This window comes from Miniopterus natalensis, chromosome 9, assembly GCF_054644295.1.
Source record: "Miniopterus natalensis isolate mMinNat1 chromosome 9, mMinNat1.hap1, whole genome shotgun sequence".
In the NCBI taxonomy this organism is placed as follows: domain Eukaryota; kingdom Metazoa; phylum Chordata; class Mammalia; order Chiroptera; family Miniopteridae; genus Miniopterus; species Miniopterus natalensis.
In genome coordinates, this window is record NC_142089.1 from 43,448,123 (window position 1) to 43,577,259 (window position 129,137).

Here is a 129,137-nt window from a genome sequence, read left to right on the forward strand (position 1 = left end):
TGACCCCTCAGTTCTCTCACTTTATGCTCAGTAACCACAAAGGCACTGCTGTGAAGCTGTTTCCAAGAATTTGTTAGGTTGTCAGCTTTTGTTACAGGAAACAAGGGGGGAACTTCAGCAACATAAAAGGGACGATTTAAACACAATGTCTTAAAATGAATAATGGGGTTATGCTTGGCCGGAGCGTGACTGGTTTGTTTTTTCTATAAGAACTCAGGGGGGGCGGTGATTATTGGGCTGGCTTGTCGGGCTCTTGTCCTGTACAGTAGGGATCTTGTTCTACCTTTACTGTTAGTTCCTTAGGTGTATTCTTCTGGCCATGGTGGCCAGAACACAATGTGCTGGAATTGCAGCGGAGGGTCTTGGTTGCTCTGCTAAGCGCGCATCTTCCCTAGTGACACTGTCATTTCCCGTGAGGCTCTCTCACCATGACTTCCCCCAGTATCTATCTGCCTTGACCAGTTAGATGACAGGATCAGAGAGAGTAACATTATTTTAATTAGAATCAGTGCTCATGCAGGAATGTGAAATGCCTTTTACAAGACTAAAAACTCTACCTTGAGTAGTCAGGACTTTTCTGTGAATGGATAAGTTTTCATTAGACAAGATGTTCAAATAAGTCAGGGAAAATTCCTTCAACAACTGCTGCCAAAATGAAATTCCCCAAATGTTTCAGTCAAAAATACATTTGCTCTGGGTGAAAAAGGTGAAGGGATTAAGCAAAGGAAAACAAACAAACTCATAAACTCAGACAACAGTAAGCTGATCAGAGGGAAAGGGGCTGGGGGAGGTAGAAGACAGCAAAGGGGGATAAATGGTGACGGAAGGAGGCTTGACTTGGGGTGGTGCACACGCAATACAGTGTACAGATGGTGTGCTGTAGAATTGTGTACCTGAAACCTGTATAATTTTATTAACCAATGTCACCCCAACAAATTCAATAAATTTTTTAAAATAAAAAAATAATAAATAAATAAATAAATAAATAAATAAATAAATAAATAAATATTTTTTAAAAGTACATTTGCTGTTAGAAATAAAAGCAACAGAGAAAGTTCATTTGTTGGTAGCTTCCCTGAAATTTTATTATATCTCCTACATTCACCAAATCCTATTTAACATTTTCTTTAATCCAGCAACTTCATTCTTCAAATAAAAAATTTTAATCCACATCTAACAGTAAAATATATGCACATCTTTTGCCTTATTCAAAATAAAATTACAAATACCAAGAAGCATATTTTGCTTCTGGTCAGAATGGAAAGTAACTTTTTAAAGGGCCTGATAAATTTGATTTCTTATGTAGTTTTGTGATAATCATCAGTTTAACTCTGTTAAATACCAAATGGCAATTTGAACCTGAAAGTCTGCCAGAAAAGTACATTCAGTTCCCAGTTTCTTATGAGACCTTGAACAGCTTTACTCATTTCAGTATCCTCTTGATACTGAAGCATTATATTCTACTCTTGTTGAAGGACTCATCATTTCTTTCAAATAATATGTTGCATAATTGCTAAACTCGGGGAAGAAAATTCAATTTTTAAAAAATTAGGTGCTAGCATGAACCACAATTCTGGTAGCATTTGGACTAAGTCTCACCTTTAGGCAAAAACACATTAAGTTTACTCTTTGCTTCTTGAAAGTCTTCCCTGAACACCACCCCTATCCCCACCGGAGATGTGCTAATCCTTACGACTGCTTATGGAGTAGATGTTATTAATTCCATTTTATAAATGATGAAACTGAGACTCAAGGAGTGTAAACACTGTGCCCTATAAAGTGGTAGAGGTAGAAGTCAAATCACCTCGCCCAATCTTTCCACCTACAGCATGACTTAAAATAGTCCCTTATTTTTGCCTCCTTAAAGGTTTTCTCTTAATATTTCACCTCTGACTGCATTCATAGCACCAGTAGTGAGAGGATATGATTGTGAAAAGAAAGAAAAAAAAATACATATAGGAGAAATGACCAGATAACATGAAAGCCACAATCGTTTCCCAGCTTTCTTTTATTTTCCCAAAATTACTTTGCAGTTGATAATCCACCCTCTGTGTGTATAAGGCTTTCTGGGCAAGTAGTTGCTGGATATGGATATCAACTCTGAGAACCCAAGGTCAATGTGGTTAGCATTCTGAAGGTTCAAGCAAACTTGTCTCTGCCCCCAAATAAGAGAAAAGTGGCCCTAGAATTCAGCTGGTTGTTGATGACCAATCATCCCCTTTGAATAGTTGTTACTCCTCATTTTGTACAAACTCAAAATCATTTGCACAAAATCCAGTGTAAGGTATGATTAAATCAGCATCACTTTATAAATGGGGTTGGGAGACACAAAGCTGAAATTTGGATTTCAGAGGCTGCAAAGACGTTTTAGAATGCTCTGCTCAATCCCTGGAGTGAGATTTCACAAAAACAAGTTTCATAGAAACAACCCATAGCATACTTGAGCAAGAAAATACAGGGAACAAGAAAGGATCTGGGTCTCACATAAATTCAGATACTGAAGTGTGATATCAAGTGAATAGTATAACCTCTTGATAATCTGTTTTGTTTGCATACAGAGGGAGTTTCAGCAGTGGTCAAACAGTTGTACTAGACCAAGTGAACCAAAGAAAACATATCCCATAGATCCCCACTGATCTGTGACAAAATCCTGCTCAACCTAGAGTAAGATTACGAAGCAAAAGCAATGCAGTCCATGCTCAGTGTAAGGGTGCAGTTGCACTTTTTGGGAAAGGCTGCCCTTTGCAGTGAGATGATAACATATAACATCCCTAAAATTTTTGATGCTAAAATACATTCTTTTTGAAATTATGAAGATAGTAAGCTGCAGTTTTTAAAAAAATGTTCTTCCTTAGCTGAATTATGACTTGGCCATTGTTATGGGCTGAATTTAGTCCTGCCAAAAGATGTTGAAGTCCTAATCCCAGGTACCTGTGAATGTGATTATATTTGAAAATAGAGTTTTTCTAGATGATCAAGTTAAGAAGAATGCATTGGGGAAGGCCTGAGTCCAATATGACTGTTTCTTTATAAAAAGAGAAAATTTGGATACAGGAAATTTGGACCAATGGAAGATGGGTAGAGACGTTGAGAGAATGCCATCTACAAGCCAAGGGATGCCAAAGAATGACAGCAAATCACCAGAAGCTAACAGAGAACTATGAAACATATTCTCTCCCAGTGGCTTCAGAAAAAAACAAATGTGGCAACACCTTGACCTCAGACTTCTAGTCTCCAGAATTGTGAGATTATAACTCTCTGTTGTTTAAGGTTTCTAGTTTGTGGTTGTTTGTAATGGCAGCCCTAGGAAACTATCACATCCAACCTAGGTCAATCCCCTGTTTTTGTTTTGCTTTCTGAAATTTTATTAGTTCTTAAAATCCTAAAGCCTGGGAACCCTTAAACTGAATGATCTTAAGATTCCATCCAACCCTGTGATTTTATAATATTTTACACTGTGGAATCTGTTTTTCGTGTTTTCTGTTGAGTCATCAGGGTACCTGTAGGATTGGAACCTTCCCAATCCTCCTGCAGATGACATAGTACAAACAGTAGTAACATTTCGGTGTTTCAGAGCCAAACCTGAGAAACTATCTCACTGCATGGATGGAAACCCTAAACAAGGATTCTGAATTTTTTCCCCTAAAGTTTGAATAGAAGTAAAACTCCAGACACTTTGGATATAGAGTATAGGCTCAAAGACTCCTCTGCCCATGAACCTGATGAAGGTGCATGTTTTTATAAGGTTATAAATAGCTGCCCAAAGTCTGTAGATCACCTATTCCTTTTTCTATTTGGTTTATCAACCAGCCCTCACCCCTATTGGTCTTGGGAACTCTTTCTGCTTTCTTTTCTCCTCCTAGGCAAGCTACACCAGAAGAGACTAGGGACAGTGAGGAGTGTTTTAACACACCGTACTAGAGCCCACTGGTAAGTGCCACATTTCCATTGCTCAGATGGGTTTGAAAAAATCTAACTGGGCATTCACCCACTCGATTATTCACTCATACATTATTCAATAACTAGTAAAGAAAGAGGAGACCCAGGGATATCAGTCCCTGCTGTGTATTAGATTTTCACAAAATGATTATAATTATAATAACAAGACACTCTTCCTCATTTTATAGATGAGAACTCTTGGGTCCAATAATTGAACTTGTCCATGGTCCCAACAGCTGAGGAATGCAGCAGCTTGACCTCAGTTCTAAATGACTCCCACGTCTCTGCTCTCTTCACTATATCAGCTGCCTACCCATAAAACCTACCAAACTAGTATATACACACCACGGTATCATAAGACATGCCCTTCATTCAGGAGCTCTTTTCTCCCAACCCCTCCTTGACTCCAGTCAAAGTCCCTCACCTCACAAAAACCTGGTTAAAAACTAACCTGCTCCAGGAAGACCTTCAGACTTCCTGGTTTCCATCTTTACTCAGCCAAGCCTTCAGCACTTAGGTTTTAAATTGGGCAGCTTCTGTTGGTTTGTTTTGCATTTATTGAAATGCTGTGCTCCTTTTGAACCAGTGTGTTTCCGTACTTGATTTTCACCTCCCTGAAAGATCATCAGTTCCTCCGAGGAAAATCCCGTATCTCCTAATCTAGTCCTAACCCTGCTGCTAAGGAGCTGTACAATCTCTGTTACATCACTTAATCTATTTGAACCTTCATGTCCTCATTGACGGGAAAAGAGGGTGGCCGTAAGATGCTGTCTACAGATATTTCTTACCCTGATGGTGTATACTTAGTGTCTCTCAAGCAACCCAGTCCTGGCTCTCGGGGGTGCCAGCTGAGGCCTGTGGCCAGGCTTACTCATATGAGGGCTACTCTAGTTTTATCAAAGCAGATTCCCCTGCCCCGACCCCTGCCCACACCCTTGCTGGAAAACCTAAGGCAACACTACTGAGTGTAGACTCAGACAACCCACGCTGCTGCCCATCCTAGTCCTCCTGTTGCTCCCTCTCTCTCTTTCCCTTGACATACAGCCATGAGCACTGCTCCAGACCAGGCTGATTCCTACTCCTCTAAGATGTGGTCATTCCTCACCTCCTGAGTGAAGCCTTCCCTGATCAGCAATCTGCCACCAGTGTCCGTGAAACTGCTGTAGCTTGTTCAAGTATTTACCCCTCTGCGTTTTAACTGCATCCTGCAAAAGGAACTAGTAGAGTGATGTGGTTATGAGTATAGTGTCTTGGTTTCCGACTGCTTAGGTTTGTAATATTACTGTGCCACTTACTAGCTATGTGCCTTAGAAAATTACTTCTCTGTGCCTCAGTTTTCTCATCAGTTAAAGGAAGATAATAATGGTACTTATATCCTGCAGTGTTTTTGAGGATTAGATGAGTTAATGAATGAAAGCACACAGAATAGTGAACCTATTATATAGTTAACACAATACAATAATACCATCTCATGTTCCATTTCCCATATAAAATTTCATATAAGGAGAGAGCTATTTTATTATAACATTATTAATAAATATCTTAAAGTCTCCCTTTCTGTCTGTCTATTATCTTTCCTTTCATCGGCTGCTCCTCATCTCATCATTCTCTCTCTCCTTGAATTATCTCATATAATAATATTCACCTACCTCAGCCTGCTCCTTGAAGACTTCTCCAAGAATTGGACCATCCTTGTATAAAAGGACAGGGTTGGATTTGTTGCTGAAAAGATTAAAAGACATAATACATGTGAAAGTGCCCAAAGATGAATATAGCCCAGTAAGAGCATGTACATTCAATCAAGGAATGTTTACTATACACCGGCTCTATATGTAGCATGTGACACTAGATACTGGGGATAGTCTTTGCTTTCACATTGCTTACTGTTTAGTGGGGATATAATTATACCCACAATTGGGATGCAATGTGATTAGTTGTAATGAAAGGAGGAAAGCAGATGCTATGGTAACCCGCAGTGCATATAATACAGTTATAGTAGAGGAAGCTTTCCTGAAGGAAGTAGCACCCAGGCTGAATCTCAAAGGATGAATGGAAATTGATCAGCCTTGGGAGAGGAGAGGAGTCTCCCAGGCCGAAGGATGACAAGTGACATGAAAAAAGACAGAGAGGCCTTTGGAGCTAGTGCAAGAAGTTCTGAGGGGTTGAGGGGGTAGGAAGAGATAAGCACAGGCCAGATTATAAAGGGTTTTTATGCTTCTGCCTGGATGTTACCCTGCTTGCAATGGGGAGCATGAGAGTTTTAAGCAAGGAAGTACCAGGGCCCAATCTGGGTTTATGCTAGCTGTAGTGTAAAGGATAAGTTGCAGAGGAATATGGTAGAAACAAAAATCAGTTTGTAAGGTTATTGCTATAACTCTGTGAAAATGGCTAAGGGCCTAAAGTAAGGGATGCAGATGTAAGACTGAAGAAAAAACAAAGCTGAAAAAATAACCCAGAAGAGAAAATACATACAGTTCACACCAATTGTTTTGGGGGTGTAATTTTACTACATCAATGATTTGATATGACCTTAAACATTTCAACAGACTTTCTAGATGCAGTGACCCTAATGGTAGAAATTTTGAGCCCATCTGAAGTGATCTTTGAGTGGTAGGGACTCTGAGGACACCTCACGCACATCTCAGTGGGAGCCACATCTCCCATGGAGATGTAGCCTTGGATTGCAAAAAAAATAACCTAAAGCTACCAATTTTCTCCCTAACTTCCTTTAGCATGTTTCTTTAGCTACAACGCCTATTTCAAATTAACTTTAATTTTATTTCTTATCTTACAGACCTCTTTCCCTGTTTCTCTGCTGGGTCACTGCCAAACCTCAAGCTGCTATCACACACGGTATTTTGTTGTCTGCGGTCCGGCAGGCTGCTGGTGTTGAGGGGAAGGAGATGCCTTCTGTTGTATGTACAACATGGCTGGACCTTGACGGATGACCGCTTTGTATTACTCTGAGTGTTAGCCTCTTTTATTGTGCAGAAGCCAATGACTGAGTGTCCACAGCTTTAACTGAGTGATGGGAAATGTAGATTGAACCACCAGAGGGTACTTCAAAGTGCTTTTATATCCCTTTTGTGAACAATTTTATATTGTAATTGTATATAATTGATGAATTGAGGGAGGAAAGAGACTGTGAACCCAATGAGTTAAGCATTTCTTTTAAGATCCTGTTTGTTTCCTGTCCAAGGTGAGACATGAAATGTAATGCATGTGGTTTGTGTATACATTAATATGGGAATTGCCTTTCAGCTCTGTATTTCTATTTTAAGGCAATAGAGGGAGAGTGAGAAATGCAAACACAGCCTTCAGAAGACCACTGCCATATGGTACTTTACTCCATGAAGGATGTCAGGTTCGCACTAGGTGGTGATTGTAATACATAACCAAGTTAATCTTGGATAAACCTTTCCAAGCCCAAGTGAAAAAGTGGTGGTGATCTGGACTTGATTGTTTTGACATTTGACAATTTATTGTGAGTCTATATGTTGGACCAGTGGGAGGAAACAAGAATAGTGTAGAGACTATGAAGGTATATACCAGGAGTTATAGTTTCATGAAGCTTGAATGGGCTCTTCTTGGGAGAAACAGTAACATATGGGATGACACTAATGCCCAACTCCCTGGGAAAAGATTTACAAATCTTTTCTGGGATGTCCCCAGAGATCTTACCCCAAGTTTAGAGGCTTAAGTGCTACAGCTGAAACTCGGGACCCTGGCAGATGTTGATTTCATGAGAGGACTGCTTTTGGCCTTCTGTCTTGTTAGTCAAATCTCCGTAGACACAAGAGAGAGTGGACTTTAAATTCCCAAAGTACGCCTGGGGGAATAGTTGTCTTCAGTATTGCTATTTTATGGAGATGTGTCGTGCGGAGCAGGAACTGTGAAATATGTTGGTTTCAACCAAGAGTTTCTTTGAGCTTCTCTAGGTGTTTTGTTGGAAAAAAAGAGACAGATTATTTCAATAAATGCCATCACAAAATTGAGTAGGTATAATAGCTGCAAAGAGAAATAGAGGTAGTCCTTGTTGTTTTGCCAGCTCCCGAGATGAATATTTGCATTCATTGATTTATCAACCTTTTTTGGACAACTTATCATGTGCCAGACACTGTTCTGGCACTGTTATTACAGAGATGGACAACAGGCAGTTTCTAACTTGAAGGAATTTGTGGTCCAGGAAGCATGCGTGTATGTCTATTCAATATAGGAGAATTGAATAGGGAAGTGTACACTTCAAAAGGAAAATCTTTTAAAACATTGTGAAGGCAAGTGTGTCCCTACCATATATGAAATTGGCAGTTTTCAGGAAATGGGACACTATTCAACCTATTGTTGACTCTTTCCAAAGCCTAACTTTGGATTTTGAATCCAAGGCTGAAAAGGGGATGGGGGCAAATAAAGAGTAAAACAAATATATGGAACTTCAAAAAGGTGAAACCTAAATCCAAGCACAGAGCTGAGGTCTGAGGAGAGAACGGAGACCCACACAGCCTCTGTATGCCTTCCCTTCCCTCACTCAAAGTGTCAATTTAAGTAAGATGATGTAAGAACTATCAGTTACCATCAATAGTAAAGCTATAGGCTCAGATTGAGTAAAATGTTCTCCATCTAAGGAAAAGTGCTTTCATAGAATAAAATTCTAGCACAGACATAAATTGATCACCACAAAGATGACCACGTGAGAAAGGGGCCCAGAAGTCAAATTTTCTAAATATAGTAATAGTAACATTTCCAAGTAAAGAGAATAAGATGATGCACCAGTAGAATTTGCACCACTGGAAGGAGAATAAGTCTCCAGGGCCCTTGCTGTCCCACAGCAGTGGGCTGGATGAAGCTGAGAGCAGTGCTCAGTCGGTCCCTGTGATTCACCAAGCTTTTCTGAGAACCTACCATGTGCCTGGTTCTGAGTCTCATACAGTGGGCAGTACAAAAATGAATGTCACCATCTGTATCCTGAAGACATAACCAAAGCAAAGCTCAGTCTAGTGGGAAAGCAAACAAGTGTTCAGCTACAATGGTAAAGTTCAGCCTGTGGTTCGTGCTAGAACCAAAGGTAGAGAGCCAAGAATTCTAGCAGATTTAGAAAGAAAAGTAGTGTTTTTTTGATGTTCAGTAAATACTTCACAGAAGATGATGAAAACAGTGATGAATTCCAGAGAGGGAAGGCAAGCAACAGTAATGGCATATATTAACAGTCAGGGCTAGCCCTACCTGGTCTGGCTCAGTGGTTAGAGTGTAGACCCACAGACTGAAGGGCCCAGGGTTCGATTCTGGCCAACGGCGCATACCCTGGTTGCAGGCTTCATCCCAGCCCTGATCGGGGTGCGTGTGGGAGGCAACCAATTGATGTGTCTCTCACATTGATGTTTCTCTCTCTCTCTCCCCCTTCCTCTCTCTGAAAAGCAACAGAAAAAATATCCTCAAATGAGGATTAAAAAAAAAATCAGGGATAGAAACATGTGGGGAATATTCTGGAAATGGTAGAAAGTTTTGTGTAGTTGTTTGGGGGATGCAGCAGAGCTGACCTGTGGACTGGAGATCTTATTTACCATTTAAAAATATTTGGCACTTAAATTTATTGACAAGTGACAGCTAATAAATCAGAGGGTGGCAAATTAAGTTTAAGGAAAGAGAAATACTTGTAATATTTGCAGTGGGCTGAATGGTGGCCCCTCCAATAGATATACTTGTATCTTAATTCCTGAAACCTGTGAGTGTTACCTTAATTGGAAAAAGGTTCTTTGTAGATGTCAGTAAGTTAAGGATTTTGAGATGAGAAAATTATGCTGGATTGTCCAGGTAGGTCTAAATCCAGTGAAAATATTCTTATAAAAGAAAGGCACAGGTATATTTGAGACAGACACAGGAGATAAGGTGATTGGAAGATAAGCAGAGATTAGAGTGATGTGGCTACAAGCCAACGAACCCCAAGGAATGCCAACAGCCTTTAGAAGCTGGAACAGGGTTCTCTCTTAGAGGTGGGTTGTCACCTTAATTTCAGACTTCTAGTTTCCAGAAGTGGAAGAGAATAATTTTCTGTAGTTTTCAATTACCTAGGTTGAGATAATTTATTGTAGAAGCTCTGGGAAACCAATACAACACTTCAAAATTAATCATTACAAATAGAATAACATTGACTACATAAAGTATGATGCTTTTCAATTTTGAAATCCCTTTATACACACTATCTTACCTTGTTTTCATCATAAAACAGTGAGATAGTGCTATTTTCCCCATTTAATTGTTGAACTGAGATTCAATGAAATAAAATCACTTTCTTAAGGTATCATATTTCTATCTTCAACTCTGTTTTTGCTACTAACCTCTGTTGCTTTAGTAATGAATCATGGTCCTCCCAGACACCACTCCTGTCCGTCCACCTATAGTTGATAGCTTCAGTGGGCATCCAAGTAACTTGAGGACAGAGGAGGAAAAGGGGGAGGAATCCAAAAGGAACCAAGATTAGGAAATTCTAAATGAGGGTAAAAAACAGTAGGGTGGCCCTCTTCAAGTTTTCTTGGGTTTCAGCTAATGCCTCTGTAATATCAACTAAGACTTTTAAATCTGTGTCTCTGTTTCCTATTCTATGAAGTGGGCACAATAATCCATGACTGGGTTGGTTTAAGGATTAAATGAGCTATGTATTTTTAAAAAGCCTACTTTAAAAGTTATAATGACACTCCTTTAATGCCAGATATAATTATGAGAGTGAGAGCCGAATGGTGTGCAGACCTAAATTGCTCATTAGTATCAGCTGGGAAACTTTTAAAGCTTGCTGAGACCTCGATTCTTCCCTGGAATTATTAAGCCAGAATCTCTTAGAGTGAACTTTAGGCATCAGTATTTTTAAAAATCATCTTAAATCATTTCTATACATGGTGCCAGTTCTGAGAGCCCTTGCTGGAGTGAGAAAAGGTGAGCTCTGGGGTCAAATTATCTAAGCATAAATTTTGCAACTTTATAAATTGCTACCTTATAAATTGTGTGATATTGAGCACATTACTTAACATCTTCAAAGCTGTTTCTTTAGCTTTAAAATAGGCATAATAATGCTTAGCTCTTAATGCTGTTGTAAGAATTGAATTAAATGTATGTACAAATTGGTTAATCAGTTCATGTTAGTTTGACCTCCCTTGTCCTTTTTACTTTAATAAAGTCAACGGAAGCCAAAAGGAAAGAAAGGGAGGAGAGAGTTGCATTTAGCACATGATGTGTATTTCCAAAAATTAGCTCCAAGTTGCATTTCTCAAATTGAAGTGAAGTCATATGGAGATGCAGACACCAAAAATGCAATCATTACACAGAATTGGTATCTTATAAAACTAATAGGTTCCCAGAGGTTATAATAATTCACATTAACTGTGAAACCAAGTGTTTCCTCATTAATCAGTGCCCTAGGAAAGTGCCAAATGTTTCCTGTGCTTAGCAAGTCAGAATAGATTAGAGTCACAAGACAGCATTTTCACTGCCAAGGACATTTATGGTCATTGAATGTTTAGTGACCTGTACTGAGCAATTGTCACTCTGCTCACCAATAGTGGAGATGTTAAAAAATTGGTAACAAGATGGGGTGATAGTCACAGATTTTGTGGTTATTCTTATTTTAGTTATAGAAAAACTTTTTTACATTGAAAGGCATTTCAGGATCTAAGCTGGCATTTTTATCTTTATTTTCTAAGTCTGAAAGAATCAGAGCTGCTGAATCTCAGAAAGGTGCTTCTTTCTCTTAGAAATGCACAGTCAGTTTCAGAACACACTTATACAGCTCTAAAAAGCTTTGCACCATAATTGGATGTAGTGTAAAAACCTTGGGGATGCATACTTTTAATTTGTAATTGTAGCCAAGTAGAGAATACTTGAGCTTATGTAAAAACCCATTCAAGGAATACTGATTGCCAGAGGTTATTTCTATCAGACTAAACTCATAATTCAAGCACAAGATGGCACACTGAATTGCATTATAAACTTATTTATTAAGTAAACAATATTGTATTGGTTTGGGCTATCTGCTTAAAAAGTAGGTCCAACCCTGATAGTAAGAGGCATATCTAAAGCCCAGATCTTCCTTTCTAATACTGTTTTCCAATAAAAGGAACCAGGACTCCTCAGAGAAAAGGCTGATTCTAGGACTGGGACGGGAAATATCTTGAACATCTTGGAGTGGCAGAAACTAAGAAAAAATAACAAAACAAAAGAAAACACACAATCATAGGAGATGTCTATGGAACACAGCAGCCAACTGAAAGAGTTCCTAATGGCCAAAGGAACATTTTGAGCAACAAAATAAATGAAATAATATTAGATTACAACCCAAAGTATAAGACAAATATCTGAGTCTATATTGATATGAACAAATTATTGAATAAATAAATAAAAGGGGAAAACAGACAAATCTTCCATGCAGAAGAATTCCAAATACACAGATCCTCCATCCTCAAGGAGGTGGAGCACAACTCCCCACTCCTTAAGTTGTGGGTTGTGTATAGTGACTTTCTCCCAGATAATGCAGTATAGGAAGGAGAAAAAAGAATGTGTATTAGGATTATTCAAAGAAAAAGAGCCAATAGGATAGATAGATAAATACAGATATAGATATTGGTATATAAAAGAGTATCTACCATAGGAATTGACTCACATGGTTATAAAGGCAAAGAAGCCCCACAATCTGCCCTCTGCAAACTGGAGAACCAGGAAAGCAAATGGTATAATTCAGTCCAAGACTGAAGGCCTCAGAACCAGGGAGCCAATGGCGTAACTCCTAGTCTGAAGTCAAAGGCCTGAGAACTGGGGCCCTGCTGGTATAATCCAGAGTCCAAAGGCCCAAGACTTAGGAGGCCTGATGTCCAAGGGCAGAAGAACGCAGATGTTCCAGCTCAGAAAGAGAGACAATCTGCCCTTCTTCTGCTTGTTCCTTTTGTTTGGACTCAAAGGATTGGATGGTACCCACCCACATTGGTGAAGGCAGATCTTTAAGCCTAATGATTGGAATGTTGATCTTTTCTGGAAACAGCATCGCAGATACACCCTGAAATAATGTTTTACTAGCCCTCTGGACATCCTTTAGCCCAGTCAAGCTGATGCATAAAATTTACCATCACAAAGAGTATCTTCACAGTTACAAATGCTGCCTCAGCCAGCTGATCAAGGTCAACACCAACTGTGATAAATCATGTTGCTAGAATGTGCTCTCAGCATGATGTGATCTTCTCTTAGGATCTGTGGTCTTCTCTTAGGAACCCATAATCCCAGTTCAATCATGACTAAAACATCAGACAATTCCTAATAGAGGAAAATCCTGCAAAATGCCGGCTGGTACCCCTAAAAACTGTCAGCATTATTAGAAGCAAGGAACATTCAAGAAAAGTCACAGTCTAAAAGAACTTAAGGAGATATGGTGACTAAATACAATGTGATATCCTAGATGGGATTCTGGAACAGAAATAGGGCATTAGGTAAAAACTAAGGAAATCTGAATAAATTACGGGCTTCAGTTAATTATAACATATCAATATTGGTTCATTAATTGTAACAGGTGTGCTGTACTAATTTAGAGCTATTAGTAACAGGAGAAACTGGATGTGAGGTATGGAAACTCTCTTACCATCTTCACAATATTTCTGCAAATTTAAAATGGTTCTAAAAAGGAAATTTATTTAAGAATATAGGTAAGTCCATGTAAATGGTCCATTTTTGAAGTAAGAAAGGATTGAGCACCTACTATAGGAATTGGTAGGAACTGTGGTTAGAAATTTATTTAAGGATATAGGTAAGTCCATGTAAATGTTCCATTTTTGAAGTAAGCCAGAATTAATTGGGCACCTACTATAGGCATCTTGGTAGGAACTGTGGTTAGAAAGCTACATAAGATAGAAAAGAATCTAAAGAACTTAATAAACTGATGAACAGAATAGATTCAATGACATGGAAGCATAGATGAGACTGACGAAATGTCATAGGGATGGAGGAGGGTGGGTGGAGGGAGAGAGAGTAACCAAAGAATTTATATGCATATATGCACAACCCAAGGACACGGACAATGATGGGGAGAGGGACTGGGGAGGGGGAAGGGATGGGGTGGAACGGGTCATTGGGGAGAAAAAGGGACATCTGTAATATTTTAAACAAAAATAAATTTTTTTTTTTTTTTTTTTTAAAAAAAGAAGAGGATGAGGAAGGGAGGAAACTCATTCACTTAAATTTTCTATGTCCTGGATACTTGATTTTAGAATGTTAAAGTCTAGAAAGAGAGATAATAACAGATGTAAATAATTAAAATACAACAATTAAAATAAGTAAAGAAAAAAAAGAATTATTTTTACATTTTAAGTAATGAGATCTTTATAAGCAAGTAATTAAACACAGAAACATTAAATAAAAGATTAAAACTATCTCTATAAAAAATTTTTCCAGGAAAACAAGAGATACCATAAACAACCAAAAAAGTATAAATATGAAAATGGGACAGAATTTACAGGTCAATTGATAAAAGGCTAATTTCCTTGCTATAGGATTTTAACAAATCATTACAAAAGAAATCAACAACTGGACAGAAAAATGGACAAAGCATGTAAAAAATGGGTTGCCAATTTTTTTATGGTGAAAGACGTATCAATGGCTTTTTTCGTATGTGTAAAATTATACATAACTTCACAACAAACAAATGCACATAAAACAATGAGGTCCCATTTTAAAGAGCCAAGATTAGTAAAGACCAAGCATTAGATAATGTATCGAGGTGGTAAGGATGCATAAAAACAGCCATCTCACATATTGTTTGTGGGAATGTAAAGGGAAAAGTGAGTGACAGTGTGGCAGAAGCTGCTGGCATCTCGGCTGTATCCTCATGCCAGTACATCTCAGTGCGTGCTGGCCTGACTTCCAAATGTCATCAACACTTACTAAAATGGGTTGTGATCTGGGATGAAGACCATGTGCTGGCTTATGCAATATCTTTAGAATAGAAGAGATAAGCAGATAATGGGAATTAGGAGGAGAGTGGAGTTGGCTGGTTAGTGTCATAAGTATACTTAGAAAAAAAACGCATGACAGGCTCAATTACCAATCAGGACCTGATGCGAAAGCCAGAAAGTCTCAAAGAACTGTTTATCATTCAAAAGGCAGCTCTTGGCTTTCTACTGGACCTACTAGAAACTGAGTCTGATCATGGGACCTCAGGTGACTATATCACCAGAGCTGATCATCATGAGCTGGTTATTGGCAGACCCTCCAAGTCTTTAGGTGGGATGGGCATGGCAGTAACCCATTATACAACGAATGGGACATTTGTGATCAGGCATGAGCATGTCCGGGGGGGACAACTAACTAAGTGACATGAACTGGCAGCCCAGCCCTCCATATTACCTAACTGGTTAAGCCAATGTCTCTCTCTCAGGTTGTACCTATGACTTCACAGAGTTCCCTTAACCAGTTGTCAGAAAAGAATAAAACCCAGGTCTGATTCACAGATGGATTGGCTCAATACATATCACGTGAGCTGACAATGGACTGCTGTGCAACACAGCTCCACTCAAGGGTGGTCATGAAAGACGGTAGTGAGGAGAAATTCTCACTACTATGGGCAACACTCCCAGCACTACAAATGGGCAGGAATGTGCGTAAATGGTCTCCCTGGGGCAGGTTAACTGTAGCAGATGCCGCTGATACTTGGACCATAACCTCTCTTCCTTGCCCATTAGTTCACGCTCACCAGGCTTCCAGCAGTCGGCACCTGCATTTCTTTCCTTCTCCGGCCAGTGAAACCTGCTGTGCTTGCCTGTGAAATAGGCCATAAATGTTGGGGGATTAATACCTCCCAGGCAGTGGGCAGGGAAGCAAGTCAAGGGGTGACCCCGAGGACAGTAGTTTATAACTAAGGTTACAGAGAATTCCCAGCACATCATGATGATAAAATTAGAATGATTTTTTGTGAACTTTGTTACTTTTAAAAAATTATCTACAGATAATCCCATTATGACAAGAACCCAAGGCAGAGCCTCTGCACCTGGATGTCACTGCTCCCAGGATTGTACAGTGGCCCTTGGACAATGATTGACCTGCCAAGGCAGGAGTCAGTGTGTCAACAGCCGCTCCCTCACCCCCTGAGTAGGATGGATAACTCTGAGGCTGGTGTCAATACTGATTCCTAGAGTTTCAGCAGGACTGAGCTTCAGGTACCCAAAGTGGTGACGGGCTTGACAGTACATCCATATTGGCTACCTTCCTTCCCTGTCTCACTCTCCCACTCCCCTATTCGGTTTTCCTTCACTACTTAAAAAAACTATTTGTATTTGGATCCTTATTTCAGAATCTGCTTTTAAAGGAACTCACTTAAGGTGGGTACCTGTAAAAACTGTAAATGCACATACCGTTTGCCCCAAGAATTGTACCCAGAAATTTATCTACTCAAACATGTGCCCAGAGACATATGATATTTATAATAATAGTAGTAAATACCATTAAGTACTTACTATATACTAGGCATTAAAGCTCTTTTCATGCAGTAACTCATTCCACAGAAAAACCCTATGGAATTATTATCAAGTTCCCATTTTACACACGGGAAACTGTGGCATGCAGAGGTTCAGTAACTTGATTAACTCTGTACTATTAGCTCTTAAACTCTAAGAGCTGGTAGTACAGAGCCAGGGTTCAAACCCACGAAATCTGACTTCAAGGCCCATTCTCTTATCCACTCTGTATAAACATACAGACAAGGGTACTTGCTGCACACTGTTCAGAACAGCTAGAAACAGTTTAAATGTCATCATAGGAGGACAGTTAAGTAAATTATGGTATGTCATATTAAATTATTTAGAATTATTAAGAATAATAAGGTTTATATACTAATATAAAAAGAAGTTCAAATTGTTAGGTAAAACAAAGCAAGGCCCAGAACACTGTGTTTGCTACGCTTCCAACCTTGCAAAACACATATGTTTCTCTTTGTGTTAACTATCATAGGAATAGTTGTTGCCTTAGGAAAGGCCTGGGTGTCAAGCATGAGAGATTTACTTTATATTGTAGACCAGTTTTTTACTGTTTTAACTCTTTAACATATTACCTATTACTCTTTTAATACTCTCTAGTATTGGTTACACAATATTAAAAATACCGCATAAACAAGATATATATGAACTGGCATGGCATCGCAGAGGAAGAGCAATTCCTTCTGCCTGAAAGGATCTCAGAAGGCCCCATAAAAGGTGTTCATATACAGTAAATACAGAAGAAGGCTGCTCCGGACAGAGCATATTTGAAGGCCCAGAGGTGTGAGATCTCACAGGATATTGGGTAACTGTACTTAGCTGGCAGGAAATGCAGCTGGGAAGAGGTCAATATCAGATGGTCTGTGTAAACACTAACCCACAAGTGAAATAAAATATTAAGACCTATCAGTAGCTACTTGACAAAGGTAGTTTGTTGTAGGCTCTTAAAAATAGCTTTGACTGTCATGTGTGCCATATAGTTTATTACAAGGAAGGAAAAGAAAAATGCCTCAAGTCAAATGAGGTTTTCATAAAGAGTATTAATTTTCTTTATTCTCTCTTAATGCAGAAGGTTTGGCGAGGAAATATATCCATTAAGAATCAGAGGATTCAGCCATAAAAAAAAAGAATAAAATCTTGCCTTTGTGACAGCATGAATGGACCTGGAGGGTACTATGCTAAGTGAAATAAGTCAGACAGAAAGACAAGTACCACATGCTTTCATTTACATGTGGAATCTAGTGAACGAAATCAACAAACAAACAAAAGAGATACAGACTCATAGACATAGAGAACAGACTGACAGCTGTTAGAGGGGAGGGGCTGCAGGGCTGGATGAAAAGGGTGAAGGGGTTAAGCAGCAGAAATTGGTAGTGGCAGAAGAGCCACGAAGAAGTGGATGTGGTTAATAATGTCATGATGAATAGGTGTGGGACCAGGTGGGTGCTTGAAGCAGTGAGGGGACCACTCTGTAAAGTGTGAGATTTTCTGGCTACTTTGCCATGTGTCTGAAACTTGTACAGAATGGTATTGAATGTGAACTGTAATTGAAAAATAAGAAAATAGTACAAAAGATTCATAGGACTGAGTTAAAGTGCCCACTTCACCACTTACCAACTGTGAGCTCAATGTCTTCATCTGTAAGCGCATTAAAAATAGTTCAGCTTTATAGAATTAATGATCATTGGAGATAATTCATGTAGAGCAATTAGTATATTGCCTGGCATTTTACCGGGCACTTAATAATCATTACCCATTATCATCATCAATGAGTGCTAATAAATAACAGTTTCAACATGATAACAACCTTACTGATATTGTAAAGACCTAAAAACAGTAAAAGAGATGCACTTCTCTAGGAAAATGAAGGTCTGCAGTTTTAATCCAAAAGAATATTTTACACTCAACGTGGTCTCATTTGTCTTTTCTGCTGCTAAACATTTGTGCTTTGCCTAAAGTCACATGGCTGACTGTCATAGCTGTGGGATCTGTCAGCTCATCTTCAACACATGCCATGTTCCACCAGTTATACCCAGGATGCTGAATGACAGCTGGGAGTGTTTGTGGTTTTGAATATACACCTTAAAGATTCAGAACATAAGTTTGCCCAGGGAAATACATGGATCTAAAAGACATTAGACTTAATTACATCTTTAAAAGGATATTTCAACCATCCTTTCAGCTGAGAATACTCAGAAAGAGGTGACAATTACAAAACAGAAGAAACAATCAAACAAGCACTGGTCTTTAAAAAGTCACAAACAATGCACTGGCAGTAGGATCCTAATTGGCTATCACAAAAGCCACCAAAAAGGATGTCAAAGACGTAACATTAATGATTCTAAATTGCAACCCAAATGTGCTTAAGCTGAACAAATTATCAGGCTGGTAGAACTGTAGAGAGACAATCAAACGAGCAAGAGTAGAGGCGCTTGTATCTAATATTTTAGGTGTATGACTCACTGTATTTCTTTTTTTAATACTCTGTTTTCTGACTTTTCTCTCATACTCAGTCATATACACCTATGAAATTTCCCCTACAGAGAGCACATGTTTCAACAGATTATCTTCACCTTTTATTAAGGATCCTTCAGGGAGACAGAGAGACTCCCTACTTTTTGTAGCAGAGCTATAAAATTTCTTAATACTTTCATGATCCTAAATATTCACAATTATGATCAGAGAAAAAATGTCATTCCTTAAGAAATAGGTTATAGTAATATCAAAAATTACTTTAATATTCCCTTGAGATTTGAACACATTGTGCAGACTTTAAGAAATATTGGTGGACCTGGTTGGCCATGGATCAAAGAACTCAAAGTTTTAATGATTTGGGGTGTTCTTCTGGAGGTAACATAATTACAAGATGCTACAAAATCATAGGCCATTTTCACATCTTCTCAACATCCACACAGCTTTGAACTCTGATTACAGGATCCAGGAGACCCTTCCTTCTTCATTGAAATGCCTAACTTTTTCCATCATTTCACAGAAAAACAAAAGAGCAAACACTTCTGGCCTGTGACCTTTAAAAACTATAACATAATCAATAGTTTATTTATTGGATTGGTTCAAGTGAAATTTTGTAGATGTTTATATTTGGCGGGGGTAGAGGTTGAGACTTCTAGATTCTTCATTCCTTAGATAGTATAGTTAAAAGACTCAACCTCCTTGCCCTGTAATAGAATTTGTAGGAATCTAACCCAACCCAAAGAGATCCTGAGTTCTGAAATGGTGACAAAGCAATGATTTTGCGAGTTCTTCCCTTTCTTTAAAGGAAATTTTTCTGATCTGTACATTCAGATGGCACTCTTTTGGGTCATGCTATAAAGAATCTGCTCCTTGATTTTTCCTAATTCTCAGAACACATCATGAAATACCTTTCCCTTTCAGTAGTCTGAAAGGAGCTAAAAGTTTAGGAATATAGCTGGCCAGTAAACACAGAGAGTGAAAAACATGTCCTAAAGAACATATTTACCTAGGTAGGATGCCATTTCTATTTCAAGCACCTGTCTGGTATGACTACATGTATGTATGTATTTATTTATTTATTTTATTTTATTTTATTTTATTATTTTTAAAAAATATACCTTTATTGATTTCAGAGAGAGGAAAGGAGAGGGAGAGAGAGAGCTAGAAACATCAATGATGAGAGAGTCATTGATTGGCTGTAGCCCGCAACCTGATTGGCTGTAGCCCGCAACCTGGGCATGTGCCCTGACCGGGAATCGAACCCCGATCGCCTGGATCCTAGGTCGATGCTTAACCGCTGAGCCACGCCCGGCTGGGCTACATGTATGTATTTAAATGTCTAGATATTATCTCAATTCAGGCAGCAAATCATTCACTCACAGTGACTAAACTCCAGGCAGTTAAGTAGGCATTTATAACCTCTGCTTTCTCTTGAAGAAAAATCTTTTATTTAAATTTTTTTTGAATTTTGCTATAGCTGGGGAATAAAAGAAATGAACACAGGATATGGCTGTAGCCTGCTGGATCTGCATTTAATGGAAATACACTTTATACTCTGTGTAGTAGATAGGAAAATAATTAGAAGCCAGAAAGGTTGTAAGGAAAGTTACGTTTATAGTGTTTAAGGTTTTTTTGAGAAAAAGAATTACAGAGGATTCAAAGGAACACCCATTTCTCACAGCCACAAAGTAATTATCAAACATCTCACCAAAAGTTTTGAGTTCCACCAGCCAAAGGTGATAAGATGTGTCTTCACCAATGATGAAAGAACCCTAGGTCCCCCTGGGGTAGGGCTGGTCACAGTCAGTTCCTTGTCTTTGCAGACTCTATTGATTGTGGCAACTCCTAGGGCTAAGAGCTTGATTAATCCTGATAATTTGTTCAATTTCTCTGTCATGTGTAGGAACTGTCACAAATTTCTAAAAAAATAAATTATATATATGTTTATTTATTTATTTATTTATTTATGAGTGAATATTTATGAAACAGACTAAAAATCTCTGGAGAAGTAGAGGTTAGTCATTCATTTTCTACTAAGCTCATCATCCATGCCTTTTCTGCCTTTTGATCAATATAGCAATTTTAATGACAGCCTTTTCAATGGGCCCAAGAAATGGAGGACTGCAGATTTCTACTCCTCATGTCACTTAGCTGTTCAGCACTCCACGTCAAGGGTTGTACCAGGGTTTCACTTTCTCAAGGTTCTGCTTGTTAAAAGAAATCATAGACACCAATTTGAACCATGGTGTTAATAATTATGGTTTATTTATTTATTTAAAAAAAATTTTTAAGAATATGTCTGTATTGATTTCAGAGAGAGGAAGAGATAGAGATATGTATATAAACATCAGTGATGAGTCATTGGTCGGCTGCCTCCTGCACGCCCCCTTCTGGGGATCAAGCCAGAAACCCAGGCCTGTGCCCTCACGGGGAATCCGACTGAGATCTCCTGGATCCTAGGTCAGTGCTCAACCCTTGAGCCATGCTATCTGATTCCTAGTCAGTTCTTCTTCTGTTCTAATATAATCTCCTCCTCCTCCTTCCAGGAATACTAATAAAGAGAACATAAGTTAGAGACTAAAGATAATTTTCCACTGCTTTGCTATGATGCTAGTGTGTCTCATGTAAAGATAAAGGGCAAATGGAGTGTTGACTTTTTAAAATTAATTCTAAACTAAAACATGTATTTCATATTCAGGCTGTAGAACATATTAAGTACTATTTAAGAACACTAATACCTTGAATTTATACAATGCTTTTCTCCCAGAGTATGCAGAATTTTCTTGTGGTACTTCATTTATCTTCCCGGCTATGTAAAATGATATTGCTAACATTTTACATGTGCTCATTCATTGAGTAAATATTTAATTTTTGGCTTACTACATGTTACCTCTGGGCTGGGGTACTAGAGATACAAAAGTAAATGAAACTGCAGAATGAAACTGCAACTCTGCTCTTGACAATTAAGTTTAGGTGAGGAGACTGGCGTGAAATAAACAACTACCACTCACCCTGATTAGTACTATCATGGTGATATATATGCAATGGAAGCTTGTGGCATCAGGAGCATAAGAGGCTTGCTTAGACATAATGTAAATAAAAGAGAAAATTTGGAGCAAGGTCTGGGAGTGATATTTTATTATGAACCAATGGTCTCCAAACATTTTCAATCATACACCTCTATTCAGAAAAAAAGTATTTGGGGCACTCACCCTTAATATATCTTTAATACATGTGCCTGTATAACTGCTAATACATTATGTTTTGGATGTTTGCCTATTCTATGATACAGCAATTCCACTGCCAGGTATATCCCTGAAAGTTTTAAATGTGCACTAAGAGAATATACAATACTGTCTACAGCAGAATTGTCCATATTAGCTAAACTTGGAAAGAACCAAAATATCCATCAACAAGAGAGTGGATAAATATCTTTTGATGTATTTTCACAATGGAATATTCTTTATCAGTAAAAATTAATGAGCTACAGCTTCATGCAACATTATGGATGAACCTTTAAAATGTAATACTGAGTAAAAAGCAAGTTATGAAGACCAAACACAGTATGATACCACTTTTTAAAAGCTCAAGAATAAACACACTAAATAATATACTATTTCTAAATAGGTATATATGCCAAAAACCTATGAAAAAGTGAGAAAATTATGAAAATTAAAATTTAACTTGGGTGGAGGTGGGTCAGTGGAAGCAGGAGGAGGGGGGAGGTGAAAGTGAAGGTACATGAGAGTTCTGGTCATATTCTAGGAAGCAAGTCAGTGGTGAGTTCACAGGCATTTATTTTATTATACTCTATAACTTGTATGTATGTCACATTCTTTAGTAAATATCAAATATGCATAATAAAAGAGTGAACATGTTTAGAAATGCCAACATTTCCCCCCCCTGAACCTTAATGTAGTCCCTGAGTGCTGCTAAATTAGGCAATGGAGTTGCTGATATTTCTCTAGTAGGGGAATGAAATTCTCATATTCCTGTTTTAAAAAGAAGATGTTCTTCAATCAACACTGTAGAGCATAGGTAATCCATGTGAGAGATCTTGAGGTTCTGACCCAACACAGTGGCTGTGGGAACAAATGATGTGGAGTGAGTCTGAGAACTATTGAAGAGGTAGAGCTCACAGGAATTGGTGATACGCAAAGAAGATGACAATTATTTAAAATGAGTATGAGTTTTTAGATGAAACAACTAATGCCATTAACCAAGATAGAGAACACAGTAAAAGAAGCACAATATGGAGAATAAGAGAGGATAGTGTTCTATATTTGAGAGTTTGAAGCGTCTAAATAACATGAAATTGAGGTTGTCCGGCAACAGTTAGAAATACTTTCTGGAACTTAGGAGAATGGTGGACTCTGGAAATAAGGACACAGACGTCTCCAACACACCAGTAACCAAGACCATAAAAGTAGATAAAGTCATTCAAAAAAACAGCATTTCAAATTTTAAAAAAATAAAGAAAGCTATTCTGGATTCCTAGAGGTCACCTCCCATGAAGGAGGCTGAAGAGGAGCTCTCAAGGGTGGAGAAGAGACCCAGGAGGGAATGGGAAAGCCAAGCGACGTCACGGCCCCAGACAGGGCAAGTGAAACAGATTATAACTCAAATAGAGAAGCTTTGCAAAACTCAAACCTGTAAATCGGGTGTCTCAGAGCCTTTGTCGGTGCCCTGTCCACTTTCTAATGGCTTTCAAATTGTGTGCCAGGAACGCTAGAGCTACTTGGAATGATTAGAGGAGTATTAGACTTCATTCCACAGATATGAAACTTTTATCTACCAGGCACTAGGTAAGGTTCTGCTCTTACAGAGCTTAAGGAGTAGTTTATAGTTCCAAAAATTAGTTACGAAACATTGTCTGTCAATAATGAAGGAACCAATTCATTATCATTTTATATATGACATTGTAGGATTGGCACTGGGCCAGAGACTATTGATAATAGAATGATAGTAACTCTCTCTGCCACAAGGAATGTACAACATTTAAGGACCCAAATCCCTCAGGAATTAATTATAAATCTAGTTTATGAAATAAAAATGACTTGCAAAGGGAAATGATATTCAAGTTAAGACTAGTTTTTAAGTGCCATAATTTTCATAAGAAATTTAATTTGTAAAAATAGTTCTGCTATAACATGATTAAAACCCACTACATTATATAGAAATTCCAAATTATAGATCATGTTAACTATTAGAAAATCATTTAACTTTGATTACTAATGTAGTAGGATGTATTTTAAAAGATGTGGAGGGAAGGAAGGAATTGGAACTAGGAGAAACTAATCTTTTTCTTCACATGCTTCTATTTTGTTTTGCTTACTGCAATTGAATGCACTAATATCACTTATAATTTAAAAACAACTACTCAGTAGAAAAATTTAGAAATTTGTATTGCTTTATTGGCCTGCTATTTCATGCTAAGAATTTACAGATACTGTACTTTTTAACACACATAATAACAACGTAGAAACGAGGAAGCCCAGGTCCAAGATTAGATTTAAGCAAAATTCCTGCTAGTTGCTGTGAGAAAGCCCAGACCACAGATTTTGCAGTCGTTCCATGCTTAGGAGAGCTGCCAAGTAAAGATTTGGAAATTGGCCTTTTATACAATTTTCTGTTCAGTTGTAGAAAACACATGACCCTTTGGCATTATTAATAACTAATCCAAAGTTATGAAATAAAATAGCAATAAAGACTAACAGATGCAGCTGTGCTTTGATTCTGCACTTTTCACGTGAAATCCACTCTCAGAGGCATTTTCCCCTTTCCCTTCAAACTGTGAAAGCTGTGTAGTTCTCGTCTATCATCCTGCTGTCACATCTCGATATGGGTTTATTTTTTATTTTTTAAAAGCAATTGGAAAGAAACTTGACAAAGTTTTAAAAAACGTCTAATTAGTGGTTCTTTTTCGGAAGACCTTTTTTTTTTTTTTACCGCAATCAACATGCCTTAACTGAATGAGGCTAGGTACCGGTTTCTGATAAAATATGATTTACTCTTTGGGTTACCTTTTGCAAGTTGATCTTACAGTTTAAGTGCATTGATGTAAAACATCAGATGTGTAGATGGGAAGAAGAAAGTAATTAACGATAAATTGGGTAATAACTGGAAAAACCTGGTAAAATATTGACCAAATAATTAACTTTGTCTTTGGCTACCCTGGTTAATCAAATACTTTGTGACACACATCACTCTGTACAAAATGACATTGCTTTCACCCTAAACCAGGTTTCTCTGAGCAATGTTTATATCAGAGTGCTGGACTGGGAAACGAGTAGAATGTTGATGTGTATTTGACCAAATTCCCAGAAGTTCACAAGGAAGGGCTCTTATCTCAGCTACTTTTTAAATTACTGGTAACTCTATGGAGAAATAAATAACACTTTTGGCTTGTAATTTTATCACCAATGCCTTATTTGATTTAAAAAATATCTGGTAGAAAGGGAAGGATCAAAAATATTTGCAATAATACTTATATCAGTGGGGGATGTTAGTGAAGTAAACGAATAAATAAAATATGGGCAAATATTCTAATGTTCTAAGAGCAAAGAAAATGAACTATTTCAAGCAACTCAAGATGGAGCAAACCATTCCTAAACTATAACTAAAAAAATGTAAAGTCTCTCATTAGTTTAAAAAATGCTTCCACCTATATAGAGCCCTATTTTATGTCTCTTGATTTTCAGACCTAAATTACAGCATTTATATCCAAAGATGAAGCTAATAGTTCTGAACTAAGTAAAAGGTTATGTTCCCAATGCATTGCAAGCAATACCAATAGATATCGGTCTCATGGCTCCTGAAATTGAGGGGTCGTATTTGCAAGATAGTAGCTGGGAGTGGGAGTGAGGGTGGCTGAAGCTGGGGCATAGCTGAACCAGACTACACTATGTTGACCCAGATTTACCCATGGTAGGCTCAGCCACCGGGCTGACCTCAGCCACCTGAGTGACTTCCTGGTGCTTAGTACAAACCTTTCATGATCTTGTTCTTTCCTGAGTTTTAGCTTCTTCTCCTTCATGATTAAATCATAATTCACATGTTCATTACCACTCCCAGGTCTCACTTCCCATCCCCTTACACTATCCTTCAGACATTCTCTTGGCAGTTTCCTAAGGAATTTTAGTTTCCTTCCTTCTTTACCTGGAACACTCCTGTGCCTCCAATCTCCAAGGCAGATGGCTGAAGTCCTACTTTTCTTCAATGGAGACTTAGCTCAAATGTCTTCTCTAGGAAGACTTCCAAGTCTTCCTTCTATACACGTATGAGCATAGACACCCCCCCACACACATGATTGTAGACCTAAGGTAGAATCAGGAACTCCCTCAGTTTATTATATTATACTAATCATATATAAAATAATATATTAATTATATTTTAATATTATAAATCTATAATACTGTAATTATTTGCTGACATGTCTGTCTCTTCCATGACTAAACCATGAGCTTGTGAAGGACAGAGATCTCTCTTCTCTGTATCTCAGATACTTAGCATAGTGCATGGTACATAGTAATGGCTCAATAAACGATGGAAGGATGGGTGAGTGAATTTATTTGCGTCCTTCAATATCCATATCACTTTTCCCTCGCCAAAATTAAGCCTTGCAGATTTATCTAAGATAGAAATAAGTTCTGTCTTTTTTGAATTTTCGTAACATTTTATTTATTCCTTGCTCTTAATTAAGAAGTTAGGGAAGCACTAACTTTATGATTTGCTGCCGTATCCCTTAGAACGGAGACAGCACCGCAAGCAGTCGGAAATAGGTGAGGCAGTCTCTTTTATGGAAGTTGACTGAGGAGCTGAAGTATGCTTTAAGTACTGAAATCGACAGCCTCATGGAAGATTGAGATGGCTCTAGTTACTGTGAATAAAATCTTCAGAGATCTCATTGTCCTCACAATACTAATAATGGCCCCACTTATTGAAAACTTTTACATGCCAGCCTTGTGCTAATCTCTCATGTATATTCTCATTTTATTATCTTGGGGGTCCTGTAGACCAAGTATCATTACCCCCTTTCTACAGGGGAGAAAACTGGGACTCAGAAATGCTCATCGATTTACCCATCGTTGCAAAGTCATACTGCCTTATCACAGGATGTAATTCAATTCTGGGTGAAAATAGGGATGGGGAAAAACACCTTCTTTGACTTTCTCTCAGGGCCACATAGTGTCTAGTAAGTGATCAATACCTGCCTCGATGACTTAAGAACAGGATTTCATTACCCTAGTTTATCAGAAGGGCAGATAAAACTTAGAAAATTTAATTCTTAATTATCTGGAAAGAGTGACACATCAGACCACACACTAAACTATCCAGAAGGTAAAATGATCTCAACCAACAACTTCACCCAAGACTTTTACCAAAGTTAACCAATGAAATTTGCCTTTTGAGTTCTATTCCATTTTCACTTTCATAGTCATGTGTCTCTGAGCACACATATGAGTAATATACTTCATTGTGAAGGTGTTGCACCATAAATAAAACACATATCTCAAAGTGACTGGCTTCACTTCAAGAATTCAGCTACTTCTGCTGAGGAAACTTAGTTTGGCAAAGCTGAGCTTCTCTTAATCGTCTACATCCTCTGACTCCATAGTTCACATTAACTCTCTTTTTGCCTGAGAAACCTAGTTTCTCTCTGCTTAGTTCCCATATCAAAAGTGGCCAACCCATCACCAGCATAGCTCTAAAAATATTGAACTATATCATATAAATGCTTAAGGATTAACTATAAGGAAAAATAGATGTCTCCATAGCTATGTGAATGCAGGCAATATATGCTATGTTAGTTTCCAGAGAATTTGCCTACAACAATATGAAGATATAAATAAGTGTTATATAAGATGACGTATCATTTGAATTATGAAAAGAATGCTTTTTAAAACACTCTCCAGATCTCCTTTCCTGAAAGAATACAATAGCAGAAATAAAACTTTGAAAAGAAACAGTTGGTCAAGCATATTTCAAGTCATAATGTCAGCTATCAAAATGATTACTTCCGTAAATTGATCCCCTCTAACCTAGCAGCTCTAAGCCTTCCAGTCTTAGCTCTTTATGATATATTTTGATCACCAGATCTAAGCATAACTATCTTGTACAGAATATCATTGAGGTTACATGTGGTTTGTATGTTAAACCAGAGATAAAGGGAGATGGCTATGTCCATAGTGAGCCTACCAAGATGCCTTGAACCTAAAGTCAAGTGTAAGAAAACATCTAGTGGATTTGATGAAAAGAAGTAAATCTCTGGGTGGAAACATATTAAAAGCAGAAATGATTAATAAAAGGTCATAAGTGCTAACTTCAGAAATTTCTCACTGTAGCCTGGCCAGCATGGCTCAGTGGTTGAGCATTGACCTATGATCCAGGAGGTTGAGGTTTGATTCCCAGTCAGGGCACATGCCTGGGTTGCGGGCTCAATCCCCAGTAAGGGGCGCACAGGAAACAGCTGATCAATGACTTCCTCATCATTGATGTTTCTATCTTTCTCTTTCCCTCTCCTTTCCTCTCTCTGAAATCAATAAATATATATTTATTAAAAAAAATTCTAACTGTGACATTGGAGATCATTTTTTCCATACATTTGTAATTTAGAAGCAAATCTAAATATTCCCATATTTTCTCCTCTGATTTTCATCTAGGTAATCAAATTTAGACTAAATGGAAATATTGTTTCTTTTTGCCTCCTTTTTCTGCTTAGTTCTTACTACAAACAGAAACAACAATCAATATTCTGTTTTCTAAAATACTTTTTAGCCTAAATTATTACTAGAACCAGAGTTTTACCTTAATAGGAGGGTCCATCTAGAATGATCTAAGTGATTTTTCAATAGTGTGTATGAGAATTCAGTACAGGAGTTCTACTTATAGCCCAAATTTCTTTTGATCCTGTTCTTGTTTTGGTTTGGTTTTATTGTGTTTGATTGTACATAATGCAATATTTTACAAAGAATTGTGACTGTTTCAAAAATACTTTTAGTGAGGCATTGTTCTTGTATTAAGGATAACAATATAATCTGTTTCCAGCCTTTGGGGAGTTGAGATGATACTTACCTAGTATTGATAAGGTTAGTGATCTATGGGAACAAAGCGATCTGATGGAGAGTGGTAACTACCAAGAAATTTAAAAACAGTTCTACGTAACAGGGGTCTTAGAGTTTTCCAGGTTGAAAAAACTAGAAAGTAAACTAAGAAAAGGGAATAACATGAAGTCACAAAGACACTGGTCTTTTTAAAGAGAAGTCAGAAGTTCAGTATGGTTGGGGTTAAGATGTGAAAGTGTCAAGTTTTTGAGGAACAGACCAATGTGAAATGAGTTTGTAAACACATAAAAAACTAAACAAAAGAACTTGTAAATAGTAGAGATCAATATGAACTCAAGTCGCATGAAAGGACTCCATCACCAAAAAAAAAGGGGGGGTGGTGGGTGAAAAGGTATATTTCATACGATACCTGAGCTCTAGGTAATGAGAGTTCTGAAAATGTGGAGGACCAGCATCATTTATATCACTTGCAAACTTGTTAGAAATGCAAATTCTTGCATTTCTTGCACCACCCTAGGAACTCTGGGGTGAAACCAAACAATCTGGGCTTTGACAAGTCCTTCAGATGATTCTAGTACTAGAGTCACAGGTGTAAAGGAAGGAAGTATGCATTCCAGATGCAAGAAACAGCATAAGCAAAGGTACTGAGGTTGAAGTGAGAACAGTAGAGTCTGGAGAACAGGCGCCGCAGTGTTTCATTCATTAATGATGTCATTTATGAATTCATTAGTTAATCAAAAACTTTAACAAATATAGAATACTAACCCTAGATGATATTCCTACACAAATAATTTAATTCTGTAGTATAATTCCAGAATTCAAGACATCTAAAATCTGGATACTGCATAAAGCAGAAGAAAAGGTGACTGCAGGTAAGATCAGATGGAGTATCTGACAAAGAAATTTTGAGTGCAATGCAAAATGGAAGAAGAACCTTCTGTAGGTTCTTCAATTGGATAGTAACATAAATAAAACAAGACTTGAGAAAGTTGGAGCTGAAAACATTGTAACAAAAGAGAACAGGGGTTGTTTAGAGTCTTTTTAGGTGTTCTTCACTCTAGAGGCACACTTATTTGTAGTGAGACCTACATTATTTGGAAGGTGTCAGGAAGGACCCAACCTTGTAAATATATATACTGTATTCTTAGCATAGCCTTAAAAGTCTACCACTTGCTGAGTCATTCTTTTGGTTTTCTCTCTCATCGATTCTCTGGGAGAATGAATCAGTTAAAATCTAGGAAAGGAAGAAATTGGCTGAAAGCAATGTCCCAGTAGGACGGAAAGGAGCAATAGCAAAAAGGGGGGGGCTGGTAAGAAGTTCTTGCCCAAGACAGATCCCCCCCCAAAGTTTTGCACGTTTAATAGGCTGCTTTCGTGCAAAAAAAAGTGGGTGCCTGGTAGAACGATGACTAACATGGTGAGTTTTGGGTAAGGAGAGATAGTAAGTGAAAATCACTTGCGGCAGTTGGAAATCCAGGACTGGCGTTGGTATATGCTGATGTAGTTTGTAGTTAGTGTCACCAAAGATGCCTATAGCAGTGTTTTGTTAGAGCATGTAATGTTTCTCAATGAACTATTTAATGAGCATCACTTACTTGGTGTGAAATATAATCTAATGTCTCTAACTCTAACCACTTACTATAATGCAACATGTGTCTTCTCTAAGTATGATAGATTTGTCAAGCAATAAAGCAGAACTTGTAAGGGTGTCATGGCCATATCCCGAGTTCTTTATGGTTGGGGGTTAGGACAGTGTGATTAGTACCATGACATCTTAGACATTCCAGGCTTGGTAATCATAGTATAGAAAGTGCAGCCAGTACTCTACTCTCAGACACTTCCAAGAGTACATTGAAAGCCTGAAGGAAAAATAACAACTCTTTCCTATGTGGGAGTTAGTTTCTATGCATCACTGCACACTTTCCTTTTCTTGGTACTTCGGAGGACATTGCTGTTGTCTTCTTAGATGCTAGCGCAGAAAAAGTACCAGAGGAAGCCTTTCTTTTTTTTCCATCCATTTTCGCAAACTACTTAGGTCAAGTTCTCCGCTTACTTGCTCCTTCCAGTAATTTTCTAAAGTCACAGTATTTGATGCAGCTAAAAACCTAAATTTATTGATCACCATCCTAGTATGTTCCACTTACTGTTTCAGGCAATTTCCTTATTTTATATAATTTATTCCTGGCAATAATTGAACAGGGTTATTATTTCTATTTTTCCATTAAAAAAAAAGAGAGAGAGATTAACAACCTGCCCAGGGTCACTTGCTACTTAATAGAAAAGGGATTGGGGAAAATGTGTGGAGCAGGTGTATTTCCTTGGAGCTTGTTTAGAACCGGGTAAAACAAGGCAGCAGCAAGTTTTCCACTGACCCAGAGATTTCACGAACGATCCCTTTTTCTCTTACCCTCAAAGCCTTTTCCATTCAGCATCAGTAAGTCAAAGATGGGTACAAGGAACTAGAGCCAACCCAGGTCCCAGGTTTGAAGGCAGTTTCCCTTTGATGCCCTTGCCATTTTGTTTAGAAACTCCTTACCTAAGCCCGGCTTTCCTTCCACTTTCTCTTGCCTCCGGTATTCCCTGTGCCAGCTTTGGTGGCATACTGCAGCTCCCCTTCCTCAGACACTGCCCTGACTAAACTTCCCTCCCAAACTTATTCCGTTCCTGGGCTTCCCCAGCTGTTTCCACTATCTTCTCTAGCTCTGCACATTTTTACATGTATCTCTTTGTCAGTTGCAGTTATGATATTAAATCCCTCATTTGGCACATTCCTACAATGTACTCTAACATGCTGTATTTTCTGTATTTACAAAACATGCTTCCCTACTTCTACAAAGACTTTTAAATAATCTATATGAAAACTTGTATGCCATGTATACAGATAGCCAAAGTAAAGAATCAAGGATATAAACAACCAGGCCGAGAAGAGAGGAGGAAAATCTCCCAGGAACCAGGGAGGAGATGCACACCTATTAGTTCTGAGGTTTTGGCAGCCAAGGCAAAACAGAAACATGAGTGATTACATAGCTTTCCATATTTGATAATAAAAAATAAACCTATTTTTCAGAAGAGAAAATTTTTCTGGCACTCACTTCTAGGAAGAATATTTCCCAAGCCTCCTGCACATTGTTGACACTTGTCTCAAGAACTTTATTAGCTTCTCTTCCCTTCTACCCTCTCACCTTTCTTTCACACTAGTAAACACTTGACTGGGTAGTAAATTATCAACACTTTTTAGAACACTGTTCTTTCCCACAAGTTCATGGGTACCACTAAGATCTTTCACTGATCAACTCATGTTTCTGGTCAAGGCTTGTTGGCCAACCCTCCTTGATTGATGAAGAGATGTTTAATGTGGGAATGTGGCCTAGGAAAAATGAGTTTGGGAAATGTTATTAGTCAGAGCATAATATTTCACGTGTTTCTTTTGCTTATTACTCATCATAGGCATCCTTTTCTACAATTAGGAAGTAACAGTCATATCAACAGTGAGCTCTCTGGAGACTTCCTGAAGTGTGTACCTTCAAGGAAGTTGATTAAGAAGTGATTTATTAGAACATGTAGAGGTCAGTCAGTCAGTTGAGAATTGACATTCTGCTATGAAACATAATAAAAATGACTTATATCTCAACCTAATAAAAGACCATCATGTCTTCACTCAAAAGTAGGTGGCCAAAAATTTGCAATCTCTAATGCTCTTTCATGTGCCTGTTGAGTTTACCTCTTGGCCACCCACTCCAAGGCGCTGAATGTATGTACTAGGTAACATTTCTAAAGTGTTGCCCCTCCAATGCTGTCCTGCCTAAATCCCCTACAAATATAGAGATCCCATAACTATGTTGCTATATGGCACAGTAAATCATAAGATGGGGAGATTATCCAGGTGGGCTTCATCTAATAACCCTAACCATTCAAAGAAAAAACTTTCTCTAACTGGTGGCAGAAGAAATCAGAGGGGTGTGAAGTATGAAAAAGATTCAACACACTGTAGTTGGTTTGAAGATGGAGCAGGTCATGTGAGAAAGAGTGCAGATGATCTTAGGGAACCGAGAGAGGCCCCACTTGAGAGCCAGAAAAGAAACAGGACCTCAGTCCTACAATAACAAGAAACTAAATTCTGCCAATAACAGAAATGAACTTGGGAAAGGAACTTGAAGGCAAGATGAGAATGTTGTCGATTGATATCTTGATTTCAGCCTTGTGAGACCTGAGCAAAAAAAATCTAGCTTCACGTTATCCTAGACTTTCAACCTATAGAAATGTGAGATTCCAAATGGATGTTGCTTGAAGCTCCTGAATTTGTGATAATTTCTTACACAGCAATAAAAACTAATACATTGAGGCTGTATCTCTTTTCACTGAAGTCTAATCTCATGCCTATGAACTCTGTTTAAAGTCCATTGATTCCTAATCCATTTAAAGGTGATAACTTGGATTAGGGAAAAAGTGGGTTTGGAAGAAACTGAATTTCTATGGAAACCAGATATTTATTCTTTCATATCAATTTTAAACAAATAGTTTTAAGAATTAAACCAGTTTTCTTACCTCCTTCTAAAGAGCATGTATCTGTCTCTTCACCTCCTACCAGAAGTGTATATATTTATGTCTTTGCTTGTTTATATATCTATTTTTACCAAAATAAATGCTCTAGAATGGCAAAAATTTAGGCATAGCAACAAAGTGATAAATGAACGCTTTCTGTAATAAGATGATGTTTATGGCCAATAATCAAATTTAAGCACCTGTCACTTCTATGTGAGGAAGATCTAATGGCTGTCCATTCATACAATAAGCCAATGTTCACTGAGTTCCTACTTTATTTCTGGGCCTGTGCTAGACACTGGGGAGACATGAGTTTAAAAAAAAAAAAAGAATACTTTGCCTTTAAGGAGGACTTCAAGGATCTTGCAATCCATGAAGAAAGAGAGATAAATAAACTGGTTATTGAAATTTGGTGTGATGAGTGGAATGTTGGGGTAAGAACAGGATGTTAAAGAAATACACAGGAAGAATGTAAAATCCAATCTTAGTTGGTCAGGCAGAGATTCACCAGGGAAGGAAAACCCAAGCTAAAGTCCTGAAAGAGTGTGGGATGAAGCGAGTTAGAGTCTGAGGTGAGGGTAACCCTCAACAAAGTCTAAGATGCTATAGAGGGGCCTGGTACAGTTTAGGAACTAAACGAAGGAAAAAATGGAGGTATAAAAGGCTGCAATTTTCAAGGGACATATGACATATATGTGCTCCTTACAAGTTTGGAATTTAATCTGGGACAAGTGAGAAACTCCTAAAACTTCTAGTCAACAATGTGCTGAGGTTATATTTATGCTCTAGAAATATCTCTCTGGCTGCACCATAGAGAACTGGTGTGGAGGAGGGGTCTCTCTGGCTGCACAGCAAATAGATTTTGGTGGGGGAAGCTGGGAGCCACAAGAAAGCATTAGAGTAAACTGATAGGGCAGCTTGGACTAATTTATCTGCAATGGGGAAAGAGACAAATGGATAGATTCAAGGACATTAAAGAGGCAGAATTGATACATATATGGATATACTGACAGGAAGGACGAGCTCATCCAGGTTGATTTGGGGGTTAATGGACAGGGAATGGGAGCCCTGGGGAAGGAGCAGGCTTTGGGAAAGAGGTTATGTATGGGATTAAGTGTAATGGGCTGTCTAGTCAGCCATTGGAAAAATAGGCAGGAGGTCTGAACAGGAGAGAGACTAGGGAGCCACTGGCATGTGGATATGAATTTAACTCACATAATCCAAAAAGAGTAAGCTATGCAAAGGGGTTCAATTAAATCTCTGGGGAACATCAAAAGGAATAGTTAGGTGAAGAGGATCCTGAAAATGTAGGATCCTGAGTCTGCCTAATAGGTAGCTCAAGAAATAGCTAACCCACTTCTTTCATAATTTGACATTATATAAAACCTTCAATTTTACTTCAAACCCATTTCTTGGTTTAAAACGGAAACTGGAAACCAATCTTCTTATGTCACCACATAAATCTATGATTACTATGGATAACCTCATCTACATGTGATTTCAACCACCTCTTACCACTATTGTAGTAACTGTAAAATCTACCTTTAAGCCTCATAGTCTCTCCTGAAAATATAATTCACATATACAATAAATCACTGGATGCTGCCATTTGGATATCCCACAGAAGTCTCAAGCTCAGTAGGTTTCAAACTGAGACTTTCCCCCAACATGTTACCCCTTACCCCCCCAAAACTCTCCCACCACTCTGTTGTACAACAGCTATTTCCAGAGATGTGACTCTACCCTAAAGGTGGAGGAGCCAGGGTTCTTATGCGGCGGCGGGTTTAACCCAGTCTGTACGCCACACTTGGTCGCCCTGGGATGGTCACTAGATCCATGTTTTACTTCTAAGACTCTGTTTCATAAATTTTGAATTGAGTGTAAGAGAATCTAATCTTGGTTTCTTTTGATTGGTTGACACTGAGCAAATAAAAACTTCAGAATTGTGGGATAGTCTTGTGCATTGAGAAACAGAGACATTGGGCTGAAGAGCAAGACGTAGCCCAAATACAGAAGGTGTGCAGAGAGAAACAAAGGCTGCTAGGTGACTAGAGAGGGAGACGGAGGAAGGGAAAGAGGGGAGGGGGGCAAAGGAGGAGAAGGAGAAGTAAAGAGCGATAGAGAGGCGGTTCATTTTCATTTCCTCATTTTAGTTCCTTGTGAGGTCCCGTTGCACTCCTTCCTCTTGGGTTCTGTGAGCTTCTTATAATGACTTCTGTTTCGGCTTAGAAATGGATTTCTGTTATTAGCAACAAAAGGGGCCCTTGCTTGGCTCATTTTGATAGTCTAGTTGTCATCTTTAATTTTTTGATCACTCAATTCATTCTCCCAAGATTCTAGCAATAATACTTTAGTCATTCTTTTTGGAGCCACTTGCCTTTATTCTAGTCCATAATGTTCACTGGGGCCCACCCCAGGCCATAGTCATTAGGTCAAGATGGGAAATAGGATCCAAACTGGGCTAATATATCCATCAGCAATATTTGCAAGAACTATTGAGAGGTTGTGAGAAGTTGAAGCATGTTTTTTCCACACAGATTGCTTAGCTAGTAAGGATGACAGCCTGGAACTGCTGCTGGTCATCTTGCCACCACAAACAGAGAAACTTCCTGAGAATTAAACCAATACAGAAGGCAGAAAAAAAGGCAGAAACCCCCCCCACATTCTTCATACATCATTTGAGCACCAAGATCCATGTTTCTAAAGCCCTGGACTCTTCTATTATTTCATCAATAAATGTCAGTTTTTAAAATCAGTTTGAGGTGAGCTTTTTTGTTGTTTATAACCAAAGTGTTCAAATAAGCATGGATATTATTTCTCTGTGTGCCTTTGAGTTGGTGAAGTCTTACTATGTATACCTGGTACCAAATGCCTGGCACTGTATGAAATTTAGTAGATGCTCAAGGAATATCTGCTGATGCTGAATGAAGACAAATGCTGCCCAACATGTTGTTTTTGGACATGTCTTTTTAAAGTCTTACCTCTTCATTAGAATATTCTGCCACATCGGTGCCCCATCATCAGTGGATTTTAGTTAGAGGGATTAGACGGAAAAGGTTATTATTTAAGTCCTTGCTATTTCTTGCCACCATAGCCAATCAGTTACAGCGTTTGTCCTCCAATGTAAAATCCTAAGTAGTGTTTCTTTCTCCATCTCACTGGCACCATCTTAATGAGAACTCCCTATCTCACTCAGTGTAATAGCCTCCTGATGGATTTCCAAGTCTCCAGACTCTTCTCCAACCCATTTAACATGAAGTAATGAGAAACATCTATCTAATCATGGTTTCTGGCTGTGATCGTTACACAAATTAGCAATAACATATATAAGGGAACTAACACTGTGCATGGCATATTGATTAAAGTTAAAATATCCACAACTATGAAGTCTGCACAGTAATGTTAACAGATACTTATATATTTTTTAGTACTAACTATATACTTGGTGCTTTATTCTATCTAGTTTAACATTAACAATTTGGGGTACTTTTAAAGGTGAAGAACCCAAAGCGCAAAGATCGTAAGTAACTGGACTAACATAGGTAGTGGCTGAGATTATATTCAAACCCAGGGTGCCTGGCTTCAAAGTCTTTGCTTAATTTCCTTGCCATTACCTATTGCATCTCTCTATGACACAATTCCTTTATCTCCTGAGCTGGAAAACACATTAAATATGACCCCTTTTAACTGGGAGAAATCGATAACAGTAAGGCACAAAAGCTGGTTAAAGAAAATGTCCCAATGCCCTGCTTCAGATACTTCACTTACTGTTATCCTCACAGGGTTGCAGTTTTGTGAAAAGTAGCACATGAGAGATTTTGCTCTCAGAACTGTGGGATGTGGCCTTTACTACAAAATGCCTGCTCTCAAATTCAGACCATGTCTCTGCCCGCCAGGTATGTGTCTCTGCATATGAAATCTAGAGAATGTTACTCTAATAGACTAAATTGGGATGCTTTCCAAGGACTTGAAGTCATGGGACAGCAGATCTTAGACAACCTAATTTGACATAGCTAAAATGTTTTTCCCCCCAAAAAGTTTACATTCTCATATAGTGGTGAGACTGAGCAGATCTAGCTATGTATTGCTATTATTTGCTTCATGCCAAATTAAAAAGAAAAAACTCACAAAGCAGCAATTCCTTCTTCACAGAAAAAGCTGTATCTTTTAAAAATACCTGCCCAGCCGGGCGTGGCTCAGCGGTTGAGCGTCGACCTAGGACCCAGGTGATTGGGGTTCGATTCCTGGTCAGGGCACATGCCTGGGTTGCGGGCTCAATCCCCAATGACTCTCTCATCATTGATGTTTCTGTCTGTCTGTCTCTCTCCTTTCCTCTCTCTGAAATCAATAAAGATATTTAAAAAAAAATAATAATAAAAAAAATAAAATACCTGATTTATGGAAGTGCAGGAAGAAAACCTGTAATGGCTCTTTGAAAATCTCATTTCATGATGTAAGAGTAAGGCATGTTTCTTATCACAGAGAAGGGATTACTGGTGCAGACAAACTCAATAGGATTCTTCCTATTCTGACCTAAAAACTCTGTCTAGAATCCACCGTTGTTGATTCCTCAGAAGGCAGAGCATGCTAAGTATTACTGAATTTTGATGGAGATGAATTCAGAAATGGATACTAAGGCAAAGATTACAAGAGTCCGGTTGACACTGGAAAGGGTTTTAGGCAAAGGGGATTCTGAAATGAGTTTCAAATATGTCATGATTTCCATCGAGATAGCAGCCAATACGGGATGAGAGAGAAATAAAAAGGAATCCTGGGGTCATGTTCATACTGCTTTCCCTAATAGTCCCCTTACAGGTAAAGTGTCTGAAGTGCCTCATTTGCAGACTCAGACACCTCTGTCTGACGGCGTGGATCCATGCACTCTATAACCTGGGCTGCGAGCGTGGGCTCTGGACTCTGCGGTCTGCACTTGAGTCCCGGCTCTACGTATTCCCTTAATGAATTTATGCAAGTTGCTTAGTCTCCTGCTTTATTTACCAAACACTTGCCTAGCAATTATCCTAATCCAGGCACTGTTTGAGACTCTTTATACTCATAGCAACCCAGAAAGATTGTTATCAACTCCCAGTTTACAAATCAACTCGGTCACAAAGTAAATTTCCCAACATAGAGGCTAACAGAGCTAATGGGAACCAGCAGCCAGCCTGAGGCAGTTTGGTTCTGGAGTCCAAGCTCTTTACCACCAATTGGTCATTTTTCCTCACGGCTGCCGTGAGGCTTAATTGAAGTGATGCACACAAAACATCCTACAATAATAGGCAGATAGCCGCAGTCAGTCTGTGGGGCCTGGAATTAGTCTGTTGAGGTAAAGCTGGTATGCCTGCCAGGGCCTGGATGCCATGGAGCTTTCCCAAACAGTCCATCAACTGGCCCCATCTGCACACGCAGACTTCTGCTTTAGTTTTCCCGCTTGACATTTCTATTTCCAATGGCACTGTGACCCAGACCTGACCTCCAGCCCATTTGGCTGGCGTTCACACTGTTTTTGTCCCAGGAATCAGGTGTGCCTGGTCACAGGTCTTGTTTCAGGTTTAGCTGCACTTTACTTTCGCTTGTTGATTTGCTCCTGCATGTCCTTGAGCAGGTTTCTATGATTCCAGGTGTAACTACATCAGAAGGCTTTTGGTGACCTGAAGTAGCATGGTAAATCAGAAACTGAATAAAGCCCAGGGTTTGAATTTTAGCCTCCACGGTGTGTTCTTAGGAAGCAGGTTACCTGCTTTGTGACTTAGTTTTCTCATTGGTAAAAACAGGAATAAGAATTTGTATTCTCAGGGTCATTGTTAGAATTAAACAAGATATCATATGTGAATAGTGGATATACCTAGCACAGTGTTTAAGATAAGATAGGTGACTGACAAATTTCCATTCTCTCACTTTCTAAAAGTAAAGAGGGGCTCCAAGTTTGGCAAAATAATTCAAGTTAACCTTTGCATGGGACAATACACTCAGGCTCTCACACTGCTGTAGACTGGGATCACTGAGCTTCAGGTAGCATTGTTGGGACCCATCAAAGCTGATGGCGCCATGCATGGTCTACATCACTGTGGAGTGCTTGCAACTAAAATAAGCAGTATGATAATATTTAGGAACCATTGCACACCACATGTTTGTTTATTTATCTATGCATATGTGTTCTAAATGTTTATACTTATAATGCTATGCTTTGTTTTGTTTTGATTAGATGCCTGCTTGCTTGTGCTCGGGAATCCTAAGGAAAGAATTGTTCAAAAAAAGTTCAAGTAATCAAAACATAAAATAAATGCCACAGGACACAATCACGAATTTCATCAGGGCTGTGAATATAGTGAGTGTAATAGAACTGTAGGTTTTTCCTGTAATCCCCGAGAAAGAGCCTGGGTCACACTTCACTGCTAGCAAGGGGGCTGGTGGGCTCAGTAACTGCTGTCATACAAAACCAACACTCCCTGCAAAATTGAGCATGAACCTTTGAGCTTTACAGGTTGTCATTAATCTGAAAATAACTACTTACTAATTTACAGTAATTTTTTGTGATATTTAAAGAGTGGAGAGACAATCTAATCACTGAGGCTGGAGACGGCACAACTCCATGTGCGACTGGTTTAGCGAGTGTGTCTGATTATTCTTTATGGACTTCGTTCTTTGTACAAGATATTTTTTAATTATCCAGAAACAGAGAAGCGTGCTTTATTGAAGCAGGCCTTGCATGAACTGAGAAGGAAAAATGATCAGTGGCATTTAATCTGAATTGCAAATGCAGCAATTCCTCAAATTGATCTACATTCTTGGTTGAACTAAGATTGTGAGTTCTTGGTTCAAATGCCTCAAAATTAAGGTGAATATTCTGATCTTGGTCAAATTAGGATCCACTGAATGGAATTTGTGAAATCTTTGTTATAGTTACCGCATTTTCAGGATGATATTGCAACTATAGATATATTTCCTTACCAATCTCAAACATTGCATCAGGTTCAAATTTTAAGTCTTGAGTAAAAGTATCAGGAGTGTCCTTGTATTTTTGTCTAAAGTAAAGACACTTCCTGCAGAGACTTTGTCTTCAGTCTCTGCACCCAACCAGGGAGATAGGGAGACTAGGGAAAGACAATGAAGGTAATTAAGTGATACCCATTCAAATATATTTGTACTAACATATTTTAGTACTAGGAAGTATCTTCTATGGGGATACTGCAACTCTCTGGCATTCTTTGCTACAGTTCAGCCTTGTTTATAAATGCTCCTAACAAAATAGAGGCCAGGTGTGAATTAAAGGAAGGACCAGAGCTTAGGTGGGAGCTGGGCTGCTCCTGACAGTCCTGATCTTGATGTGGATGGTTCTCCTTCCCAAATGTTTCCTCTAGATAATCATAAAGAAAAAGAAATGATGAATTAGAGCATGCTTCTCAAAGACTCTGCTAGTATTACAATACTTTATTAGAGTTAAGTATTGTAATAAATTCAAATATAGTTTGTACCTTGTCCACAGAGCTCCTCCATTGTCTCGTCATATGTGGGGTAAAGCCATTGAGAGTTTAGTGATGAGGAGGGAGACACACACCCACACCCACACCCACATGTGTATGCGTATGCCTACGGATAAAGATATAAAAGGCTTGCTTCTTACAAAAACACTTGGAACAGTTTAAGTCCCTAGGGTTATCTCTTCCCTTAAGTTTGGTATTTCATAATTTTCTATGTACAAAATAGAGTTTCACATTCTCCCTGTGCCCCAGATTGCTTTCTGATGTTGAATGACATGAATAGTCAAGCAGCATTCTGTTAACCCAACATCTCTCAATGGTCCAAAGGGAATGAGCACCTCCTCTCAAAGTGTCCCACACACCAGAGCATTCTGCGGACCCTGAGTGGGAAGGGAAGAGTATTTCAGACAAAAGGAATGGCAAGCTTAAAAATGGAGTCACGAAAGTAAAGCAGTTCAGAAAAGTACAGTTCGAGGTAACATTTGAAGTTAGACAATGGTAAAGGTCATGACAGATTTTGTAACCCTTGGGAAAGAGTCTGGAGAGCAATGATATGCCAAATATCATTAACTGAAAAGAAAAAGTTGAGCACATTTGAACTGAAACTGGTTTACTAAAGAGTTGTGTGGTCATGTCCAATCTGGGCTGCTCAAACTTCGGTCAGGTGGTCACCTGTTGAGAGAGAGGCTGGTAACACAGATAGTGAAGGTCTGGATACTCCAGAGCAGTGCTGTTCACTCACTTTCTAAACTGTCAGTAACTATTAGTCAAGTGGCTACTGAGAACTTGAAATAAGTCTCCTGCAAAGGATGGTAATTGCCTTAAGGGCAGTGGAGAGTAGGGATTAAATGCTAGGAAATATGGGCAGAACTCCCAAATCCATTGTGCAAATCCAGAGCAATATTAAGAAGTCCAGTGACCACAGGACATACCACATCTACAGAGTAAATGTGTCAGAGTTCAGAGGCATATTCCAGCACAATCTAGCAAGAGTTAAGAAGCAGGGCAGGCTAGTAGAAAGAAACTACTTCCGTAGGGCGATCAAGAAAGACTAATTTTGAGAAAGTATTTAACCAAAGGAAGACAACAAAAGGGAAAAGGAGAGCTGTCCATGTAGGAAATAGAAAAAGAGCAGAGTGACATGTGCAAAGGCCCGGGATGAGAAAGATTGCTATGTCTAGTGAGTAATGAATGGGTTGGAGGCTCGAGTTGAAGTGGAAAAGTCTTTAGGAGGCTGTTGGTGTTGGTGAAGCTGAGAGACGAGAGTCTCCTGAATTAGAAAGGAGTAGTAGAGATGAAGAGAAGTGAATAGTGTAACAACATATTTTGGAGGTAAAGATATATTTTCTGGTAGGAGTTGCCCCATTTACTTATTTCTATCGCCCACACAGCAGATGAGAAAAGCCTAAAAAATTAGGAAATAAACTAAAACTCCTCCAGTAAGTAACTTCAGGATGGGGTTATGAGCCCTGCCTTCCTTAACCCCTATTCACTGCATCACTCTCCCTGGCTTTATTAATTCAAAGTCCATGTCGGTTTTATAGAGCTCTAAAAGCGAAAGCTTTTGCCAATCTAATGATCTTGAATTATAATATGCTTTATTAACCAAGGGAGTTTTTATTAACCAGGGAAGTTTATCGATTTTCAGCTCATAAATTCCTAACTTCATCGGAAAGAGGCATCCAGCCCCACAGCGCTCCATATACAAGCCTTCTGCACGAAATGTCAAACGCTCTTGCGTTTCTTCCAGAAACGCGCTGCGCTTGGCCAGCGGTGGGCCTGTTTGCCTGGGCAGCCCTGGGCCGCAGGCCGCTCTTACCCTAAACCCCAGCGGGCTTGTCTGAGTGGCCGACAGGTTTCGTCGGCTTTGCTAAAAATAAACCTGTGCCTGCCCCTATTTAAAGTGGCCGTGGTGGCTAATACTCTCCCTCCTCGCAGGTAAATCAGCACGTGGAAAGAGCTTAGGATAAGCAGGCGTGGAGTCGAAGCCAAGCTGGACATCACGGCCCCTAGTTAAAGCCAGCTTCTGCGCTTCTTTCCCTCCTCTCGGTCTGTCTTTATTGCTGAGACTCGGGTGTGGATGAGCGCTGCTCGCCAGGGCTTCCTTCGCTCCTGTTTCTAGGCTCGGGGTAGGACTGTGCTTCTCACGCTCTCTGATGGGCACGGCGCCCCACTTGTTCTAGAAGGATTTGGGGGCTGCTGGACAATTCCTCCCACCCCACTACTGTACAACTTTGTCTCGACAGGGCAGGTTTCTTCGCATTCCTGATGGGAAGGAAAATACAAATTTCCAAATTAGAGAAGCCTGGCAGGCAGTGTGCTGGCAGGAGAGGAGGGCTGGGTTCCAGTGGACCTGGTTTAATCACTTTGCCCCCTCTCACACCCTGAACCTCTGTTTCTCAGATGCAACAGCGAGGCGCCAGCCCCGTTTGCTGTGACGATCGAGCCTGTTCCATGCCTAGCAGAGTGCCAGGCTCTAGGTGATGTTCAGCAAAAATAGCTAGTTTTGTGTTGGATGATGATAAATACACTGAAGGTCTAGAAGGATATACCCGGGAGCATAACTGAATCTGAAAGGATGGCAGACGTGGGAAAAAAATTGTCGCCGGTCCCCTCTCACTTCCCGTTCCCTCCCTCCCTGCAGCTTCTCCCTGGTCAGGGCCCAGCTTGCTCTCCCGCAGCGCAGCGTGCCCTGGTCCCCTCCGCCTCTTCCCACTCCTGTGACCAGCCGCTCCCAGGAAAGCACGTGTCTCCCATTAAACACTCATTAAAATAGCTGCATTGTAACAGGAATTAAGTGAAAGGACTAAAGCTCCAGTATATCAGTGCATACGTTTAAATATTGTAAACACACTTTGTAAATGTTACTTCTCTTTCCCCTTTGCACCATATGGATTCACAATGTTCTCTGATCCCAGTTCCCAAGTAACACAATCAAGAGGATTTCATTCACTCAATAAGTGCATGAAGAAAGAGAGAGAAAGAAGAAGGGAGGGAGGCTAGGAGGGAAAGAAGGGAGGAAGGAAGGGAAAGAAAACTCCCTACTAAGAAAAACAATTCTAAAAGCAGGTGGAGACACCTTTCCTCCCCTGGGTGGTCTGATATTGTTCTCTCAGCAGAGACTGGAAGGAACGGGAGCTACTCTTCCCTTGCTCTCTTTTTCCAGTAGCTAGAGGGTGGGGCAAAAGTGGGTTTACATTGTGAGGTCAAGAAACAGAGTTTATTCTTGTATTATTATTTAACTATTGTATTATTTTTCATATGAACAACTGTAAACCAACTTTTGCCCATCCTGTATATAAGAGAGGCAAAAACTTTTTATAACACTTCTCATAACATCACTAGAAATTGGTCATTTATTCCCAAAGCAGGACCTCCTGCTTGAAAGACTTTTAGCCCTATTTGATTTTATCATTTATTTATGGGTAAAATTATTACAGAAACATATTTTAGGGCCACTAATCTCATGTTGTTTATGCCACGCCAGGTAGCTATCTCCATCCTCACCTGAGAGTACTAGAACTTCTATAGGTTTGTGTAGCTATCTCCATCACGGGGAAGGCTTAGTTTTTTATATAGTCTCAGAGTCTGGAATGTAAAGTGTAGAACCATTAAGTACATGGTAAGTGTTGTCAAATGGATCATATCAATGCACCCCTATAATTCCTGCAATTATTAGTATATAGAGATATATCCTAAGTAATTATAGGCATTTATAATTAAGTCTTATTGGGAAGCAATTTATAGAAAATGATTTGTTCAGCTGTGTGCCAGATGAGTAATTGCTGGGTGCTGGCAAAATCTCCCACCATGACTGTGAAAACACAGCAAAAGTGTTGATTCAAAAATAACTTTAGAAATATGTTGAAACATTCACTATTTTTCCAAAAACAATTGCATCATTTCCTAGAAACATAAGTACATGGCTTTTCAACATTTTTCTTTTTTTCTTTTTATAAAGTATTGGGGGAGTCTATAAATACAGTGGTGAAATGATAAAGTAGTCAATGGAATTTTACTGGCACAACCTAGAAGTCAGAATCAGAGCAACAATCTATGTGTTAGAAACAAACACTGAACAATGTTCTGTGCAATCGTGAGCAGCCTTTGGAAGGCACCAAAGCACAAACAGGAATTGGTGTTAGTTGTTGGACGGGACGTGAAAGGGACTGTGGGAGGCAGTTGACCGGCAACCCAAGACGAGACTTTTATTAGCAGAGAAAGCAGAGGTACAATTGATTCTTAGCTCTTTTGTAGATTTGTCTGCATATAGGCACAAAATTGTAAAGAAACGTTTCAAATAAGCAAGTCTGACTCAAGAAGGTAATAGCTGGTCCACCATCTTCGTTTGTGTTCAGTAATAACATATACATGTGAATGTCCCCTTGTTCAAATCCTTAATTATCCTCTTTTAAATGGGTAGCATCTGGGCCCCTTCAAATTTCAACCTTTAGATGAATTTATTGCTGGGATTTGCAAACTACCAGAAAAGAAATCTGGGTGTTCAAAGCTGTGAGATCAACCTGAGTTTATAATGTAAGTGTAGGTGTTCCTAAAGCCTCCCAGTCTTCGCAACACTAGTAGAGCAATTTGGCATTAGCTTAATTTCATTATCTTTCCCACCACTAGCTTAATGAGATTTGTATTGTTTGTTTATTTATTTACAGGAAAAATTCCAGATATTTCAGCATCAGGAATATGACTACTTTTATAATTATCTTTTATAATTGTAGCCAGGGGTGGCATCATTGAGATTTTTTATTCAGTCCCTAAACCTGTTAAATTGCAGAAGCAATATCATGTTATGTCTTATTAATTTATAGTTTAGATTTGGCTTCCTCCAGTGATCAACCAAATGTTCTGTAGTGGGCTGAACTGTGTCCCTCAGCCCAACCAAAGTCATAGGTTGAAGTCCTACCCCCCAGTACCACACATTGTGACCTTATTTGAAAACAAGGTGATTGCAGATGCAATTAAGTAAGATAAGGTCATACTGGAGTAGAGCAGGCCCCTAATCCTATATGACTGGTGTTCTTATAAAAAGGGGACATTTGGGGAGGAGAGAATACTATGTGGGATGATGTGAATTATCTACAAGGCAATGAATGCCAACTTCTAGTTCTCTGGGCCACATTTGACAAATGTAGTTCTCAAGCTTTAAAGTGTGCATGAGAGTCACTGGGAGGGTATCTAAAACACAGATTCCTGGGCTCAGTTCTACAATTTCTGATTCAGTAAGATTCAGAGTGGGACCAAAGAGTTGGCATTTCTGCCTATTGAAAATTATTCCTAAGTGATGCTGATAGTGCCAGTCGAGGGATGATACTTTGAGAACCACTGTCGGACTACAGCAATACTGTCAAGCCTATGTGATGAAAAAGAAAAATCACCTGGAAAGAACTTATTTTTTAGAAACACAAAATCTTGGGTCCCCTGCCAGATTTTCTGACTCATGACCTTCATGGCAAAGACTAGGGTTTTCTATTTTAAACTTTGGGTGATTAGTATGATTAGGCAAGTTTGGGAAACTCTACACCAAATTTCCATAAGTTCCCACCTGGTACCAATGGATAGGTTTGCAATATGGCAGTAGTTGTGCGATAAGTCAAGGGGAGCACAACCACTGCGTTCCGTAACCCTAACATGCTGGCCCTATAGGCTGACCATATAAGCACACTCCTTCATTTCATGAGCAGGTTCCCTGGGAGACAGCCTTAATACCAATTGGCCCGGGTACCATGATTCAGTCCAGAGACCATCCAGAAAGAGGCTCGGGTTCTATAGCTTTTACTGGCAACTCTCCTTCTTTTCAATTCCCTCTTATCTCATAGTCCACATCTTGCTCTGAATATTAATGGAGGCTCTAGCTTCAGGCTGTTTCCTCTTTAATTCAGCAAGCTCTTGCTTGTGAGTTATGCTCTAGGAAGTTTTATTTCAAAATCACCTTCTAATTTTTGTTCAGGGAGAGTTTTGCTGGTACCTGCAGAGGAAATCCTGTTGGTTCAGCAGCTGACTGATAGTAATTCAGGTTAACTCTTTAAAGGATGGTTAGAGATTTGCAAAAAACTTGTAGTAAAATTGTAAAATTGCTTAGGGTTCTATTATGCCCATTTGCTGCTTTGGCACATACATAATTCATGTCTCTCAGATACAAATCCCAACCACTTACTCAAAATTGAGGCATCCTGTAAATGACTTTTTTGGAACCGTATTTTACCTCAGGAAATTTATAGTGGTTTTCTACTTAATGACCTCACATATCTCGTCTTTAATCTTTGAAGCAAATCAACAAGGTAGATGTCACTTACTCTCTTTTACAAATAAGGAAACTGAGGTTGAGATTTAATATAGAAATTTTCAAGGTCACTCTCACTAGTTGTGACACTCTTTCTCAGTTTTGTCTGCTACCTCCACCTGTGGGTGTAGGGTTGAAATTCAGCTCCTATGCAAAGGCAAGAAATGACGTACTTGACTAAAAGACAAGCTATTTTATACGCAGGCTTATATTTATCTCATTTATTTTTTAAGAGCAATAATCCCATATTCAACAAATATTTACAGTTGTTTTCTTCAAGAGGCCTAAAGAAGACTCTCTTCTATGCTCAAATTTAAAGGCTGAGTGAAATGGCACAACATCAAAGAGGAGAAGTAATTAGAAAATCAACTCTCCACCCTTACCTATAGTGTGCCCACCTCGTCGTCTTAAATGTCACCCACATTAGACTGCACTCCAGTCACTTACACTCTCCATCAGGTTTTTATTTAGCACTTTCTATGTGCTTAGCACTGTGCTGGACTCTACAGGTACAAGAAATATACAAAGCATGGGTCCTGCCCACAAGGAGCTTACAATATGGTTAAGTATTTAAAAACAAACAAACTACAAAAGCTTTTAAAATACATATTGTACAAGTTATTTTTTATATAAAAAAAGCATTTCGGATAATAAAAACTAAAACCAAAATAAAACCTTAGGACCAAAATAAAATGAAAAGCACTTTTATCCATGGGATGAGCCTAGAGATATTTTGAATTAATAAAAATTCAGTGAAAGCCTGAATTAATAGAAAATATGAGGGCAAACATTTTAAAAACAGAGATTAAACATTTAAGTATTTATAGTAATTAAAAGTATATCAACCAAGCTATATTTTACGTAGATTCTTAAGATACCCCAATAATTACAATCATCTTAACAACAGATTCCTTTGGGATGTGCTTCCAACTACTGAGGATGTTGATAAATTTTGTTCTTTTAAGTAGTTTATAGGGTTTCCTTATAACCTGGATTTCATCATTTATTTACTTTTTAAATAGTAAAAATTCTTATAGACAGTAAAAGTGTGGATAAATTCAGCTTTGTCTAAATTTTTATGTATTTCAAGGACCAAAGTCCACTTACAACTACAAGACACATATACACATTTACATATAAGAGATAATTACTCTGACTCTCTCCTCCTTCCTTGAGAGAATTTGGATAAATATAGCTCCTGATGGAAGCTCAGTCTTCTAACCCTAACATGCCTTGTTTTGTGTGTGTGTCTTTTTTTCTCTCTCTCTAGCCCTACGATCTTGGCACGGCTCGCACGCCTCTTCACGTTACTCTGGCACAACCCCTCTTGGGAGCAGCGCAGCTGGGATTCTGTTTGTTTGTTTGTTTGTTTGCTTGTTTGTTTCACAGTGGGTTGCAGTGGTGCTGAATAAAAGTACTGGTTCTGCAATACGATGGAGGTGGGAGTAGGCAAGAGTTCATTTTTTCCAATGCAGAAGTCATAGGTCTAAAATTACACCTATATATTATATGTAGTCAAGAGCTAGGTCTGTACAGCCCACTTATAAAGCACATTAATACCACATATTTATTTTACATATGGATCCCATAGAGCTTTATAGTAATTACTATAATTACAATAAAATGTAGATCAAGCACCATTTCTCCACATGTAATGTTTTTTACAGAGTTCCTAAGAAACTTATTTTATCTTGAGGTTTAATTCTATCCTTACTATAACCTCATTGTATAATTATGAGGATCTGTGTTTATTGAAGACAATAGAGAATAAAAGATGAAGGCATTTGTTAAACATCAGTAAGTGTGTTACTGAATCATGATCCAGAATATTTGATGTTATAGAGCTTACTATTTTGGGTGAATTTAGTATGCAATGGATACTTTTTCTGTGAATTAAAAAGCATCTAAAATATTTTATACTGACATATACTGTCTCTTTATCAGATTTCAAACTTATTGGACAAGGATTATTCCTAATTGAGAAATATCTTTACCAAAGAGTCATTATTTTTCAAACATTTCCAATTATTTTTTAACTTTATTACTTTCACATAAAGAGCCTCAACAAACGTTATATTGAACTGCCTATGGTTATTCTGCCTGGATGTAGAGTTTCAGGTCAGGAGAGTTTAATACAAAAATCCCAAACTGAACAACATGGAAACAAAGGGCTTTCTACCACATTTGTTGAAATGTTCAATGGCTGATCTTGTACATAAATTGTTCCTCTGTTGAGAATTTACCAAATAAATAGCATCTTTCTTGGTGTCAGGTACTGGAACTGGTGCTAAGAGAGCTACGAAGAAAATCTAAAGAAAGAGTCCTGACTCCATGAAATAAAATTTTGTCAAGGGAAAAGGACATTCATAGTGCAAATAGTTAAGGAACATTACAGTACTCCTCAAAATAAGCACTATATGACTTCAGAGTTATGAAGAGAGGTAAGAAGAGAACAAAGATATTTAAATTGTTCAAGGCTGAAGAATAGGTGAGATTTGAACATGTGAGAGATGAGTAGGTTTTGCATGGGCAAAATTAATCATGAGGTATTATAGACAAGAATAACAGCCAGGGATCTGAAGCTGATTCTGTCCATGACATTTAAACCCACACAGTAAGGAAGCCAGTTTATAGCTGAAATTGAGAACTCATATCATAGAGTTGGAGATAAGCCTGGATAAAGAATTAATCACAGCTAACACTCAGTACCTTTTGTGTTACACTCGCTTTACATACATTATCACAGTAACCTCACAGGTAAGTATTATTAGCTTTGGTGTGTAGATTTATTCACTGAGGCAGCATGAGGTCAATTAACTTTCTCAAGGTCACAGAGCTAGTGGGTGAAACAGCCAGATTTAAATCCAAGTTTGATTCCAAAGCCCGTGCTTATATTACTACAGCACATTGTCTTATAAATGGAATATCATCGTAGCAAGTCTCACATCCTGCTGTGCTATCGGGATATCTGGAATCAAAATACTTGAACTTGGATTTGATTTCCTGTATTAGCCATGTGACATTGGACAAACTCTCTGTAAACTTTACCTTCTTTTGTAAAAATAAAATAATAAATAGATGACAGCTAGACAACCACAAAGGTAAATGATAGACAGATAGATGCAACAGAAGCACGGGCATTTGTATTATTAAAAAATTCTACTTGCTCAATAGAATGTGTTGAATTCAAACCTGAATCAAAGGATTGTGTACAGCATCTGCTTTGTGCTAGTTATAAGGCTATTTCAAATACAGGTTTGAATGAAAATAATTTAGTTTATAACCTATTCACAACTGGTTCAACTATTTAAGAGGAATGACTCAACTATTTTACCTTAATTTAGTTGGCAGAAATGACAGTGGAGTCACAGACAAAATAGATTTCTCCCTTTCATAAAATGTCACAAAATTTGATATTTGATAACTATGTTACTTATTCATGTTGACCTTTTTATGCCACTAGAGAATAAATTTTAAGAAATCCTGGACTGATAGTGGTGAATCAGAAGGCTGTGCTGGGGTGTTTCATTGCTTTAATTCAACAGTTAATCATCTAGCCTCATTATTGTTTTCTATGACACTTCAAGAGAGCCCTCAGCTTCATCACTCCATTGAGTCTTCAAAGACAGAGAAATAAGAATTAAACTGATGCCAGAGTTACTAAATGACACATAACTAGAATATAGATGTAGGGACTTTGAGTTCCACGCTTAGCAAGGACACAGCATCTCCAAAAAAGTAATCACACATTTTGCACAAATAACTTTTGTCAGGGTATAGCACTGCCTTCAATTGATATACTTTTGTTATTTCATTAAATTTATGTCCTGCTAACTGAATTCTGCTCTCAATATGTTGACTTTATGTTATCAAAAACTTATACTGATTTTTCAAACTCATATTGTAAAATCAAAACAACCACTAAATGTAAAGGTGTCCTCACGGTTGAAATTCAGGCAAAGGTTTGAAATTGTGGACAAACTCCTGGAAAATAGGTTTTTCTTTTTCTCACTTTTTCACCAATCATCATCGGTGTAATCCTGCCCAACTTCTTAAATATATACTCAAAACCCAGCTCAAGAAGTCAATTTAACCCTCAGAAGCATAGGTTAAAATAACAAACCTATTCTCAGCGGGTATTACTGACAAAAAAAAATTAAAGTACAAAAAGATCAAAATGAAGAAACAATCCAAATCAAAATATAGAATTCTCCTTCTCAGGTGGGAAGAAATACACAAATTCAGGGGAGCAGGAATTTTAAGAAAAAGTCCATCTCCGTTCTTTCATGACCTGTTAGAACAGAGAGAGAAAGATGTAGTAAGCATAAATAGGGATATATATTTTTTGATGGTGTGAAGAGTAAGATGTGAGTAAGAATATAAATGCTTTAGACATCAAAACATTCTGGTATGAAGTAATTACATGTACATTTTGAAAATAAAAGCAATTTAAATAACTTTGGATTTTGAATCACTTACGCTGTTGGATCATTTATATGCTATGTGTATGCTTTTTCTGAGTAACTTTCCTGGCTTCCAAGTTTGTAATCCAGGTGAGTTATCAAGTCATGAAGCTACATCAGTTGTAGACACATTGAGTGATCAAATAATCTTGCCATGAAAACAGACCCTAGTCAGTATATAACTATACCTCAAAAAGGGTATAAGGAGAAATGCTAATTGAAATAGACATAACCTGCAATTTTTTGTCCTATCAAACCAACAAAGTAGTGTGTGTGTATTTTTTTTTAAGATAATATACAGTGTGGGTTAAGGTGAAGCAAAGCAGAAACTCTCACTCATTGCTGAAGAAATTTTAAATCTATAATTCTTTTGGAAAGAAGTTAGACTATATGCACCTTTAAAGAATAGTATAATTTTACATATTATTTATTCTTTAAAGTAAATTTATGGTTAAAAAACAATCAAATATATTTTAAAAGCTTCTGCATTTCAAGTTTGGATTATGATTTAGCTCTATTCATCATGGTGCCAATTTGAATACAGATTATGATTAAGCAAACTACAGTGTATCCTTTTAATAGACTATTATATAAATATTAAAATTACTTTAAAAATAATTTGTGAATAATCTAGGGAATTCTTATTTATGTTAAGTGAAACAAAACAGGATACAGTAATGCACATATAAAATTATCATAAGTATGTAAAACAAAATCAAGAAAAGTGCAGAGGAAAAATAAGAGAAAAATAGACTAAAATGATGGTGGAGTCTTCTTGAGTAAGGGAAGTAAAGTTTAGTAAGCTACCTTTCTTTCTAATATTCTTTATTTTCCAAAGTTTCTGCAAATAGCCTGGCTTATTTTTATGATGAGGAGAAAGTATAATAAGATTTACTCTAAAAAATTAAAAATGAAATTAGAGTACACCTACTAATAAAGAGATGGGGGCTGGATATCTCCCCTTATTTTCCCTTCATTTGTTTTCCAAGGGACTCTGTGTTTAGAAAAAAACAGTGCCCAGATTATGTGAATTATATGTATGTATATAGAGAAAGGATGTAAGACCATAAGGTGAACTGAGAAAAACTTTTATTGGCCTCGTGATTTGTAAGCTATGTTTCAGGATCAACCAACTGATTCGTATCCTTCAGGTGTGTTGTGCACCGTATTTCTATTGAAAAACACATTCATATCTTCCCCAGAAGAATAAAAGTCATTATCTTTCCATTACTTCAACCACGGGACACCAACTGGCCAAAGAAATTGAGCTACTTGAATGTCCAATCCATCATAACAACTTATACTGAGTAGGGGAGTTATTATACCCAGACTTAACCAGGAAATGAATAAACAAACACGTTGACTTTTCACTAAAATGAGGAGTTCAACCTATGCAAAAAGTCAAGCTTGGAGCTTTTCACATTATCTCATTAAAATAAAAAAAATCCCACAATGCCATACTACCCCGAAGGCTACTCTTGCAGTTAACCCTACAGTCAGTAACAAAAATATTGAAAAGAAATGTTTGAGGGAGGAGAGGCAAGTGTTCAAAATTTAAAATGAACAACTATGTATCATATTTGGCATTATGTTCTGTTTTCTAGTGCTTACCCATTAAATTACAGGGTTTATACAAAATACACCTAATCAAAAGGGCAAGCAAGAGTGTACTAACCATATGGAGAACACACCGAGTCCTGCTGTCTAATTAAAACAGCGGTAGCTTAGCCTTAAAATACTCTCTGAAACTATTCTTACAATGAAAAATCAGTGACATGCAGGCTCTTTCAAGACATGAAAATTGATCAGTCACACGATCAGATTGGACCCGGTTTCAGAGAGTTACCAGTTGGAGGAGATCTAAGTGAAGTTATAAAAACAACAACGGCTCCTCTAAGGAATCCAGGCCTCCTTAATCAGACAGGAGTGCTTAATTTCCATTTTATTCTTAGAGACATTCCGCCTTTGTCACACAAACTCAGATCAGAGCAGGGAGATGGGGAAAGTCTATGCTGTAAATCCAGGCAGTTCCTAAATCTCACCTTTCCAAAGGGTCGCTCCACATCAAGGTTGAGGAGCACTGGTGGGGTAAGGAGGTGGAGCTGGATGCATAGTTGTTTTTGTGGTGCCTGATCTGTGAACAAACAGAGGGTTTCAGTGGACAGAATTATTGATTACATCTCCTTTTGTCAAATGAACGCTTCCTTGAACATTTTCATAGAAAAGCAAAACCAAATTTTGAATATCAGCTCAAATGGGCTATGATTCAGTAAATAAAGATGCTTTAGCTATAATCTTCCCAAGACTTTCTCATTCCTGCCTTCATGCTTTAACCCACACTATTCCTCCCCAAACTTCCGCAACAGGTATTACTTGAGAGCAGAGACCATGTCTAACGTGAGGTTTAACTCCCTAAAGCAGTTACACAGCACTTGCTAAATGCTGAATAAAAACTCACTGACTTCAAATGATTGGTGCAGGTGAATCAAATTCTACTACTTTCCAGCTTTCAGTGACTTCCTGTTGCTTCTAAGATAAAGACCAGAATTCTTTTTTAAAAAAATATATCTTTATTGATTTCAGAGAGAGGAAAGGAGAGGGAGAGAGAGAGATAGAAACATCAACGACGAGAGAGTCATTGATCGAGCCCGCAACCCGGGCTTGTGCCCTGACCGGGAATCGAACCCCGATCGCCTGGATCCTAGGTTGACGCTCAACCGCTGAGCCACACCCGGCTGGGCAAGACCAGGATTCTTAACATGACCTCACAGGTCCTGTTTCATCTACCCCTGGCTGCAACTCCAGCTTTGTTTTTAACCTTTTGTCCTTGCTCTTGTGTGCTTGGGCCACAGTAGCCTTCTCTGAACTTCATGAGCAGCGTCATCCTCCTGCCTACCTCAGGACTTCGCACTTGCAGTTCCTCTGCCCAGTGTGCTCTTCCAGTCCCTCATCACCCTGCTGACTTTCGTTCATTCTTCAGAGCTCAACTTGAAAAGTCACTTCCTCAGAAAATATCCTGTTGACTAGGACTGATCTCCCACTAGGTAATATCCACTATTTTCAGGAACTCATGGTAGTTTGCAATTCATAGTTATTTGTGTGATTGTTTATTTAATATTTGTCATTATCTCTAAGCTACAAATTTCATGAGAGGAGGACCCAGGCTTGGTTTTGTTTATCACTGTGTGTCCAGCAGCTACCTGGCACATAGGTCATGGTCAATAAGCATTTGTGGCATAAATGACCCTGAAGGCAATCCCTCAACAGCATTCTCCAAATACTGGATTAAATTCATTGGATGCAATAAAAATATTAAGAAACGATACCTGAAAATATTTTTTCACATATTTCTCAGTAATTCTCTCACAAGAAATAGCAGATTAAAATTAAATTCTTACCAAAAAAATTGTTACAAGAAATAGCAGGAAACATTCAATGTGTTCTTAGTCAGTCTTTTTATTGGATTCCTAGAGTCTTTTTTCCCCTCAAAAGTTTGATTAACATCATTTTAAACAGCACCCCCCATCCCAAGTGGTATATTACATAAGATGTCCAGACAGACATGTAGTTCTCCAATTTTTGACTGTGTTAAGCAAAGAAATAGTTCCTGTTTCAGGAAGGCAGTGTTATTAAAAGGAAAACAAAATTACATGTCTTCCTTGCAACAAAAATTACACTTTAGTCAATACCTATTTCAGAGCAAATAGAAAAATTTTAGGGGCACTTTTTATAGAAATATTGTGGCTTTGGAAGAGTTGAGGGTCAGAGTAGAAAAAACAGACTGGTTTTCTTATTTATTCTCTGAGACTTTCAGCAACACTGTGTATGAGAAGGTCGGCCCTTCATGTATTAAAGAACGGTCTGGTTAGATCTGGTTCCTTAGACACTGAGTGTACCTTTTTGAATGAATGAATGAATGAATGATAAACCTACAAAAAGATCACTAGGTTTCTCTTCCTGATATTATGCTACTCTCGTTCTTTTTTAAAAAAATCCTCACCCGAGGATATTTTTCCTTTGCTTTTTAGGGAGAGTGGAAGGGAGAGAGAGAGAAACATTGATGTGAGAGAGACACATCAATTTGTTGCCTCCTGCACACACCCTGGCCGGGGCCGGGGATGGAGCCTGCAACCTAGGTATATGCCCTTGGCTGGAATCGAACCCGAGGCCCTTCAGTCCATGGGCCGACACTCTCACCATTGAGCCAAACCGGCTAGAGCATGCTACTTTTGTTCTTATTTAGAAGCCTGCTTTACTAAGTAAATGCACTTGGGATTGCATTCTTTGTTGGATCAACTTCAGAAGCAGATACTATAGGAATTTGAATATCATGTGTCTGTACAATGCCAAGTAGCAGAAAAAGAAACTAAAAAAGTGAGGCACTGCAAGGCTATATGTCAAGAGCCTGTAGTTCTGAAGTGTGGTATGGTCCCCATTACTTCTCTGGTGAGCCCTGTTTCTTTTATGGATATTCTCCATGATCGGCTCCATCATTCTCATGGGAAAACTTCGCCTCACTGTCACACCTCATTTCTGCAACTTCCTCTGCCCCTGCATCCCATGGACCATTCATTTCATGCCAATTTTCTTTCCTATGTGTCTCTTTTAAGTTACTCCTTGTCTCTAGTCATTGTGCCTCACCCTCCTTGCCTAGTGCATTGGTTGGAACTGCATGAAATTGTCATTTTTGTTGGGTCAAAATGGTTGGATATTGGAAATTATACATGATTTCACCTAATGACAGCCTTTTACCCAATTGGTGTTTCTGACCCGAGTCTCTTCTCTGGAACACATCCTTCAGATTGTTTCTAAGGCAAAGCTTGACAAATCCTAAATATCTTAGAAGCTTCCCCAGTACTACAGGATAAAGTTCTACAGTATCTGAGCCCACCACGGAGCAGCTCTAACCTAGACCTCCAGCTTTATCTCCAGCCTCTCCTCTCCTTGTAAACTCTGCTTTGATTCACTACACTACTGGCTCTTCAAGAGACCAGCCAATGCCTTTTAACACCTAATTACTGTGGAGTTTGCTATTCCCTTTCCAAAATGCCTCTCCCTGCTTCTGGCTGGAATTAATTCAGCTTCTCCTCTGAGACCAAACCTTTCACTTTCATGGAAAAATATCAGTCCTTCTATCATATTCCCATAGCATTGTATACATTACTCAAGATGTACTTATCACATTGTACTTACTGACTCAGTTTCTCATACTCTGAGTCAGAGTAAAAGTCCAATAAACGTTTGTGAATTAAATAGAATGCTAAGCAAATGATTGGCCCTCCTCAATGGTTAACATTATGAGGCCAAGGACTGACCAAATCTTCTAACGCACATAAGAACTTACTAGGGGAGTATATTTTTTGAATGAATGAATGATAATGACTATTTTAGGCTGAGTATTCCCAGATGCAGGTCCCGAGCCAAGGATTTTTATGCCAGTGACATCAAAAATGTGCTCCCAGGAGAAACCGGGAAGGGAGTGGGAACGTTGGACAAGAGAAGAAGCCAAGGAAAGGTGAAATTTTAAGTGATTCCAGCCTCAGTCTGAACCTTTGGGAAATTTGGGAGTATAAATTGTACTTCGAAGTTTGTCCCATCTCTAGACAAGGGGTCTGAGCTTGTCTCCTCGCACATCCATCAGCCGTTGCTGCTTTAGGGAGGAATACAGCTCTTAGGCTCTCTGGCTGTGTCCATGGGTGAGCCTCTGAAGGTCGCAGTGCGAGCAGTTAGCAGCAAAGCAAGCAGGAGCTGGGGACTGGTACACAGAACTGGTATGTGGGTCGGAGAGGCTCTGGGTAGAACTCCAGTTGTGTGGGATACACTTCCAAGCAAATATTTGTCAAGTTAAGTTTATCTGGTAGAAGAGAAGGCTGCCCATGTGCATAGGTTGAGGAGCTCTGGGAAGAGTGTCCTGTAAAAATAACCTCTTCCTGCCTGGCTTGACTCAGTGTTTAGAATGTTGGCCCATGGACTGAAGGGTCCTGGGTTCGATTCTGGCCAAGGGCATGTACCCCAGTTGCAGGCTCTGCCCCAGGTGGGGCATGAGAGGGAGGGAACCAGCTGATGTGTCTCTCTCATGTAGATGTTTCTCTTTCTCTCTCCCCCTCCCTTCCACTCTCTCTGAAAAAGCAATGGAAACAATATCCTCTGGGGAGGATAAAAATAAATTAATTAATTAAGTAATGATAATAATCTTCTCCACCCCTGCTACTGATGCCTAAATTCTCTTTAGCTAAGGACAAAACTTTGTCATCAAATATTGAGAAGCAATATTTTAAAAGGGAATTACCTTGGGTGGAAGGGGAAAAAAATAGAAACACTATGAAGAACTTACCATATGTCAGGTAATGCCAAACTCTTTTACTTTTAATTCCATTTAATACTTTACCCCTTTAATATACAGTGGTGCCTCGGTTTTTGAATGTGATCCGTCCCGGAGACTGTTCGGGTTCTGAAACGTTTGAAACCCGAGGGATCCACAGCCGACAGCTGGGCCTCAGGACCTTGCCCTCAGTGGGAGCCGCGTGGTACGTTCGACTCCCGAGGCGGGTTCGAAAACCGAAGCGCTTCCTTCCAGGTTTACGGCATTCAGGACCCGAAATGTTCATTGACGGAGACATTTGAAAACCGAGTTACCGCTGTACTGACTTTCATCCACACAAAAGTATAGGTCTCCCCTGAGAGTGCAGGATGTACAGGCACTAACAGGCCTCTCTTAGACATCTTAGCACTTAGCACCATGAAGATGGTGTCCTTTATGGTCTTTATGGTGCCCAGGATCTTCTGGCTCAAAAAAATTCTCATCCTCTGGTTTTAGCTAAGTTCATAGCTCTGCTGTGTTTTTACCAACTTGCAAAATATGCATGATACCCAATCTGCTAGCAAAGCTGGTCTTCCCTCTGGATATGAGAGCCCAAAGATATCCGTTAATACAGCTTTATTTACTAAGTCGCAGGCTACGAGATATTTTTAAAGATTCCAGTTAAGATAGAAAGACTCTGCGTGTGTGTGTGTGTGTGTGTGTGTGTAAGGGACAGAGAGAGGGAGAAGGAGGGGGAGGGGGAGAGAGAGCTCCAATTTGAATTTGATTCTTGGACGGAATTATTTTCCTGTGGCAATTGTGGTAAAATTACTGAAATAGGAGTGGTCACGCTGCGGCCCTGGAACACAAGTTGTTTGGTCTACTGCCATGGCTTGGTGGCCGCTGGGCTGTCTGTGGTTTGGCTGAGGGTGCTGACGCCTGTGTTCCTGACGCTACTCTGTCCCTGTCTGGTGAACACCGCATTAGTTTGTCTGCGAGGCTTCTTCCAGAGTGACCTAGGTGCACCGCAAGGCTGTGGCTACTCATTCACATGTCATTGGAATTCTTTCTGCTCACCCCCCATCAGCTCACTAATTTCCCCCGTCCACTGCCTGGTCCTGAGCAGCTGAGGGGTAGGGTGGTCTGCATTGTTCTCTTCTGAAGTTCGGTGCGAAATCTGTAACATATTAGAAAGGCTCTCTGGATTCCAGAGAAGTACAGAGAAAACTATTCAACAATTACTTACCTCCTAACGCCTCTAATTACCGGTGTCCTTATTACAGATTGTCCGGCCCCCAGAGCTATCCCCTACCCCTCCTGCCTTTCTGTTCTCTGGCTCCATTCCATTCACCTTCAAATATTCACATGCTTCCTCATCTTGGGAAATAAAATACACAGAAACACCTGTGCTTGACGCTTGATTCGTCCGCTTTCGGTAAGCGTGGTCCAGTTCCTCACCTTCAGTTACCACCAGCTTCTCTATGTGATATATCTGCTACTCCTACTTCCTCTCCCTTCAGCTTCCTTCTAAATAGTAATCCAAATTATAAAGTACTTTCTCTTTGTCAGGCACTGTTCTAACCATTTTACAAATATTAATTTATTTCATTCTTTCAAGTTGGTATTATGATCATCTCCTCTGGACAGGTGAGGAAACTGAGTCACAAAGAGGTTAAGTAACTTGTCCAGGGTTATCCACAGGTAAGTAGCAGAGCTTGGATTCCAATGGAAGCAGCCTGGTTCCGAACACATGCTAACAACACTCTACACTTCCTCACTGTCTCCAACTCCCTCTAACGGGATTTGATCCCCGTGACAGTAAAACTAGGCTCTTGGAAACTTTAGGTGCTTACTACCATCTTTGGTATTGTAATACTGGGGCTAGATATATCTGTACTGCATGTTAAGATCTAATATTTGTAAGATTTTCCCTCTCTTTTTATACAAGTATAACAAAGCTTAATTTAGAATGAACAAATCATTCTGATGAGGGCTGAATGAAATTTTATACTTTCATGATCTATGAAAAGGGTTAATTGGTTAAAGTAATAAGTAAAACATATAAGTCAGTATAGGCAGAATTTGACTGACTCCAGGGGGGAAAATATGAATAATTTTATAATGTTTAAATGCAAACTCAGGCCCGGCCGGGAGTGGCTCAGAGGTTGAGCGTCGACCTAGGATCCAGGCGATCGGGATTCCACTCCCGGTCAGGGCACATGCCTGGGTTTCAGGCTCGATCCCCAGTCGGGGGCGTGCAGGAGGCAGCCGGTCAATGACTCTCCATCATTGATGTTTCTATCTCTCTCTCTCCCTCTCCTTTCTTCTCTCTGAAATCAATAAAGATATATTTAAAAAAATAAAATAAACAAACGCAAACTCAGTCTTCTGATACCAAATGGATTTTGCCTGACCCAGACAATGATATATATTCTGCACTTCTTGATTCCTGCTTTGAAGGAATGTGTAATCTAGTAGGGAAACTATTGAGATAACAAGAAAATGACAGAAAATGGCATATAATCATGCTCCGGAGTATAAATGGTGACTTTTGCCATCATCTAATTTGTTGGAATTTGCAAAGCATGTCCTGAGAGCTGGAGGATTATTCTCAGGCACCGAGCCAGCTGTCACCAAGAGGATGGTGATCCCTGCAAGAGTAAACAAAACTGCACATTTTCAAGCTAAAAGGCGTCTTGGAGGTCATGCAATCCAACTCTCTCATTTACACATGAGGATTGGAGGCAAGGTTATTTTTTATAGTCACAAAGCTAGTTTGCAGCAAATTCTTGTCTGGAATTAAGCTTCCTTAATTTCCTTATTTGTGTTTATCACAAGGCCCAATAAATTGATCTGTAGACTTGATCCATTTGTAATCACCCCTAGAGTAATACAGTTTTTGGGAAAACACTTGTTTCATATAAGGAGAGAGAGAGGGAGAGAGAGGGGGAGAGTGAGAGAGTGGTGGCTAACTGAGCAGAGTGAAAAACTAAAATATGTGAGCAAACTAGTCAATGAACTCCACATAGACAGGGATTTTTGTCTGTTTTTTTCACAGTGCACCCTTATTGACTAGACCAGGCTGCCACAGTGCAGCTTAACTACCATTTCATGTTTTAATGAACAATTTCTGTGTGTTTACCTAGAGTGTCTCTAAGTGGATGGATGTTATTCCCATTTCATAGATGAGAAACATTAAAACTCAGCGAAGTTAAGTGATTTGCTCATCTAGGCCTAGAACCAGGACTAGAAATTAGGCCTTTGCCTCCTAATTCATTACCTAATTGGCAGTTGGGAGTGGAAATACAATTAAACAGGTAGAAAATAGCTAGGGCCAATGATGATGGAGGACTAGCATGATTTTCCATTTATTCCAATTGTTGATTCTCTGCATCCTGATCTACATTCTAACTCCAGCCGGCACACTCCAGGCCATAATAATCCATTACGATAAACTTCCCCTCTCTTGCACTAACCTGAATGATGCCATATCTTACATGCCAAGAACCTAAATAACTGAGCAATGGCTCTTCAGACACCTTAGATGATGAGTTGGGGAATCAGATCTATCTCAACTTTAGTGACCTGGTGTCTATCAGTCAATCAACTCTGCCCCCTAACACACTCTGCATACTGTCCCCACAATTTTCCTCATCCAGAACAGGCTCCCATTCTTTCTGTCATATGCACAGCCTAATTTTCTTTCAAAGGCTAGTTCAAATACTACTTTCTCTGTGAGTACCTGGGTACCATATCACTTCTTCTTGAATTCTTTTATTTAATAGTAAGGAAAAAGGACTCCATATGACTACGGTTGGGGATATTTGGATACAGAATCATTTACTGAATATTGATACCACCTGATTGTATGCTCCATGGAAGCAGGGTTCATATCTATCTTGTTTCTGCTCTATGCCCACATATCACAGTGCCTGGCACAAAGGATGAACTCAGTAAATATTTACTGAATGAATGAATGAACAAATGAATGATCTTTGCAACAAGACACTAGCTCTTCAAAATCAGGGACTGTGCTGTCAATGTTCTCTAAAGAGCCTAGCATGTGTGGTACAGAGAGGCACTCATTAGTATTTGCTGGCTGATTTATGAAGCACTGCACATGTACAAGGAAGATTTTTTTCCTTTATGCTTGGTGAGAACCATGCACACCTGGTCAAATTCACATCCTGCCTTATCTTTTATGTGCTCTCTAGCTCTGTAAAGGTAAACCTTAATTGCAAAAGGAAGAACAATTAATTGATATCAGCAAGACAGCACACTAGAGACTAACACTTCCCTGCACCATCTTTGCCGGTAGGTCTCTGACTCATTAAATTTGGTTGGCTTGTTCCACATCTGGAACAGGAGGATGCAGTCCTAGCCCTGGAAGAAGACTTTAACCAGAGCCTGGTTCCTAAAAGATGCTGGGCTGCGGGATTTATTATCATGGGGAACTTGAATTGGTCAGGGGCATATTTACGCCCATAATTTTTAGGTTGAGTACTGAAAACCTATTGTTTCTAGATATTCAGGACTATAAGCTGAGCTATCGTAGTTATCTGTTGTACTGGTAATTGATGTTTAAAATAATATTATTATTTGATTAAAACAACAAAATGATTTTAACTATTCAAGATTACCCTACTTATAAAAGGATAACGGTAGCCTGGAAACTCATATCCCACTTATTAATTTAAAGAAAACATATTTCTTTAAATGTATTTTTTCAGAGATGAAAATGAAGTTGTGCTGTTCAGAAAAATAGGGAATGTTTTTTAATGACACAGTAACAATATGCTTTAAATCTTTCAGTATCTCTTAATTATTTTCTTGGCTTGGTGACAGTGTTGTGTCCAGCCCCCTCCCCACACCCGTGGCAACCTTTCCATCAGTATGGCCCCAGGGAAAGGGGAGAGCAAAGGCCGCCTGGAGGAGGAGCCCTGCAGGCAAAGCTCTTGCAGCGCTAGGGGGAGCGGGCACCATAGGAGGCCAAGCAGGGAGCAGGGGCCGTGTCCTCACGTCTCCACGGCCTCAGCGCCACGCCTCGTGGGCGGGAGGGTGATGAAAGAATATACACCCCGAGCAGAAAGGGTGGCTGCAAGCCACTGAGGAGACAGCCTCAAGGGGGTCCTGCCACACATGCCTGGGCTCCTCCCCACGATGGCAATGGCAGAGGGAGGGCCGTGGTCATTCCCTAAGTGCTCCCAGCACCCCCATGTGCAGAAGCTCCCTTCCGCACACCAGGGGATCCCTGGGGTTCCCAGAAAAAGAAGACAAACTGAGCACCGGAAGGAAGGAAGTAGCAGAGCCTTGAGAGGCCACTGTGCCAGGGAGATAGCACTGGGTCAAGTCAGCAAAGTGACACCACAGGGCTCAAAGCGTGCTGAAGAAACAGTTCACGGGTTTCACCAGCCCTGAACCAATGGTGGGTGCCAGAAGCTGCCTAGCACACGGGAAGACCACCTGCGAGCTCTAGGGAGGGTGGGGAGGGCCCAACAGGCAGGGCCAGGACCTACATGTGGACAAGCTGCCTCTTCTTATCTCCCCCCTTTGTCATGAGTGCTCTCCCTCACAGAGATGCCACCTTGGCCAAGAGAAGGGGGAGCTGAGAAAACCCATGAAGAAAGAACATTTCCCTCAAAAAGACTGTTAATGCAAACTGCAAAAAACAGACGACAAGATACCTTTAATTATAAGTCCAGGACCTATCCTCTCCTGTCCTACCTCCCAGGCCCTGACCCAGCCAGCAGAGAACATGATGTGTGGGGAACTTTGGTTCTGTATAGAAGACTTTAAAAGACATTTTTAAAATACCTATGTGGTAGACTGTACAACTTTCATCCTATCCATTAGCAAAATTAGAGACTCTGTGAGCCAAACAGATGCCAGTGATGTTAAATAAATATGGTGATCTCCCCTCCCTTTTATAAGTCTGTGAACATGAGCTGTTTGTTTTCCAGTTTAATGCATTATGAAGGTGACCAGAAAGAAAACTGAAACAATGCCCAGGATGACTAATAAAATAAGGCCATCTTAATTCCAAAGTTAGGAGTATATTTCTAAAGACAAATTAAATTTAATGATAGGTGAAAGTTTTGTTCTATTGTATAACTTGTAATCAGAGACAGTCACTAAAGGGCCTCATTCATTACAATTTTATGTTGTTTTTAAAAGGTAAATCACAAGACATGTAGCTCAGACACAGAGAAATGATCAAATGCACTTATAGCATATTGCCAAATCGATATTTGAGAAGCATTAAATAAGATTAAAGGCTGTCATAAATATGGTAGTTGAATCAGTCATGAATTTTGTGATAGTCCTTAGTCTCCAGGTGAGAGCTGATTTGATTGACCTCTGTGCACTTCATTATTTTGGAGGATTTCCTAGTCCCTGGAGCTGCAGACGTGGTCACTGTCAGATGCTAAACATTTACATATCTAGGAAGTAACCTGAGCCCCTGCAGTCTCTTCTATGCATAGCAATAACCCACAGCCATCCAATAGAATATAATTAAATCAGAGTTAGTGTAACACTGTCGTGAGATTAGTGATTGGATATAGCAGAAGCTATCAAGGGTCTTTTATCTATCAGGCAAATAAATTCAACTGAGCAGTGAAGGTCAATTCAATTTAGCATTAATGCAAACTGCAAAAAACAGATTATAGATTATATATCTATTATGTACAAGACGCTGGGTTAGGCATTGAAAGAAAATATTGACTCATCACCAATGAAAATGTTATAAGCTGTATATAATTAAACAGTAGTCATTATGTAGTATAAATTGTACATATTTAATGGTTATGAAAAGTTTAAATTCCCAATGCATTCCCATTTCTCTAAGTGATGACTAAACATGACTAAAATGACTAAAGTCCCATTAGTCACAATTTGGCCATTTGCAATCTAAATCTTATATAAAAGTAGTGCAAAAGCCAGTTGCTTAATTTAAATGCAAAATAATATAGCAAATTACTTACTATTCAGCTTTTCTGGTTCTTAGTTATATGGTAACTATGATCCTCAAGTAGAAACTTGATAGATTCTCTGACGTAAAAAATTTTCCCACAGAAAAGACATTTTAAAAGTCATGCAATACAGGTACATAAAATAAGGAACCATCTTTAACTGTGGCAGAGATTGCCAGTTGCTGTCTAATATCTACTGTCCCCTTCCTTACAACAGAACCCTGATTATTGGCTAGGAGCCAATTAAAACACTACATTTTCAATATTCCCCAATTAGATGTGGTCATGTGACTAAATTCTGGCCAATATACAAAAAGAGAACTCCTTTCTCTTTCCCACTGACAAGAGGCAGATTAAAGGCTGGAGCCAAGCAATCATATTGTACCATGAGGCAATACTGCTAAGAATGGCAGCTAGACATAGCATCAATGTCTGATGACCAAGCCATGGCCAGATCAGCCCTGGACTTCTGTGGAGGAGACACTGTTCCATAGTGTGACCACTGCTTGTCCCACAAGCCGGACCTGGGCCAGAGTGGAGCTTGCTTTCTGCCAACACCCCTTAGAGACTGATCACAATTGATGTTCATTCTGACATAAATTAGCACCCCTCCCTTGCCTCCTGTTGACGCTGGTCTGGGATAGGCTGTTATCCTGATCTAGTCAAGCATGTAAAGTAATTTCAAGTACCTGGTAGCAGGAACATAGTAGTACCCATGACAATTCCCAACTATTTACTCTATGTAATTCTTAGTGCCTGACAAATGGCACGTGAATCCATTTCATCTTGGAATGGCCTAGGACATTCTTCTACATAAGTTTCCCTTAATAAACTCCATTAATTACCAGACTGGAGTGGCCAGACTCTTTCTTCCGTTGTTCCCTGCCTTCTGCTATCAAAGGTAAATTTTCAGTCTCTGGGCTTTTCCCTGGGTCTGTGTGAACTAACTGGCCTACATACAGAATTTATATAAGTAGAACAGAAATATGCTTCCATGTTCTTTTAGCCAGTGTTATTTTGTATTTTATTGCAGTCAACTAAAACCTAACGCACTAATAAAGCCAATCCCATTAGCCAGAGACAATTCTGGGCAGTGGTCAAGAGGAAACCTAAAGTAGTTCAGAGAGAAGTCATACAAATAAAAGGAAACTAATAATGTTTTCATCATAACTGGCTCAAAATGAATCGATTACCTAAAAAATGTGGTCCTCAAGGCTTCAGAAGTTGACAGAGGAGTCTTTTTGGGCCCTGTCGTAGGTTATGCCCAGATGTTCAAAATGACTTCAAATTATTTGCATGTAATTTTCTCAAAATTTGTACAATATTTCTGCATTTTCAAAGAGGAGAAGTGGCATATAATTATACCGCTGTGCAAAACAAATCTGCTCCCTCCCCAGACTGGATTTAAAACCCAGATGTTGACATTGAAATGAGCTCAGAAATTGACATCATAAGAGCTGGGCTTGAATCCTAACTCACTCTAAACCTGGAAAAGCTTGCTTAAATTTTATAAATCTCAATTGCTTCATCTATGATATAGAGACATTACTAACATTGGCCCCATTTCTCTCATAGGGAATTTGTGATAATCAAATGAAATAAATACATGTCAAAGTGTTATTATTGTCACTAAAACCATTTTGGTATTCACTTAGGTTTCACTGGGAGAGGCACTTCGATTTCAACTTTCTGGGACAATTACCTTTAAAAAGAGAGTCTTTTTGCCTACTTTAACCTCCTTTCTCTAATCATCTCATTGTTATAATTCCGTAGAAGGTTTAAAAAATTTTTAAATGATTTTTAAAATTGATTTTTAGAGAGAGAGGAAAGGGTAGAGAGAGAGAGAGAAACATCCATGTGACAGTGACCAAGCCTTAAACCTGAGCATGTGCTCTGACCAGGAATCCAACTGACACCTTTTGGTGTATGAGACGACGCCCAACCAACTGAGCCAAGCCGGCCAGAGCAAGAATTTTGTTTTTATGATGTCTGAGTTTTTATAAGCTTCATGTATATAAGAATTTAGATTAAAGAATATTATTGGGAATGAATATTTGGCTAACTTACAACTGATTCTTTTGAAACCAACAAATAATAAGCACTTGGACAGACACTGAAAATAAAAATAAATTCATTAACTAATTACAGAAGAATTTACAATTAGACTATTCATTGAAACCTAAACTATGTACAGCAAATTCCCTTTAACTTGGGGTTAACTATCCAAACATTTCACATAGCGGAAATTATTTTCACAGCATCGAACAATTATCAAGGGTCTTGAAATGACTCTGGATACACAACATTTGAAGTACATTCTGAACTATCAATGAAATATTACCAGTAAATAAAAACAAAGTATTTAATTAACTAAAGTGTACCATGTCACAATCTTATTAATAACAGGGAGGTTAATAGCAATAAAAACACAAGATTATCTGAAAAGGTCTACCTGGAGCAGAAAAACAAAGGTAATAATTCCATTTCGCAGATAGCAAAGGTGACATTGAACTTCTTGCTGAATTTCATTGTCCAGATTGCCTTTTGGATTTCGATTCCTTTCATAGGCTTCCTTCTAATTTGCATCTAGTTGAGCTGGGGCTGCTATTTGTTTAGGAGTGAAAGTCACCTCACCTGGATTCTCTCTTTCTCTCTCTTTCACACACACACACACACACACACACACACACACACACACACTATTAGAACTTGCCCTCTTTAATATGACCTTGAAGAGGAGAGACTCTACAAAGACACACCTACACAATTCAGAGTTACAAACAGGACAAGGACATGTGAGGGAAGGGCCGCTGATCTATGACTATTACATTTTCATCTCACTGCTCTCTTTTTGAAAACCCCACCCACCTGCCTCTCACCATCATCGGGCTAATCCATAGGACTTCCCCTCTCCAAACCCTCAGTCTTCCTTAGAAAGTCTTTCTTTCTTTTCACTGCTACTTTCAATATATTATCTGAGCAGGAATGTGAGGGAATGAATGGAGAGTATATGTGGAGCAAGAGGGAGGGAGAAGATATGCAGGGAGTGAGCACATGGAGAACCTGGCACCAGTCTTTCTGGGAATGTGTGGAGAGTCATTCTGTGCCTCAGTCTCCGATGTGGGCACAGAAGAGAACTGTGAAAGGGGCCACATTTGTTTCAGGAATCTTACTTCTCTTACCGGCACCTTGTCTCCAGCCTTGCCCCCCCCCCCCCCTCAGTCCTCATGCCTTTCGTTGGTTTTTCTTTTTAAAAAATCCTATCCCCCACTCATCATTAAAGCTTACCGGTCCTATATCTCATTCTTGTAAGGTCCTACTAAGTGGCTAGACCTAATGGAAATAATTGTTTCTGAGATATTTGAGTGACAGTGCTCTTCTGCATTATTCTTACACAGATAATGCATTTACTTTCCCAGGAGGGCTTTCCATGTCATTTCCTTAAAGAAATGACACTTCCAGGATTTTAGGTTCTATAAGAAAATGTCCAAAACCCACAACATAAATTTTACTCTAGGCAGAATTCTTTGAGGTTAATTTGATCACATACTTGAGAATACTTTCTATTCACCTTACTTATTTTACCTCTTCAATAAAAGTACATACGAAGCCCTTCAATGTTAAATTCTCCTTCTTTTAGCACTGAATGTGGAAATTAGAGCTGAATGTTTTACTTCCTTCCCACCTGCAGGAAGTGTCTGAAGAACTTCATTTCTTCTCTTCTGCACAGTGCAACACACTCACCTTTTATTCATTGATATTTCAGTATCAATGTCCTACCTTTGTTATGTATTCTCCCCCAAAATGGGAGGAATAACAGGTGATGTCCCTGTTAAAGGGTAAGATCCTAGAGCGACCACGAAAGATCCCTGTGTCTTTGGTTTGCTTGCTTTGTAAAGTGCCTGCCTGCATGTGGGACCCTGGTGAGCTCACCTCTGTGATGGTACCTATGATAGAGCCACAGGCCTCCAGGTGCTAGACTCGCTTTCTTAGATATTCACTATGTACCCAAAAGTGAACTGGTATTAGGCAGAAATCTACATTTTGTACAGTTAGGCGAAAACATTTAGCATGTGTCAGATTTTCTTTTTTGCTGCAGCGTGTTAATAAACTTGCGGTGTGGGGTGGGAGGATTAGTGGAAAAAAGGTCTGAAGTCTCTGTCTCAAAAGTCCAGAGGAATCTTGCAGGAATGACAGAGGGAGGCTGCTTTTGGGTGTTTGAGTCTGAGGTATATTATACTCAGGGCAACTTGTAGCCTTGTGCGGCCCAGCACAGAGAAAGGCAGACAGGAGGGGCTGAATACAAACTGGCTGAGTGAGTGCATGAAAGACGGCAGGAGCTGAGTAAGTGATAACTAGAATTGATGGGGAAATTGCAGTCTAGTGATATGAGCACCTGACAGGAAGCAGAAAAATGTTTCCAAGTGTTAAACTACCAAGGCAGTGGAACCATGCTGACATTTCTCAGTTCAGCTTCCTTGCACGTCAAAAGGAGGTGGTCCGATTTTGTTTCTCTTGAAAGGTTCTCAGTTCTTGGACAGGAAGTGTTTTTTCTCATTGTTTATCAGCCTCTGACTCCATGGTTATGTGGCTGAAAGGGCTAGGATCAAGCACGTGAGATCCAGAGCTCAGACCACTGAGACCATGCTCCTCACACCATCCCGCTAACCACAGCTGCCCCTCTCTGCTGGCCTGGCCCCCTGCCGACCACAGCTGCCCCTCTCTGCTGGCCTGGCCCACCTGCTGACCACAGCTGCCCCTCTCTGCTGGCCTGGCCCACCTGCCGACCACAGCTGCCCCTCTCTGCTGGCCTGGCCACCTGCCAACCACAGCTGCCCCTCTCTGCTGGCCTGGCCCCCTGCCGACCACAGCTGCCCCTCTCTGCTGGCCTGGCCCACCTGCCAACCACAGCTGCCCTCCTCTCTGCTGGCCTGGCCACCTGCCGACCACAGCTGCCCCTCTCTGCTGGCCTGGCCCCCTGCCGACCACAGCTGCCCTCCTCTCTGCTGGCCTGGCCCACCTGCCGACGACAGCTGCCCTCCTCTCTGCTGGCCTGGCCCACCTGCTGACCACAGCTGCCCTCCTCTCTGCTGGCCTGGCCCACCTGCCGACCACAGCTGCCCTCCTCTCTGCTGGCCTGGCCCACCTGCTGACCACAGCTGCCCTCCTCTCTGCTGGCCTGGCCACCTGCCGACCACAGCTGCCCTCCTCTCTGCTGGCCTGGCCACCTGTCGACCACAGCTGCCTTCCTCTCTGCTGGCCTGGCCCACCTGCTGACCACAGCTGCCCTCCTCTCTGCTGGCCTGGCCACCTGTCGACCACAGCTGCCCTCCTCTCTGCTGGCCTGGCCCACCTGCTGACCACAGCTGCCCTCCTCTCTGCTGGCCTGGCCCACCTGCCGACCACAGCTGCCCCTCTCTGCTGGCCTGGCCACCTGCCGACCACAGCTGCCCCTCTCTGCTGGCCTGGCCCCCTGCCGACCACAGCTGCCCCTCTCTGCTGGCCTGGCCCACCTGCAGAACCACAGCTGCCCTTCTCTGCTGGCCTGGCCCACCTGCAGAACCACAGCTGCCCCTCTCTGCTGGCCTGGCCCACCTGCAGAACCACAGCTGCCCTTCTCTGCTGGCCTGGCCCACCTGCAGAACCACAGCTGCCCTTCTCTGCTGGCCTGCACCATCATCTCCCAGCCTGCCCATTTCCTAGCTAAGGCCATTCCATAGACATAGAAATCAACACAGACAAGGTTTGCCCTTCACATTACATTAGAAACTTAACATGAGTGCAGGAAGTGTTGCATTCATTGTGATTAATAGTCCATCCAATTTCATATTCTGCCAATGATGGCACCAAGGGACCTTCACTGGGAAAGGATAAGAAGCATTCTGAGTAACACATGTGCCAAAAGGTTGCGCACCATCATCCATAGTTTCCATCCCTTATTGAAGTTAATCACTCTTTGTTGAAACATGTACTGTATGTCTAGCACTGTGGTAAATTCTGTGAGCCTTAACTTTTTCAAAGATGTCTTCTTGGACATCCTTGCATGCTTGATTTGTAGTATTTGTATTGTGGTCATTAAAATAAATTTCAAAGATATTTCTATATAAACTACATGTCTATACTTCAGGGTCCTCACTGGCTTGGAAGCTGATGGTCTGGGGAAGAAAGGAAATAAGAGGGTCTGTGACACTGAAATTAAAAGATGTGGTCTCTGGTTCAAGGTTCTAACAGTTAAGCAGAGGAGCTAGAAGCTTGTACAGCTGATTATAACACAAGTCAAGCAGTGAGGAAGTAATCACAGAGGCGTAAATAAGGTATTATGCGTGCACTAGAGAGGGAGTTGTTCATTCCTAATCAGGCATCAAGAAAGAATTCTTAAGCAGGTACCATTTGAGCTGGGCCTTTAGGAATGAGTAGAATTGTCTCAATTACAAAGAACATTTAAGCAAAGAAAACAATGGGCACAGAATCACGAAAGTACATAAGGTGTTTGGAGAAAGGATTCCCAAAAGGCTGGGATCAATTGGCAGATAAATCTGGAAAGGTGTGTTGGGACTAGCTTGCTGAGAGCTTTAAATAAGTGAACGTATGCAGGCTTTGTACAGTGGGCACTGGGGAAACACCAGAGGGTTTTGAGGGTACCGCTATTATCTCTACTCTCCAAAGGATAACACTGAAGTCTAGAAGGGTCAGGAACTCACTCCAAGGCAAGTGTGAAGATGATAGCTGAGCTGAAGTTTACCTCTGAAGTCAAAGTACCACACTGAGTGTTTTTCTGTTCTTGAGATATAATTAATATAAAATATTGCTTCAGGTGTACAACATGGTAATTTAACATTCATATTTATCATGAATACAAATCTATCTGTTAAGAAAAGAAAAACAGGTCCCCAGTGGAGTCATTTGTTGTAAGCCCCACACTTAACCTAAGCGCAGTTTCAGTCTCTCTCAGGAACATAACTTTAACCAGTCAAGCTGGAATTACCTGGTCAACACTAGTGAGGCAACCTGCTGGATAGACCCCTTGCCTGCCCCTAGAGGAAGTGGCCTTGCCTGAAACTGTTCACTCTTCAGTAATAACTTCCTCATCTCATCCCCTTTCCACTTAAAAAATCCTTCCATTTCAAGCCCCCTGAAACTCCTTTCTGCCTGTTAGATGGGATGCTGCCCAATTAATTAATTATCACATAAATAAAGCCAATAAGATCTTTAAAATTTACTACTGACTTTGTTTTTTAACACATCCATCACCACACATAGTTACAATTTTTTTTCTTATAAGAACTTTTAAAATCTACTCTCTTAGCAAGTTTCAAATATATGATACAGTATTGTTAGCTGTAGTCACCATGATGTACATTACATCTCCATGACTTATTTATTTTATAACTGGAAGTTTGTACCCACCTAGTCTTAGTCTTAATTTTTAACTTACCTAAAAGGTTTGATCAAATAAAACTACAGAGGCTAAAATCCATTAGAAATTTTTTAAAAATTCTACAAGTGTTGATTATCAGTATTATTTTATTGTTGACACAATTACAATGAATATTACTTCTGAAAGTAGCATAAATGTATTTTGTAAAGGCAAGTAGTGCTATTCAATGGTAATAATGGCTATAAATATTGAGTTCCTACTGAGCCTTGTGCATATATTATTTTCTTTTCTTTTGCTTTCCTGAGAGACGGGTGTCATTATCTCCAATTTATAGGTGAGTAACAAACTGCCCAGTCTCACAACTAGTAAATCAAGAACCAGGTTTCAAATCTATGTCTTTAAGCCTCCAAACTTTCCATAAGGCAACTCACTGCCTTCCTATCAATGATGTCATAAACCTTTCAGGTTGCAGTGACAATTATTGATGCCAGTAATTTCAACACTTCCAACAAAGAAGACAGCATCTGATTCTGTGTTTCAAAAGAGGTGACTATTTCTAACCCTGTTAAGGACATTGTTCAATAAATAACTAGTACGTTTCCTTTAGGCTTGATTGATCCAGAAAACATGACTTATTCTGTCCCACTCTCTGAAATGAAGTAATGCCTTTCTTTAAGAATAATTCCTCTGCTGATTAAAAACAAAACCAAACCAAAAACCCAAACTTCCTATTTATGTAATGGTATTGGTTCCTTATACTTATTCAAATTTTAAAGGCTTCCCTAAACATGTATCAAATCATTTGTATCTATATTTGAAAGTATATTTCTCTTTTCTGCTGGTCATAAAACTTTATGTCCAAAAAATGATGAACATTGTTCATGCTGAGTTTATTCTTCTAAAATATATGTCTTATACATAGTAAAAAATGAGCATAAGCTGAGTTTGACCAAATTCACATTCTTGGCAGCTTTTCATATTCAATGAGGACAATCTGATGCTCCAGCTAATGAAGTCATTGATAATAATGGCCACCAAATATTCTAATTCAAGTACTGGAAAATAATTGCTGTTGTTCTTTTTTTAATTTATTTTATAACATTTCTGCTATTTTTCTGAGTAGGATTTTCAAAAAATGTTGTAAACTGAGAAGGTGAACATAGAGAGTTTGGAAGGCTAGCTTTGAGACGAAGTCCAACAACAATTCAATTAGTGCCAAAGACGAAAGACTGAAAGCCACGTGAGAAGGGGTTTGAGGCAGAGCACTAAGCTCAACGGCTAAATTCAAACTTATTTCTTTCACCCCATTGCAAATATTGTAGCCGTTTCCTGACTAGCTTGATGCATAAAATCACAGAATCCTGAGTTGGAAGAAAACTTGAAGAGGATGTTTGTATTCCTTTCTAAAGAAAACTTCCTAGTGGTTTCTTAGTATTTGCTTGATGTGTGGTGATGCGAGACTCATTTCTTTATAAGGTAGGCCTTTCTCCCTTGGACCATATGGATTTGGCTTCTCTTTTGATTAGGTCAAAATCTTTCTGTAGTTTTTCGTGTAAATCAGGGAATATGGAATAAATCTCTATTTCATGCCACATTCCTTAAAACATTGGAGAGCATCTTGCCATGGTTCTTAGATGTAGCCAAGTTTGAGGAGAAACTTGCAAAGACAAGTATTTGCAAATTTACTATGATTAAAATATGTTAATCAAAACATTTACAATGGTTAACTTTGAGTGGCGGAGTATAGGAAATTTTTCTTTGATGTGTGTGTTCTGCATTGCTTGAAATTTATACATGAGTATATATTCTAATTAAAATGAAAAGAAAAAGCAAAGCTATTTACACTTTGGGAAACTATCTAAGTCCTAAAGGTAATGAATGAAAATTGATACCACACCTTGAAGAATCAGAAAATCTTAAATCCAGAATCTGTGAGTGATAAATAGTCCCCTAGGACCTAGCCCCACATGGTAAGGTCTCAGTAAGGTGTGTGAATGACTACAGAAATCTAGCAATCATTCTTTTAATTGATGATCAAAAGCTATCAAAATCCAACATAAATAATCAGATTCTCATTTCTTTCTGGGAGATATAGTCTTCACCGCAGAAGTAACAGTTCCACTAAGGCCCAAGTTGTTATCACTCTCATTCTAACAGGAATAAGATCACTTCAATTTTAATTTAAACTGATTTAATGCCTCTTTTTATAGTGTTTTTTTCCTAAATGCATCACAGCCCACAAGTTCTCTGGTAGTTCTATTTTCTAATGACTTCACAACAAGAGAAAAATAAATGAACTTAAGGTACCCAGAAATAAATTACTGTTCTGCCTGAACCCTACTGAATCTTTGAGAATTTTGCATGAAATGATGATGAGGATGATGATGGAGGAACTTGGCATGTATTACAAGTGGTTTGCATACATTATCTCTTCTAATATTCACAGACATCCTATAAACTAGAAATTATTATCCCTGCAGCCTTTTACACATTAGGAAATTGAGGTTGCAGGCAGATGTGGTACCAGTCTATATTAGATAGCAGTGAGAAATTTGGCCAGATTTTATTTGTTGCTTAGCCAAGAACTTCCATCTTGAAATACACTTCTCTGCTCACATGTCTTATTTTCTTTCCTGGGTTCCACTTGAAGAAATTGTCACAGGGACTTGACAGATGAGTGGTTAAAGAACATGTGATATGTGTAACGGAATATTATTCAGCCATAAAAAAGAAAAAAATACTGCCATTTGCAACAACATGAATGGACTTTGGGAGCATTATGCTAAGTGAAATAAGTCAGACAGAGAATGGCAAATACTGTATGTGGAATCTTTAAAAAGCAAACTCATAAAACATAAAACAAACTTGGTTGCTGCAAAAGGTTGGGGGTGAGGGAAAGAGGTGATGAAGGTAGTCAAAAGGTACAAATTTCCAGTTATAAGATGAATGAGTTCTGGGGAGGTAATGTATATCATGGTGACTACAGTTAATAATACTGTATTTATACAGTCAAGCACTGCTTTATGATAGAGATACATTTTGAGAAATGCATCATTAGGTGATTTCGTTATTGTGGGAACATGATAGAGTACACACTTACACAAAGCCCACGACACACCTAGGCTATATGGTATAGCCTGTTGTTTTTAAGCTACAAACTTGTGTACAGCATGTCACTTACTGTACTTCAGGCAGTTATAACAATAGTAAGCACTTGGGTACTTAGACATATCTAAACATATGAAAGTTACAGCAAAAATACATATAAAAGATAAAAAATGGTACACCTGTATAGGGCAGTTATGAATGGAGCTTGCAGGACTGGAAGTTGCTCTGGGTGAGTCAGTGAGTGGGTGGCGAGGCGTGTGAAAGCCTAGGACATTGCTGTACACTAGTGTAGATTTTATAAACACGTAGGCTATACTAAATTTATAAAGCAGCATGAGATTCAGTCAAGCACAAGAGAAAATGATTCAGTCAAGAGAAACAAGATGTATGAGACTGCTGGTGTGACACGGCCTACTGTTTGACAGCAGACTCTTTTAAATTAGAAAGAGTATACTCTATCAAATAATAATTAAAAGGCATAGTACAGTAAATACATAAACAAGTAACATTATCATTTATTATTATGCACTATACATAATCTATATACTGCATTTTCATACCAATGGCAGTGCATTAGGTTTGTTTACACCAGCAACACCATAAACGTGCGTGTGAACACATCGTGCTACAATGTTACAAAGGCCAGGATATCCCTAGGTGATAGAATTAGCTTCATTATAATCTTATGGGACCACCATTGTATATGTGATCCATCATTGACAGAAAATGTCTTTATGCGGCGTGTGACTGTATTTGAAAGCTGTCAAGGCAGTAAATCTTAAAAGTTCTTATCACAAGGAAAAAAATTTGTAACTACGTGAGGTGAAGGATGTTAACTAGACTTATTGTGGTGATCATTTTGCAATATATACATATAAAAAATTATTTATTAAGTTGTACAACTTAAACTAATATAATGCCAATTATATCTCATTAAAATGGGAAAATAGATCAATGAATAAATAAATAAATATGAAAAAATGCCTCCTCTGTGCTACTGGAATTGTTTCCTAATTTCAAAGACATACACTTCAGCTAGAAAAAACCCCACCTTAATTACATTTCTTTATTTTGATGTTTCTTATTAGTTCTACTTCCTGTGGTGTTGATTCATATCCCTATTTTCTTATCCTAACTCTTGAGAAAGTTGGATACAATTTGTATGCTTGTGAAGACATTCAGCCTCAGTTAGTAACTGAGGCAACTTAATCAATTCTGAGGTTTATTTTAATATTAGTAATAATTGATAATAACATACTAATCATTTATTGAGTGCCTTATTATGTGCCAAGCACTAGGCAAGCATCTGTATGCATTATGTCATTGAATGTTTGCAATAAGTTTAGATAAAATTATTATCTTCATTTATAGCTAAAGAAACTGAGGTTTAGAAAGATTGTTCATTTAAGATCAGCCTACTGCCCTAGCTGGCTCGGCTCAGTGGTTAGAGCGTCGGCCTGTGGACTGAAGGGTCCCAGGCATGTACCTCGGTTGCAGGCTCGGTCCCCGGCCCCGGTGGGGGTGCGTGCAGGAGGCAACCAATCGATGTGTCTCTCTCACATTGATATTTCTCTCTCTCTCCCTTCCACTCTCTCTGAAAAGGAATAGAAAAAATATCCTCAGGCGAAGATTAAAAAAAAAATCAGCCTACTAGTAAATTAACAGAAGAAGGATGTACCACCAAATTTAGTCTAATTTTAGTTCTAATCTTCTCAAACACAATGCTATAGATTTGGGTCTCCCAAAATAATATCAAAGAATGAGTACGGAGGCGGGATGTCTTTTCCAGATTACCATATGGCTTATGGGTTCCTCAAGCAATTAATGTTGCTATTGTGGCTCCCATTATCACTATTAATGCAATACCAATAGCAATGCCCCCTGCATATTTGTTGTACTCACCCTTCTTCTGAAATATTTACATATTTAATCCCTATAAAGTGAATGCAAAAAAAAAAAATCCAATTCTTCATATAAGGATACAAAAGTCTCAGAGAGTTTAAGGAATTACTTTCAAGTTCCACAGCTATTCTCCCAAAGTTGCTCACAGATCTGCCTCCAAAACATATACTTTCCTTCCCCTGAAGGTAGATGGACCATGATATTTCTTATCCAAAAAATCATCCTCTTAATCTACTTGGCATCCTAGCCGCCTCTTGCCTTGCTCCAAGAATGTCCCTCTTTTTTCCCAAATGGTTGTGCTGGGCAACAGGGGAAGGTCCCCTGAGTGTGAGTGGACCATCCTTCCTTCATCTGATGAAATGGAGAATGTGTCTCCCATAAAGAAACTTTCAGCAACGTAATCATTAGAAATTATTGTTATTTTAATCTTTTTCTCACCCATTCTCTTATTAAAACTTACTCTCATGAAATAATGTCCATAAATTACTACATTGTTTTTAAAATTATATTAGTATTAACAAACTATAATGAAGATCTCCAAGCTCCATTTCTAATTCAAAATTACATCAAAGATAGCAAAAAGGAGGAACTTCAGCTTTCAAACGTTTCCCTAAGCAGTGACTCATTGGATTTTGTGTCATTACTGCAAAGTTAGTGAAAAAATTTAATAAAGATTTATATATAATTAGGTGCACCCATGCTGAATAAAAGTTAACTTATCCCTGAGATACCTGAGAATTGTTGACTATTGTTGCAATTATATTGAAATAGTCAAAAGAAAATATGAAAAATGAGACCAAATATAAACAAGATGCACCAATTTTTAAAGTTATACAGATATGGGTGGGTTGCCATTTCAATTTAGAGATACCAACAGAATTTGAGTTTTGGTGATGCCAAGATTTTATTCCCTTGAGCAAAATGTTCTGTGCTGTTCTTATTGGTCTGACCAGTTTTGTGGAAACCAGAGCAGCAGCCAGTTGAAGAGAAAACTGGTGAATGAATAAAATATCAGATACACCAAATGGGTTTTTCTTGTGAGCAACGAGGGAAGACAGGCTCAAAAACAGGACACAGGAGTTTTTTTCTTCCTTAAAAGCAAAATGTGCTCCACTCTGAATTTGCTTTGTATTTTGCAGGAAGAAGCTGGAGCAATTTCAGAATGAAGCAGAGAGAGAGGCGATAAGTACAATGGCTTCACCGCTGACTAGGGGCCTGCTCTCCCGCTCTTCCGTCCTGTATTTTACAAATTCTCCCAGGGGCTTCTCTGTAATTAGGAAGCAAGAGCACTTCTGCTTTTCAGCTTCTCAGTAAACCTGCTCCCCAGTCAGCGTACAAGCAAGGAGAGGAAAGGTGAAAGGAAAACAAAAAAGAAACGAAAAACAAAGAGCTAAAAGACACGCATACATAGTAACCCAAATCGTGATTAAATTCTTAGCTTTCAGGCAAACCCACCGGCCTGAGCAGGAAATGGGAGCGCAGCCCTTCCGCGCAACATTTGCTGCGAGACAGCCAGCATCCTCTCCACTGCAGAAGCGGCCCTGGGCCTCCCAATCCTCAGTGTTTGCAGTCGTGTGCATGTGCCCAGACTGGACATATGGACCTTTACATTTTTGCTGAGAAACTTGGTGGCCGAATCTAATCAGTACTGTAGGGAAAAACTGCCTCCCCGCTGCTGCTGCCCAAGATTGTTTCTGGCTGCTGGGAAGCGTCCAGGCACCGCAGCCCAGTCACAGCCTTTCTCTCCTGGGGCCCGAGAGCAGCCCACAAAGATACATTTGAAGCTTCAGAAAATAATCAGTAGTAATTTTTTGCTCGGAGATTACACTGTGATTATAATCTAACCTAAAATCAGGTGTGAAACGCCAGCTTCACTTCTCGCTAACTCAGTGGTCTTGGCCAAGTGATTTACCTTCTCTGAGCCTGTCTTCCCGCCAGCAGAGTGGTGATAACACCTACATCTACCTTGTGGCATTGCTTTGAGGATTTGATGACACATGTAAAGTATGGGTGCTCATAAAATGGTATCTGCCGCTATTGTTATTATCACTATTACAGTTTGTGGTTATGTTTATTTAAAACCATTCTCATTCCTTGCCTAGAAGTTCAGTTCCTACTTTCTTCCCCCTATTAAGAAGCCCATTTTAAAGCACGTGTGATCAAAATAAGCGAATGGTTCAGGAAATAATTCAAGACTTGGGATCTAGAAACAAGGTATCCAATCAAAGGGAGGCAAAAGGATGAACAGCAGAGAAATTTTGGAAAATGTTGGACTCTAAAGATGGTAAAAATTATCGGATAGGTTTTGGCACTTGGAAAACTGTTAAGATTTAGTCATTGACACAAAGGAAGCAAAGCAAATTTCACTTCTTAACTCTCGAAAAAGGGAAATATGTCCAAGAAAGGAAACGATCCCAGTACTACTGATGCAGTGGTGAGGGGTGTTTACTGTCATAAAAAGGCAAACACTGAGTAGCGATCTAATAAAAACTGTGCTGTAACTACAACGGGGGAGGAGAGAGTGAAATCGGCAAGGTAGAAAATCAACATATAGCAATCCATGTTCAAAGTTGATAAAACAAGAGACAGCAACATAAATATGTTATGTAGATACAGGATGGTATTTCACATTTCTAGAAGGAATTTTGATAAAAAATGCTGAAAGTAAGACATCTCTAGAGCAGAGTGGTGGGTATAGAGTTAGAATGAGGAGAGTGGGTTTCATGATTAGTCTTTAGCACTGTTTGGCTTTTTAAAGGTATGTACATAATGTTGTGATTAAAAATTAAACTTATTTAAGGAAAGAAATACACATTTAAGATATAACAGACATCACACACATGCACACATTGATAAGCTCAAGTGTATGAAATTCTATACAATCTAATCTATTTTATGTTATTTCCTGAGCCAAAAGTAAAGACGTAAATAAGAACCAACCATCATCTAACTTAAGTGATAGGATTTTGTAGTTTGGAGGCAGAAAAACTTAAATGGAAGGCATGGCGTTTAATTCAAGGATCTTGCAATTTGGTTGAGAGAAGAGAACAATCACATAACAGAGTAAGAATGGGAACCAAAAAATTATTTTTAGAAAAGAAAAGGAACAGAAACTTTTTATGGGCCTTGCTAAGACTCCTAGAGGTATCCTATGAGCTGTTTTTCAAGATTCTGAAGAAAAAAACTTGTCTGTGTTTAGTTGACAAGATGAGCTGCATGACACTCCAGAGAGAAAGGAGAATCATATTTTTTCAGTTGGAAAATACCACACGGATAGACAAACCCCTGATTGTATGGAAGAGGCAACTAAACCTGAAAGAAGCCATGTGGCTTTTCCTACGTGGAACCAGACCGGCCTTTTCATGCTCTGGTGAACACCTAGTACTAAGTTATCAAGACTGTCTTAAAGCTGTTTGAGATGAAGAAAATCATAATTAATTTTTAGAGTTATTTCATTAAGAAAATGAGGACAATAAAGCAATGTTAACCATTAACTACTTGTATGGTGTTTTCAAATGTCCTTATTGTCATTGTCTTAACCCCAATAATCCTGTGCTGATGAGAAAATTCAAATTCTGGGAGATTTACTGAATTGTCAAGGGCAAATAGCCAATAGATAGAAAATCAGATAATTGGACATAAGTGTTCTGACTCCTGGTCCAATATTGAAATTTTATCTCTTCCATTATGACCCATAAAACTTTAGAGAGCATTTTGGTGAAATGACTTTGTTTAAAAAATACTTTAAAATATTTTAAATTTAATAATCTCTCAGTATTGGGGAAATATTAATGAGTTAATTAATTAATTAATTGAGCTGACAGTGATAATCCTGCTGAAGGGATAGCAGCAGGAATATTCAAGATGACCACGGTGGGAGAAAACCTGGGATAGGGATGCGAGCAGTGCTGGTCTAATTAAGGCTGCACAACATTTAAGGCAGTAGTTCCCCTTCACAGTCTGGCAATAAATCTATATTATTTCTCCAAAATATTTTAAGTAAAAATTAGTTGTGTCGCCCAGCCGGGTGTGGCTCAGTGGTTGAGCATCGACCTAGGATCCAGGAGATCCCGGTTCGATTCCCGGTCAGGGCACATGCCCGGGTTGCGAACTCGATCCTCAGTCGGGGGCGTGCAAGACGCAGCTGATCAATGACTCTCTCATCACTGATGTTTCTATCTCTCTCCCTCTCCCTTCCTCTCTCTGAAATCAATAAAGATAAATTTTAAAAAAAATTAGTTGTGTCACTGAAATTCTTAAAATAAAGGTGCCAGGCACCTTAATTGTTGAGGAACTTTGAAAATAAATAAAGTGCAATTGCTTTCCCTCTAAAAATGGCTTTTCATGGATCTTCTAAGGAGAAGACTCCAAGCTACCGCTTCATGAAAATCAAGTCACAATTTCATTCACACTTGTACAGCTGTCCAGTTTATATACACGCATTCAGAATGCAGGATGCTTTGGTATCCAAGAGCAGTTTCCAGTAGACAAATATTTTAGTGCTCTAAGATCTCATTTCCATCTTTCACAATAAGGCAAGAAAAATGCAAAGACAAATCATTAATTGCTCTAAACTTTTCATTCTAGAAATATAAAAACTATAAACATCAATACAGCACTAATAGCTGTAAGTGTTGGCTTTAAGCATCATTAATTTTACATTTGTAAGGTCTGTAAATGTATGCCTTGCATTCTCACTGAAAGGATCAATCAATAGTCATCCTTGCTGCTTTCCACCTAAATAGCAATACGAAGATGTAGTGCATGCTGAAGTGTAAATATATATGTACTTATATATACGCAGGTAACAACATAAACTTACATAACAAAAAGTAACAGAAAATAAAATTGCATTCTAACCATTTAGCTGATTTGTGTATAGCAGATTGCATTTTTCAGGAGGGGTGATTTTTTTTTTTTGACTTTTGAATAGTTTCATTTTAAATCTCCCTGGGTCAGCATAAGGCAAAACTGAAACAAGCTCTTTGTTGTAAGGCAAATGCATCATTGGATAGCTTGTATTTTTTTTATTGGCCCTTTTACTTTGGACTTGTTTTTGGTGGGTAGACGATTTTGCTCCTATTCTAGTTGGGATTGTGTTGTTTCTTTTTTCCATGAGATGGCAATTTTTAAAAGTGATTATTTGTCTTTTTTAATAATTATGCCCCTGACTGTGTTAGTTTATTATTATGGGCATTTAGGGAGATGTCAAGGAATTTTGGCGTTCGCAGGGCAGTGATTATGTTGACTTAGCTCCAGTTTTAGATTTTAGCTTTCCAACCAAACATGGAAACTTGTGAGGTTCGTTGAATCATAACAGCTCTCTCACAGTGAGAATTCTTAACCTGTGTCCATAAACTTCCAAGACTTCCACTGACAGACTTCAGGAGGGCTGTACAATCTCTCAGACTGTATGAAAATTCTCAGAGGAGTCTCTGATCCCAAGGTGATTAAGAATCAGTGTTCTACTAGCTATAAAAGACCTCAATTGGTGGTAATGGTTCAGAATCATTTTCTTCCGATGTCCTTTTCAATATCAGATTCCAACAACACGGTGTATTATATTCAAAGCTTTCTCTTAAAACAATTGTGTAAGAAATTAGGCATAAACACTGATTATCCGTATACGTTTCTTACTTGGCCTCAGAAATAAGCCAATGAATACTCGTGTTCTAATTTTATTTTTTGGTCAGATTTAGGGTTTAAGTTTTTCAACTTTCCATTCCACACAATTATAGAGATCATGAATTGAATTCTGTCATCAAAATGTATGGTAATGGCTCCATATTTGAGGTGCCACAGGCTGGCAAGAACTGAGAAAGGCCCAAGCTGATAGACACATTTCCCTAAGGTTTGACTGCTCTTTGATAAAAATTCTTCAGGTTAAATAAAGCTGCTCCAGCTCTGTTACACAGCCCAAATATGCAAAAATATCATTAAAAACAGAGTTTGGTAAATTACTTCTCTCTTTCTAAGTTACCTGTCTGGAAATGTGAACTTAAGAAGAATTTGAAAAGATTTTGAAATGTCCTGGGAAAAATGGACTCACTCTTTTTAGATATCCCTTTGAGAGAATATATAAGCTTAACATATAAGCCTAGGGCCTCTTATCAAGAACAAAACAGGGATTGGATACATCAATAGAAAGATGATCCTTTCTGAGAAATTGTACTCTTTGTTTGTGAATAGGTTTATGTGATTATAGAAGTGGATCAGGGCCTGGAGTGATCCAGGCATTGTTAGAGTGGCAGTGCCACATTTTTGTGCAGTCAGACACAACTGGCATTCTAGCGCCTGCTGCCTTGGGAAAAGCCAGGACAGTGCCTGTCAGAACCCAGATCTCACAGATGACCCTGTCTTGACACCTGGCACCTCTTGGTGGCCACAGCTCTTGCCCTAAGGCAGAGGTTCTCCACCGGGAGCGATTATGTCCCCCATGGTACAGTTGGCAATGTCTGGCAACATTTTTGATTGTTATAAAACTAGGAAGGTATTACTGGCATCAAGCGGGTCGAAACCAGAGATGCTGCTTAACAGCCTATGATGCATAGGACAGGCCCCCACAACAGAATTATCTGGCCCAACGTGTCTCTAATGCCGAGGCTGAGAAATCCTGCGGTAAGGCCCTGCCACTTCTGCCCACAAGGGCCGCTAAAAGTTAGTTTCAGTGGCTTGGGAAGTGTAATGCTTTGGGCAGAGTGAAATTAAAAAGGTATCCTAAAAAACACCCTCTCCATCCTGGTTGACACCTACTCCTTTCTCCAAAATGCAGATTAAATGCCACTTTCTACAGCAAACCATTTCTAATTTTAGCACCCCACCTCCCCCATATGCTCACGTAGTACCATATGCTTAACCACAGCTCTGATCAAATTATTTCTTACTCCCCTACTAGATTATAAATCTGTTGAAAGCTTTTTTTTTTTTTTTAAATCCTTATGTCTTAGGACCTATCAAAATGCTTGGCATACATAGGTACACAACAAATCTATGTTGAAGGAAAGAACTAGCTTGGCTTGGAGGACTGCCTTGGATTCTGAGTACCCACTCTCCAAACTGGATTTACTCAAGACTGATTTAGGTGAGCCCAGTGACCCCCCAGGCTATCTAAGGATATCTGATCCTATGTCCTCCAAAGACATGAAACTGGACAATGTCTCATTTAAAGGCATGTTGGTTTTTCAGCAGTGTGGTGGACTTTTCTGGCCTACTGAAAGGTAGCGATAATGATGTTTACCTGAAATGCTAAAGAACATAGACTATAGAGACTATAATGCCTGTTTCGGGGCCTAGGACAGAGCTCTCCCTAAATGCCTTTTCTTAGGGGGAAGGAGAGCAAGCTCAACGTGCTACTTTTAATAAGCTTGGCCTTGTAGTCTGCGTAGCACAGAGCTCCCTGCACTGAGGGAGGAAGAGGGGTTGGCCTGAGTGAGCAGATGAACGAGGGCAGGAGGCAGCCCAACTTCTGTCTCCACGAGTGATCAGCTCGCACCAATGTCCAGGATCAGACTGGTAAAGGGTCTGACTGCACCCAAGGACGATTCCTATGCTGGCTACCGGTAGATTACACTAGAATCCACGAGAGGAGGAAGGACTAAGTTTAGAATAATTTATAAATGTGCTTTTGTTTTAACAACAAAAATTCTGGTGTTAGAACATGAATAAGTATCATGTTGAAAATGGGGAAAAAGCACCTCTCTGATTTATAGCACATAGATGATAATTCGTATTGTTGGTGATTATAGAATAGAAAACAAAATGATGTCATTGTTCCAGATAGCATGCCGCTGCTGCATGACCTTGTGCTGTTGTTTTGACAAAGCACGTCAAATAGGATTTCAGCAAAATACTTACTACGGTTTTAAGTGTGATATTCCTGACATGAGTTGACATCAGGAAGAAAAGACGGGAACATTTCAGAACATTCAACTTTATTTTCCATTGACAAACACCACATGAATAACATACATTTATTAAATACACAGACTAGCTATGACTCGAATGCCATCAAAATTCTGATGTACTTTTCGTAGTCTCTTTTATTCTTTGTCTCCACGATATTAAAGACCAGCCTTTAAAACACGCTGGAAGGTATCTTTAAATATATGTTAAGATAACTCCCCCCAAAACGTTACATGGAGGTAACAGAAGTATGCTTTCTCCCTTAATCAAGTGCACAGGGACAGTATGCTGAACACGAGAGGGGAAAACAAATGCTTCCTAGACTGAGTTTACAGTGCTGATTAAAGCGCCATGATTTCAGTTCTTACTTAGACACACTATGTAAATAGTACTTTCGTTTGTTGTAACCGGATCAAGATAATCAATGCCTATTTTTAATTTGTTTGCTTAAAGAAATGTTCATCTGTCTGCTATTTGTATAAACACATTTAGACATTTAGTCAATAAAGAGGGAGGAGGTAAAATATTTAATATACACTGGGAAAGAAGAGCGTTTGGCAGTCAGTGATGACTTGTGTGAACTTAACACCTGCTCTTACAATAAAGAACACTGGCCACTCCTTGCTTTGTCCCACGGCCGCTCCAGTGTAAAGGTAAACGCAGTCCCTTCCTCTTGGCTGCCGTGGAGGGGCCTGAGGATGAAGACTCCTCGCAGGCGTGGAAATGCACAGGTTTTCCTCCATGTCTTTCTCTGTGTTCTCTATCCCACCCTCCATCCCCACTCCACATAAATAGTATCCTTTCAATACTGTTGGAATAACATTGAAGTTTATCAGTAAGTCATACACATTTTCTCTGCTTAACATTACAGTTTTGATTTCTACAGCAACTGAAAACTATATAAACAAACACTTCAAATCACAATTAAAGTTTGGTGATTGGCTAGAGTTTGGCTAGATTATCTAATTCACTTTAATTAAAAGGCCAAAATATTCTAATTCTAAAACAATTGACAAAAGAATTTAAGAGCTGTTGAAAATAACTTCAGAGGTGGAATCATCTCCAAGATGCTAAAAAGCCTGGAAAGGCTGATTTATTCCTGATGGTGATCTCTTTCCTTCCTATCTTTATTCCCACAATAAAATTGTTTCATCAAAGCAGACTTATTAAGAAACACAAACTCAGATCTATCTCAATATATTAGGACATTAGCATATGAAAAATACGAAGCCATTCTCTCTCCTCTTAAAAATAACCTCAGCTTTCACCAATAGTAAATGTTCCTGTTATTTTCTGTCTATAAAAGAAATAAACAGTTTGGAAGCCAGGCGTCTGGGGGGGAGCAGTCTTGTTTCTAGTGAACAAATACGTAGTCTAGGAGATATTTGGGTCGCTTATGATATGAAACTGGTATAAAGCTTCTGAAAATGAAATAATTTTAATTTCAATAAAGAAAATGTGATGTAGAAATGAATTTGGTATGTATCTGCTTGAATTGTATTTCTCGAGAATTGAAATGTTCTCGGCTGATGGTGTGGGAATGTAATGGTTTACAACTCACTTTGTATGAATTAGAAGCCTTGAAATACAACCCTCCTTTTTAGGAATTATAAAATAGATAATATATAAAATAAAAACTTTCTGCTCTTTTGTCCTTTAAAAGAATAGAGAACAGGGGCAAGTAAGAATGGAATTGTTAAATAGCATGCTTTGAATATATCTTTCTATGTGACTTAAAAACGAATTGTTGATCTCTTTTTGAAAAAAAATGACTTTATTCTAGACTTGCTAAAGTCTTCATTGATATACATAGTCTCAGTTCCCCCTTTGTCGCTTTGAGAACAATCACCCTGCACTACTCTTTTGTTACTTTCTTCAGTTTTATTCCAGGTGAACTCAATAAGAAAATGCACCCAGGGAAGACATGTACAAGATTTTACTTGATAACCATAGATACAAATTTATAATAAATTAAAACTTTTTTTGTTGGAGTAATTCAGGTGAATGTGAATTTTTGCATGAGATTAGTATCTATATAAATGATACCAATATAATGGAATTCTATGAAAAAGTGTTCCCTAATTCTCTGTTTCACGCATCATCTGTAATCACCACTTATTAGTTGTCTGAGAATACTGAGCTTCAGCTTTTTTAAAAATATATCTTTATTGATTTCAGAGAGAGGAAGGGAGAGGGAGAGAGAGATAGAAACATCAATGATGAGAGAGTCATTGATCGAGCCCACAACCAGGGCATGTGCCCTGACCGGGAATCGAACCCCGATCTCCTGGATCACAGGCCGATGCTCAACTGCTGAGCCACACCGGCTGGGCCAAGCTTCAGCTTCTTAACAAATGTGTATGTTCGTTTTAGATTGATTTTCCTATTTTGTACATTGGTTCTATCACAACCTTTGTGATAAAACATCACAGATATATGTCACCTCTTATCAGCATTTTATTGCAACTCAGAAAACAGTCCTATGGACTTAGCCACAGTATTAAAGTCTTCATTTTTAAAACGGTGTAATCTCATTCATTGAACAATTCTTTACATTTATTTAGACATCAGTTTTAGAGATTTTGAGACATACACAAGCACAAAACCAGCAATAAACAAACTGCTGTGAAGGTTTGGCATGGTTGATGGTCTAAACTTTTCATATAGGTAAACCATAGAAATTTTAATTATTCCATATGGTTTTAGTAAGAAATGCTCTGAAATCTCTCTTGTCACTCACCTTCCAGTATCCTGTGTATTTCAAGAGCAGCTTTGGGGATTAAAGTATGAAAATAGGGAGGCAATATATGTGCCTAAAACCGCAAAGCATAAAATTTTCCTATTTTCTGTCTCTGACTTGATCCCAATACAAAAGAACTATTAAATAATTGTTGCTGTAAACAAGATTGAAAACCAACCACTAATTTGGGGTCAAAACCAATATATAAAATAAATAAAAAGCCCAATTTGCCCTGGCCACATGGCAAAGTTGGTTGGAGCATCATCTCACACACCAAAAAGATCAAGGTGCATACCTGAGGTTTTGGGTTCGATCTGGGTAGGGGTGCTTATGGGAGGCAACCTCTCTCCCCCCCCCCCCATCCCTTCAGCATGGTCACAGGGTCTTTCCTACTTAACTTTTACACGAGCTTCTACAATTTCTTTTTCTGTAACATGGTCCTGAGATCTTTCATATTAACACTTTCTTTCAGAAAGTGTTAAGTAGAAATATATGTGCACTTTTAAACTCACAGCCATTTAAATCTGGCATGATTAAACACTTATGTTTACTTGAAATATCTTGGATACAAGCAATAGGTAAATTTTGTAAGTTTTGAGATAACACATTTTTTTTCAACTTAAAATATTTTTAAGATATTCACCATACTTATATTATTTGAAAAGCAAACTGTTCTTATTGGATAGTATGTCATCATTTTCTTCTATGACTCAGTATAGCTGTATAATTTCATTGTTTAGAAAATCAGGACTCCTTTGTAAAACCTATTGATGGCTGATTTTACTTATATTTCTACATTCTACTCACTCATTTCTTTCCATGTGGTTTCTTAGGCCTTTATTTATTTACTTATTTATTACCAATATTGTGAAGTTTAGGAATTGTCATAATTTATGCATGCATTTTTCCCCCTGTTCAGTTGTATGCATAGATAAACTAAGTATATGAGAGTGAATTTTAAGGCCAATGAACTTAAACTTGGAAACAGACATACTCTTGTACAGTGACTACAGATGTCCACTTCCCAACCAAATCTAGGGCCTATGCACAATGTCTCTGAAATCTAACCTCAACTATCATCCAAAGGCTAAAACTATTTGTAACTTTTATTTCTTGTTAGGTTTTTTTCCCTGGAGTAACTAATGGCTGCCTAGGTAACAAAATTCACATGCCATTTACATAATTTCTTCCTTTCTCACCTCCAAAACTTGCTACATTTCCCTGGACAGGAATTTATTCTGTGGTTTAAGTTTCAGGATCTTTATGTATATCTATGATTGGATAAAAAGGGATTTTTGTTTGACAGTAATCACCATTACCATTTGGATTTATCAGTCTCTTAAATTATTAATACAAATATGGCACTTTGCTGTGCAGCAATATGACACTACACACTTGAAGACAAATTCATATTTCTGTAATTAAATAGGCAGAGACCATCCACTTTATCAGCTTGACGAACTGTAATGGCATAAAGCACTTCAACCATATGGTGGTGCCTTGCCGATGGTACTTGAGTTTGGCAGACATTTATTCATTCATCTGCTGAACAAATACTGAACACTTTCTATATTCCAAGTGCTGTAGTAGGTGTTGGAAAAAATAAGCCAATCACGCTCACACCACTTGAATCCACATTGCACCTGTTTCTATCTGATTATAGCCTAGGGTCAGAGACCACTCAAGAGGTAAAATCTTTTTATTGCAAGGTCATCTGAGTGCACTTTTTTTCTGAAGTAGGTCATTTTGCGTTATTCCCCATGTAGTGACCTGTGGGATAATCTGCTTTATGGCAAAGAGAGATTTTATAAGAAGGTTTTAGTAAAGGTTACTTATCACCGTTTCTTCCAAAGCCTAGACTCTCAGAATTACCATGAGTTACATAAGCACTCCCAACAGGTGCTGTCTTCTCAGTCAGTTTGACATGGTCAGTTAGACTGATGATTCCTGATTGACCTAGACTGGTTTACAGAGAAATCTAATAGATATATGGTACCTGTTAAAGTTAATTCCTCCTCAAATGCCTACTAAACTCAGAGAAAAATGTAGTTACTATAAAGAAGTATAAATAAATTGCAAGTTTTTTTTAAAAACAAAACAAAACTATGAAAGCAATAGAGGAACCTGAAAATTAAAATCTTCACGAGAAAATATTAATTAGTTTACCAAATGAGTGCTCCCAAGAATACGAAGAACATTTTGTGTAGGCCTAACTTAAAAGACTATATGTTTGTTCGGAAAAAAGTTTTTAAAAGTGCAGTTCTCAAAACTTAATGTAGTAATCTACTTGTGCCTAAAAGATATAAAGCTCAGCTACGTAAACTATATGAAAAACATTTAATAATAAATATTTAGATAGAGTTACTCTGAGGAGAGGGCAGAGAAAGTGCTGTGAGGGGGTCAATATTATTATTTTCTTATCCAATAAATAGCTCAAACTATGGAAAGTCTTTATGGAACCCTCAAAATTTTATTGGCCTTAGAATCAGAGTTAGTATTTAAATACCCAAAAGACTGGAGAATACTTTCGGTGAAAAAAATCAAAGATAATTTACCAGAGTACCTATATTTAGTGCTCAACTCAGCCCTTAAATAGCATTCTGAAAAGTTACCCCACTGCCTCTCAAGATCAGCTCCATGAATCTTCTCCGGGCTCGGAGGAATTAACAGTGAACGCAAAAGGAAGGACGTTTAGCAATGTGAAGAGCCACAAGTCCTCCCCTATTTAAAATAAATGAAATTGGCTCTTATTTAGGTAATAAGTAAACCTAATTACCAACCCAGACAAAACATGGACTTTATAATGTTAGCAGCTAATTTACATATTGAACAATACTTAACATCAGTAGCAATGAATATTGTAGATACATATTTTTAATCTCTTTTTTTTTTTTTTTAATATATCTTTATTGATTTCAGAGAGAGGACAGGAGAAGGAGAGAGAGAGAGAGAAACATCAATGATGAGAGAGTCATTGATCGAGCCCGCAACCCGGGCATGTTCCCTGACCGGGAATCGAACCCCAATCGCCTGGATCCTAGGTCGATGCTCAACCGCTGAGCCACCCCCGGCCGGGCCATATTTTTAATCTTAATTCAAATTAAAAAAAAAAAAAATGTAAGGGGGCAAAAGAGTGACATAGAGAGAAAGAGACACAGAAGGCCAAGGACTTTGAACAGAAACAAACAGTCGCCTTGACTTCAATGATCTGTGCATTAAATCCCCCATATGCTCAGTACACTGGAATATTAACTTTCCCCATCCCACTCCCACCACAGACTAAGATCGCTTATAAATAATCACATATTCAGCTACAAATGGCAGAGACCCCAAAACACTAGACTGTTATTAATATATTTCCTTTGTTTGTGTTTCAATACTTTTGGCACACGGGATTATCTATGCTGAGACCATTCGGCCTTATATCAAAAATTCTACTTCAATGCATAAACAGTGGCATGCCAGAGATGCCTAAATTCACAGTAAGGTTTAAGACTACTTGTTGCCGAAAGCTGTGAACATGCATGCTGATTAAGTGTTCTCATTCATGCTCCTGTCTGTATTATTTCATTGGATAATGACATAGGCTGCCCTTTCTGTCCATCGCTAGAGCAGCTGGAGACAGCATTTGCTACCTGGCAGAACTTCCGAAGAAGGATCTTTCTTAGCAGCAGATAGACCCAGGGATCCAAGATCTGGTTCAGTGAAGCTAGGCGGACAGCTATTAAGAAGAAGTTGCATTCTTTCTCCTTTTCTGGGTGCGTCTTGCAGTGTTCAACTGATGTCTGATTGAAGATCATTTTCAACATCATTATCTAAGAAAGAGGGACAGATAATTGTTCCAAAGATTAATAAGGTCACATGCATCTCCTCTGCGTAGTGCTTTGCACATAGTCAGTTTACAATAAATTGGTGGCTGTAGTGAAATGAATTCAAGCAACATTTATACTCACAGAACACAGTCCTGAATTATACAAAACATTCCTACAGATGTCCCCACATTTTTGGCTATTTGACATGATGTGGCTTTTAAAAAAGTGTATGTTCTCAGGATCTTGATCCTTGAGACTTAAGAAGTTTCAAAATAACACATCTTAAAACTAGCCCAAGTCATCTATTGCTGCAGAAAACACCAGCAGGCTGATACCCAAAAGAGAGCCAACACTTCAACAAAACCAAAACATATTTAATCTTAAACTTTAGTAGTTGTAACTGAAAAAAAAATTCCTGAAGAAAAAGTAAAAGCAAGAAAGGGGAAAATAATAATAACAACAACATTTCTGAATCCTAACAATTTGCCAGGCGCTGTGTTAAGGCACACACAATATAATATACAGATGATGTATTATAGGATTGCACATCTGAAATCCATATAATTTTATTAACCAATGTCACCATAATAAATTTAATAAAAAAGAAAAAACAATATAAGATAGATATTATTACCATCTCGTTTTTACAATTGCAGAAACCAAGGTTTAGTGATGTAAAATGGCTTAGCCAGACTCACTAATTTCATATAGCACATGGTAGTTTACTTTTCTTTGTCTCTGCCTCCTTGCCACATACGCACACTAGAATGTAGACTCCAGGATTGGGGACTATTCTTCCCTCACAAGTACATTTACAGTACCTAGACTAATATTAGCAGGTAGTGTTCAATAAATATTTGTGAATGAATATATTCTATGACACATATGTGAATATATTGTGTGATATACATATATAACATGTAACATACATGTTTATATTTGAGTGAGTAAATATTTGTGGTTTGAGAAGAGAAATATTGACGGTTCATATGCATCTGAAAAAATATTCAACCTCATTAATCATCAGAAAAATCCAAATTGTGACAAAATAGCAAACCATTTTACACAAACCATTTGACAAAAAATGAAGAAATGTGACTTTTCCAAATGTCAGCAAGAATGTGGAACAGCGAGGACTCTTACACACTGCTAGTGAGAGTGTGAACTCGAGCCTCCACCTTGGAAAACAACTGGGCACTGTTTCATCTGCTCCCTCCCAGCTCTCCTACTCCTGGGGATATTCTGTCCCAAATTCCTGCGCCAGGAGTTGCGCATGTGACTGTTCGTCATGGCGCTGTTCATAATAGAAAAACAAAACAAAACAGAAAACAAAAACAACCCAGACATGGATTCACATTAGCAAGCCAAGGGTGGTGCTGATGTTACAACTGGTTTCTAAATTCATCTTTCTAGGTGCCGGGTTATGAAGCAATTGAAATGTGGCTATAGCAAATTGAGATGCTGGAATAGGATTATATAGTAAAATGATAATATGTTAGATATATTGTGCTAAATAAAATACATTATTAAAATTAACATCACTCGTTTCTTTTGACCTTCTCTGAAATGCTGCTACTAGGAAATTTGAAATGACCTGTGGGGCCTGTTACCTGCTGCTCACAGTCTCTGGAGCCCGCACTTCCTGGGATGTCCTGTCCTCAGGTCACATATCCCAAATTGAAGTCAACATCCCCGAGCGTCTGAAACACCCGAACCCCAGCAATGGCACTTTGGGTCACGCCGTGGCGGTCGCCCTGGCCCGCCTGTCACCTTTCAGCCCCTCCTTGCTCGCCCCCTGCGCTGCCCTGGGCTCCGCTTCCCACCCGGCCTAGCCCAGCTCCGCACTCATTTGAATTCCAGTGACCGGCACCCAGGCGGCGCGGACAGATGTCAGCCCCTCACGGATGCAGCAGCCGACACCCCAGCTCTGGTCCAACCCTCGCCAGCAATAGAAACTTCACCTTGGTCTTGCTGGTCAGAGTGGAGCCACAGGTCACTCTTAAGTCAGTCACTGGCAAAGGAGAAGAAAAAGCCAGGTTTGGCTTATGGGACAAATTCATGCCCTGGGGCTTACCCTGGGGTCCTTGACCAAATTACCACCTCATACCTGAACAAAACTATGGTTCTGTAAATAAATAAGAAGAGGGGAATGAGTAGGCAACCGGTAAGTAGACAGCATATATTTTGAGTCCATAATTTCTTTCAAATGGTTTTTTCTAAGGGATTTATTCAATAAAAGCAAAAACAGCTGCACAAATAATTGAATGCTCAGTGAAGCATTATCTACACAAGTAAGAAACTGTAAACACATGAATCTCTGACATCAGGAGTAAAGCATGATAAAATACAAATATTTTATTCCATATGGGTCCCAATGCTCCCTTGACCGCTCATTAGGAGACTGATCAGAAGGAGGGATCGTGCAGAGTGTGCGTGCACCGGCTAAAGAAAAAAGGGCTCTGTGCTGTCCAAGCATCCTGTCCTTTGTTTTTCCTTTCTCTCTTGTAAAAGGAGTAGAATAGTATATATAAGAACTAAGTGAAGAGAACAGATTATAAAATAGTATTATGCATATAAAGTTATATTGTCATTATAATTAAGTTATGAAAAATACATAGACTTGTGGGAGGCACTGGGATTATTACTATTAAACAATAATTTACTATCTTTTAAATTTTATGTACATAAAAACATTTCAAACACTTTAGGAAAACCTTTTATTTAAAGGAAGTTTATCATTATTCCCTTCATTAATAAATATGAATTTACTATACTCACTTATTATACACCAAATGTATTTAAAATTAATATATCGGCATTAGTATCTTCTAATGCTGCTTCACAGTCCTGTGAACTGAACACTGTCTCCCTATGTGCCCCCACCAAAGACATCCAGGTCCCAGTCCCTGGAACCTGTGAATATGTTGTCACATATGGCAAAGAGAATGTAGCTGACGTGATTAATGTCAAGGGCCTTGAGATGGGGAGAACGTCCTGGATTATCCAGGTGGGCTCAGTGTTATCACATGGCTCCTTAATATCTAAGAACCTTTTCCAGCTGTGGTCAGAGGGAGAGGTGACTGAAAAAGAATGGTCAGAGAGATGTAATGTTGCTGGTTCTGAAGATGAAGGGAGGAGGCCATGGGTTAAGGAATGTAGGTAGATGGTTTCTAGAAATTGCAAAAGACAAGAAAGCCAGTCCCAGATTCTCCTAAAGAGTTTCAAAAAAAAAAAAAAAAATGCAGCCCTGTGGACACTTGGTAGTATCAGCCCAGTGAGACCCATGTCAGGCTTCTAACCAACAAAACTGTAAGAGAAATTTGTGCTGTTTTAAGCCACCAAGTTTGTAGTAAATCCTTAGAGAGCTACAGTAGAAAATAAATACACCCACAGAGGGCATGCTCAGGAAATGTTGAGGGGGATGGGGGAGGAATGAGCTTGAAAATTATTTATTTCCTCTAGTAGAGGAAATAAATCCTAGCAAGCTTGTTTATTTGGTTCACTTTCTTAGGAAACTTTAACATAAATAAAGTAAAAGTAAACATCATAACACCTATCTAAATTATCTTAGTTTCTAAGTTTGCAACATGTAAAAATGAATTCTTGTTATTCTAGTGACATCAGTTAGAGTTCAGTCTATTTGACTAAAAGGTATAAACTGCATTTTCAACTCAGTTGTCTTTATAAAAAAATATGTAGCAAGTAATTCTTTCTTCTTTTTTATAAACAATTAGAAAGGTTTTATCTAGCTCTTTCAGCCCTTCATCTTGTCTAATAATCAAATATATTTGACCTCTTGACCATCTTTCATAAAGTGTTCTGAACCTGGTCTAGAATGATCTAAAAATTCACTTAAATTACATTTCCATCTTCCCTTATATAATAAAGTGTTGAATTTTTCCAACTTTTTATAATCAGGAAAATTTACAAAATCACTTATTAAAATGGGATTTAAGTCATTTTACACAGTTCTCCTTGATTATTTTAAAAATAATTTTTATGAGGCTAATAACACTAAATTATTTTTATTAGGCAAATATAGGTTTCATATGCCTTACATCGGTTAGTCCACTATAATTTCCAGTAACTTACTATAGACAATGCAGTGACTATGACATTAAAAAATCAAGCTCTGTAAGCAATAGCTGGCACCTGGGAAGAGACACCCCAGCTCTTCCCAGAAATAATGAGATGTGCAAAAGGGAGATAATTTGAATTAGAGGCAGTGAGCATGATACTGCCATTTCCAAATGGCAGCATGGATGGAAGTAGGACCCCAGATTCCTTGTCTAATTTTGAACATAAATGCAAGTTAGCATCCATCTGCTGAGGTCCCTGTATTTAATGAGCTAAACAGTCATTATGATATTTGCAAACATTTTTTAGACAGTCAGACTTTGGGAGAAAAACTTTGGCATGAAATGCAGATTTCTGGTAGAATTAATTATTCCTGTAAGTCCAATTCTGCTCTTTATAAATAAGGACAAACAAAAAACAGGATGCTTGGACAGCACAGAGACTTTTTTTTTTACTCAAACACACATATACTCTGCACAATTGCTCCATCCAGTTAGCCTCATATGATGCGCTGGCTGTCAAAGGAGCTTTGAGACCAATCCTGGCTGGTCAGAGAGGCTGTTCTTCCCCAGGGGCCACGTGACTCTCCCAAGCCTCTCGCCTGTCCCCTGGTTATCAGCAGGAAAAGAGAGCTCTTTTTGTACCTGTGATAATCAGGAACACGATTCTATCAGTGATTTCTAAATTCTCCATCGCTGGCTAGTGTCAAGGGCAATTACCTTGCTCCATCGTAAATGAAAAATAATGATTTGTCCCTTCCCCTGTGATAATGATCTTTTTCAATGTGCAAAGCACAAGCCAAGGGAGACTGTTTTTAGTATTCTGCATTTGGGTTTTATTTTATTGCAGCAGGATTTGTCTTCAGTACTTCACTTCATGGTTCAAAAGTACCTTGGGTTATAGGCCATAAATATCTACTGAAGATGATAAATGAGTGAACCCAGAAAAATTAATTTGTAGAGGGGGGAAATAAAATTGGTCACTTGCCCTTAGACTCCATGATGTGACGTTTATGTTTTTCCAGTTTATTTCTAATGTAACTGTGTAAGAGAACTTTCCTCCACAGTCCATTTTGATCCGTGTTTTTTTGTTTTTCACAATGCTCTGTCGTTAGGCCTGGGAATATAACCTGCTTTACTGGAAATTCCCTCTACAGTTTCACAAATGTACTATATTATAATGCACTGAAACCAGTCTGGGCCCTTCAAATGGCTTAACTACATCATTTGAAGGATTGTCATGGGAATAAGTTTCGTGGTAGATTGGAATAATAATTGCAGGCTTTGCAGTTTGGTTACAAGTCTGTTTTCCAGTTGCCAAATCGTCTCAGCATCTGGACCACTGTTTCAGAGGCCGCTCCTGCATTATCCAGTGTGAGAACTTTGGAAATAAAGAGTTCGTAAACATTTTTTAAAATGACTAGAAGTTGTGTGATCTCATCTTTATTATTATGTAATTTGATGAAATTTTTCAAAACAACAATGAACTAAGAATTAGAAGTAAATTCTACTAATGGCTCTGCCACAGTTTATGGCTTTAGGCAAATAATTTACTCTGTTCTATTAAGCTCACTAGTAAACAGCTGCTGGGCTGGATGGCCTCTTACATATGCTTCAGTGGTTAAGTTTTTTCCTGATGAATTCTGGGGCAAAGATGGAAATGGAATAAGGATTTATCTGAAAAGGGAAAGAAACCAAAAGTTAAAAGGTGTGGAACCAAAGACAAAATTCCTCCTCAGGAAAACCCCAAGGGTGTGTTTTGGTAAATAGAGGAGAGAGGAGAATTGCAAAGTTAGAAAGTGGACAGAGGAAGAGGTCAAGACACTGGATTCGCAAAGCTTTAGGGGGAGATTATTTTAGAAGTAACAGACTGGCAAAAACACGGACCAAGAGTTAAAGACCTGCCATAAATCTGACTGCTTGCTCTGCTTCTAGTTAGAGGACCAGTTACCTAACTTTGGATCTTAATTTCTTCCTTCTCTAAAACAGGATTAACACTGCTTACCAAATATCTTCTCCATCCAGTAGTGCAGTTGCAAAAATGAAAATGAGATAAGAATAATTAAAGCCTTCAGTTTCCACAGCACACCTCGTCCCAGGCCCCAGGCTATCGCACTATTGCATATGCTTCCAGGACAGCAGGCTGTGACTTTCAGAGACAGAACAGTGGGCACTTAAGGGAGTAGTGAAGGAAATGAATGTCTTATCTAGGTCTGCTTTCCTTAAATCTCTACCTAGTAGAGTAGCTTCAAGAAAAAGAACCCTCCATCACATTATTTAGTACTTGAGAATTATTGTCGCCTTCCAATTCATATGAACTGTAAATTCTGTGTGATTTTGCTCGGTATAGCTCAGTACATATGTTATATGTAGGTAAATATTCATCTCTCTATTAAAATAGTAAAAAAAAAAATGTCAGTAGCTAAGTAAGTATTCAAATTCTGGCGGAAAGGGGGAAGGCAAAGCCTACTCTATAGAAGTATTCATTCCTTGGATTGTAGATGAAGGATTAGTTTTGTGATACGTGTGTCAGAAGAGGTATCTTTACTATATTTCAAAACTTTATATCTCAGGTGTCAAGAGAAAGTCTAGAGAATGTGTCTTTGTCAAGGTTTAAAGAACATTAATCCTTGAACATGTTTATATTGAAATAGTGTTTGTTTCTGCCAAAATATAGTTTCATTCAAACCCATAATGCCACAGTGAACCACAGTGTTTGTGACAATTAAGAACAGTTAAATGATTAAAGAAGAAATCAGAAGGGCAACTAAGGTTTTCAGGAATATTTGCTTCAATATAGAAGAGAATTAGAAAAACTTAAATGGCCAACAACAGAGCACCGTTTAAATCACTGGATGCCCATTGATTTGCATAACATATATGCGATATGCATAATATACCTGTATTCTAATGATACCACTTAAAATCATGCTTCTTAAAAATATTGAATAACATAAAGAAATGTTCAGGATGTGAAAAGTGAAAACAAATGTTTATTATATAGTATAAGCCAAAAATTTTCTGTGTGTATATACAGAAAAATACTAGAAGCAATTATCTGTGGGTGGGAATTAGGATGATCCTTATTTTCTTCTCTACATTTTTCTTTTTCTTCCAGGTTCCGCAATAAACATGTTATTTTCTCTCTTAGAAAAGAAGCACTAAATTCAGAGTAGCTGAATAGGTATAAACAATTACCTATTAAAAATGTATTGGTAAAATGTTAGTGTCACAATCCATCTTAAAATCATCAAATGGTCATTTTTCCTTGAACTCTTAGGTAGTTGATGTGCGTACAACTTAACAGCTAATAGGTAAACAGTCTGACATCCAATAATTGATCAAAACATTTAACTGAAATTAATTATGGTTTATTAAAGGGACTGTGATGTTTACTGGCCTCTGTGATTCATGGACAGTATGGCCATGACACGGGGAAGAACTCCATCCTGTGCCACAGCCAGTATACGATGCAGGCTAATGACTGTGGCTCTAGCTGATAGAATAAATTCTTACTTAACTTGGTATCATGTCAAAATGACACTCCCTTTTGGATTTATGCAGTGGAAGGACTTCACCTTATAAGGGGAATCAAATAGACACCTCTTGTGCTTGACATGGAACTGGCTGAATGTGGGCAGATTGGGATTTCTTGGAATTCAAGGTCCCCAACTGGTCTCATTCCCTAGTGAGATATCCCTCTTTCATTCACCACAGCAGTTACTTCATACAGTTCTATTTTTGCCATAAGCATTTTTACCATAGACATCTTCACTGCAAGCATTTTCACCGCACGACTGATTGGCTGTAAGACCATTTCAGTAGAAAAAATAAAATAAAGTAAAATAAATAAAAGAAGGGCATTAGAAAGGACATAATGAAACATGAAAAATTAACAACAAAATTCAAAAGGCTAATGAGAAAAGTGAAAAAACATTGTCTTCAAAGCCTTTCCTTTATAGTATTGTACTTTTCTTCTTTTCTTGTTGATTCCTCTCCCTCTGGCATCACACTTTTTTCTTTTTTGCTACAATTTCTTCCTTCTTTAAGAGAGGCATCAGCTTGCACCTAAAGAGTCTATCACTAATGCCCTCCGAGACTGCTGTAAATTAGTAACCACCTCTTTTAGTCTTGCACAGCTTGGTAAACTTTTGGTTTCGATGGTGGGAGGGATGACTGCTCACTGAAGAATTTGCCAACTGGTGTGTTAGCATTTTTTAGTATCGCATGCAACCTGGCTTTACACATAGCTTTGTGATCTGGCATTAAACAGAGTTGATGTTGCCCGGCCGGGTGTGGCTCAGCGGTTGAGCATCGACCTACGATCCAAGCGATTGGGGTTCGATTCCCGGTCAGGGCACATGCCCGGGTTGCGGGCTCGATCCCCAGTCGGGGGCGTGCAGGAGGCAGCCGATCAATGACTCTCTCATCACTGATGTTTCTATCTCTCTCTCTCCCTCTCCTTTCCTCTCTCTGAAATCAATAAAGATATAAAAAACAAAACAAAACAAAAAAACAGAGTTGCTGTCATCCACTATCTTAAGACCACCACGTTTACTTATCACTGCGTGGACCATTATAAAGGCTAAGATTGATATAATATAAAAATAGGAGCACTACCAGAACTTCGTCAGGGGAGAAATGAAACCAAATAACAACTAGCTTAAATATATTAAGTCCGCCCAATGAAAAGCAAACTGTCAACCTGTTATTTTAACTCTTATGGCAAACTTGCCTTACAGTCAATTAGTTGTGTGGTGGAAAATGTTCACTGCAAAAATGCTTATGGAGAAAATACTGAACACGATTTCACACATTCTCCACTGTCCTAACTCACCTCACAGAGGAAACAGCTCACCTCCAAGTTCAGAACCTGTAGCTAACTATCCATTCCTCCTTTCCTCTTGTTCAAACAAAAGAGGTCCTGTCTCCTATCTCAGGCTAACTCTCTATCCATGCCCTAGGCCCCATCCAACATGAATTTCAGACGCTCTATTTTCTCAATTCTCTCCTTCTTTTCATCCTTAACTTTCACTTTTGGCTTTTCCCCATTATCATTTTAACATATCTAAGTGTATACTACCTTGAGAAAAGAAAATGTTCTGCAGATTTCTTACCTCCCTACATATACTGCTCCACAAGTTTTGTTGATTTCTCATAAGACTTGTCTATCGTCCTTACCTTCATATTTATTCTTAAACCTCCCATGGCCTGGCCTCCATATCCACAAATCCTCAGGATGGGCTGTTCCCAAAGCTACCATCCAGTTTCAAAATCCACTGGACACCTATTTAACTTGAGTTTTTTGTAACATCAGACCTAGTTGACTGTAGTCCTTTCAGGAAACATTCTCTTTCCTAAAATTCAGATCTCTTCCATAATATTCAGGTTGCCATTTGTTCTGGTTTTCTTACTAATTTTCCTGCTACCTTTCTGGGTACACCTCTGCAGTCTCCTTTAAGGTCTCCTGTTTCTCTATGCATCCTGAAAATGTTAATTTTTAGTTCTACTTTAGGTAGCCACCTCTTCTTGCTGTGCATAAACTCACTGGGTGACCTCTCCCACTCCAATGTCTTCAAAACCCCTCTATGTGCTATAGGTTATCTCTCTACTCTGAGCTCCAGACCAATCCTTTTAGCTGTCTATAGCACAACAGCTCTTCCTAGATGGCTCACATCAAATTTATCAGGCCCCAAACTAAATGCACTGTCCTCTTCTTCAAAGCTACTTTTCCATTAAGCTAAAACAAGACCTAAAATTTATCCTTGATTCATTTCTCTCTGTGTGTTTCTCTCCCTCTGTCTCTTTGTTTCTCTCCCCTTTTCACCTCATTAGCCATATTTCTCACAATCAATCATGAAGTTTCCAATGAACTTCCTAATATTTTATTAATCTATCATTTCTTTATCTCCACTCCCATTGACCCTAAACCCAGACCACCAGTATCCCTTGTCTGAACTACCACAATTGTCTATTACATGATTTGTTAGCCTCCATTCTGGGCCCCTCTATGCTGCTTACAAAGGATGCTCTTAAAATGAAAATCTGTGTCATTCCACTTGCAAAATTCTACCATAACTTCTCATCACCCTGAGTACAGTCTAAATCCTTAAAATGGACATTCAAGGCTCATCACTGCTTGGCCCCAGTTGAGTTCTCTAGCCTAGATTCTCATTATTCCTTATTTTCAAATGTGTATCACCTTGAACTTCTATGAGTTCTTTAAAAGTGCCAGTTCTTTTTGCTTTTGGACTTTTACAAATGTGGGTCCCTGGGTCCTATAACTCTCACTCCCCTTCTTTACTTAACTAATTTAACTTATTTTTTGTGTAGACCTGAAACATCAATTTATCTGTTGTTTCCCTTGCCAAAAACCTAGTAGATAAAAAGTCTTAGTATGGACTCCCAAAATTCTCTACTTCACCATCCCTAAATATTTTATATTATTGCCTATTTTTAATTATCAGTCTCTCTCAATAGATGAAAGTTGTTATAAGAGTAGTGATCATTTCTCTTCTTTTAGGTATAACACAGAAAGGCCCTAGCCCAGAATATGAATACATTGTAGATTAATGAATAGGGGGTAATAGATCCGAGAGTTTTCACTTAATGGACAAATCCACCAATACTCATCTCTGCTCAAGACTCTGGCCTTTCCCCCCCTTCTCTTATTAAAATTAGCCAGGATGACAGTTTCAATTTAGGTTCTATAAGTGCATCTTCTTATCATTCATAATTTTAAATGTCCACAGCTAGGGCAGTAATCCTGGGCTGGTAAATTGGGCTGTAGAATCAACGGGAGAAGCAAATTGAATTTTGAAAAACATATCTGATCTATAAGAAAGGAAGAATTCCTGTTGCGTATTTATTTAATATCTTTTTTCAAAAATATAGCTCAAGACAAAAACAAGGAAAACATACATATCAACAGTTTTAATAAGGATATTACTATCAAATCTATAATACATATTAAGTCAAAAGCCTTTTTATTGCTATAAGTGTTACATATAATTCTAGTGCTCTTTGCTTATAGGATTCTTACCCACAAATATGAGGCTATATCTTATACCTATATTATCATAAATATTTTTAAAAACCCCTATGAGTCTAACAGATACCAGATCAATAACCACTTAACTTACTGGCAAAATTCCCTACCAATGTTAGCACAGGAACTTCTAGTCAGTATTAACATAGGCACTTCTTAACTTTATGTTAATTAAATGTCATCTTCCCAACACAAAACATACCCACATAAAATTCATCAGCTTTATTTATAGTTGACTCTTGCTCTGTTGACTGTAAATAGGGGCTAAGTAATTGTGTGTTGCCAGATCCACAACTTGAGGGGCTTTAGGGTGTCACACAATAGCATCGGTTTTTCCTTGACATTGAGAACAACCTGTGATTTCCGTATCGTGACAGGGAGTTCAGTCTCCAGGGCCTCCGCCTTTCTAAAGGGAACTGTGCTAACTCTCTTGAAGCTGCCTTTTTACTGCTTGTGTGAAGGCAGAAAGCTGAAACCGACATTTCTGGTGGCTCTCTCGCCTTTCGTGTGTACCAAGTGGCAGCACTGAAGACACTCAGGTCACTGGTTTGCCGCGTTAATAGGTATGAAGGCGTATAGTAAACTGTAATATACTCAAGAGTCCCTGACTTTTAGTAAGTACTGTGTCACTATTAATTGTTATTCTCCCCCTCTCCCCACCCCTCCTCCTCTTCGCTCTTCAGATGTTAAGTATAGTAAAAGAAAGCACTGTCACCTCCTGGGTATACGGGTTCCCATTAAGAGGAGTGATGTCCCACGCGTCCAGTAGGCGCGCCTTCCTTTCTAAGGCCAACATCCATTTAAGGCTCAGGTAGCTGCCTCGAGAAACATCTTCACAGTCACCCTTTCCTTTCAGGCGCTATACAGAGATGGCAGGGGAAAACCAAGTGTGATATTTACATCACAAATGATAAACTGTGTTTTCAAGATGCTCTTCTGAAAAGACCCTGCTTTTCTTTTTCAGGAAATCAGACTTTACAAAGTCACTTAAATTATGGTTAGCACTCACAATTTGTACCAGGTTTAAGGAAAGTTTGAAGACGACTAAATTCACATTGTATGTGATGAAGGGAAATGGAAATTTATAACCTATTCATCTATTTCTTTTTTCTAGGATCTGCAAATAGGTCTTTAAGACTGAAGGTAAAGATGCTGGGGGAGAAATGGAATATGAGTGTTAAGTGTGGACACATCCAAGATTTTAAGGATTAAATTAAGGAATCTGAAGCCTTTTAATCTGGGTGAGAGGGTGCTAGACAGTATGTTAGAGAGTAACTGTGGACACTGGACTTTGCTGAGGCTCTTTCTCTTCTCTATAATTGTAAGAGAAAAAGACGAAAGTAGGTTTGCAAGAGTACTGTTTTATTTATTTATTTATTTTTTTCATTTTTTATTTTTTATTTTTATATCTTTATTGATTTCAGAGAGAGGAAAGGAGAGGGAGAGAGAGACATCAATGATGAGTCATTGATTGAGCCCGCAACCCGGGCATGTGCCCTGACCGGGAATCGAACCCTGATCGCCTGGATGTTAGGTCGACGCTCAACCGCTGAGCCACGCCCGGCCAGGCGAGAGCACTGTTTTATGTTGGAAATTTTAAAACTGTCAAAACACATTTTCTAATTTTGACTGTAGTCAAACAGTTTCCCACTAAGCAAAGGGAACTCAATAAACTGTTTTATAAATAGTTTAGTAAAAAAGAATAATATTTGTGAATCATACTAGCTAAAAATGTTTGCCTAGTAAAACTTAACCACTGTGTGTGAATGTGCTAAGCCTGAACAGACAGACAGACTGTATGAAACTGATGCCACACCTCTACAGAAAACACTAAATTGTAGCTATCCCAGTGAATGGAATCCTTTAACAGTTCCTGTATGACAAGAAAAATTCTTGTCACCTTCTATAGGGATATTCATAATATGTTCTGTAGAAACCCAAGCTCCTAAGAAGGCCAGTCGAATCATGAACCAACCTCTGTTGATTCTGCAGGGAATCTTTAATCACTGTGACTATCTGACCCAGCCCATTTCTGTGATTTAGTCACTATTCTAAATCAATCTGTTCATTTTTTATACATTTTCAGTGACAGAATTTGAAAATGTCTTAATAAACTAATAATAAAGAGACAACCAATATGAAAGAGAGCATTATAGCATAAAAAAGCCTCGTGTCTCCCAATTTCTAAGGCTATGATTAGGGAAAGTTGTCTAATTGTTTGAACCTTAGTAGGTACAGCTGAAAGATAAAGATTAAAATAAATATCAAACTGATCAATAGTTGTGAAAATTAAATAAGATAATATATGTAGAGGGCCTAGATAATTCTCAAGTACTTGCATAGGGTAGGCATTCAATAAATGTGTCTTTTTGTCTTGTGAGTCTCTTTAGCTTCCTCTCCACCAGTCTCACTGACACTCCAACTCCCCATAAGTGACATGAACACACACACACACACTGCCACGAGGATTAAAAGATACCTTACTGTCATAATGTTTCTAAAAATTATTTATATGGTAACAATGAGCCCCCACCTTTTATTATTAATACCCTAATTTTGAAATACTTTTTCTACACATTCTAGGTGGGAGAGAAATCTCAGCATTTACTTCCCACTATCACCTCTTAGTTCAAAAACAAGACGCTGCAGGTGCTTGATCCTTCTAGTGACCCCTGATATAGCCAGGGGGTAAAAAAACCCAACCCAAGCTAAAGCAGTAGGGCTTGCATCCAGGACTTTGTTAATAGATCAACACAAAGGAGATGGAGCCCTTAGATGTGAGATTCACCCAGCAGCATGCAGCAGCTGTGGCAGGTTGTGAGGCCTGACGCTCAGTGTCCAGAGCCTGGGTCCTGCCTATCCTCCAAACCTGACCCCCAGCTTTCAATGGCCAGTGAGCCCCAGCACGCTTCCCACACGTGCCCTTTGTGCTTGGAGTCAGGTTCTGGGGCCTGCGACCAAAAACCAGGTTTAGGGAGGAGACTAGAGCTCTGAAGTCAGAAGACATTCCCATACTTCCTAAAACCGATCTATAGCAAAATTTAATTAGAAATAGATGCTAGAAAAAAACCCACAAAAACCATTTCAAAATGTTCCCTAATGTCTTTTATAAAATAAAAGCTAACATTAAGAAATTTATTTCTGAATTCAGGCAAATCCTTGGTCTGTTCTTGGAGGAAATTACTGCCATTAAATAAATTTAAAAGTCTGCCCCCAGCTTGTTGGCTGTTACCACATCTACTGAGAAAGTTGCCAGATTAACATCAAACCCAGACTATAACTCACCCTTTATGCAAAACCAAGAAAGAACTTTTTTCTTCTCTGGTCTGCTCACCATGGCTCTAACATAGCTGAGCTTTCAGAGCTTTGTGCAGCCACCTCTGTTTCGTTGTAAAGCTAACATTACACTCTTAACTCGCTTCTGGACAGTTCTCTGAGCCTAAATCTTTAATTGTAGCTTCACAAAATTCACATTAGTTTTTGCAGATGAAGCAGGATCCCGAGACTTTTATGTCATGTCTGCGTCTTGTATTCACAAAACAAAACAAAACAGAACAAAACAAAAATACAGAGAGAGAGAGAAGGAAGGAACGACCTATGTTGAAACAGTGCTTCAAGATGATATATTCAGTGAAATATTGCATTGCTGTAAAAGCAAAATTAAAACTCCACATGCAGACTGTAAATATAAACCTGTTAACCAAAGGCTTTGAAAAAAAGAACACGGCACCTGGCCAATGAGCTGCAAAGCTATGTCCTTAGAAGCAGAACCTGAACTGGGGAGCTGACGCATGGCAAGAAGTCAAAGTGAGACATACAGGAAGGGAGTTCACACCTCCACAGGCCACCTCCACTCTTGGCAACCCCTTCAATTTATGGGAATCAAGCAACATCCTTCCTCTTTTTTCTTTTTTCCTTAAGCTAGCTTTCTTTAGCTTGGTCTGGGCTTTCTTCTGGGGTCATGATTCTTGCAGCATCCTATTATTTTGTGAGCAAACTTTGCTTACTTTTCTTTCTCTTGTGACTCTTCTGATTCATGTCTCAGGAAAAAAAAAAAAAAATTGCACCCATTAGATAGAGCTTAATCCCAACTCTGCTGATTAGCTGTGCAAACTTGGAGCATTAGCTTCCTTCTTGAAGAGCTAAATGGGAAACCATTTATGGACAGATATCCGCCTCACTGCTGGAGGCACAGAGAAGAGAGGGCCCTAGTTCTTGTCAGAGTCACAGAACAGGTATTAGAGAAATTTCAGAATGTCTTACAACTCTATCTCCAAAACACTTCCATTTCTCCACCCTAATGCCAACTGTTATCGTCTCACCTGGACAACTTCAATACCTTCTATCCTGTTCTCCTTGCTCCCACTCTTGCCTTTCTGCAATCTAGTCTTCACACAGCTTCCAGAGGATCTTTGAAAAACATAATTCCATTAAGGTAATTCCCCTGCTTCAAACTTTCCAGTGTTCTCTTAAAATAATGTCGAAACTCCTTAGTAAGGACTTGCATGCCCCAACACGGTCTTTGACCTCAATTTACAGCACTCCACTCCTTCCTCTCTCATTTCATGTCAGCTTCACTGGCCTTCTTTCTATCTCTTGAATGCACCAGGTGAGGGTCTTTGCTGTTCCCTTTGCCTGGAATGCTCTTCCTGTAGATTGTTTATTGGTTCTTTCCTTTCACCGAGAACTCAGCTTAAATGTTACCTCCCAGAGGCATTGTTCCCTGGCAACCCAATATACAAAAGTTTCTTAGGCTCCCTCTATCCCATCATGTTATTTTGTTTTCTCAACAGTTTTTTATCACAATCTAACTTCTAATTTATTTATTGGTCGACCAGTTTTCTCCTTCCATTAGAATTCATGTTCCCTGCAAGCAGGAAACTAGTCTGTTTCACCACTATATTTCTAACACCTGAAACTGTGCCTGACACTTAGTAGGTACTCAGTAAACAATCACTGAGTGCATGAGTAGATAAATGAATTATAAATGGTACTCAGTTTATTTCTATATTTAAAATTGATAATGAAAGATAACATTGCTTTTTTGAGTCACAACCTCAACTTTCTCCAGGGAATCATTTGGTAGAGAAAACATTCCCTGAGGACAAGGGCCATGCCACTGATCTGTCAGGTTGTAGCATCGTGGTATTCACATACATAAGTGATATTCAATAAAGTGTTGTTAAATAAATTACTACATTGCTGCTCCTGTCCCTGACACTGTCAAGATTATTACATGTTATTTTACTGTTCATAAACTTAGTGGAACTCCTTGATAACAAATGTAGAAGTACAGTGTAATATAACTAAAAAATAAATAAAATGTGTCTCTAATTAAGTTTAATATTCTTCCATATAAACCAAGGCTTAGAATTAGTACCACTCCAATCCAATCAATATAAGGAAAATGAAGTTTTTCTAATGGAAAGAACAGCATAAGGTGAGTTGGTCTACTGCCAGGCACCGTGGCTTAGAGGAAAGAGCTTGGCCTTGGAATCCCATCTTGACCACTTAGTAGCTCTGTTACCTTGAACAAATTGTTCAGCCTCTTTCAGATTTAGTTTCTTCATTATCTGTACATTGGAGCTAACAATGTCTACCTCTTATGTCTTACAATAGGGTAAACATGTAAGACAATGTCTACCCAATGTCTTACAATAGGGTTGTAAGAAATAAAGAAAATTACCTGTGAAAAAGAGCCTGGCACAATGCTTCGCCCTTAGAAAATTCCTTGTGTCTCTTAAGGAGCAACAAATTTCCTATAAGTAAAGACTTTCAAAGCTCAGACAATTTCACCAAGAATATCTTAGAAAGATATCAAACATTAGATGGGTTGTTCACTAAATAACCTTTATGAACCAAAATATTTTATAATGTGAACCCTCTTATTGCACAAATATGGAACATAAATACAGAAAAACAATACAACCCGTCCAAGATGAAATACAAATTCCTCTTCCTAATCTTCAAGGCAATCTACCAAGGCACTCCTCCCTCCTTCCCCTTCCATCCTGTTTGACTCATAATATTTCTTGACATCCTTAAATATACTTCCACAGAAACAGATTTGCTTACCATTTCCAGCACACCTGGCTCAACTTCCCTTCTGTGCTTCTGTACAGACTGCTTCCTTCCACCAATGCCATGCTAAGTTATGTCCCTCTCTTTTAAAGCAACACTTAAGGGATAATGTTTTTCCTTATTAACATCTCTACATCTCTATCTGACCTCAGCACACAAGGCTCTAAGGCCCCATGTTTCTAATTCATAAGGCAACCCAAGTGATCTTCTTAATGCATAAACCAGATCAAATCATTCCATCACTCAAAGCCTTTAGTTGCTTTCGGTCATACTTAAGATAAAAATCTAAACTTCTGCACAAAGATGACAAGGTTCTGCATGGTTTGGCCCAGCTTACCTCCCTAGTCTCAACTTGAAGGCACTCTCTTTTACTGACACTACTCCACCCATCTTGCCTTCCTTCAGTTCCTCCAATCTTCCCTACGCTGATGCCTTCACATGCCGCTTTCTTCCTCAAAGTGTCACCTTTCCAGATTCGGGGAGAGGGGTGGGAGGGACTGGATAAAAGAAGGTGAAGAGATTAGTCAAAGAACATATATGCGTAGTCCATGGTCACAGACAACAGTGTGGTGAAGACCAGGGGAGCGAGGGGTTGGTAAAGAGTGGGGGAAGAAATGGGGACATTTGTAATAGTGTCAACAATAAAAAGAAATGAAAAGATTCATCATAAATGACTTTTTCTCAGTGAGGGCTTCCGGGACCACCTCACTTCTTACCAGAACATCAAGAGGAGGACCTCTTTGACACTCCTCCAGAACACCTTCTCCTTGCCTTCCTAACACGGCGCTGTCCCAGTGACGTAGTAAGGGGACGCCAGCAGCTGGCCCGCCTTCTCTGTTAAGGCGGGCAGAGCAGTCACATTGGAGCAGATGCTACAGAGCCAGAATCATTCACTTTGGTAAATGAAGGATGAGCAGATTTACATAGTAGAAGTGCATGTGATATAACAAAGGAAAATCCCCATAGTGCTCCTGGTATAAACTGCTGGTCCCTTGAGAAGAGATAGACCATCATGCTTAAGGGTCCCAGGGCCTTCTGAGTAAAAATGAGGCCAAGGCCTAACCTTTTCTCCCAAGATCTAAAACCAAGAAACTTAGAGCAGAGTGACTTTGGCTATATTCACTAGAGGGAAAAGCCTTGGAAAGTCTTAAAAGACAATTCAGTGGAAGGGAAAGGCAAACTTGTCAGGAGGTCATCTGAGCATCACCCAGAGCCTAAGGACCCCAAAGGGAGGGCCGATTCTGAGCAGTATGTGGCCTGAAGCCAGCCGCCCTCTAGGTCCATATTCTCTAGCACATTGGTTGCACTCTAGGAATTACTGGGGAGCTTTATGGCTGGAGTCAGGGGTGTGAATTCAGGCTCTCTCTAATGATGGCATCCAAGCACAGGCGCACTACAGCCTGGGCAGCGACACAGTCCAGCAGCAGGGGCCAGCGCTGCCCTTCTGCCCAGACAAGGCCAATCTGAAGGAGCAGAACCACGTGACCACGAAAAACCGCAGTAATGACCCATCAGACTGGTGACATTGGTTTACTGGCATCATTGTTTATTTACTGTCTGTCTGCCTTAGTCTAATGAAAGCTTCATGAAAGAGTATAGCACGTCTGCTTGGCTTACCATCAGGGCTACCAAGGACAGCACACTGTTCTAAAAGGACTGGCTTTCGCGTAGAATCCAGTGTGAATAGGGCCTCCTAGAGCGATATAACTGCTCAGTGGGTATAAGCCTGTGATTCCACCCTGGCCACCACTGTGCCACCACCGTGAGCAGAGTGGCAGGCACATAGCGACACTCAGTAAGCATCTATAGAATGAGAGTATAAAAGAACGCAGGATCTACTCTGTCCATTTGCACACATTTCTATGCTTCTTCCTAAGAAGTCTTCGGGCATTGTCCCCCACGCAGCTATCAGGGATGTCTGACAGGGATGATTTTATCTCCTTAGAGCCACAGGCAGTCAGAGCTGACAAGAAGGTTAGAGTTGATCGTTGATTTATCTTACTGATGAGGAAAGGGAAAGCCAGGAAGATAAAGTGACTTCTGTCATGTGATGGAAAAGCCAAGACCAAGACCCAGGTCTCTTGCCTTCCAGAGGCTGCATCTCTCTGTGGCCCTCGCTGCTTCTTCAGTCATTTGATGTTGTTTTTCTCACGACACAGGGGTGCTGACAGTCAAGTGGTCACCTAATCACTAACCTCCGCCGCTGCCTGGGGACCGCTGAGATGCTCGCCGGTTCGGGGAGACCGGGAGTGCGTGCTCCGCCTGACTCGGGCAAGGTGGCTGCAGCGGGACATGGCCCGGGGAATTCCACACATGGGGACCACAGCGAAAGCTCCGCTCGACTGTCTGGTGACTTCCCCAAAATGCGTCTAATTTTTCACAATCTCTCTTTCATTATTTTCAACATGAACAACATACTTTTTTCCAAATTTTTGTGAATCACACCAACAGCAGCACATTCTCAACCATAGAAAATGACACTTACTAAATATTCAGAAAGAGGAACAAAAAGATAGATCAAATCTACGTTCAGGAAATACCTGAGGATTAGGGAAAAGTATAGTTTTACAATTATACTTGAGTTTTTGGATCAATAATTGCTTAAAATAAATAGGTTTCCAGCTTCAACTTGACCTTTTGTTTTTGTATTACCAAGATTTTAAAAAATAGTAATGCTGTTTGTTATAGGATTTATCTTGCACTTACATTACATGACTCTTACCTAAATTAATAACTTTTTTTTAACAGAATTAAGGTGGGAAAAAGCAAACCTCGTCTTCCATCTCTGCCACCATCTTTCATTTTTAGATTTATGATCCTTAAAAGCCTATCATAAAAATCAGTACTGGTAAAATAATATATAGATTTCGAATGAGCGCCAAGACCGGCCATTGAAGTGTTGCCCAAGCGAATGTCTGGGTGGGCCATTTGATGGTAAGTTGTCGGCTGTGCTATTTGTAGGCTGCAAATAATAATAATGCCTTGTCAGGACCTGGCCAAACTGCCAGGCCGTTTACAACTGTGTGATTCTCATGCCATGGTCTGAGTTAAGACTCGTGGGAACTCAATGCTGAGCTGAGTCAGGGTTGGCGACTCTGTTGAGCCCCAACAATTCTGATCACCTGGGAAAATGAGGAAAAGCGAGGCACAGGCCCTACCCTTAAGAAGTTTGCAGGAGGATCTGACCTGGGACAATAACTAGATGCGCAGTGAATTTGACTCAGACATTTGCATGAGGACACGTCTGAGCTCACCGAGAAATATGGGGAGAAGCGCCCCTCTGGAAAGACAGGTGACATATTTCAGACCTGTGGCAGAGGTCTTCAGAGCACAAGGTAGTGGTTACTCCTCAGGTTTAAGAAAGAGGGGAGATGGGACCCAGCATTTGTTAGATTTAGAGAGTTCACGGGCAGCTCTGAGGGGAAACAGATGCCGGAGCTGAGAGACTGCAGGAGCAGGAGCGATGGTGGCAGGAGAGAGAAGGAGGGATGAATTACAACACCTTATAAAAGTTTAAGCCCATGTGGCTTACCATTTTTTCCCCCTGAAAAGTTATATTCTCCACCACATTTCTGCACCCCACCTCCTCAGTGAACTATAACTAATCAAGCTGTAAAACATCACTTGTCTCTTTTCTCCAGGTTCCTGGGGGAAGGTCTATCTGAACACAAGTCAACATTATCATCCAGAAAAACACCACAGTAGGAGTCCTAATATGGAAGGAAGAGTCCCAGTTATCCTCATATACATTTATCTTGGTTTTCATTACAATCCTGTGAAATGGACTGAGTGGGTGTCTTTATTACTATTTTACAGAAAAAAATACATCACAAAAATATCAAGTGAATTATGTAAGGTCACACAATTAATCGCTTATGTCACTGGGACCAGACTCTGTCTTCTGATTTGGGTGCTTAGATATTCAGTCAACAAGCATGCATTGGGCATACCTATATGGCAGACAATTATAGTTCCTAAGAGGGGAAAAAACAGCCAATGCCCAAGACAGAGGTTTTACCTAACCTCAGGAGGCCAATTCAACAATATGGCCAACGAAGTGTGACTCAGACGATGACAGGGAAACGCAGGGCAGGTGCTGTGGGGCTCAGGGGCGGGAGCACCCAACCAAGCCTAGAGAGGGCCGAGGAAGGCTTCTCCAATAAAGTGACTTCTAACTTGAGACCTTAGCCAACCCAAGAGGGACGACTGCTTGGCAGCTATTGTTGAATGACAGAGGGTAAAATGGCAAGTGGAAAAAATGGGAAGTGCTGTGATTAGAGAGAAGGGGGGTCCTGGAGAATTTTCCCTCCATATTGCTACTTGCCATGTGTGTGCCTCTCTCTTGGGGAAAAAGTCACATGCTGCGCTGGCCGGTGTGCTCAGTGGTTAAAGCGCTGGTCGGGTGCATGCAGGAGGCAACCAATCTATGTGTCTCACATCCATCTCTCACATCTCTCTCTCCCTCCCTCCCTTCCACTCTCTCTAAAAATAAATGGAAAGTAATATACTTGGGTGAAGATTAACAACAACAAAAAGACAAATACTGTCTGATGATCATTTCTGTATAAGAATGAATTACTATGTTTACTCTCAAATGTTAACATATACTTAGGAGATAAGATGTAACAGGAACCCCAAGAAAAATTAGGCTTCTTTGGTTACTCTCTTTACTCTATGAAAGTTGGAATTTTCTAGGGAAAAGTGGGACTTGAGAAGCCATCTAATAACCCTCAAAAGAAGCGTGGCTGGAGTTGAAACACACTTCTTACTTACTTCTATGGTAAGGTACTGGAAATGGGGGAGTCAGAATTTGACAGGTTACAGTTGTAGATCTTAGAGTCGTGAGGCATGAATGAGATAAATGTGGAACACTGGTGGATTATAAAAATATGACAGAAATGTAAGAAGTTTGGGGGGATGTTCTGCCCCCCGCCCCGCTTCCTTGTAATGCAAGGCCTATCTGAAAACTGAAACATGGCTCCCAGTACCCCTCACTAGAACCCCTCAGCACCCCCAGAAGGATCATCATCTGTTACAAATACTTGCGGTGTATATTCCTGAATGTTATTCCCAGAAAACTGAACCTGTGGAAACTTTCATAATTGAGTCATTGACCTTCACAGCTTTTTCAAAAGAGAAAGGCCAGTGAATCACAATTATACTACAACTCTAGGCCATCTGAATTTCTTCAAATCTGATGGCTTAAGAACTGTTTAATTCTTGGCTGTCTCTGATAAACTCAAAATAAAAAAATCTGTGTGGGTTTTCTTTTTAGCCCTGATTTATCTCAATTTTCAATTTATATTGGCTTTCTGGATATATCATTTAGATAATCCACCATCTTATCTACCATGTCCAAAAGCAATAGTCACTCTAGATCCCTCAGTCTTACCAAAAAAAAAAAAATCTACCAGTCTCTTTCCCAAGTTTCTCATTCTGGTTCCTTGAACCGTGGTTCTCCCAAATAAGAAAACCTGAGTAACATAAATAGACAAAGACCTTAGATATCTATTAGCCCTACCCCTGCCCTTTACAGACAGAAGGATATGTAACTTGCCCAGCGCACCACCACTATTAGGACTAGAATTCATGGCTTCAATCTAAGCTAAGTAAACAAATAACAACAACAACGAAGATTGAAAGTAAACTCAGGGTCAGATATCCTGGATTATTCTGATTCTAATATTCTTCATACTGGGGTTCTTTCATCTGGACGATGTAGAAAATGGTGGCATCTTATAGGATGCATTAAATGAGGTAATATACCACAGTGAACGGGACATAACAGATGTAAGAAATGTTTGTTGAATCAATCACTCCTTGAATGGACTATTTCTAATAGAGTTAGTTCTCTCTTACCTTTCCTTCCACGACTCATCTCTTCCTACTGTCTCTAACCTAAGGCCCTAACCAGTCCGCCAGAGCAAACCATAACTGATCTCGCTTCCCCTTTCCAGCCCAAATCTATCCGCACACCGCTGCATTGCCAATCTTCTGAAAATTCTCTCCCCCATTAAAAAAAATAAATAAAATAAATAGTACTGCCTACTGGCAAATCATTCTTAATCCTATGTTCATTTTAACTACCTCAGGGCGGCCCCAAGAGCCTTTTCAAACCATCCTCCACATGGTTCCAGTGTGCACACTTCGCTCTCACCAGGCTGGCTTCCCGGGCCCACTCTCTCTCAGCCCTGAGTTCAAGCTGTGTCATCCCACCTCTTCCCCGAAGCCTACTCTGGCAAATTCAGATGGACATTCTTCCCAGAGTCAAAGGCATTGATTACATCCTATCTTGTATTGTTCTTGAATTGTTTCACTCACAAATGTGCGAACTCTGCTTCTCTGAACAGATTATAACTCATTGACCAATTTTTCATAAGTCTACTCAACATTCCTTCACAGTGCCTAAAATGTATTGTAGTAAACTTAAAAACTGTAAAGAATTCTAAGTAATCTCGATTCTTATAAAAGCAGGTTATAGAAGATTTTCCCTATAATGCCAATTCATATGCTTAATCATTTTCCCTGAAACTATATCCTGGATATGACAGAAATGTATAGGCTGAGAAAATTAGCACTTGAACAAAACTTTTTTATACTATGAAACAGCATTATTTCTGGAAAATAATCTATCAGATGTAGTATCTTTTGGGCAAATTTCATTTGTCAAAATATATCAGTGATTCCTTACATTAAAAAAAAAAGTTATATCTACATTGTGAAATATCTTCTTGATTTGTGGAGATTGAGCAGGGAATGTGCTGGTTAAAGGTTAAAGGCAAATGTTTCTAAGGCTGCTTTCATCCAACTCCAAAGTTGTAAATGAGAAACTCTGTTCCTCAGTCCTCATTTTTCACAACAGTTGATAGTTCCTTTCTATGTACTATTTTTAAGAGAGCTACAGTATTAGCCACACTCTACCTGTCTGGGGAACGCCTGGTTTACAAAAGCACAAAATGTACTCATAGCTGCTCTCAACAACACCCTAAGGTTAGTCCTGCTTCTGGAATCTTGGCTATCGTGTCAAATAACTAAACTATTTGGTGACTGTGGGTCATAAAAAAGTAAAATACTAATAAAACTAAAATGTCAAACAGATTGCATTGCTGAGTCAGCTGGCTAATTCCAAAAAATGGCAAATAAATATAAACAGGGCTAAGAGTCATAGACACGATGCCATCACTTTCCACAGTATTCTCATTCAACTTCACATCTTGTATTGCGTTTTGTAAAGTTTCTGGGTAAAAAAATAAAGTGAAAGAGCTCTTGTTTGTACCGCAGATGACCTATATTTAAGTATTTATGTGGTGGGGACTTGTAGCAGTTGAGATGTTTTCTTATTGTCTCCTCTGCTAAGTTTTCCAGCAGTAATTATTGAATATTATTATAATCCTGACAGTCTTCCAAGAGAAGATATACTCAGGGTCCTTTCAAGGAGGGGGGTTGGAAATTAGATTGGTATCCTATGCCCCAACTCAATGAAAGCTAACAGGGAATCTATGTTTTACCCATAGGTAAGGAAAAAAGTGTAGAAAATGATCTCTCCCTTTAACATTAATACACTGAATATTCAACTCACTAAGCTTTAGTGTTTTCATTCTTATAATCCCCTTACCTATTAAGAAAACAGTTTTGCTACTTTCTTTCCTTTGAAATAATTCCAGCTTTTCACTGGAGAGCTTTCTGAAGAGATCTGGAGATTTAATTTCAACAGTGCACAAAACAGAAGATAGAACTACTTGCTGCAGTTTAAAAAGTACCGATTTTGCAGATCTAGAATTTCTCCTCTTCGATATAATCACTTTAAAAAATCTTGTTTAATGTTTTTATGAGAACCGAATTAATAAAACGTCTGATAAAGTGCTGCAAACCAATAGATATCTGAATGCAGATATTAATTGAAATTAAATAAGACCATTTCCACATACAGTCTGTCCTAGGTTACAGTTCTCAGAATTGATATGAGTTCTTAAGGCTGCTGAGCTCATGGTATTAGACCAAAGTTTTGAAATAAAAAACACACTACTGCATGTAGTATCTCTTCTACTTCAAAAAAACCAACTGGAAGTTCAATTAATTGTATGGCTAAGCATTTTATTCATATGACTTAACTGCATTTTTTCCAGACATAAAGAGTGTGGTAGAGCAAACTCAAGAAAGTGGGACTCAAATGGCAGCTGTGAAAAATTCAGATACTTTGTTGTCTTTAAAGTTATGTTATTTATCATAGCTAATTAACAAAAAGTTAACATAAAGTATTCATTATTTAGAACTCCTTTTCCCCTCTGTTTGGTCACCTACACACTCCATTCCTCAACCACAGAAGTAAATATGTCTAAAATTGGTGCTGGTTTTGATAAGCCACGGTGATGACATCAGCCTGAGTTCTGGCTCCTGGAACGCAGAACTATGACCATGCAGTGACTTGTGGGCAGTTAGGTCCCAACATCACTCTCTTTGCACCACACATCCTCACTGATTTGGAGCCAAGTCTTGTGCTCTAAATATACCACACCAGTTAAACACCAGTGTTCTGGAATATCTGCTTTGTCCAATGAAGGGGAGGGTGGGAAGGGAAAAGGAGCCATGCTTCTATTTTTAAACACAAGAGATTTAAAACTGTAAGTGGTGCACAACAGTGTCAATGTATTTAACATCACTGAACTGCACACTTAAAACGCTTAAATGGTAAATTTTATGTTATGTATATTTCAGAAGTTTTTCACAGCTGTCTAATAAATGTCCGGGTCCAATATAAAAATCTGTTATAACTCTGTCAGGTCACTCTTTCTGCACTATAACTCCTATTAAGCCAGTCTGCTTGGGGCCTAAATAAGCCTCCATTCATCAGGAATTAGTAAACAGCACTTACCCACATAAATCTCCAGCTAAAAGTAACACAGAGGAAAGCATGATGTAAGAGTGGGTGTTAGACAAGGAGCCTGTGGAAACGTCACTTGCTCACAGACTGTGCGCCCCTGTGAGGAGCTGGGGAGCAGAGCAGCCCCTGCCTCCTACCCGGGATTGTCCCTGCCCCCCAGTCCTGAATAGCTGCCACAAGGGCAAGAAAAGCCTGGCCAGCAGGAGTTCCAAGGCCTCGGGGCCACTGAGCCAGTGGGAGCGCTTCCCAGCGCGTCCAGCCCCGTTGCAACCCGCCGGGCGCTGCAGCCGCAGAAGCGCCTTCCCCTGCGGCCTCCGCTCCAGAGCGACCTGGGCTGGAGCGGCTGCGACAGGGCTGTGCCTGCCTGAGGTCGCAGGCAGAGGACTTTGCAGACTGACAATCGCCTCAGCTACGAGAGGGATTTGAAATAAGGGAAAACCCCAGAGCTACAGGCTCCAGTTGTGATGCCATTGTGCTTGCAGCGCACCCAGGAGAAGCCCCTATCTGTGCGCACGGACGGGCATCGCGCCTGGGCTTCCTCCCCGCGCTCTCGGTTAGGATGTGAGCGCCCTCGCGGGCCCACGCGTGTCTCACCAGACCCGAACGCGGTGCCCGGTACTTGGAGGCGCTCAGCAAGTAAGTGAGGGACTCAATTCCGAAGCTGCAGCCAAGGCAGTGCGGGCAGAAAGAAAGGTCTCCCCCGTGCTCTGAGGCTGCAAACTCACCTGGGCAGGTGCTGTCACCGGGAGAAGCCTCCCTGTCCGCAGGCGCCCCACCCAGCCCTCTGCACGCCCTGTAACTACCTACCAGCAGCGGCGACCAGCAGGCGGACAGCACGCACATGATCCCCATGAGCTGGATGGCGGTCTCGGTCGTGATCCGGCCCCACTGGGTGCTGGACTGCGTGGCCTTGGCCCGGCAGCGGGATACCAGGGCCTTAATGGTGGCCAGGTTGCAGGCGATGGTGATGGTCAGAGCCGAGAGTCCCAGGAAGGCAAAGGTGGAGGCGAAGAAAAGGTTGCCCCAGTTGTGCGGGGAGCCAGTCCCGTTGCCGCCTCCACCGGTGCTGATGAAGCACCACGTCCCGGGCCACTGGATGGTGTACTGGCCCACGCCCATCACCGGCAGCAGGGCGAAGGCGAGCACCGCCAGCCACACGCCCAGCAGCACGGAGCGCGTGGCGCGCGTCTTCATGTGGCTCGCGTACCAGTGCGGCGCCCGGATGGCCAGCGCGCGCTCGACGGCCATGGCGCTGGCGACGAAGAGAGAGGAGAGCCCGAAGACGGTCATGGTCAGACCGAAGAAAGTGCACAGCCTCCCCGACGGGTCGAGGTGCTCCCAGCGCTGCTTGGACAGGTACACCACGATGACCACGGGGCTGGTGAGCAGCTGGCCCACCATGTCGGTGAGCGCCAGCCAGCCGATGCACAGCAGGAACGACTTCTTGCGCTTGCTCTCCCGGCGCCGGTAGCTCCGGGACACCAGCAGCATGGCCAGCGCGTTGCCCACGAAGCCGGTGATCAGCATGGTGATCGGGAACACCACGGACACCGAGCGGCAATCGTCGCCCGTCTCCGGAGGGCGCGTGAGGTTGCCCCGCGCCTCGCTGGAGCGCTCGGGCGCCCACATGCCGGGGTAGGAGTGGTTGAGACGGGTGCAGAAAGGGGCGCTCCCGTCGCCCCGGGTCTCCTTCATGTTGGCTTGGAGGTGAGGATAGGGCAGCGCCTGGAGAGCAGCAGCACTTGCTGGCAGTCGGGGCGCGGGAGGCGGCGGCGGTCAGTAGCGCCCCGGGTTGGTGCCGGGGTGGGGCTGCCTTCCATGGTGCGGGCGCAGCCGCCGCCTCGCTGGGCTACCTCGGCCGCGCGGCGCCCGGGCTTTGGGGACGAGCGGGCACCCGCGCCGTCGGCTCGAGCAATCCCGCAGCTCCAGGCGCGCAGCGGGGCCTCGCCCCTTCTATAAGGCCGAGGGGGCGGGGCGCGCGGGGGGGCCCAGCGCGGAGGGCGGAGCCGCAGAGGCGGCTGAGCGCGTGTCCCCGCCGCGGAGGGAGCGCGGCTCGCGCCGCGCGAGCCGGGCCAGCCTCCCGGAGCGACCCCCCGGAGCGCCCGGCCTCGGGCGGAGCGGACGCCCTTCCGCGCTCGCCCTCCCTCCGGTCGCCGCCGAGCAGCGTCCCCGAGCGGCCGGGGCTAAACCGTCTGGCTGGGCTTCCCAGCCGCAGCCGACTTTCCCCGGCGGGCGGACAGCGCCCGCGCCCTTCGCCTCCCGCAGGGACTGGGCCCGCCCCCAGATCTTTTGTAGCCCCGGCGAGCGTAACGCACCTGCCCCAAAGCGATCCGGGCAAACCGCGCTCCCTTGCAGAGCGGACTGAACGTTCCCCTCCCACCCCAGGGCGCTGGGGCGCTCAGGAGCAGGCCGGGCCGCTGTTCCCCTGGGGCCGCCGAAACTCACAAAACCGCAAGGGCCTCGGGGCTTAAGGGATAGGTACAGGCCCGCAAAAGGAAACCTGGATGGTCGAATTAAAAAAACGAAGACACCCCAACCACCACCTCCCACCCAAACTCCACCCCCTTATAAACAAGTCAGATAAAAGTCAGCGAAAGCGACTAGAGGCAGGCGGCAGTCCCTTGCACGTCTGAGATCCTGCCGCCAGCTGTGGGAAAGGGGGGGCACGAGGGAGGCTTGCTCCCACAAAGCCTGCCCCCCGCTCTCCACCCCTTGCCCGTTCTTCTAAATTAAGCCTGGAAACCGTATTTAGATGTTAGGAAGGCCTTCCCCTTTAGTAAAATGGCTACAATTGCCTAGTAACATCTTTTAAGACAGTATTTTACGTGTTTTCACAAGTATTTTCCCATTTTATCAGAGATCCTCCAAGGTCCCATGCTATTATTACTCCCATTTTTATGGGGAGGTAACTGAAGCTCCATGAAGTTAAAAGATATGCCCCAGGTCTTTCAGCAGTTGCGGTCTCTGTTCTTAGGAGAGGCACAGTGCTCCTCGCAGGGATGCCATCAACGCTCAGCAGGTGAAAAGCCATGGTAAGAACAGTTCTTGCCATATCAAGAAAGGGCCTGTTTTTGTTTGTGGCTTTGTTTGTTGTTGTTGGTTTTTGTCTGTTCCCATGGTCCAGGAAATGAAAAGATTTTTAAAATTATTTACAAACTTCATTCTCCCTCATATTTAAGAAATTAGACCTAATCATATAGTACTAGGAAGACCATTACTCAGACTTCAGATTGACTTTTGGAGCTGGTCATGTCAGCTCATTTATCTCTTCTAGCTTAGCTGGTATCCTTTTGGGATGCAAATGAGTGGTAGAAGGTGAAAATGTAGTGTGTTCTCCTGCATTCTTTCTTTCAATGCTATTTTGATTCTGTATGAATTTGAAAAAAGACCTTTATAAGGCGTTATAATTTTTAAAGGAGAAAAGGCCAAATGTAATTTAAACTCAATTTTAACATGTATTAATCCCATTACTGATTTCATTTTAATTTGTATTTTGCTGTCATTTTTCTTGCACTTTTCAATTTTATTTCTTTTTAAATGTCATGTTTCTAATGAGAACAATAGTGAGGAAGAAACAGTGGTTTGCTTTTTAAATGTTCCCTAAACTTTTGTCTTATTAGTTTGAGTTAATCTTAACCCCCAAATTGGGAAAGTATCTTTCTAGACCTATTTGAAAAGTAAAATATTTGATGGCATTCTTATATACACTTTATCCAAAGAAAGTACATACTATAATTTTTCAGCAGTAAATTTCTAGTGTAATTATATATTTTATTTAAAAATTTAAGAAATTTTCATGATTCATACAGCTAAGAAAGCAAAGCTGAATTATTTTAATTTTATTTATGAATATCTGACTTCTTTAAAATTTTACTTTCTCAATGAACACACAAAACTGAAACAGACTCATAGGCACACTGGACTGGTGGTTGCCAGAGGGGAGAGGGTTGGGGGACTGGGTGAAAGAAATAAAGGGATTAAAAAGTACAAATTGATAGTTAAAATATTGGAGGGAACACTTTGTAAAGTATGATTGTCTAACCACTATGTTGTATACCTGAAACTAATACAAAATAATGTTGAATGTAAGCTGTAACTGAAAAATAAAATTTGAAGTTCTTTTAAAAATAAAAATGTGAAATCATCATTTTTTTTCAACTTTTCCATTGCAGTGCTTACTGTAGCGAATTGGACTTCATATAATAGGAACAAACATTGGGCCATGTAGTATCCAAGAATTAATGTTAACCCCTTTTACTCACCTCTGCACTAATGCACCCAGCATGCTGCATTTCAGATCTTTCCTGCAACACTTTCCTTCTTTCAGTGTTTTGCAAAAGTTGGATTCTATTTGGCACTTTTTAAAAATTATTGATTTTAGAGAGAGAGAAACATCCATCTGCTGCTTCCCTTTCATGTCCCTACCAGGGACCAACTGGAAACTGAATCCACAACCTTCTAGGGCAGGAGATGACACTCCAATCAACCAGCTGCCAGGCGGCAGCTTGTGGCACTTTTTGACATTCCGGCAGAAACAGTATGAATTTCTGAATTTTGGTCACCAGCACCCTCTAGTGACCAAAAGTTCTAATAACATACTGTACACTAGATTAAAGAGAATTTCTGAAAGAGAAATAGATGCTTTGCTTAAGGAACATCTGATACCTTTCCTAGGGGTCTACTTATTAATATATAACTGTGATCATTTTGTTTTCCTTTGAATGTACAAACTGGCATGTCTGCTTAATCAATAAACCAGTAGAGGATTAAAGTTACAGAGTCAGATGATTGAAAGACTACATATTCAAATGTTTTTTAAAAAAACTTAAAGTATATACTCATCCATTATATATTTTAACTAAATTTTTGCCCTAGAAATGATTTTAATCCACAAATTTAATTGTATGTCTCTTGTATATTAATAGAACCAAATGCATAATTTTTTTTACTTTTTAACAAATGGTAATGAGATGGAAGTTTAACTTCTGTTTTGATGGACTGTCATATGGATAGCCAGCACCATTTATTAAGCAAATCATAATTTCTTCTAATTAAAACCCCATTTTTTTATACACTAAATTTCTATGTAGCCTAGCACTCAGGTCTTGGTTTCTAAATACTATTCTCCAGTAAGAACCACCAGGGCTCTGTACAGAAATGGCTGGTTTATGGCTATGGGAGGAAAAAGACAAAAGGAAACTAGAGCATACTGCGCAGCGCGAAATTAAAGAAGTGCTCAAAAGAATGAGAACACGTCAAAGGGACAGAGGAGCCAACTGGAAAGAATTCCCAAGGGCCAAAACTGGAACAATTTGAGCAACAAAATATATAATGTATTAAATTATAATCCAAATATAAAAAATATATACAAGACCATACTGATGCAAATGATTGGGTAAATAAATGATAAAGAAGAGACAAACCCATATAATAATATTTAGAGATACCACCCCCTCCAGGAAGTGGGGCCCAGTCCCCCCTTCTCCCTAGAAGGTATGCTAGACTTCCTTGCTTCCAAAGAGTGTGGTATGAAAAGGGAAAAGTAGTAGCTTAGCAGTGGAGAAAGAGGGCACTCTCTTATCCAAGTGACAGTTAACATCACCTGTAATGTCACGTGGATGGTATGCACCTGGTTTGATGAGGACACTTCATCCCTGTAGTAATCTTTCCAAAACCCTTATCCCCAGTCTAATCAATAAAGGGAAATAATATATACAAAAGGAGGGTCATTCTACAGGACACCTGGCCAGTGCTCCTCAAGGCGGTCAAAAGTCACGCCAGGAGAGAATGGGGATACTTAACGTATGCAATGTGGTACCCTGTACTGGATCCTGGAATAAAAAGAGGGTATTAGTGAAAAAATGGTGGAAATCCAATAAAACCTCGAGTTCATTACTAGTAATGTGATACTGGTTCTGTGGTTTTTACCAATATATTATGGTAATGTAAGATATTAACAAAGTGAAAAACTGGATGGGGTATTTAGGAATGCTGTATTATCTTTGCAACTTTCCTGTATATCTAAAAGTGCTACAAAAATATAGTTCTTTAAAATTTACATACAGGTATGCATTTTCTATTTCTCTATTTTCTTATCCTATTTCACTAGATTATTTGTATTTCTAGGTGAGTACTATTTTGTTTTGAGGTACCACACACAGTGAAGTGCAAAAATTTGAACTGTACAGGTCAGTGACTTTGTTGTTCACTTAAACTAAGATGCAAAGGCCCTTCATTGCTTCCCACTCTTTCCTCCACAGGAAGAGTCTAACCATGCTCTGATTAAGTAGAGGCACCTCAGTTTACAAAGGACACATTCCTCAGTCTTTCACCCACCTTGAAAAGCCAGTTAAACCTTGCTTATCCTAGAACCTGTCCCTTTTTTAAAAAAACCTTATTTTTGTTGACACTATTATAAATGTCCCCATTCCCCCCGCCTTTGCCCACCTCCACCCAGACATGTACACAATTGCAACCACCATCCATATACTATTCTAGCAACTTAGGTTTCTTACACCCTAACCCAATCAATAACCAGCACCATTTCCATGAGGTAATCATTATTTTGACTACTATCACAATAGCTAAATGTCTGTTCTTGAACTTTATATAAATGGAATCAGTGTTGTACTTGTTTGTGCCCTGGAGAGACTATCTCCATAAATTTTCCATGCGTACTTGAAAAGAATGTGTATTCTGTTGTTAGGAAGTCTTCTATAAATGTCAATTAAGTCAAATTGGCTGAGAGTGTCTTCTGTATCCTTACGGACTTTTCTACATTGAGGTACAGAAAACTGTAATTGTGGATTCCTTATTTTTATGATGCAGTTCTATCCATTTTTGCTTCAGATATGTTGAAGCCTAATGCATGAATATTTTTAATGCTTTTGTGATCGACTCATTATGAAACCTTTTCATCTCTAGTATTCTTTGCTCTCAAATCTACTTTCTGAAATTAAGTCTAGTTTTATATCTTTTTCCATTCCTTTACATTTTTGTCTTTTACGTTTACAGCGGGTTTTTGATCATTTACATTGAATGTAATCCTTGATAAGGTTAAATTTCAACCTACAAACTTACTTTACTATTTGTCCCGTTTCCTTTCTCGGGTTATGATTTCAATATTTTCATTCTTTATGAGCTTATATAACTTGGTTATGTCCAGTGGTTGCTTTGGGGCTTATAGTATTTATCTTAAACTATCACACCACCTTCAAGATACGTACTTTGTGTATAACCACCTTACAACAGTACACTTCCATTTCTTCTCTCCACCTGTGCGCTGTTGCTGTAGTTTACTTGTACATATAGTTCTCACAATGTACTTGCTTTAAACAATTACCTTTAAAAATATTTAAATAGTAAGAAAAAAACTATTTACCCAATTGGTTAATATTTTCTGTGCTATTACTTTATGTAGGCCCAGATTTCCATGTTATCAATTTTCTTCTGCCAGAACATCCTTTAGTATCTTCTGTATTAGAGATCTGTTGGTACAGATTTTGAGCAACTGACAGTCTGTATTTCATTTATATTCTTGTAAAAGTATATATACAAGGCTGATAGTTTTTCAGTATTTTTGAAGACACTGCACCATTTTCTCACTTGTGTTGCTTCTGACATGAATGATGGTTGGCCATCATTCTTACCAGTTTCTGTCTACACAGACATCTTTTTCTCTGGCTGTTTTTTACTTCATCACAGGCTATAAGCAATTTGATTATAAGCAGTTTTGTTGTAATTCTGTTTCTATGCTAGGGGTTAAGAGCTTCTTGAATTGATAGTAGTTCCCTTAACAGCATGTGTGATCAAGACTCATCTGAAGACTTGGAGTACCCACTAGAGGTCTCCACACACACTCACCTTTCCTCTCTGGAACTCCCTAAATTAACCTTAGTGGCTTTGTCCTTCCTCTTGTGAATGAACAGGGGGCTACAAGTTCAATAACCAAAAGTAACCCCACAGGATGGTCAGATTAACTAACTGGGTAGGTCATGATGGGTAATCACATCCCAGGCCTATAGCCTCCTTAGAAAAAGGTTAACCTTTACTTTATGCTAAAGACCTATTGTTCTTGTGTATCTAGGACAACATACCTTTAAAATGTCAGTGCTTTTCTTTTCCAGACCCCTCAAAAACAGACCCACTGGCAACAGAGCATGAGGACGACACAGAAACTCCTAGTTATCTTGTCGGATACCGTCTCCAATCAGTTAATTGTTAAATGTTTACAACTATCCTGTGCCAACCAATATAAAAGTTGGTATATACCCTTCATTTCTATCCGATCCTAGAAATTTCCCCACTTTTCTTTTCTCACACCCCCCAAATCTACCAGCAAAAGATTTCGTGTAACCTTATATCTATCCCTTTGATTTTAATGTATAAAATGATCGGCAAAACTGCTATTCTTTGAAGCATTTCTCAATCCTTTGAGATTATGCTTTCAGGTCTGGCCCTCAGCCTGGATGCAAATAAACTTCTGAACCTTTAGGTTTTGCCTTTCTTTCATTGACACTGTGCTGGCTCCTCCGTCCTCAACTCAGGGGCATTGCAAGTCTCCACTCTGAACTCCTGGTTTTAATGCTGGTCTATCTTACATCAGAATAAAAACTCCAGGAATAAGAAACATTTTTGGTCAAGAACAAGCATTTATTCTTTATTAGTACTGGGGGGAAAAATACAACCTATTGAAACCTTGAGAAATATAACATTTATTGCTTACTATGACAAGCTGTTCCAAGGGCTAGGAATACTGGGTAAAGAGGACAATCAAGAAATTCACCTAATTCCTATGGCAACTCAGAGGTACCAGGGATGGCATCCTAGTATTCTGAATTGAGTCATGAAGGCCAACTGTGAAAGGGATGATAGTGCTGCGTGTGCAGGGTATTGAAGTCATAGAAAACTTGTACAACAATGAGAGTCTATCACAAGTAGTTCAGCTTGGTTCATGTGTGCCAGGTATACTAGATTTGGGGTGTGAGGGGATGAGGTGGGGAGGTACCAGTACTTAATAACAAACCAACAACTATGACCTTTTTGACATATAAAAGAATTTTAGTTTAATTCTGAAAACCATGGAAAGACACTGAAGGAAACGACAAACATAACTGATTGTTAACAAGACCATTCCAGAATCAATGCTTGGTGAAACAAATTAATTTAGCAAACACTACGGAAAACATTCTATTTGCCAGACAGAACTGGGAGCCAAATGACCATTTAGGCAGGCAGCTATAACATCTTAGGCTACAAACCAAAGCAGTGGCGGTAGTAATGGAGCAGTGTGAGTTTGAGGGGTGAGGTAGAACTATCAATTCTAAGTAAATCAGACCTGGTTTAGAATGGAGAAGCAAAAGAGAAATCTAAGAATTCCCTCCTATTGACCAATGTCACCCCAATAAATTTAATTAGAAAGAGGAAACAGAAAACAAAAATTCCCAAGTTACTGATAATGCTGTTTATTGATATGAAATATAATATTGGTTTTGATGGGCAGATAGTCTGAGGGAATTAAGATGTGGTGAAACTGACATTTGTTTAAAGGGAGATAGATACACAGTAGGCAGAGATACAGATTTGGTACTATAGAAAGGAATACATGAGAAATAAACATTTGAGTATTAGTATATATGAAATACCTAAAGACATGAGGAAGGGGTAAAAATAACAGCCAATATTTGCTGCTATATACTTATGTGCCAAGAATAAAGAACATGCCTGGGGTCATATAGCTACCATGAAAAACTAAAATCAGGTACTCTGACTCTAGGGGAAGAAAATAGGTAGAAATCAAATTATCACTGCCAATTCTAAACTGGATCACACCCATTAAAGCAAACTTCATGTTACATTCAGGTTGGAGGTACTCAGCCTTCGTGATGACTCCACTAATAGGCTACAGATGCTTCATTTTGGGGAGGGGGGGGAGTACAAAAGGTCTTTACCTCATCAGTTTTCAATGTGGTAGCTGAATTCAGACAGTATTATCATGAAGTCCCCTCGTTTTTCCAAAGTTTCCCATAGCCAAGGTTATTTTTGGAACCCCTAAAGATCTGATCAAACCTTGAACCGTCACAAATTATGTCACCGTATTCATCTATAAAGGTTCGCCTTTTCATTTACGCAAAACTGATTTTTCCGATTTGATCAGACTTTTTCTACTATGAAAAATTCTATGGAGTGTTCTCCCACTAGATTGAGGTGAGGGGAAAGAAGTTGTCTTACACGTTTTTAGTTTTAAATCCCTATCTTTTTACTTCATTGGGCAATGCTATATAGCTTTCCTCAAGATCTTCTTCTTAGATGTATTTTTCCCATTCATTAAAGGATTTAGGAATTTACCTGATTACAAGTATTTTTCTCATGCTAGTACCTGTTATTTTTAAGAGACATTTAAGAACTATTATCGCATTTATCTTGTTTCTGTGTATAATGCTACACCTTTTAAGCACCCATGTGCTTCAGTGTGGCTGTGGGGAAAATCGTAACGTGTTTACTGGTCACTCTTACTGACTACAAACTTGGCTCTAACACTACATGGATCCATTCCTCCTGATACTATAATTAACTGTCAAGGCTCCTATTTAAGGTTGAAGCCACCACCGCCACCACAGTGCTAGATTCCACTCCCTTAACCACTTGATGAACCTAACAATTCTTCCTTCTCTGCATCATTTACTTTTTGTTCTACTGGAGAATGGAGGCATGTCCAAGACATAGGAGGCAACCTGAAAGAGCTCCCAGTCTCTAAAGCTGGAACAATTTGACACATAAAATAACACTGCACTGGACTATGAACTAAAGTATAAAATAAATATGCATGAATCCATGCAGATATATAAATAAGTAGACAAGTCTTTCCTATAGAAGTATCCAGATATGAGTAGACAGCCCTCCCCAACAGGAGACGGCATTTAATCTGCCACCCTGTCCCTACTCTGAAGGTAGACTAACTTGCTACCAAAAAATGGAGTAAGAGGAAAGAAACTAACTACAACAGTGTATTAGGGCAATTCCTACTTTAACCAAATGATGAAGGTTAACATCTCCAGTGATGTCATATGGATATCATGTATCCCTGGTATGATGTGATAAGAAGGGCACTTTTCCTCTATGGTATTTTTTCTAAAACCCGTAACCCCAGACTAACCACAAGAAAAAATATAGACAAACTTACAATGG

The 129,137-nt window shown here is 39.5% G+C and overlaps 1 protein-coding gene across 2 annotated transcripts; it reads right to left on the minus strand.

Moving 5' to 3' along the window:
* Positions 1-53,788: 53,788 nt before the first annotated feature.
* Positions 53,789-119,645, minus strand: PTGER3 (prostaglandin E receptor 3). 2 transcript variants are annotated; one of them, XM_016216812.2, is made up of 3 exons: positions 118,758-119,645; positions 91,688-91,867; positions 53,789-53,884 (listed from the first exon to the last, which is right to left on the minus strand). In XM_016216812.2, the coding sequence occupies exons 1-3, from the start codon at positions 119,643-119,645 to the stop codon at positions 53,789-53,791; spliced, it is 1,164 nt and encodes a 387-aa protein (XP_016072298.1). The 2 variants fall into 2 exon arrangements, with proteins under 2 accessions (XP_016072298.1, XP_087676644.1); XM_087820518.1 differs by lacking the exon at positions 53,789-53,884 and having other exon boundaries at positions 85,325-91,867.
* Positions 119,646-129,137: the final 9,492 nt, after the last annotated feature.

Excerpts from the sequence above, each read along its gene's own strand:
- PTGER3 (XM_016216812.2), bottom strand. The coding sequence starts at position 119,645 with ATGAAGGAGACCCGGGGCGACGGGAGCGCCCCTTTCTGCACCCGTCTC. Across the intron at positions 91,868-118,757 it reads CCTGCTGGTCGCCGCTGCTG|ATAATGATGTTGAAAATGAT; the intron begins GTAGGTAGTTAC and ends CCTCTTTCTTAG. Across the intron at positions 53,885-91,687 it reads TTCTTCGGAAGTTCTGCCAG|ATCAGGCACCACAAAAACAA; the intron begins GTAGCAAATGCT and ends GTTTGTTCACAG.